Below are 139,738 nucleotides of genomic sequence, written 5' to 3'. Positions count from 1 at the left end.
GGCTCCAGGGAATCTCCCTGCCCCTTCCTGCTGTGTCACCTGACCTCTACCTCTGTCCTCATGGCCCAGGCGTCTGTCTCCTCCGTGTCATAGCCCACTTGGGAGGCCTTGATGCCCATGGGGTATTCCTGGGAGCCTCTGGCTCCCCCGGTGTGCCCTGTGGCCCCTGCGGGGTTCTCAGGATGTCTGGGCTGCTCCTGGAGGCTGTGCTGCCCACCTGGACGGCAGTCGCCCGTAGCCAGGGCCCTGGAGCTTCTTCATGCAGCCTGCTCACGGGCAGCTCTTGGCTCTCCAGGTTACAAGTGACCTGGACAGTCATGTCCACAGGGTTTGTAGGCACAGCAGCAGCTCAAAAAGCCCACAGCAGACCCTTCACCAGACCCACTCCAGAGAGATGGAAAGACAGAGGCAGAGTCACACAGAGTCGGACAGACTCAGAGACAGACTGCGTGAGGGACAGGGAGAGAGTGGAGCTGTCTTGGCCTGGCCGCCTGCTGCTTGGACACTCCCTGGAGCTCAGTGGAGACAAGCGGCTTGTGTCAGGGCAGGGCCCCGCTCTCCTGCCCAGCAACACAGGGCTGGCCGAGAGCACCTCACAGCCAGGTGTGGTGGGCCTGCTGGGGGCTTCCCAGGGAGCTGGGGGTGCAGCGAACCCCGAGAGGGAGACCGAGCGTGGCATCCAGGGTCCTTCCTGTCCTGTGTGAGGCACTTCCTGCTGCAGTGGGTGGGGAAGCCTCTCTGCTTGCCAAGCCTGTGCCCCCAGGGTCCTGCGGACTGTCAGGGAGCTGACTGTGGGCACAGCTGTGGGGCAGAAGCCCAGAACGGGGGCCTCCAGGGTCCAAGGGGTTCTGCCCAGCTGGGGGCCTCAAGCCCCTCCCATCCTGCTCTGTGCACCCCCCCTGGCTGCCTGGGTCTGCCCCTCTGACCGGCTCTGTGCAGCCCACCACTCTGTGGCCTCCTGGGTCTGCCCCTCTGACCGGCTCTGTGCAGCCCACCACTCTGTGGCCGCCTGGGTCTGCCCCTCTGACCGGCTCTGTGCAGCCCACCACTCTGTGGCCTCCTGGGTCTGCCCCTCTGACCGGCTCTGTGCAGCCCACCACTCTGTGGCCTCCTGGGTCTGCCCCTCTGACCGGCTCTGTGCAGCCCACCACTCTGTGGCCTCCTGGGTCTGCCCCTCTGACCGGCTCTGTGCAGCCCACCACTCTTTGTGGCCGCCTGGGTAGGGTTTCATTCAGTGTCCTGGCCCACAGGGCGTAGTCTGGGGCCACACCTGGCATGGGGATTCTGGGATGTCACCCTCAGCACTCCTCTGTTTCCATCAGGAACAGCAGCCACACCCCCAAAATCAAGTGCAGACTGCCCCTCAGCCCCTCTCTCAGCCCTCAGCCTTGCTTGCGCCCCAGGACCTTGATACTGGGTGCCTCACAGCCTGGGCAGCCTGTACACAGAATGGGCTTCATCTCCAGCAGCAGAGCGGAGCCTTCTCTGCACAGAACCCCTGGGCACAGGGACCCTTCCCCTGTCTCGCCAGGGTCTGTGTCCTGGATCTCTTGGACATGACCCATCATTTTCCCTTGGAGGTAGGAGACTGCCTAGGAGCAAGGAGCTGAGGAGACTTGGCTCCAGGGCTCAGAAACCCAGGACAAAACACTCCAGATCCATCAAGGGGTTCAGGAGCCAACCTCAGATGGACACAGGGCTCTGTGAAACAGCCACTGTCAGGCAGGAGAGACCATGCTGACCCTGCAGTCTGCAGGCTCAAGGGGGCTGGTGCCTAAGGGCATGTCCACAGGTTGGCCCTAGGTCCATGCGGGCAGCATTGGAAAGCCTCAGCTACACACTGGACGCAGGTCCAGGCCCCTGGAGCAAGACCGGTCATCCTTGTTCTGACCCAGGCCCAGGGGAGAAACTCGCCCAGGCCAAAGCACCAGCCTGGCCAAGCAGAGTCCTTCAGGACAGAGCAGGGCAGGAGCCCAGGGAGGGACGAGTGTGTAAGGACAAGGCTCCCACAAGGGCAGGATGCGGCCGAGGCATATTCCTGGGTGGCCGCAGGACCCCCAGTGCCCCAGTCCAGCACTGAGCAGTCCAGCAGGGAGCCTGCCCTGCTGCCCGCCTGCCTTGGGAGGCTCCAGTGTGGCTCCACAGCAGCACGGTGGGCACAGATATGCAGGGGGCAGTCAATGCCCCTCAGGGCCAGCAGCTCCTGTGTGGGCCTTGGCTGGGGACACACGAGCCTGGGCACGGGGGCCCCAGAGCGGGTGATCAGCTCCGTGCGTAGCTGTACATGGTCATCAGCGAGGCCCGTGAGAAGCTGAGGCAGCCACAGGTGGGTCCCTGAGTCCTCGGCAGCATCGGCAGATGTCTGCCAGGATGTGTGTGTGCATTTGTGACGTGAGTGTGGGTGTGTGTGGTGAACAGGCACACGCACACATTTACGTCCCACAGGGTGGACGCTCGTGTGTGGCCACGTAGCTCCCGCTATTTTAAAGGCCTGGAGCTCGGTCTTCTGACGTGCATGGCTGAAGCATGGGTCCACATGTGCCCTGCAGCCCAGCAACGCTGCTCAGGTGCTGATGGCCGGCGGCAGAGTCAGGCTGGGTCACGAGGAGGCCTGAGGTGCATGTCGCGCAGGGCAGAGCAGCTTGGAGCATGCGCTCCCCGTCCTGCTGGACCTGCAGGGTGTTAGCGGGCACGTTCTCAGGGCACAGCCGTTAGCTCCCCGCGGTTCTAGAAAGGTGACAAGAAATGGAAAACAGGAGGACCCAGGCGTCAGGACAGCAGAGGGACAAGGACTGGAACCAGCTGACAAGGAACAGAGGATGGAGGAAGGTTGGCACGGGGCTGGAGGTGCTGGTCAGGATGGCAGTGCTGGTGCCGGTCGGGCGGAGAGCAGAGGCCCAGCACTGGGCAGCAGCAGGCCAGACTACTGAGGCTGGGGCCGCCAGAGCCAGCTGCATCTCGGGCTGCGTTGTGGGTGTGTCCCGAAGGCCCTGCCAGAGCAGAGCAGGAGGCGCTGTCAAGGGAGGCTTGTCTCCCTGGGGCCCAAGGGGTGCACACAGGAAGCCCCTGCCCCCGGCGGGACCTGGGGTGCGGTCAGGCCTGGTCCTGTGGGGGAGCAACACAAAGCCTGGCGGGTCCCTGGGTGATGTCGCTCAGGGAGTGAGCACTGGCGAGGGCCCGAGAGGCTCTGCTCCCTGGTCCTTCCATCTTCATGAGGACTGTGCAGGTTGGGGTGGAAGAAGAGGGCCCGGAAGGTGGGGCTCAGGGGAGGACCACATGCAGCCGAGCCACGTCCTGCCCCGAGGGGGCTCCACAGGCCGCTCTCTGCCCACCGCCATTTCAGAGAGGGAGGAGGCAGGCGGGACAACGCAGGAGTTCTCCTGAGGGTCAGAGGTGGTGGGGGTCTTGTGGGTTCACACAGGCCGGCTGGCTGCGGCAGCCCCACACAGAGCCCTGGTTTCAGTGCGAGGTTCGGCCTGGGCCCTGGCGGCTGCCAGTCGTTCATGGATGGTCACACGCGGACAGCACCTAGCAGCCGAGGGGACCACATGACCACGCCTGCCGTCAGCAGGTGCTGTCTGTGCCGGTCTCCTTCAGACCCAGTGCCCCAGAGGAGGAGAGAGGGACCGCGTCAGGCCTGGTCCCGCCGTGCTCCGCAGGGCCACAGCAGGGCCCCTCCTGCCCAAACTGCCAGACTTTCCCCAGAACAGGGCGGGGCTGGGAATTGCACCCTTCCCCTCATGCCCTGCGTGGAGTCCTGCCCCCCACACGGAGGGTGGGGAGCCTCAGGGTCCTGACCAAGGCTCCCGTCCAGCCCTGCAGAGGGCAGCGCAGGGAGCCAGGCCTCTGTCCCCTGGAGCGGAGGAGGCTGAGGAGGAGCAGGCAGCAGGCTCTGCCACCCAGGTCCACGGTGGCTCGGTCAGGGATGCTCACACATGGGCAGCCGGAGGCCCAGAGTCCCGCTGACCATTCAGCTCCCCAGCCACGGGTTCCCAAAGCTGAGCGGAGGCACCTGAGAGGGGCCTGGCCATGGTCCCCTGCCCTCTGGGCGTCTGAGCCCTGCAGAGGCCTCCTCGCCTGTCCTGAGGAGCCCCTGGGAAGCCACAGAGATGCCCGTGGGTCTCAGATGTGGGGAGCCTGGCGCAACGCGGTAACTGAAGGCTTCAACCTGCTCTGAGCTATAATAATTCCACAAATTCAGCATGGAAAAGTTCCAAATTTAAAAACCTAAGAGGTTCTTCTTTTAGGCTGAAATACGTTTTTGTGTGTCCTAGAGATGGAACACAAGAGTGCTCTACTTCTGAGCTACCTCCAGCCATGTCCACTTTTCATTTTGAGACAGCCCCAGGGGGCAGTCTGTCCCAGCCACTGTCCCATTCCAGCCTGCCCTGGCAGAGGGTCGAGAGAGCTTCCTCTGCCCTTGGAGCACTCCTGGTGGAATTCTGGGCAGGTCCCTGGGCCTCTGCTCAGCAATGACAGGTGGGACCAAACGGGGACAGGATGCCAAGGGAGCCACAACCTGCCCTGCAGCGGGAAGTCACCAGCCCTGGAGAAGGAGGGATGCCCCAGGTCAGCCCCCTACACAGGAGGCCTGCAGAGGTGGTGCCCCTGGGCCGGTGGGTCCTGTTTCCAGAGAGGAGCCGAGACCTTCGACCACTCTGCAGGAAGCATGTGCTCACCGCCTTGGAAACAGTGCTTCCTGACTCAGAGACAGCTCTGTGGGCCTGGCCTGCACTCCTGCCTCGAGCCTGCGCTCGGACTGCAAACGGAGACAGGCCCTGGGGCCTCAGCAGCTCACACAGACTCTCAGAGCAGGCTGCCTCCAGGCAGGACAGAGCAGCTGGACACACCCTCCCCCAGGAAGCAACCTACTGGGCAGGAAGGGACAGTGACCTGAGAGATGGGAAGCATCTGGGGTGGGCCCTGGCCCCTGCCTCTCTCCCTGGCAATTTCCAAGCCCCAGTTCAGGGTGGGGACCCCAGGCAGAGCCTGGAAGTCCCCAGAGCTGAGGGGCCAGGGAGCCAGCGAGGACAGGACTCACACCGCAGCACAGAGAGCTCCCTCCAGCGCCCAGCTGAACACAGGCTGCTCAGGCACGCGAGCTGGGGGAGGCCCACGGGACCTGTCAGAGCCTCGGGCCCCAGGCATGGTCAGCAGACGCTCCTCCCAGGGTGTCACTGCCCTGGGGACCCCCTCAGGGCAGCTCTGCTCCAGTCTGGCCCAGAACTCTCAGCCTAAGGCACAGAAAGACCAAGCCAGGTTTTTTAAAATACTTTTTTAGTTGTAGTTGGACACAACGCCTTTATTTTATTTATTTTTTTGTGGTGCTGAGGGTCGAACCCAGGGCCTCACACTTGCCAGACGAGCGCTCTACCACTGAGCCCCAGCCCAGCCCCAAGACCAAGCTGTTTTTAAACAACTGCATCACAGGGTGTTTCAGGAATCTGGGGGTACAGAAAAATCCAACAATCAAAAGGGTATAAACGTCACAATTCATGATACCTGATCAGAAATATTAGGTGCGCAAAGACCCAGGAAAATCAGGCCCGTGAAACTGACCCAGGCCAGTCCCAGGGTGTGAATCCCGCGTCGCATCCCAGTCCTGCTCCCGGAAGCTAACAGGGAGGAAGGTGCACCGGGATCACATCCAACCGCAGCACCCAGGGTGGCAAACTCCCTGAACAGGCGACGCTCAGTGTGCGCCCCGGCTGTCATGGTGAGACCGACAAGAGATGAAGCCGTCGCCTTGACGGTGGGACAACTCAAGCTGCCACATATGTTTAAGTGGAGACCCTGAAGGAAAGAAGAAAGTCGGCAGGAAAAAAGTGGCCAAATGTGCCCGAGTGGGATGTGAACTGGCACCGCACACATTTGAGAAGCTAAATGCACCTCAAGCACAAAGCCATGGAGAATGACTTCACTGCACATCATGATCCAGTCACTCAGTGCTGGTGACAAGTGGAATTGTTGACGCAGCCAGGGAGACAGGCAGAGGATGGACGGGAAAGGGACAAAGACCGGCTGATGGAGCCACCCAGAGGCAGTGACCCGAGGCCTTGGGAGACCCTAAGTGCTGTTATTTTCTGATAAGTGAGTTCAGCGTTCTGCAGAGGTCCCATAAGGTAAGTTTGTCATTGTGCTGTTGAGATCTATCTTTGTGTCTTCATTAGAGTACACCTGACCCAGTGAGAGCGTGTGAAGAATCCCCACCGGGAAGGTGGGTTTCGTTCCCTCAGGCTCACACCACACAGCTCCCTTCAGCAGGCGGGTCTGTGTGGACTCCACTGCTGTGAGGAGATGGCTGGGGACTCAGATGTTACTTATCTAGGGTTGTGATCATCATGGTGTCCCTTAAGATGATGTTGCTGGCCCAAGACTCTGGGAGAAGGCGCGACACCTTCCATCCCTGTATAACCAAGACGTCTGTGCCGTCCACAACTCCTCTGTGGATGCCTTGTTTCTTCTGTTGTGTTAAGGTCTGGTCATCTTTGGTTCTGCTGTTCTTTTCTTTTATTTACACAGCTTTTTGTAAATTGTGCATCCTATTGTGTCTTTGGGTCTTTCGTTATTTCTGGGGTACCTCAGTACAGGTGCCTCCAATTAGACAGGTCTTAGACTTCAGTCTGTCCTCACCTGTGACTTTTTCCCCATCCATTCCATCCCTCAGCCCCTCTGCTGCCTTCTGATGTCCTCAGATTACTTTCCAGTCTGATAATTCTCTCTTCAGCTCAATCTAACCTAATGCTTAATCTGTTAAGCTTAGTTTAAAAAGTATTTTATTTACTTCTAAAAAGTCTATTTGGATCTTTTACTTATCCTCCTGATTATTGACAACATTCTCCAGTTGCTTATTTTTTTTTTTTTTTTTGGAATTTTACAACTGAATATTCTTGTGTTTATAATTCCAAATCTGAAATTTCTGGGGATCTAAATCCATGTTTTGTTCTTTCTGATTTTCATTCGTGACAGATATTTTCTTGAGGATCTATGAGAGCAAATTTAGCTGATCTTAAACTCTTAAAAATCTAGGTTCTTGATTTGGGTCACTTAATTTCACCTTATTTATGTGGGGGCCCCGAGTTCCACTGTTCTGAGACCACTAGACTCTCTAGGATATAGGGGCCAGTCTGAGTCTTTGTTGCAGCTCTACCCCTGGCTTGTAGCTCTTGGCCCAGAAATTCCCCCATCGTACTGAACATGCATCCCTAAGCTCTTTTCTTTCTCCAAACTCTCAAGAGTCTCCTCACTTTCTAGGAACCCAAGGTACAATAAAAATACATCAGCAAGAGCTGATGATTTTGTAGTCAGAGGGTCACCATATAGCTGTGTCCCTCAGCTCTTCATCTCAGTAAATAAATACTGACAAGAACAACTAACAGGAGGAAAAGTTTGTTTTAGGCTCATGGTTCCAGACATCCAGTCTGTGGTCAGCCAACTCCACTGCTCTGGGCCCAAGGTGAGGTGGACGTGGCAGCAGAAGGGCATGGTGGCGGAAAGGTCTTGAGTTTGTGACAGCTACGGAGAAAGAGAGAGAGAAGGAGAGATCAGGAACAAGAGAGAATCCTGAAGGTCACATCCCAGTGACCTTCCAACCATACCCCACCTGCCGATGGTTGCCATGCGGTGATTCATCAAAATCATTACCCGTCAAATGAATCAGCCCATTGATTAGGTTACAGTTCTCTTAATCTCATCATTCGCCTCTGATCACTCCTATATTGACTAGCACATGAGCTTTTGGGGGGACATTTCATATCCAAACCAAAACACCCCTTCTTTTGAGTTTCAAATATATTGTTCCATGTTTCAGACTCAGATGCCCCAGTGGGTCCCGGGTCCTCAGCTGGGTGCTGTGCATGGTACCTGCCATTATCTCTGACATCAGGTGGGGGCCCGAGTTCCACTGTTTTCGTTTTCAGCCACCCAACTCTACATCTTCTCGATGTGGGAAAACATCCTCATGAGCTTGGGGTGCTGTAGAGACCATCCCTTTTGGAAGCCAGAGGCTGGCCTTCTCCTGAGGGCTGCCTCAGAGGGTGGGTGGTCCCAGTCAGTGCCGTTGTGTGGGTTCTCATGGTCTCCTGCCATGAGGCTGGGCAGCAGCTGGCACCAAAGGCCAGAGGCACAGAGCTTGGGACCGGGAGGGAGCCGGTGGCCAAGGGGGTCGTCCCAAGGAGGACGGCAAGGACGAGTGGGAGGGTGACGGGGAGCAGCAGCAGCTGCGGAGGCCAGGCTCCAACCTGTGCTGGCCCCTTTGGCCTCCAGAGGGTGAACAGGACCCTGGATGCCCAATGAACTGGCTGCTTGGGCGCAGGCCTCTGGGTGGCTGCCCGAGAGGACGCTTTCCTAGAAGCCAGTGAATTGAAAACTGGCTGCGAGGACTGAGTAAGAGAAGAGGAGGTGGGTGGGAGGGCCCACCGTGCAGACTGGGGGCGCCCACCGGGTGGTGATGCCTGCCGCCTGCAGACACAGTGGCGGGCACAGAGAGGCTCCCGGGAAGCAGGGGCTGTCTGCGAGGGGCCGAGGTGCAGGGCAGCAGGCAGCAGGCAGCTCAGCTGTGTGCAGAGCTGGCGCCTCCTGGGTGGTGGGCCTTCTGGGGGGGAAACTGGGCACTGAGCAGTGAACACCCAGTGCAGGCTTCGGGCCCACCCTCTGCACGGCTGTGTGCCCAGGTGCCTGTGAGCCAAGCCAGGCTGGAAGGGGTTGGACCGGGTGGGCAAGGGGGCGCTGTGCTCCTAGCCTTGGGGTTTGGATATCCCCGGCCACAGCAGCCAGCCTTCCACCTCCCGGCCTCTCCACCCAGGGGATGAGAACCTTCCAAGACTGACTTCAGGTGTATTGCCGTTGAAACTGTAATGATGTCTATAAAAACATTAGGAAGCACTTCCTAAGAGATGGAAGTTCTGGTCAGCATCACTGATGAAAGGTGTCAGTGTCCAGTGCCTCCAGCCAGAGACAGCAGCGGGCCAGTGGCCCAGAACTCTGCACCGACCAGGCCCCAGGGTCCAGGGTCCCGTGGAGGAGGGAGCAGTGCACAGGGGCCAGACACCACCTGCTCCTCAGCCCCTCTGTGCTGTGGGGGAGAAGCCCGCATTCCAGGCGCTGGCTGAGCCGGGAGAAGAGAGGGATCCTGTTATGCAGAAACCTGGGCTGTGTCCTCGGATGTCTGTGGTGCCTGAGGGAGCAGGGCAGACACCTGCCCGGCAGCCACGGCTCCCCCAGAGCAGCCACTGGAGGATTTAAAGCGAAGACCTTCCTCCTCTCTCGGTAGCTAGACTTTTGAAAAGTCTTGTCAGGTCGTTGACTGAACTTGACAGCAGCAGGGAAGCTTCAGTTGTAAATAATACACATTTCACAAAAACAGTTTGGAAAAGTCACAAACGGATGACTTTACCCTCAACGAGGAAGAATCCATAACCCCCGTGGGGTAGGAAAGTCTGATTTCAGGGGATGAATACTTGGAGCATCTAGTTATTGATTCAGTCACCTTCTGCTGCTGTGACTAGAAGACCTGACAAGAACAACGTCAGAAGAGGAAAAATGTATCTGGCTCACAGTTTCAGAGGTCTCGGTCCACAGAGAGCCAGCTCCATTCCTCAGGGCTCACGGTGCCGCCCAAGAGTGTGGTGGAGGGAGGGAGCTCACAGGAGGATCGGGAAGCGGAGAGAGCCTCAGCTCAGCTCCCCAAATACATACCCCAGAGCCACACCCCCAGTGGCCCACCTGCTCCAGCCACACACACCCGCCTTCAGCTCCCCCCAGTGAATCCCCATCAGGGAGGCGCTCACCACCGCCCAGTCCTTTCACCTCTGAAGGGTCTTGTATTGTCTCTCACATGAGCCCTGGGGTCACCTCACCTCCAAACCATAACGGTCATCAACAAAAACCTACAAAGAAATGAGAAAATATGGCCCATTCACAGAAGAAACAGTCTTTGGCAAAAAACATCCGAGGGAGCTTGGACACTTTACCTATCAGGCAGAGACATTGAATCATCTGTCTTCAGTGGACTGGACAAACTAGAGGGGACCCCAGCAAAGGAAATGAGGACAGTGGCCTCAACGAGGGAGTCACCAACACGGGGAGGAACCGCAGGGTGCACCAAGACGGGTTCCAGAACCAGGCCGGGAGGGGGACATGGCACTCCCACCAGAGGAGCCCCGAGCAGGAGGCCAGCTGCCACCATCCTGTCTGCAGGGCGAGGGGGAAAGAATGAAGAAGACAGATCCTGAGGCACAGGGGACAGGGCGAGCACCAACCCACGCATCCCAGGGGTCACAGGCAGAAAAGAGGGAGAGAGGCAGAAAACAAACTCAAAGAAATTCCCAGACCTGACCCAAGGTGGGAGTGCACATCGCTGAGTGGCCCACAGATTGGAGGGGGACACACTGCGAGGTCCAGACCCAGGCCCCGCGGAGCTGTCCCAACCTCGGCAACGAGAGGATCTCTTTTTCTTTTTCTTTTGTTCAAAGACTCCAATTTTATTTTGTGATCTGTGTCAAACAGCCTCACTCTCAGTGCAGGTGGCCCCTCCTCCCCAGGGGACAACTTGGGGTGGGGTCCCCTATGAAGTCATGGCCTCCACAGGCCCCAGGGAGACCCACGCAGTTCCGAGAGTTGATGGGAATCCTGGCCAAGACCCGGTGGGTGGGAGGCCGTGACTAGATGGGGTGGTGGTCATGTCAGGTAGCTGAGAGCTGGAAAACCCTGTCCTCGGCCCTGCTCGGTTTGGGGACTGCTGTGCCTGTGACGGAGAGGGGTGTGAGGTTTCCCCCCACCTCACAGGATGCCCTTGGCCAGGCATGGCTTCGATTCCACCAAGGGCTCAGCTGAGAGGGGAGCAGGAAACGCGTGGGCTGGCTGCTTCACAGGGTGTTGGCGCTGGTACCCCGCAGTCCCACACAGCGGGCCAACTGTTCCAGCAGGCCCCCAATGGCCCCAATGGCCCCACTGGGCTGCTGTATGCGACCAAGAAGGCTGAACGCACCTCTGGCAGCCGCGTCTCCCGGGCACTCAGAGCTGCAAGCCTGGGTTTGGGACTTCCAGTGGACTGCTACCCATCCTGAAGACGTTGTCAGAATGGTTTGAAGATGAGGAGCTGGAAGACTTGGCTTCAACCAGCCCCGGGTGGGAAGGCAGGCGGTCCTCAGAGGGCTGTGGCCGGTTCCAGAGCACACTCTGTGGAGAGGACGAGTGATTCTTCCTCCAAGCTGCCCGAGTCTGTGCTCCTGCCTGTTGCAGTCCGGCTGTAGCAAAATAATTGGGGGGTGACGAACAATTTGTATACGTTGATACAGCAGGAGTAGGAGCCGTTTATTGCAGGACAGGAGCAGTATTTATACATTCCACACAGCTTATCTAATTAGCATAAACTAGATACAGCAGTCAACCAATAAGGAATCTCCACACTTAATGGCTCGCTTTTGTTACTTCTCAAATTACTCCCTCTGGCATTTTGCCAGGTATCATCCAGACTTGTTTATGAACTCTAATATTCCCCTGGCTAAATGCCAGGTGTTATTTTGACTTGTTTATACCTGCCGGGATCAGCTCCAGGGCCTCGTAGGTGAGGCTCCCGGCGTCTCAGCATGCAGATGTCTTCCACAGTGAAGCCTGCGTCCCGGGCTGGCAAACTCTTCCCCCTCTGGGTCTTCGGAGCACAGAACTCCTCGGAGGTGATCTGCTTCAAAAAATTGAAGCAGCAGAAGAAAACCTCCTCTCCTTTGCTGAGCCGATCTACCAACATGTGCCCAAAGAGGAACCAGTCACAGGCCACAGTTAGGTAGAGGATCTCAGCTAGAGATGTGTGGATGAGTCCAGCAGCCACAAGGAAAGGCGCAGGAGAGAGATGAAGAGGGGGGTCCGATCCCAGCCTGAGATACAGTGCCCCAGCAGCCCGCGGTCATCAGCACTGCTGACTACGGAGAGCAGCAATTTCAGGTAGTTTTGTGTCTGTTGCACCAGGTCCCAACTCTGATACAGGCTCCAGTCAATATTCAGAGGGTGAGTCAGGAAATCGGGGATGCTCAAGGGGGCATCGACGTAGTCCTGCTTCCAGTTAAATATGAGCCCTTCGGCCAGGTAATCCCGATCCTTATATTCCTTGAAAAATTCACAGCCTGGATACGGGATGGAGAGGAGAGTGAAGTCGGCATAGCGCTGGGCTTTGTCCACCTTCTCGGAGGAGGCTACGTTCATGCCAGATTTCACCTTCTTGTTCTCCACCATTAGATCACAGATGTACTTGACTGACAAGTACCAAAGTAACCTGATGTCATAGCCTCTGACCTTATCAAAAAAAAGATGCATGTCCCCACTTAAAAGAGCACAATCCTCTGTCTGTGACGTCCTCCACACCTGCCCAGGAATCATCTGCACCCCCTGAGAAAGAATAGTTGTAGCCAGAGTGTCCATAGAGCTCCCCGCATCCAGCCAGCGTGGCTGACCTGCAAATGTGCTTGCCTTTGAACAAGATTACTGGGCAGACGCACCGTCCTCTGCACCTGGCCATCTTGCTGCGGAGGATGAGGTCTTGCAGCTTGCTCATTGCACGGTGCTCTGAAACGTGTCTTTCTCCTTCTCAGAACTCTCATACTCCAGGAACACGATGTGCCGGGGATAGTGACCACAGATATCCCCATTCACATTTGGAATCACGCTGAAACAGAAGTCTCGGCCAAACAGCTCCAGACATCTCTTCTCAATGCGCTCAACCTTAGAGCCGCTCATCCCGCTGCTGTCCTTGGCCCGGTACTGAGTCCGGGAGAACTCTTCTAGCAGCTCCCCGAGCCCCGGCTCCTGAGGCGGTGGGTTGCCTGAAGAGGCTGAGGACCCTGCCGAGGCGGCGGTGGCGGCGGTGGCCCGAGCGCCAGCCATGGTCCAGCCCCATGTCCCCTCAATGTGCCTCAGCCCGGCCCATGGCACCTGGCGGCACCGACTACTATTCTGGAACCTCGCGAACCTCCTCAGCCGCCGCCTTCTTCTTCCTCCGCTTGCAAGGAGAGGATTTCTACAGCAGCAGGAGAGAAACGACTGATCACAACCAAGAAACTCGAGAGAGCTAAGCTGACTTCTCACAAAACCCAGCGCCTCAGCACAAGGGGGATCGTGAAGCCCGAAGGAAGGCAGAACGGGGAACAGCTGTACCAAAGCTCTGTCTGACAAGTGGATCCTCAGAATGGAGGGGAATTGAGACACTTTCCGATTCACAGAAGCTGAGGAAGTTCCAACCCAGGGGAACTGCCCTAAAAGAAGTCCAAGGAAGCCCTTCAGGCTCAAGGGGAGCTGGATGTGACTTGAATCAGAGAGGCAAAGACGGGGCAAGGGCCCAAGCCCAGGGCGCCCTGAGTGTCCTTCTGCGGGTATGTGACTCTCCTACCTATGCCACTCAAAAGGGGACCGTGGGAAGCCCTGATCTCAGTGTTGGCCACAGGGCAGGGTGAGAAGCGTGATCGTGACAACCAGAGGAAGAAGGAAGATGAGAAGGTCCAGGGGCACCCTCAGCTGGAGTTCCTGGGACTGGCTGTGACAGACGGAAGGTGCCAACCGTGTTCCCAAGGTGACCACTAACAGAATGATGAGAAGATATACAGAAAAGACAAGAGACGTCAAAATGGCATACTATAGATATTTAATATGAATAAAACAATTGAAAATATATTAGGTACAAAAAGGCAGTAGTGGAGGAATTGAGGGGTAAAATTACATAAAATAATCAGAAAAATGCTAAAATGCAGAATTAAGTCTTTTCTTGTTAGTAATTGCTTTAAATGTATATGGATTAATTAGTACTATTAAAATGAGATTGGTTTAAAAATATGGTCCATTTAAAAAAATATATTTATTGTTTTGGTGTAGATAGAAACAACACAATGCCTTTATTTTTATGTGGTGCTGAGGATCGAAACCGGGTCCCGCCCATGCTAAGCAAGCGCTCTACCGCTGAGCCACAATCCCAGCCCAAAAAAATATGGTCCATTATATACTCTGTATAAGAAACTCTGTAGGGTTTGAAACTTGGAGTTTGAAAGAACAGAAAAAGATTGCATACCAATCATAATCAAAAGAGAGCCAAAGTAGCTGTATCACTGTCAAAAAATAGACTTTGTTGAAAAAAATTTTAAGACACAAAGAAGGATATTGGTATTAATAAGAGTTTCAATCCAGCAAGAAGATATAAATATTCTACGCTTCTAAAGGCAGAGTCCCAAAGTAAATAGAGCAAATCCAGACAAAATTAAAGTGGGATATAGGCAGAGCTACAATAACTGTGGGAGACTTCAACATGCCCCTGTTAGGAAATGATGGGAAAATCAGACACGAATCAAAAAGAAAGAAAGGACGTGAACCCGGAAAACTAATCAGGACTCACAGACCCACACAGAACACCCACCCAACAATGGAGTACACCTTCTTCCTCTCCAGGACACACCACATGTGAGTCCACAGTACTACAAAAATGTCTTCAGGAATTTCAAAAACTGACATGCAGAGTATTGTTTTCAATCACACTGGGATAAAACGAAATATCACTAATAAAAGAAAACCAGGCGCTGGGCTGGGGCTCAGCAGCAGAGCCCTGGCCTAGCACAGTGAGGCACTGGGTTTGATCCTCAGCACCACATAAAAATAAATAAATAAAAATAAAGGGACTGAGTCCATCTACAACCAAAAATATCCAAAAAGAAAAAAACATATGATTCACATATATGAAATTAGGCAACCAGTGAGTCAAACAGAAGTCACAAGAACAGTAACGAGATCACACACCAGAATTTCTGGGAATCGGTGACAGTCGTGCGGAGAGGGACCTGGTGGCTGGCAGCACCTGAGCTGAGGAAGACCTGAAGTCAGTGCCCAACCGCACACTTTAAAAGGTAGAAAAGGAGAGCAAACCAAACCCAAGCCTAAAGGGACAGAACAACAAAGAGTACAGCAAGAAACGGAAAATGATAGGTGAGTCCAGCAAAGTCCAGCAAAGCCAAGAGCTGGGTGTCTGCAGATCCCACAGACCACAACAGGTTGCCGGCTCGGAGCCGAGAGGAGACTCAACTCACCAGAGCCACAGGAAACCGATGGGACTTCAGTCCCGATTCTGCAGGGAAAAGGACCACAAGAGGGTAACCCGGCACAGCCACAAACTGTACCGTGTAGATTTTTAGGGTTTAGGGTTGAGATGACAGGTGGCCCCAGAGAATGCACGAATGTTCAAGGGGAAATGATCAGATTACGAGACCGCTAACCTGAGGAGCAGACCTCGAACCTGGAACCGATACCCTGAAAGGCTTAGATGACGAGAGCCGTGGCCTGAGTGGTGCACAGAGCCTTTAGGATGCACTAACTGGGTGTCACTGTAGGCAGGTAACCAGTGGCTGGGAAGGTGGGTCACTAGGGTGCCACTGGGGTTTACATTTTGTTCCCAGGGAGTGGTACTCTCTCTGCTTCCTGACCCCCCAGTTCTGAACTGAGTTCTTCCGCCACATTTCTCTGCCACTATGATCTGCATCACCTTAGCCCAGAGCTACGACTCAGCTGACCATGGACGGAAGCCCTGAATCCAGGACCCAAAATAAGCTTTTCCTCCTCAAAGTTATTGTTGTCAGATATTTGGCTACAGCAGAGAAAAGGTAACTAAACATAGACAAGATGAGAAAAACGCCGCTAAATACACAAATTACCAACATGACTCAAGAGGAAAATTTTAAAGATGCCATAAATTCAGTTAAAAACAGCAGTGGACCACACTCATGCCCAAGCCCAGATACCCTGAATTATGGGAAGACGAAGGTGACGACCAAGCCGGGTCTGTGGGTCACCAATGAGTGCATGAGGACACCTGTAGGACAGGGAAGCAGGGAGGAGGGAGCAGGAGGATGAGCATCACAGAGTCTACAGGGAGCACGGTGAGTGCCTGAGGACACCTGTAGGACAGGGAAGGAGGGAGGAGGGGAGCAGGAGGATGAGCATCACCCAGAGTCTACAGGGAGGACGGTGAGTGCCTGAGGACACCTGTAGGACAGGGAAGCAGGGAGGAGGGAGCAGGAGGATGAGCATCACAGAGTCTACAGGGAGCACGGTGAGTGCCTGAGGACACCTGTAGGACAGGGAAGGAGGGAGGAGGGGAGCAGGAGGATGAGCATCACCCAGAGTCTACAGGGAGGACGGTGAGTGCCTGAGGACACCTGTAGGACAGGGAAGGAGGGAGGAGGGAGCAGGAGGATGACCATCTCACAGAGTCTACAGGGAGGACGGTGAGTGCCTGAGGACACCTGTAGGACAGGGAAGGAGGGAGGAGGGAGCAGGAGGATGACCATTACAGAGTCTACAGGGAGGACGGTGAGTGACTGAGGACACCTGTAGGACAGGGAAGCAGGGAGGAGGGGGCAGGAGGATGACCATCACAGAGTCTACAGGGAGGACGGTGAGTGCCTGAGGACACCTGTAGGACAGGGAAGGAGGGAGGAGGGAGCAGGAGGATGACCATTACAGAGTCTACAGGGAGGACGGTGAGTGACTGAGGACACCTGTAGGACAGGGAAGCAGGGAGGAGGGAGCAGGAGGATGACCATCTCACAGAGTCTACAGGGAGGACGGTGAGTGCCTGAGGACACCTGTAGGACAGGGAAGCAGGGAGGAGGGAGCAGGTGGATGACCATCTCACAGAGTCTACAGGGAGGACGGTGAGTGCCTGAGGACACCTGTAGGACAGGGAAGCAGGGAGGAGGGAGCAGGAGGATGACCATCACAGAGTCTACAGGGAGGACGGTGAGTGCCTGAGGACACCTGTAGGACAGGGAAGCAGGGAGGAGGGAACAGGAGGATGACCATCACAGAGTCTACAGGGAGCACGGTGAGTGCCTGAGGACACCTGTAGGACAGGGAAGGAGGGAGGAGGGAACAGGAGGATGACCATTACAGAGTCTACAGGGAGGACGGTGAGTGCCTGAGGACACCTGTAGGACAGGGAAGGAGGGAGGAGGGAGCAGGAGGATGACCATCTCACAGAGTCTACAGGGAGGATGGTGAGTACCTGAGGACACCTGTAGGACAGGGAAGCAGGGGGGAGGGAGCAGGAGGATGAGCATCACAGAGTCTACAGGGAGGACGGTGAGTGCCTGAGGACACCTGTAGGACAGGGAAGGAGGGAGGAGGGAGCAGGTGGATGAGCATCACAGAGTCTACAGGGAGGACGGTGAGTGCCTGAGGACACCTGTGGGACAGGGAAGGAGGGAGGAGGGAGCAGGAGGATGAGCATCACCCAGAGTCTACAGGGAGGACGGTGAGTGACTGAGGACACCTGTAGGACAGGGAAGGAGGGAGGAGGGAGCAGGTGGATGAGCATCACAGAGTCTACAGGGAGGACGGTGAGTGCCTGAGGACACCTGTGGGACAGGGAAGGAGGGAGGAGGGAGCAGGAGGATGACCATCACAGAGTCTACAGGGAGGACGGTGAGTGCCTGAGGACACCTGTAGGACAGGGAAGGAGGGAGGAGGGAGCAGGAGGATGAGCATCACAGAGTCTACAGGGAGGACGGTGAGTGCCTGAGGACACCTGTAGGACAGGGAAGCAGGGGGGAGGGGGCAGGAGGATGACCATCACAGAGTCTACAGGGAGGACGGTGAGTGCCTGAGGACACCTGTGGGACAGGGAAGGAGGGAGGAGGGGAGCAGGAGGATGACCATCTCACAGAGTCTACAGGGAGGACGGTGAGTGACTGAGGACACCTGTAGGACAGGGAAGCAGGGGGGAGGGAGCAGGAGGATGAGCATCACAGAGTCTACAGGGAGGACGGTGAGTGCCTGAGGACACCTGTGGGACAGGGAAGGAGGGAGGAGGGAGCAGGAGGATGACCATCACAGAGTCTACAGGGAGGACGGTGAGTGCCTGAGGACACCTGTAGGACAGGGAAGGAGGGAGGAGGGAGCAGGAGGATGAGCATCACAGAGTCTACAGGGAGGACGGTGAGTGCCTGAGGACACCTGTGGGACAGGGAAGGAGGGAGGAGGGAGCAGGAGGATGACCATCTCACAGAGTCTACAGGGAGGACGGTGAGTGCCTGAGGACACCTGTAGGACAGGGAAGGAGGGAGAAGGGATCAGGAGGATGAGCATCACCCAGAGTCTACAGGGAGGACGGTGAGTGCCTGAGGACACCTGTAGGACAGGGAAGGAGGGAGGAGGGAGCAGGAGGATGACCATCACAGAGTCTACAGGGAGCACGGTGAGTGCCTGAGGACACCTGTAGGACAGGGAAGCAGGGAGGAGGGAGCAGGAGGATGAGCATCACAGAGTCTACAGGGAGCACGGTGAGTGCCTGAGGACACCTGTAGGACAGGGAAGCAGGGAGGAGGGAGCAGGAGGATGAGCATCACAGAGTCTACAGGGAGGACGGTGAGTGCTTGAGGACACCTGTAGGACAGGGAAGCAGGGGGGAGGGAGCAGGAGGATGAGCATCACAGAGTCTACAGGGAGGACGGTGAGTGCCTGAGGACACCTGTAGGACAGGGAAGCAGGGAGGAGGGAGCAGGAGGATGACCATCTCACAGAGTCTACAGGGAGGACGGTGAGTGCCTGAGGACACCTGTAGGACAGGGAAGGAGGGAGAAGGGATCAGGAGGATGAGCATCACAGAGTCTACAGGGAGGACGGTGAGTGCCTGAGGACACCTGTAGGACAGGGAAGGAGGGAGGAGGGGAGCAGGAGGATGAGCATCACCCAGAGTCTACAGGGAGGACGGTGAGTGCCTGAGGACACCTGTGGGACAGGGAAGGAGGGAGGAGGGAGCAGGTGGATGACCATCTCACAGAGTCTACAGGGAGGACGGTGAGTGCCTGAGGACACCTGTAGGACAGGGAAGGAGGGAGGAGGGAGCAGGAGGATGAGCATCACAGAGTCTACAGGGAGGATGGTGAGTGCCTGAGGACACCTGTGGGACAGGGAAGGAGGGAGGAGGGAGCAGGTGGATGACCATCTCACAGAGTCTACAGGGAGGACGGTGAGTGCCTGAGGACACCTGTAGGACAGGGAAGCAGGGAGGAGGGAGCAGGAGGATGAGCATCACAGAGTCTACAGGGAGGACGGTGAGTGCCTGAGGACACCTGTAGGACAGGGAAGCAGGGAGGAGTGGAGACGGGAGCAGAGATGCTTTGCTTATGCACCTGGAGAGCTGGTCGCGAGTTCAAGTCTGTGGTCTGTCTCAGGGAAGGCTGGCGAAGCTCCTGCCCAGGGCAAGGTGGAGTCAGGGCTGGCGGATGGCAAAGGTGGGGATGAGCCTGGAGTGGAGCACATGAGTTCCGCGGGCTGGTTCCCCTCTCCTGCGTCAGCCCGCGAAGGTAGAGGCTCTGCTGCCAGGACAGCAGGCACATGGGGGAGTGGACGTGTGGGGGAAGGCCCCAGCCAGGACCCTTCCTAGGGCAGGGAGAGGACCTGCTTATCAGATCTTAGGCCGCGGGGCATAGGGTGAGCGGTAGAGCAGGCACGGGTGGTGCAGAAAGGGCATCGACTCGAGAGAGCAGAAGCAGGCCCAGGTCTGTGGGGTGGCTTAAAGGAGGACTGCTGGGTTATCAGAGTGAAAACAACAGGATTCACAGGGCAGAGGCAGTCATATCCTACCTCACACCTGCACCCAAAGAACCCTAGTTGAGCACTCAACTCTCACAGACAAAAATAGAAAACTTTTATAAAAGAGATTGGTGCTATATTTTGGATATTTGCACAGAAAGACTTACTGAGACCAAAAGGTGTTATCATTAAAATATGTAGAAACCTGACATTGAAACTCACAGCTCTGATTCATCAAATGGCACCTTAAGTGAGAGAGTCGCGGTATGCTCATCGCACTGACAGAGGATTTGTGTCAAGAATGTATATTGAACTCGCATGAGGGTCGCAGAGGACGCTAGTGAGGGAGCGCTTGCCCAGCCTGCACAGGCCCTGGTACTGCCGTTAAAAAAGGAGGAAGAACTCACAGGGATCAATAGGAAGAGCAGAAGGAACCCAGTGGGAAATGGGCTAAGGACAGGAGCAAGTGCCTCATGCAAGAGAAATCTCAGGTGGCAGATATGTGTGCAGCCTCACTATGGTCAGGGAAGTGCTGGAAGGGACCCCGGGGGTACAAGTGTGGTGAGGGAAGGGACCCCGGGGGTACAAGCTGACTGGACATCCTACACATGGCCACTGCCTCAGCCAACAGCTGGGCCTCGTCTCTTGGAGAAGACATTCCCATGCCCAGCCATTCAGCTGCCAGGAAGGGACCAAGGTACACCCTGGCACACGCAGGAAAGGAGACAGAGGAGGCGCCGTCCACAGCGGGGGGGTGAATAAGTATGGCCTGGGACAAAACCGTCTCAGAAGAGAGTCAACGGACAGCAGGGACAGAGTGTGGACAGATTCCGAACACTTCACCCACGAGGCATTTTCCATAAGCTGCCAATGTGCCCTGTGTGTCCGTCTCCAGAACACATGCAGACGCCGAAGAAGCTAGAGCAAAGGGAGAGCCGGAGAAGGTGACCACAGTGGGCTGCCAGGTCTCAGACGGGACCACAGAAGCAGGCGCAGACTGCACGTCGCCTGCCTCTGATCCGAGTGACCATGCTTCTTCCGACGAAAGCATCCAAGATACTGGGTGCATTTGAGAAGCAGGCCATTCAGAGCTGAGCAAGGGGTCGTCTCCAACTGAGCACCATAGTTAATGGGCATCTGTGCACCTGTAATGCCAGATTCGTGGGACCCCAGTAGACCTCCAGGAGCCGAATCCGATGCAATCACACAAGAGTCTTTATTGCAAGCTCGAGCCTGGACTCATAACCGTTCCTGACGCAGCGGTCCCAGGGAGTGAGTCCCAGCCCTTAGTTCAGTGAGGATTTGTAGGTTTGCGGGGGATACTCTATGCTTCACAACATCACACAGCAAATCATTTCACACTGAGGGAAAATCAAACCACAACTCTTAACACTGATTAGCAATTCACTGGAGGGAACAAGTTGGGTAGGAGTGATTGGCGACTTCAAGAGGTGGATACATTTGAACTGATCGGTTTAAGCCACGAGGGGTGTACATGCTAAACTACACGGTTTCCTAACAGGTTATCAATCACCAAAACTATTGGGAGGATCACCTGGCATTTCAGATGTTCCCTGTCTCACTCTGATTGGTTGTTGCTATGGTCCGAAATTAGGTCTCAAGCATTCTTTGGTCTTGCATTGCTGAGTCAAGGCTATCTGGTCACTACAGGGCAGGCCCTGCTCTGAGGTAGAGGCTGTTTTTTTTAAAAAATGGAGTCACATCAGTTTCTCACAGCCACGGTCCACAGTCGCCCCAGGAGGAGCCGACACTCACTGGGCTTCATGGGGAGCCGGCCGCTGGCAGAAGGTTCACAATTCCCTCTGGTCCTCACACACGGCCTACTTTGTGAAGCAGATAGTAACTTCCCCTTATTTCCTGGAGGAGAGAGAGTGCTCAGAGACGTGATGGAAACTTTTTCAGGTCACAGATCAGCAATATCTCCAAACTAGTCTGGACCCGACGTCTGTGTGAGGCTGAAACCAGGAGCACTCTGCAGAGATCACTGGTCTCCAGCCCAAGAGCCGCAGCACTGGAGCCCCCACCTCTGGAAACCGAGGGTCTGACCGGCCACATGACATGCCGTGTGAGGAGCAAGGCTCAGCAGTTTTCAACAGTACCCATTTGGTCAACAGGGTCCCAACTACTAGGTTTCCCTAGAGACATTTCCTATGTCAAAAAAGGCTAATGGTGACTTATTACCAGTTCCATCTAGATGATTCATGAGCTCCTATTGATGTATCACTTTTCTTACAATCCTTTCATTAAACAAGTGAGCCAATTATCTCTGCTAAAGAAGACTGAATTGAGCAGGACAAGGTGGAGCACACCTGTAATCCCATCAACTCAGGAGGCTGAGGCAAGAGTATCACAAGTTCAAGACCAGCCTCATCAATTTATAAAGCAGGACCCTAAGCAACTTCGGGTGTCTCTGCCTCAAAAATTTAAAAACAGGATGCAGTGCAGTGGTAAAGTGCTTCTGGATTCAATTCCAAATACAAAAATGATTGGATTGAAAACTAAAAAGAATTCCAACAAAGAGAAATGTGAGACCTTTCCAAGACAGAATAGTTGACACCCATCAATATCACGTCACAGTTTTTTTACACCTCTGTTTTATTACTTATTTTTATGTGGTGCTGAGGATCAAACCCAGTGCCTCACACGTGAGCCACGTGTGGGAGAAATTGCTGGAGACTGACACTGAGGCCAGGAAAGGTGGGGTCTACAGGTGAGGTAGGGGACTAAGGATTCTCTCCCCACCACACGAGTGGAGCTCGGGAGAGATCCCTCAGTACAGCCTCCCAGCCTGGACAAGCAAGCCCTGGGCGCTGGAGACGCACTGACTTACAACCCCCACACCAACAAGCATTCAGTGAAGAGCCTGACGCCCACCTGAGCCCGACCCAGCCTCCAGGAGCTCCGCCTGTGGAGCACCTCTCACCCCAGCAGGCCAGAGGGGAACATCCCACTCCAGAAGACTCCACCCAACACTGCTGAGAGAGAAGCGGGGAATATCTTGAACGCCAACGGAAAGAATTCAACTTTTCATTGAGATTTCTTTCTTTTTTTAAGTTCTTTCTCTCTGTTTGATTGTGACCATGATGATTCATAGACAGTTATACATTTTCATATTTTTTTTTCATTTCCAGAATTTTTGAAGCCGATTATTTTTCATGGATTGGTTTTTTGTGAACTATGATATTTGATTAGTATATTTGAGTTTTGCATTCTTTTATTTTCAAATTTTTTTAAATTTTTACTTTATATAAATATTTTCCCCAACCTGTTTTCCTTGCTAATAGCCAATCTCTATTGTGCTCTTTAATGTTCTGTTAATTTTTTTATTTCTTTTTCTCTCCTTCTCCCTCATAATCATCACATCTTATAGCACTTCTGTTCTCTCCGTGTCCACCATTTAAAATTGTAAACCCCTTTGAAAACTTGCTGTTTTTATTGTAGGCAATGACTCATCATATAATTTCTGTTTATTTTGATAGTTAGTATTGTAGACATCATAGTAAGAGCTATTTGTTTTAATGTTGTATATTGTTTGCATTGGTGGCTTAGTTGTTGTTGTTGTTGGTACTGGAGATTGAACTCAGGGGCACTCAACCAATGAGCCACATCCCAAGCCTTATTTTGTGATTTATTTAGAGAAAGGGTCTCATTGAGTGTTCAGTGCCTCACTTTTTGCTGAGGCTACCTTTGAACTTGTGCTCCTCCTGCCTCAGCCTCCTGAGCCACTGGGATTACAGGTGTGTGCCACTGTTATTGTTGTTATTTGTCTCCCCCTAAACAGAGAGGTACAGGAAACCTTCAGGGACACTGCAAGTCCACAAGGTAGAAACTCTACTGCCTCAGATTCATACTGTTAGATGGGTAGACACATGAAAAATCAAGGGCACAACCAAGATACTCCAATAACAGGATCCATTGTCACCACAGTGGAAGAAATGTCAGAGAAGGAGTTTAGAATGTACATAGTTAAACTTATCTGCAAAGTAAAAGATGGTATAAAGAATGAAATTAGATTTAAAAAAATACAAGAAGTGAAAGATCACTTCAATAAGGAGACAGAGGGGCTGGGGTTGTGGCTCAGTGGTAGAACACTTGCCTAGCAGGTGTGAGGCACTGGGTTCTATTCTCAGCACCACATTTAAATAAATAAAATAAAGGTCCATTGACAACTAAAAAGATATTTTTTAAAAAAGGCTGGGGATGTGGCTTGGTGGTTAAATGCCCTTGGGTTCAGTCCCTGATGCAAAAATAAATAAATAAATAAGGCAGAGATTCTGGGGGGAAAAGGGCATAAATATTCAAAATGAAGGAAACAATTAAAAATTCAATAGAAAGCATCACCAACAGACTAGACCACTTAGAAGAAAGAACCTCAGGCAATGAAGATAAAATACATAATCCTGAAAATAGAGTTGACCACAGGGAGAAGATGTTAAGAAACCATGAACAGAATTTCCAAGAATTATGGGATAACATGAAAAGACCAAATGTAAGATTTATCAGGATGGATGAAGGTGTGGAGATACAAACCAAAGGAATGTACAGTATTTTCAATAAAATAATATCAGAAAACTTTCCAAATCTAAAATATGAAATGGAAAATCAAATACAAGAGGCTATAGGACCCCAAATGTACAAAATTACAACAGATCTACATCAAGGCACATTGTAATGGAAATGCCTAGCGTACAGAATAAATACAGAGTTGTAAAGGCTGAGAGAGAAAAATGTCAAATTACACATAGGGGGAAACCAATCTGTATATCAACCGATTTCTCAACCCAGACCCTCAAAGCTAGGAGGACCTGGAATTACGTGTACCAAGCTGTGGAAGAAAACGGATGCTAGCCAAGAATCTTGTATCCAACAAAATTAAGCTTCATATTTGAAAATGAAATAAAAACTTTCCATGATTAAGCAAAAGTTAAGAGAATTTGCAACTAGAAAGCCTGCACTACAGAAGATCCTCAGCAAAATATTCCATGAGGAGGAAATTTTTTTTTAAAGGGAAAATAAGGAAAGGGAAGAACTACACTAAAGGAAGAGTCAATCAAAGGAGAAACTAATTCAAATTATAAGCTAGAAATAAACCAAAATGACAGGGAACTCAAATCATATCTCAATAATAATCTTGAATGTTAACAGCTTAAACTCATCAATCAAAAGACATAGACTAGCAGACTGAACTAAAAAACAAGACTCAACAATCTGCTGTCTCCAAGAAACTCCTCTCACAGGCAAAGACATGAAGGTGAAAGAATGGGAAAAAACATATCACTCCCACGGATCTTGTCAACAAGCAGGGGTTTCTATCCTAATATCAGATAAAGCAGACTTCAAGCCAAAGTTAATCGGAAGGGAAAAAGAAGGACATTTCATACTGCTTAAGGGAAACATACATCAACAAGGCATAACCATCATAAATATGTAAGCTCCAAACAATGGAGCATCTACATACATTAAAAAAACAACCTCTCAATTTCAAGAATCAAATGGACCACAAGACACTAATACTGGGTGACTTTAACACACCTCTCTCACCACTGGATATATCTTCTAAACAAAAACGGAACAAAGAAACTATAGAATTCAATAATACAATCAATAATTTAGACTTAACTGAAATATATAGAATAGTTCATCCATGAATGATTGAATACACTTTCTTCTCAGCAACACACAGATCCTGCTCTAAAATATACCATATCTTATGTCTCGATGCAAATCTTAGCAAATACAAAAAATAGAGATAATACCCTGTATTTCATCGGATCATAATGGAATGAAATTAGAAATCAATAACAGAATAAGAAATAGAACCTACTCTAATACCTGGAGACTAAATAATACACTATTTAATGATGAATGGATACCAGAAGAAATCAGGATTGAAATTTAAGAAAATACTTAGAGGTAAATGAGAATAGCAATACAACATACTGAAATATCTGGGACAGTAGAAGGCAGTGCTAAGAGGAAAGTTCATTCAATTGAGCTCATTCGTTAAAATAATAAAAAGTCAACAAATAAATGTCCTAACATTACATCTCAAAGCCCTAGAAAAATAAGAACAAATCAACCCCCAAAGCACTGGAAGACAGGAAATAATTAAAACCAGAGCTGAAAGCAATAAACTAACAAAGGAAACAATCCAAAAAAATGACAAGACAAAAAGTTGATTGTTTGAAAAAAATAAATAAAATTTATAAACCCTTAGCCACACTAATGAAGAAAAAGAGAAAACTCCAATTACAAAATTCATGATGTAAAGGGAAGTATCACATTAGACACTACTAAAATACAAAAGATAATCAGACATAGTTGTGAAAATGTATACTCCAATAAAACAGAAAATCTTGAGGACATCAACAAATTTCTAGATACATGACCTACCTAAACTGAATGAGGAGGACATACATGATTTAAACAGATCAATTTCAAGCAATGAATTAGGACATGCCTTAAAAAGCTTATCAACCAAGAAAAGCCCAGGATCCAACAGATTTTCAGCTGAGTCCTACAAGATTTCAAAGACGAATTAACACCAATACTTCTCAGATTGTTCCATGAAATAGAAAAGGAGGGAACCCTTCCAAACTCATTCTATGAAGCTAGTATCACCATGATAATAAAATCAATCAGAAACATCAAGTAAAGAAAACTTCAGACCAACATCCCTGATGAACATAGATGCAAAAATTCTCAATGAAATTCTGGCAAATCACATACAAAAATATTAAAAAGAGACTGCACCACCATCAAGTGAGGTTCATCCAAGGCATGCACGGTTGGTTCAACATATGGAAATCAACAGACGTCACCATAGAATCCTATGATCGTACCAAACAATGCTGAAAAAACATTTGACAAAATACAGCCCTGTCCCATTCCCAGTGACAAGAACACTCAGGGTCACTCCAGGGGAACTGGGCCACGTGAAATAATCACACTAGGGACAGAGATACCTTTTTCTTTGGGGATCCTGTGATGGCTCCTCTGACCTTAAGCATCCGCAGAAAGGGAGAGGGAGAGAGAGAGAGAGAGCGAGCGAGCAAGGGAGCTGACCCCTTTTATTGAGGAGAAGCCATTCAACCTAGGCAAGGGGTCAGGTTTCAGGGGGCTGAGTCTAGCTTCCTGATGTCCACTGTCAGCAGGCTGACTGACATCTAGGAAGGCCACACCCAAGGGCAGAGCAAGAGAAGGGGACACACAAAGGGCATTTCCATGGAACATTCTATCCCAAACAGGGCGAGGGGGTAATATCACAAAGGAACAGGTGAGCGTAGGTTGGCCCATGGGGCTACAGGAAGACACGCCTATGCATGAAGACACATTCTGTGACATTTTGCCACATCCAAGATCGGGGCAGCCATCTAGGGCCACTTTGATGTGGCCAGATCACTTGGAAGTGACCGACAGAGCCTCAACCAATCGGAGAAGGAAAATGCTGGTCACACAGTGTGAGGGCCTCCCACACAGCACCCTTCATGTTCAAAATACTGGAAAAACTAGGGATAATAAGAACATATGTCAACACCGTCAAAGCTATGTATGCCAAGCCTGGCCAGCATCATTCTAAATGGAGAAAAACTGAAAGCCTTCCTCTAAACCCTGGAGGAAGACAGGGATGCCCTCTCTCACCACTTCTATTCAACAGAGTCCTTGCTCTAGACAGAGCAATCAGACAGATGAAAGAAATTAAAGGGATATGAATAGGAAAAGATGAACTCAAACTATCACTATTTGCCCATGACATGATGCTATATATACAAGATTCAAAAAATATACCAGAAAACTTCTAGAACTAATAAATTCAGCAAAATAGCAGGATATGAAATTAACACCCATAAATCAAACGCATCCCTATACATCTGTGATAAATCCACTGAAAGAGAAATTAGAAAAACTACCCCATTCACAACAGCCTCAAAAAAAAAAAACTTGGGAATCAATCTAACAAAGGAGGAAAAAGACCTCTACAATGAAAACTACAGAACACTAAAGAAAGAATTGAAGAAGACCTAGAAGATGGACAGATCTCCCACGCTCCTGGACAGGCAGAATTAACATTGTCCAAACGGCCACACTACCAAAAGCGTTATACAGATTAAATGCAATCCCTATTCAGATCCCACTGATATTCTTCATAGAAATAGAAAAGGCAATCATGAAATTCATTTGGAAAAATAAGAGACCCACAATAACTAAAGCAATCCTTAGCAAGAAAAGTGAAGCAAGAGGCATCACAATTGCAGAGTTTATTCTACAGAGCTACAGTAACACAAATGGCCTGGTGGGGCTGGGGTTGTGGCCAGCAGTAGAGCACTTGCCTAGCACATGCAAGGCCCTGATTTCGATCCTCAGCACCACCTAAAAATAAATAAATAAAATAAAGGTCCTGTGTCCAACTACAACTGAAAAAATAAATCTATTTTTTAAAATGGCATGGTATTGGCACCAGAACTGACAATGGTACAGACTCCAACCACTGCTCCTGATTACCTCATGGCTATGTACCACTGGGGACTTCCTGTGCGAAGGTGCAGTCAAGATGGCCCAGTTGCTATGGTCACCCTGGCCCGAGGATGCTGCGTGAAAAGTGCAGAGCTGTATCAGGACCTTCAGCTCAGGCACCAGCTCCCCGGGATTGGCAATTCTGAGCATCACAAGATGACCCTAATGTCTCGACAGTCCTGCACCCATCAGATTGCCTGCTTTGCAGAAACTTTCCCACAAATAACCTTTTCATAAAAACACTTTTTTTGTTGCAAATGGACACAATACCTTTATGTACTTTTATGTGAAGCTGAGGATGAAACCCAGTGCCTCTCATGTACCAGGCAAGCGCTCTGCCACTGAGCCACAACCCCAGCCCTGGCCCTGGCTTTTAGTCTCAATGTGTGTCTGCCTGTCTTTTCTTCATCCCCCATCGCCCCTCGCCGGCTTCTGAATTCAGCATGACTGGGTGTGTTCCATACAGGAGGACACCTGTGGCTGCACCCACCCTCGGTGCTGAGTGGCCTCAGGAAGGAAGGTGAGGGGGTTGCACCTTACATACCACTGCTGTGCTTGATGTTCACGAGTGTGTGTGACGGATACAAGTAAGAATCAGGCACTGGGTCCCCCCCCCAAGTAAATGTCCACCTGTGATCCAGGGCGACTGGGTGGGAAGAAGGGACCCAGCTGGGTGCTCTGACTCATGGTGGGGAGACCTGAAATGCTGGCACATGTTTTAATCACTCTGGGCCTTGGGGCCTCCAGAAGGTGCCGGAGCAGTTCACAGAAACTCGTGTGGGGGTCTTCCCTCTGCCAGGCAAGAGAGTACCCTCCCTCACCTGTCCTCCCTCTCTGTCCCTGTCTCTGGGCTGCTGCCCCTTGGGCCCCCTCCCTGGCAAGGCCATGGCTCCACCCTCAGTAGAAGAACCTTCTCTGGTGGTGGCAGAGTCCCCCCATGAGCTGTGGCCGGCATGGCACTGGATGGAGGGGCGCAGAGCAGGGCTGGGCTGCTGTGTGCAGGGCGCTTCCCTGAGGGACCAGAGACAGTGCTCCCAGCCTGCTCAGCGGGTTCCCCAGTGAGCTGGGGGGGGGCCTGCAAGAGGGTGGAGGGGACTGTAGCTGAGAGCAGGGGTGTGTGTGGGGGGGTGCACTTGGCTGGGAGGCTCAAGTAAATGACTTCTCCTTTTTAATTTTAAATTGTATAAATGGCTCTAGATTAAACTTTTTGAGATTAGGGAGCAGGGATGCAATAAACGTACTTAAAATAAATGAAAATGTCTCATGAAAACGCCTTGTGAGGATATGAAGATGATGTGTTCCTTGTATGCTGAGGGCAACACAGAGTCGAGCAGAGGGTGGATGCGGTGCCAGCCCTCGTAGGTGGACGTGCCTCGTGGTGCCCATCATGCTGTGGGACAAACGTGTCCCTGGCACAGCACACACAGTGCCATGTTCGATAAGGACAGAGTACGCTGTTTAAAATGTGTGCTGGCTCTGGGTCGTGACTTTCCAACGGCCCACTGCCCGCCTTTGTGACCCAGAGAGCCAGAGTCACAAGCCCCCACTGGACCCCTGCTGCCTCCTGCTGTAGAGGGGCTGCTCTGCATTCCCTTGACTGACTCTGAACCCGGCACGAAGGGCGTCCCAAGGGCCTGAGGCTAGCCACAGACTGCCGATGTCCACAGAGGGCAAGATGTCAGGTGGGAGAAGACAAAAAACCACCGTCAGCTGCATGACTGGCTCCAACGTCAAATGAAACCACTTTACTTCCCATTATGTCCCCACGGGAATTCGCCCTGATATGGACAAGGCAAGGTAGCCTGCTGGTCCCATAACAGAGCAGCCCCCAAAGCCAGGAGGACGGCCAGTGCCCTGCACGGGAATCAGCGTATCCAACTGCACCAGTGCCTGGGGTCAGCTGCACAGCCAGGTGGCCACTCCACAGGACGGTGGCTAAGGCCTGAGCTGCTCCCACAGAGCTGGAGGGTGCTCTGCTCCCAGACCTGCAGGAAGGGCTGCCTGCTCACCCACAGGACCTCTCCAGCCCTGTTCCACCAACACCCTGGCACAGGTGTGCGCCATGCTGAAGGACAAGGGGAAGCCGTCTGTCCACCACGCAGCAGGCCCTTCGAAGGAAGGCCTTTGGGCCAAGCCCACGGGTCCAGACTCCACCAGGTACAGGCCCTGCCTGGAGCGCAGCTGCTGGTCCTCCAGGCACTGTTCTGCCTGCCTCTCCAGGAGTGGACGGGTCAGGTCCTCACGACAGGTGGCCCCACAGCAGCAGGCGGCTGGGGCTGGCCGTGGGCATGGGCCGCAACCTGTCAGTCATTCACGTCACCACCACAGACCAGCGTCAGCGTACCCAGCGCTGGGCTCTCATCTGGCCCCAGCTAGAGTGGCTCTGGGGTGAATCCACGGGGCCAGGCTTGTCCCACCTGGATGGACTTGGTCCTGCCTGATGACCGGGGAGACTCACAGAGGCCATTCCACGGAGGCAGTGAAGGGCTCCTCAGGCCACGAAGGACCCACGGGTCTGGGGCCAGAGTCCTGGCTGGAAGGTGCTGGGTGCCCCACCCCCAGCACCTCTCTGAGCAGGAGCGCCTTCTCAGCAGCCGTCCTGCGGGAGCTGCCGTCCATCCTCTGGGCTGAGGAACAGTGTGCCCAGGAGCCGAGGGAGGGCTGGCCGTGGAGGGAGCCTGGAGCCTGGACGCGCGGAGCCTGCACTCTGCAAGTGCTGCTGTGTGACTCAGGGCTGGCAGGGCTCATCACTGGCTCTAGACACCTCCTCCTCCCATAAAAATGTCCTGTGGTGCCTCGGAAAGCCCCCGATGCCCTGGGCAAAGCCGTGAGTGCCACGCTGTGGCCGGGCTGGCTGTGGTCCCTGCTCTCTGTGAGGGAGGCGGCCTGCCTGCAGCCACACTGTGCTCCTGAGGACCTGCTCCTGGAGGTGCGGCTGGCCCACAGGAGTCCCCCGGCATCTGCAGTCACGAGTTCTTGGATGGAGGTGCCCAGTCCGTGAGCTGCTGCTTCCCACCTCAGAACAGAGTCTCGGTGGGCGGAAGCCAGGGGACAGAGGCTTGTCACTGATGCAGGGAGACATTTCACCAGCACAGCTGGCGTCGACGGGGACTTCCCAGGCACCTGGGAACCTGGGCCCCGGATGTGCAGGCAGAAAGGTAGACCCCAGGCCCTTGCTGCCATGCAGGGTGGCCCAGGGTCACTTTTGATGGCCAAGTCCAGCATGGGGCGGCAGGACACCCCACAGGCCACACACTGCACCCCACAGACCACGCTGCACGCCACAGGCCACACACTGCACCCCACAGACCACGCTGCATTCCACAGATCAAGCTACACACCACAGGCCACACGCTGCACACCACAGACCATGCTGCACACCACAGGCCACACACTGCACCCCACAGACCACGCTGCATGCCACAGGCCACCTGCTGCACACCACAGGCCACACTGTACCCCAAAGACCATGCTGCATCCACACACTACCTACTGTACCCCACAGGCCACACTGTACACCACACACCACCTACTGCACCCCACAGGTCACACTGCATACCACAGGCCACATGCTGCACCCCACAGACCACGCTGCACCCCACAGACCACGCTGCACCCCACAGACCATGCCGTACCCCACAGGCCATGCTGCACACCACACGACATATTATACCCCACAGGCCACGCTGTACACCACACACTACCGGGTGCACCCCATAAGCCACACTTCACACCACATGCCATATTACACACCACATACATTCTGTACACCACACACCATGACACATGTGCACCATATGTCATGTTACACACCACCCGCCATGTTACTGAACACACTCCGTAACACACCATATGCATGCTGCACACCACATGCCATAATATGTGTACACCATACACCATGTTCCACACCACACATGCCAGTTGGACACCACATTCCACACTCCATGTTACATACGACATACCGTGTTACACACGCCACATGCAATATTATACACACCCAGCACACGGACACACATACACACATTATATACCATGCACACATGCACACGGCACATACACACCGTACACACCACACGCACCACAGACACACCACAGACTTCACAGTAATGCAGTCTCACACATGGAGACACACACACGATTGTTTAACACCAGAGAGCATGTCCACCAGAACCCTGCCCTTGCCTCGCTCCAGGGGAGCCTAGCCCCTGTCCGGGTGCTGACCCCTCCTTCAAAGCTCTGTGCCAGCTAGCCAGCTCACCTGTGGTGAGGAGCTCTCTGCAGATGGACAGCAGCTCTGCAGATCAGAGTTGGCAGGAACGTCTGTGCTCTGTGAGGAGGGGCAGGAAGGACAGACACACGTCACACTGGGGAGGGAGCCCAGGACTAGCCCCTGAAGGCTGCAGTGTCCTGAAGCTCTGGCATGGACTGGTCCCAGCACCTGGAGGCCTCCTGGAGGTTATCAGGTGCCTCTGAGCTCACTTCTCATGGGACTCACCAGGAGTGCCCCTGCAGGAGGTGGCCAGGAGCACTGTGGCAAGATGGCCTCAGGAGGGAGGTGAGATCAGCCTCAGGGGGTCAAGAGTGAGTTTTGACCTGGAAACAGGAGAGAGAGACAGTCAGTTGGAAGGTGCAGTGTGGGCAGGACTGTCTTCACGCAGAGAGCCTTGCATGCTTTAAAGGGTCATGTCAAGGCAGGAGGGCCAAGGGCCACAGTCACCATCTCTCTGCACAGCCAGTCCTCCTGGGTGCCTCCCTGCATCTGCCTGTGCTCTACTGGCCAACCACTGGCCACTCAGTATCAGAGCATGAACCCAGTAGTGTCCCTTCCTGCTGAAAATCTTTCAATGACATCAGAACTCCTCACTGGGCCCTCCAAACTTAACTTTAGCCTTCCTGATTCAGACCTGGATCTCAACACTCACCTCTGCGCTGAGTGTTTCTAGATGGACGCTGGGAAGCCTCGCTGAGCCCTGTGCACTGGCTGCTCCGAGCCTTACGGTGGACGCCTCTTTACTCCACAGGGGCCTCTACTCTACGACACTTGCTAAGACCACCTCCCAACACCTTTCTTTATTACTTCTTTGTCTTCAAAACACATTTCACAAACCTTTGTAATTATTGGGTATTTATTTCTTGATGGGACTTATCTATACAATTCACATTTCCATTGCTAAGAACAGTGCCTCCTACATAGGCCACTCAAAAAGTGTGATTAAAAATTGCAATTGTATGAACTGCATGTCGGTGAGTGGTCATAAACTATGTGGCAGCAGAATGTAGCTCCCCTTCCCTAATCCTGGCCCATGATGTCACACCTGTGAATGTGTCACATTGGGCCTAACAGATGGAATTAAGGTTATTATTGATCAATGACCTTAATATAGGCAGTAGGGTGGCATGAAATGTATTCTTCCAAATTTATGATCACTCAGACTCTTGCAAAGTTTCCTGATTTGGAAACAGAGTGCTTAGGGAAGTAACCTGCTAAGGATGATCTTGAGATGAAGTTAAACTCAGATCAAGGGGGACCTTACATCCAATGACTGACGTTCAGCACTGGGGAGGGAATTGGAGAGGACACGGAGATAACAATGAAGGTCAGACAACAGAGATCAGAGTGGCACTTCCAAAAGTGATGGGATCCCAGAGCCACGCAGCACTCAAGGAGGTGAGTGCAGACCCTCTTCCACAGCTTCCAGAGGCAGCACGGGTCTGCTGATACCTTGTTAGACTCCTGGTCTCCAGGACCGAAACTCCTGCAGTTTTAAGCCACCAAGGTAGTAGAAACTGCTGCAGCATCCCTAGGAAAGCAATTGAGCAGGATCATATGAATCAGCTATGTAAGGCCATGTAATAATTTGAATATTTACAGAAAAATGAGGAAGAGACTTGAGAGATTCAGAAGATAGCCTGTCACTGCTGACTTCAGAATCAAGGAGGCAGCAGGGCTGGGGCTGGGGCTCAGTGGTAGTGCACTTGCCTGGCGTGTGTGAGGCACTGGGTGGGTCCTCAGCACGAAATATAAATAAATAAAAATACAGGCCTGGCGTGGGGATGTGGCTCAAGTGGTATCGTGCTCGCCTGGCATGCGCGAGACACTGGGTTCAATCCTCAGCACCACATAAAAATAAAAATAAAGATATTGTGTCCACCTAAAACTAAAAAATAAATTTAAAAATAAAAAATAAAGGTCTATCAAGAACTAAAAAATAACTTTTTTTAAAAAATCAAGGAGGCAAGGAGAACAGCATGAGAAAAAAGGAATTGTCTGCATCCTATAAGGGGTTAACAAGTGGAGCTCTGGCTGGGGTGTTCAGGACTCTGTTGAATAGAAGTGATGAAGGAGGGCATCCTGTCTTGTTCCAATTCTGAGAGAGAATGGTTTCATTTTTTCACCATGTTTGATAATGTTGGGCTTCAGCTTAGCACAGACAGCTTTTACAGTGTTGAGGTATGTTCCTACTGTCCCGAGTTTTTCTAGGTTTTGAACATGATGTATTTTGTCAATTACTTTTTATTTTTCTGTTTATCTATTGGATGATCATATGATTCTTGTCTTTAAGTCTATTGATGTGATGAGTCACATTGATTTCCATATGTTGAACCAACCTTTTGCATCCCGGAGATGAACCCCACTTGATCGTGGTGCACTATCTTTTTAATATGTTTTTGTATGCAAATTACCAGAATTTTATTCAGAATTTTTGAATCTATGTTCATCAGGGATATTGGTCTGAAGTTTTCTATCTTTGATGCATCCTTGTTTGGTTTTGGTATCAGGATGATATGAAAGAAATTAAAGGGATATGAATAGGAAAAGATGAACTCAAACTATCATTATTTGCCCATGACATGATGCTATATATACAAGATTCAAAAAAGCACACCAGAAAACTTCTAGAATAAATAAATTCAGCAAAATAGAAGGATATGAAATGAACACCCATAAATAAATCTCATTCCTATACATCAGTGATAAACCCACTGAAAGAGAAATTAGAAAAACTACCCCATTTACAACAGCCTCAAAAAAAAAAAAAATACTTGGGAATCAATCTAACAAAGGAGGAAAAAGACCTCTACAATGAAAACTACAGAACACTAAAGAAAGAATTGAAGAAGACCTAGAAGATGGACAGATCTCCCACGCTCCTGGACAGGCAGAATTAACATTGTCCAAACGGCCACACTACCAAAAGCATTATACAGATTAAATGCAATCCCTATTCAGATCCCACTGACATTCTTCATAGAAATAGAAAAGGCAATCATGAAATTCATTTGGAAAAATAAGAGACCCACAATAACTAAAGCAATCCTTAGCAAGAAAAGTGAAGCAAGAGGCATCACAATTGCAGAGTTTAAATTATTCTACAGAGCTACAGTAACACAAATGGCCTGGTGGGGCTGGGGTTGTGGCCAGCAGTAGAGCACTTGCCTAGAACATGCAAGGCCCTGGTTTTGATCCTCAGCACCACCTAAAAATAAATAAATAAAATAAAGGTCCTATGTCTAACTACAACTGAAAAAATAAATATTTTTTTAAAAATGGCATAGTATTGGCACCAAAACAGACAATGATACAGAATAGAAGACACAGAAACAAACCCACATAGATATAGTTATCTCATACTTTAAAAAGGCACCAAAAACATTCACTGGAGAACACAGCATCTTCAACAAATGGTGCTGGAAAAACTGGAAATCCATATGTAGCAAAATGAAATCGAACCCCTATCTTTCACCCTGCACAAAACTCAACTCAAAGTGGATCAAAGACTTAGGCACTAGAACAGAGAGCCTGCACCTAACAGAAGGAAAAGTAGGCCCAGATCCTTACCATGTTGGCTTAGGACCTGACTTCCTTAACAAGACTCCTAAAGCGCAAGAAATAAAAGTCAAGAATCAATAAATGGGATGGAATCAAACTAAAAAGATTCTCCTCAGCAAAGGAAATAATCAATAATGTGGCGAGAGAGCCTAGAGAATAGGAGAAAACCTTTACACACACACCTCAGATAGAGCATTAATCTCCAGGATATACAGAGAATTGAAAACTGTACACAGACACAAACCAAGGAACCCAGTCAATAAATGGGCAAAGGAACTGAACAGATACTTCACAGAAGAAGAAATACAATCAATCAACAAATACATGAAAATATGTTCAATATCTCTAGCAGTCAGAGAAATGCAAATCAAAACTACACTGAGATTTCATCACATTCCAGTCAGAATGGCAATTATCAAGAATACAGGCAACAATAAATGTTGGCAAGGATGTGGGGGAAAGGTGCACTCATACGTTCCTGGTGGGACTGCAAATTGTTGCAACCACTCTGGAAAGGAGTATGGAGATTCCTCAGAAAATCTGGAATGGAACCACCATTTGACCCAGCTGTCCCAGTCCTCAGTTTATACCCAACAGACTTAAAATCAGACTTAAAATATTACAGTGACGCAGCTACATCCATGTTTATAGTAGTTAAATTCATGATTCCAAACCACGGAACCAACCTAGGTGCCCTTCAACAGATGAATGGACAAAGAAATTGTGGTGTATATATACACAATGGAATATTAACCAGCCTTTAAGAAGAATGAAATTATGGCATTGGCCAGTAATTGGATAGAACTGGAAAATACCATTCTATGGGAAATAAGCCAATCCCAGAAAAACAAAGCCTGAGTGTTTGCTCTGATATGTGGGTGCTAATTCAAAATGGGGGTTATAGAAGTATAGAGGTACTTTGGATTAGACAGAGGAGAGTGAAGGGAGGGGTGGGGATATGGGGGTAGGAAGACAGTAGAATGAATTGGACATTATACCCTATGTACCTGTATGATGACACGACTGGTGTGCTTCTACATCACGTACAACTGGAAGATTGAGAAGTTTTGTATGATATCATTTTTGTAGGATATGTCAAAATGCATTCTACTGTCACGTATAACTAATTGGAACAACAACAACAAAATAAGTAAAGCTGCCCTACAACCTCCAATATGGAATGAAATTCTGCAATATACCAGTGTCTTGTGAGTTGTAGAATAAGTGATCCAGCTTCACTCCCTGGGATTTCTGACCCATGGGCACTGTGAGATGACGAATGTCACCTATGCCACTGTGTTTGTGGTTGGTTGTTTTGTAATGGAAAACCAACTCAAGTCACATAATGGACAGCAGCTGACTGGGAAGTATTCAAAATCAGACAAGAAGCATGGCCATACATATCATCAACTCCTTGTTTACACTGCCCTCAGATCTGGTCCAATTCTACACGTCCAATCCAGGTAATATTTCATAGCAGATAAAGAGGCCAGAAGTAATACTCCCACTGAGCATTCCAACTACCACTGGAAAGACACAGTTAAAGTTTGACCTGAGGTTTCCAATGAGCAGCACTTGTGGCTGACATACTTGTATTTCACAGGCACTCACTCTTGTCACTGCATTATGTCACGTGATTTAGACATACACAGTGATCTTAGGACTTGAGGTGTGACGCAGTACGGCAGGGGTGGGCCAAAGACAGGTTGTGAGTGGCCAGCTATGCTTTACCTGTCTGCATCCAAATCAGAGGTTGCCCAGAGCATTTCCCAAATTGAAAGAGGGCTGCTCGTATTTTGCCGCCCAGCACATCAAAAGAAGCCGTGACATTTATATTACAGTTTACACATCACTAGTGTTATCAATAAACTTTAGACGATTTCCTGTTGGAGACATAAAGACTCTATTGAAAATGAAAAAAAAAATCAACAAAGATGAAACAAAGGTAAAAAAAAAAATCAACAAAAATAGAATATTTTAAAACCATTCATATCTTTGGATTAGACAGAAAAAACTACAGAATAGAGGTATAAACAGTAGGCTAGTAAAGAGGTATAAACAGTAGGCTAGTAAAGAGGTATAAACAGTAGGCTAGTAAAGCACTGTGCAATATAATTTTATGAAAGAAAAAATTCATTTATTGCACAGAAAAATCATGAGAATGGAAGACTTGAAAGATGCCCATCAAAATGTCAGCCACAGCTCTGTGGCAGTGGGCTGCAGGTGACTTTCTTTGGGGAATTTTGTATTTTCAAGTCTCTCTTTGATTTGGTGATCATGAAAAACTAAGCTGCAAGTCTGCAAGGTCATGACGAGTCTCCTCTCATCTCGGCCGAAGGCGGAGACAAACTGCTCCTCGCTGGCACTCAACGCGGCACCCAGGTCGCCTGGAGCCCAGCTTCCAGGACCCTGCTGCCGCCGCCGCCGGGAGACCGAGCGGGACCTGCTGGTCCGCGGAAGGCACCGCTCCTTTCACACAGAGGTGCCGAGCGCGCGCGTCCCGGGCCCCGCGCACCAGGGCCTCGCGGGGAGCACCTCCGCGCCGGCCCCTCACTGCGGGACCCGCCCGCGGGGTTCCGGGGAAGGGGTGGGACTTCCGGCTAAGGCGTGGGGAGGGGCAGCTTAACTTCCGGCGGCGTGCTGCGGAGGGATACTAACTTCCGGGGAGGCCCGCTCTGCGTTCCGAGCGCCGCCGCTGGGGCGGGCGGCTGTGCGAGCCCCCGCGAGGCGGGCAGCTGCGGGGGCTCGGGCCCCCGCTCCGGGTCTCGAGATCTGGGGGAGATGACGTGGAACTTGTGTGGGAAAGTCAGCGTGCCTTGACAGACGTCTTGGGAAGTGGGAGGACCTTGGGAGTGAGATCCGTGCAGAGGCAGGGAAGGAGCTAAGGAGGCCGGGGCGCTGCCTGAGTCCACGGGCAAATCCCAGGTGGAAACGGGGCGAGAGCAGAGTTACCGAGCAGGAGGACGCGGCCTGGGGCCTCGGCGGAAGGGACTTTAACAGACTGAACCGCTCATGACCCCTAGGCTGCAAAGGCACCGCGCACCCGGTTCCAGATGAGACTGCCAGGCGTGGTGGCCTTGCCTCTCGTTCCAGCACTTGGGAGGGCCCAGGCAGGAGGTCGTTTGAGACCAGCCTGGGCAACAGGGAGAGTCGATACTAAAGTCTGGAAGAAATAGGTTTGAAAGTTCGGAATTAGGGTTTATATCCCTCACCTGCATTTGAGGTCTAACAGTTGATGAGAAACACACAAAAGTGCCTCACTGAAAGTGGACAGAATATTTGAAAACCTAATTCACATTTTAAAGAATATTGTGCAATGATCAAAACAGGTAAAAAGATGTACATTACATATTAAGAGAAACACACACAATGCAGTTCTTTGTTTTGTGTGGATAAAACTCAATATGCTTTTGGTATTTGTGCTGAAAAGTGTGACGCGGTGGGTGAAACTACCAAATACTCTGACCTTTTTAGAAAGTAATCAGAAAGACTATGAAGATTGAAAATGCACAGGCCTGCGCTGGGTGGATCCTTGGCAGAGGGTGTGGATGTGCAAGGCCCTGGGTTTTGTCCCCTGCACTAATTAAGATGCACAGACCCTTTGACTTTTAGACAGCCTTCAGAAATCAAGCCACCAGAACTGACAATGTAGGTACAAAGACTTGTCTACAAACTCTTCTCAAAAGCCAAGCATAGCCATCATCTCAGTGTCCATCGAGAGAGAATGGGTGATTGAATCAAAATGTATCCATACCATGGAAGTGTAGATGTTCCTAATGAGAAAAAAAATTTGTCCATAAGTAACTAGAAAGTTATCCATGTTATATTTTGGAGAAAACAAAACAGGAAGGTACAGATGAATGCCTGTGTGTAACTTGATCTCTCAGTGTGAGTGACTATGTGTTCCATACAGGAGGACACCTGTGGCTGCACCCACCCTCGGTGCTGAGTGGCCTCAGGAAGGAAGGTGAGGGGGTTGCACCTTACATACCACTGCTGTGCTTGATGTTCACGAGTGTGTGTGACGGATACAAGTAAGAATCAGGCACTGGGTCCCCCCCCCAAGTAAATATCCACCTGTGATCCAGGGCGACTGGGTGGGAAGAAGGGACCCAGCTGGGTGCTCTGACTCATGGTGGGGAGACCTGAAATGCTGGCACGTGTTTTAATCACTCTGGGCCTCGGGGCCTCCAGAAGGTGCCGGAGCAGTTCACAGAAACTCGTGTGGGGGTCTTCCCTCTGCCAGGCAAGAGAGTACCCTCCCTCACCTGTCCTGCCTCTCTGTCCCTGTCTCTGGGCTGCTGCCCCTTGGTCCCCCTCCCTGGCAAGGCCATGGCTCCACCCTCAGTAGAAGAACCTTCTCTGGTGGTGGCAGAGTCCCCCCATGAGCTGTGGCCGGCATGGCACTGGATGGAGGGGCGCAGAGCAGGGCTGGGCTGCTGTGTGCAGGGCGCTTCCCTGAGGGACCAGAGACTGCTCCCAGCCTGCTCAGCAGTCGGGCGGGTTCCCCAGTGAGCTGGGGGGGGGGGGCTGCGGGAGGGTGGAGGGGACTCTAGCTGAGAGGTGGGGGCTGTGAGCAGGGGTGTGTGTGTGTGTGTGTGTGTGTATGCATGCATGCATGTGTGTTGTGTGTGTGTACATGTCTGTGAGGATTTGAATAAATGAGTTTATTTTATTTGAAATTATATTAATTCTAGATGAAATTTGTTGTTTTTACAGGTTAGGAATGCCATATCCAAACACTGGAATGTTGAAAACTGTTTTTAACATAGCTTTTTAAAATTATAAGCATAATACATACATACTTGTGCCCTGAGGGAAGGACATCAGGAAGCATGGAGCATCTGACATACTCACTATTACAGACTGAGTCCTGCCTTGTCTGAAATGGTGTGTTGGAGTCTAACCCTCAGTATCCCAAATGTGCCCTTATTTGGAGACCGGGTGAACAGAGGTATCAAGATGGAATTAGGTCATTAGGGTTGGCCCTAATCCAGCATGACTGGTGGTCTATGAAAGACAGATTTGACACAGAGACATCACATACAGAGAGAAGATGGTGTGAAGAGACACAGGGAGAACAGGGCCCTGAGGAGCCTTGAGGTACAGGGTCATGGAAGTGTAGCTGTCCCCTCTGGTGCAGCCTTCCCTCAGACCCTCAGAAGGAACCGCCCCGGTGAAAGCTCGACTTTGAGCTTCCGGTCTCAGAGGTTGAGCCGTACCTACCCACTGCTTTAAGCCACACTGTGGGTGGTACTTTGTGACTGCAGCCTTAGCAACGTGATACATATTTTGATACAAGGAAATGGGTGGGGTGGGGACTGCTCTAACAACCACCTATAAACATGGAAATGGCTTTGGAATTGGGTAATGGAGAGAAGCTGGAAGAATTGAGAACCATGGCAGATAAAGCCCAGGTTATCAAAAGACACTGTTGGTAAAACATTAATGGAGGTCCCCGTGAGCCCTGACCCAGAAAGATTAGGCCTGCAGGGGAGGACACCTCAGCTAAGAGAGTGCACAGCCTCAGGGACACAGTGGTGCTAGACCAGAGGGCAGATGGCTCTTCCTGGAAGGTCTGAAGTGGGAGGAGATGAGGAGGCCACCAGAACCCCAGGACCCACCCAGAAAATGGGCTACAGAGTTACCAGCTTGAACATGTCATCCATGAAGGAGCAAGAGGTGTGGCAGTGGGGTAGACCGCGGGGACCCGTGGTACAGTGTGAGGGAGCACGTGTCTCTGTGGCAGCACAGAGCCCCCAGGGAGGCTGCAGGAGGGCCTCTTGTGGTAAAGTGTGAGTGAGTAGCCGTTCCTGTCAGCTTCCCCGCACTAGACACATCTCATGGTGGAGGCGTGTCTCCATCTACCCTGGTGTGTAGAGACCCCTTGCGTCTTGGGCTGTGGACTGACTCCAGTAAGCTCTAACTCACCCGTGTGTAGACGTAGAGGTGCTCGTGCCGCTCTCCTTTCCCTGTGAGGGTACATGAACATTCATCGGTGAGTTTTCGGCCCTGAGACTCTGTCCCCACAGCCAGCTCCTCTCTTACTCGTTTGGGGAGGGCAGCAGAGCTGCCTTGGGAGGACTGCTCTTGGGGAGAGCATCCTCCCTCAACCACGTTACGAGAGCATGTGTTTTCCTTCCCCTGGGTGGAAGCAGGCACTGGCGCTGGTTGAGTGATGGGTGTTTATGAAACCTTTCTTTATTCCATATCTTGCTCTGTTGCCCAGGGTGTCCTTGAACTTCGTGCCCCATCCTGACTGTGTGCCACCGTGTACCACCATCTTGATGTATCTCGTGAAGAGAGCCGGCTGATATTTGGGGGTGTGCGCACTCCCCGGCCTCCCACTGGCCACGCTGACCTCAGGCTTCCCTCTGGTGCGGCCTTCCGTGGCGTGGGGCTCTCTGTTTCCAGCCTGCCGAGGCCATCGTGCAGCTTTCTGTGCTCATGTGCCATCCGTATCCCCCTGGGTGAAGAACTTGCGATCATTAGCCCAACTGTCACCTGCGTCTTTTTTCTTAGACTCCAGCTCTGTAGCTCTTAGTGAGTCCTGGGTACGACATGTGATGTGGAAGTACTTTGTGCCTGTCTCCTGGGAATCAGATATTTTAATAAAGCCCGTTTGTCAGTTGTTCTCAGTAGACTTCGATTTTGGTGTTACATTGATGGAATTTTGCTGAACTCAAGGTCAGAAAGAATTTCATCTGTTTTCCTCTAGGAGTGTCACAGTTCAGCTGTGGAGTATAGCATGACTGTTTGCAGTGAGGGCGTGTGGGCGTGACGAGCTCGGTGACTTTTACCCGCAGGTATGCTCGGCTCTTCCAGGACCACTTGGCAAACTCATCCCTCTCCCACTTCCATTCCCTTGGTTTAGAGTGAGCTGAGTGGAACTGAGAGGTTGGGTGTGCTCTTCCGTCCTTTCTGTGTGCCTGTCTTCCTGTCAGTGCCACATTGTTCCCATCTGCATCTCTCAGAGCACCATCCTGGTTGCCAGAGGCCGGGTCCTCAACTTCCACACCTACGGTGGGACCGGCTGCCATTCCGCCAGACCTAGTTGCAAGGTTCCAGGGAGGAGGTGACGCAGGTTGCTGAAGGGACGGTGCCCATCTTGAGTTTAAAAGGCTGCCTTCTCTGTGCTCAGCTCGACAGCTCTGGGCGTCTTCCACCACGCAGCAGGCCTTCAAAGGAAGGCCTTCGGAGGGGCTCATGGCTACACCTGGAGCGCAGCTGCTGGCCCTCCAGGCACTGTTCTGCCTGCCTCTCCAGGAGTGGACGGGTCAGGTCCTCACGACAGGTGGCCCCACAGCAGCAGGCGGCTGGGGCTGGCCGTGGGCATGGGCCGCAACCTGTCAGTCATTCACGTCACCACCACAGACCAGCGTCAGCGTACCCAGCGCTGGGCTCTCATCTGGCCCCAGCTAGAGTGGCTCTGGGGTGAATCCACGGGGCCAGGCTTGTCCCACCTGGATGGACTTGGTCCTGCCTGATGACCGGGGAGACTCACAGAGGCCATTCCACGGAGGCAGTGAAGGGCTCCTCAGGCCACGAAGGACCCACGGGTCTGGGGCCAGAGTCCTGGCTGGAAGGTGCTGGGTGCCCCACCCCAGCACCTCTCTGAGCAGGAGCGCCTTCTCAGCAGCCGTCCTGCGGGAGCTGCCGTCCATCCTCTGGGCTGAGGAACAGTGTGCCCAGGAGCCGAGGGAGGGCTGGCCGTGGAGGGAGCCTGGACCCTGGACGCGCGGAGCCTGCACTCTGCAGGTGCTGCTGTGTGGCTCAGGGCTGGCAGGGCTCACCACTGGCTCTAGACACCTCCTCCTCCCATAGAAATGTCCTGTGGTGCCTCGGAAAGCCCCCGACGCCCTGGGCAAAGCCGTGAGTGCCACGCTGTGGCCGGGCTGGCTGTGGTCCGTGCTCTCTGTGAGGGAGGCGGCCTGCCTGCAGCCACACTGTGCTCCTGAGGACCTGCTCCTGGAGGTGCGGCTGGCCCACAGGAGTCCCCCTGGCATCTGCAGTCATGAGTTCTTGGATGGAGGTGCCCAGTCCGTGAGCTGCTGCTTCCCACCTCAGACCAGAGTCTCGGTGGGCGGAAGCCAGGGGACAGAGGCTTGTCACTGATGCAGGGAGACATTTCACCAGCACAGCTGGCGTCGACGGGGACTTCCCAGGCACCTGGGAACCTGGGCCCCGGATGCGCAGGCAGAAAGGTAGACCCCGGGCCCTTGCTGCCATGCAGGGTGGCCCAGGGTCACTTTTGATGGCCAAGTCCAGCATGGGGCGGCAGGACGTGATGGAGCTCCCACTATCTGTGTCAGGAAATGTTAGGGCAACCAGAGGACACTTCTCAAGCCCACAGACACTGTGCTGAGGTCCCTTCCAAAGAGTCAGCAAAGCCACTGGACCCTTCAGAAATCCCGGCTCCACCTGCTCAGCCACCACCAGGGACCCCTGGCAGTTGAGCTCCGTGAAGAGCCAGGACACATGGAAAGCAGTCGGCCTGCTGGCTTGTCACGCGAAGCAGAGACACCGAGGCGCAACTCCACGGGGAGGCCCCACACGTGTGCTGCAGACCAGAAGCCACACGCTGCACCCCACAGGCCACCTGCTGCACCCCACAGGCCACACTCTACCTACCCCACAGGCCACACTGCACCCCATAGGCCACCTACTGTACCCCACAGGCCACACTGAACCCCATAGGCCACCTACTGCACCCCATAGGCCATGCTATACCCCACAGGCTACCTGCTGCAGCCCACAGGCCATGCTGTACCCTACAGGCCACACTGCACCCCATAGGCCACCTACTGTACCCCACAGGCCATGCTGCACATCACAGGCCACCTGCTGCATCCCACAGGCCATACTGCACCCTACAAGTCACACTGCACCCCACACACCACGCTGCACACCACATGCTATGTTACACCCCACAGGCCATGATACCTGTGCATCACATGTCATATTACACACCACACGCATTCTGCACACCACACGCCATGATGCACACCACACTGCACTCCACACACACGCTGCACACCATACACCATAATATGTATATACCCATGCCATGTACACCATAGCCATGTTACACAGAACACGTTACACACATGCCACTCCATAGTAACACACCACAGAGCACATGCCCTGCCACACCATTACTATACACTCACCCACCTAGAGGGGGGCAGAGGGGCACGGCCACCAGGTCCTGCCACACAGCACACCTGAGTTTGCTCAGCCCTGGGTGGGGTGCCGCCGGGCAGGCCTACCTTTGGACGCCCCTTCTCTTTGAGCAGAGTCAGCCCTTCGCGCCTCGTGGGCACTTGGTTCTGCTGGAAGCGGGTCTGCATCATGTACTCGAAGGTGCTCAAGTGCTTGGCCACTGCAAGGGGAGGGCAGAGTCACCTGCAGCAGTGCCCGGCACCCATCTGCACCTACAGTGGCCTCCAGGGTAGAGGACACCCCACCCTGCCCAGGGAGCAGCCCACGAGGCCAGGACAGGGTACGGCTGGCTATGCCGGCAGTGGGAGCCCTTGCACGTCTCATGGGAGGGCCTGGACTTTCAGGGGCCCTGCTGCCCAAGTCTGGGCCCCAGCCCTATCCAGCATGTTGTGGGATGTCAGCGAGGAACTCCCAAGGACCTCTTGTGCTCCTCTCCCTGCAGCTCGAGGGGCTGTTCCGGAAACCCCTGTGAGCCTGGTGGAGGCCAGAGGGCAACTCAAGTAGGGCAGTGCCATGCCCACCTGGCAGGAGTGCCCGGGGGGGTTCACTGCTCACAGCAGATGCGGTCACATGGCCCCCACCTGCGCTTCATCCTGAGACCTGGGCTGTTGTGCCTGGGTGCTGAGGGAAGGCTGGGGCGGTGCCACCAGTCAAGGAGCCATCGGGCCAGAACCCTGGGTCGCCTCAGCCTGCGCTTCCAGAGAGGGCCTGCCCCTTCCTCCTTCCTAAAGCTCAACAGGCACAAGTGCAGGGGGCTTGCAGCTGCCCCGGGACATCGCAAGGCCCCACGGAGCGCTGCCGCCACCCAGGAGACAGGCCCTCCGGGAGGCCTCCTGTGCCCACGCTGTGCTGCAGGGGAAGTGCCTCCTGGCTCTGCCTGCTCTCCACACCTCCCTGGCCTTGGAACCTGTGTCACAGGAGGAGCATCTAAACCTCGCTGGCTTCTCCTCCTGGGCTGCCCTGATGCCCTCCAAAACTGACCGAGCGCCTGTGCAGCTCCTGGGTCGCACCTGGCCTGGTGAGCTCCACATGAGCATTGCCATCTGATGGTTGGAGTGGGCAGGGTGTGTCAAGCCCCCCTGAGAACCCAAGGCAGAACCCTGTAGAGCAGACGAGCATCCTGCATGTCCTTCAGCACGTCCAGGTGCCAGCGGTCAGCTTGGGCAGTCTTGGACCTGTCCTTGGTCTCCTCCGGGTGTTCTTCCCCTGGTTTGCCTCCGTGGAGCTCTGCATGGGCACTTGAGTGTTCAAACACTCTGGGCACTGAGCTGCACCTGTCTGCTGCATGGCGGAGCCTGAGGGCCCCTGCCTCATGAGCTCCCACCTTGCGCTGGCCCTTGATTGGGGGCTGGGCCTGGAGGCCTGTGCCACAGCGAGGCTATTGCCAGGCCACCTGCCCTCTCTCCTGCCTTCCTGATGACCTGCTCTGATGAAGCCACACCAGTGTGTGACGTGCAGGCACACCGCAGCTACATTGTGCGCAGAGAAACCAGCCTGTCAGCCACGGGAACAGGAGGCTTGAGTGTGGCCATCCACACACATTGCCAGCTGGTCTGCAGGCCTCCGGGCCCAGAGCAGCTGACCAGCAGGGTCGTCCTGGCCAAGACATATCTCTGTGGCACAGCTGAATACCAGGGTCAGATTTCTTGGAGGGACAGCATGAAGGTAAGTCCTGGTCAGTCCTGGAGGAGGGGACAGCCCCTTGCTGCTCTTTGCCCACAGTCCTCCGTACCAGCAGGGGCAGAGAGGCCCTCGGTGCTCTTCCTGCCTCCGCCCACCTCCATGCGCTGGGATGCCCTGGGCACTCCTCTCAGGGGTGTTCCCAAGCCCTCGCCTGGCCTGGTGACCTGAGCACTGTCGTCAAGGAGGGTCCAGGATCGAGGCAGTCAGAACAGGAACCTGGGGCCCTGCTGACTCCCGCGGGAGTCCTGGAGCCCTCCAGGTGCAGGTGCTGCCCGTGCACGGGGCCTTCCTTGCAGACTGGGCCCATGTGGGTATGCAGGCACTGCTCCTGCTGTGGAAGCTGCTGGCGCGGAGTGCCTTTGAGTGTGTGCAGCTGGTGGGGGCTGTGTGACAAGGGCTCCCACTGCCTGGCAGAGGAGAGAAGCAGCCAGCACGGAGGCCTCTGCTGGACTCCGGCCCCATGGAGCCACCTCACCTCGTCCAGCCGACATCTGTGGCCTCTGAGTCTGGGAGGGCAGGCACCTGGCGGAATTCAGGAGGGGCAGGGCCAGTGCCCTGAGCTGCAGAGGTCAGGTCTGTTGGGGCGAGCAGATACTCGGGGGCACACACGGCCTGCGGCGGGAAGGAGATCCTAGGAATTCGCGGGACCTGCTTCCCTGGCATGGAGGCACCCAGGGCTCCACATCCAGGCCCTGGAGAATCTTTGGCGGGTCCTTGAGTACAGGAGGAAATTCAAGCTGCAGGGCCAGAGCCCCTGGGCTCCTCCTCAGCCTGACACCCACACCAGGCGATGTGACTGGGGACTTCTCGGCCTAGGAGCCTGGTTGGCCTCTTGGACGTCTGGGACGCAGAAGCGAGAGGGTGTTGTACCAGGCTCTCAGGCTCCAGCCCAGGCCCCTTGCTGTGGGCCGGTGCTCTGGGCCGGGGTGTCTAATCTCGGCATTCCCATGGGAAGGGGGCACACTGCTCTGCAGGTCCCTTTGGGCCCCTGGCTGTGTCCATACACAGCACCACTGGCTTTCAGTGGGCCACAGAAGTCCACCATGTTCCCGGGGTCCTGCTCCCCTACAGAGACCTCGTATCCTGCAACAAGCGGAATCTAGTGTCCCGCAGTGCCCATCAGGCTGGGCCCACCACTCCAGAGGCACCCCCGGCTCTCACTGCCTGCCACAGGCGGCCTGATGCCTACTGGACGTGCCCAGCCACCTCCTCCCACCTTGGCTGGCACCATCCACACACTGTCTGCATCTCCTGGTCTTTATCCTCTCACATGGCACAGGTGACCCCACACTTCCTCCACAGCCGTGCCCACTGTGCTGAAACACAGTGGCCTGACTCGTGCTCACCATCACAAAGCCACTGGGCACTTGGGGCTGTTATCCTGCAGGTGTAGAAAGGACTCCAGGCCTGAGAGGACCTCGGCATGCAGCCCCAGCTTCTGGCCCTACCTGGGGGTCAGGAGGGAGCGGTGTTGGTCAAGAGGGGAATAAATCCTGGGTGAGCAGACTCCAGGAAAGACTGCAGTCAACGAATCTGAAAGCACTTACACATAAGATGTTTCTAGATGGTCTAGAAAGGGGTGTGTCTTAAAAAACATTCCTAAGGTGGCCCGAGGGACTGCCCTTCCTCCAGAGATCTAGTTGCAGAGAACATGAGGTCCTCTGGAGGGCTCCATGTTGATAAGACAGCACATGTCCCTGGCGGACCTGCCCAGTCCAGAGGGGTCAAGGGTCACTCTCCTCCGGCAACACATACCTTCTGTGTACCCCACTGACCTGGCCATTCCCAGTCAAAGCTCTGAAAACAACACATTCTGGCCCCCACAAGACGCAGTCAGAGGGTGACGTTGAGGGCAGGACAACAGTGCTCCAGGCTTGGGGCGAGATGTGTTACGCGCATTCTCCTGGGTTGGGACACTATGGGGCCACCTGTGGGGCCTCCCCTCTGCCAGGCACAGGAAGGGTGGCAGACACAACATGGTCAAGGTGAGGCCCAGAGCCTGGCCTGGCTCCTCCTCAGAGCAGGCATCTGTCGGAATGACACCCACCAAGCCCACTGCCCCGTCTCTCACTGCCCAGAGAACAGGAGGCTCCTGGTGGCAGCATGGCAGAGTGCAGGCGGTGCACGGCGGCCTGGCTCTGCACGCCCAGGGCCCTCCGGCTGTGTCGGGGAGGGGGCTGTGCGGCCGGCTCGGCCTCTCCTTGGTGGGGTGTCTGCCTGGGGCTTTTGCAGTCCACTGCTCTTTTCCCGTCCTGCCCTGGCGACGGTGCTGCTCCCCGTCTCTGCACATTTCTGACTTGTCTTGACGCCTCGGCAGAGTCCAGCCCTTCACAGGCCCGCTGAGCCTCCCTGGCCTCCTTCCTTCCTGTGACCCACCCTGTGCCCTGGCTGCCCCACGCACCACCTGCCCCGGGTCAGGGAAGGCGAGCGCCAGGACCCTGTCAGGTACGTACTCAGGTACAGGTGGAAGACGAGCAGGTGGCCCAGCAGCACGAAGCTGGTGGAGCCCAGCAGCAGCACCACTGTGAGGACGAAGAAGACCACGGGGGTCTTCACCTGCACGGGGCACAGGGGCAGGAACAGCAGCCACTGGTTGGAAGACCTGACATCTGTGGACACAGGGAGGCACTTGCAGCCAGCACCTGCTGACCGCCGCCCACCCAGCCCAGGCAGGCCCCCAGGCTGCGGGCCACCCCTGCCGAGGGCCCTGGGGATCTGCAGGTGAGGCTGAGAGAGGAGACAGCCACCTGTCCCCTAGCACCTGCCCTTCCCACAGGCCCCGGGCCCCTCTGTCCCTGGTCAACCTGGCAGGCCACAGCCCTGCCTGGGGGCATTTCCCGGGCAGGGCCTTCTGTGAAGGGCTGCCAATGCCCAGAGCCACGCTGTTTCCAAACTCAGGTGTCAGAGAGTCCTCAAGGGCTGTGGGTACAGCTGGGCAGATCTGGATGCCCAAGGTGACCTAGGTCAGGACTGGACTCTTTCTAGACAGGTTCCAGCGTGTGCCATCTGACAGGGAAAGCCCCTTGCTGCCTCATGGACAGGTGGGGACACTTGATGCCAGCCCACTTGTGTCCAGCACTGGCATGATGAAGTCCAGCGTATGGGAGGCCATGCCCCACGGAGACTTCTGGAACAACGAGCCAGGAGTTTGCCTCAGCCACGCACAAGGAGCCGCCTGGAGCGGCCCAAGTGCTCCCGGAGACACACCACACCCAGTGACCGGGCAGACCCACGGCCACGGCCCCTGCTCTTCCCCTCGCAGCTGCCTCGTGCCCCACAGGAGCAAGGCTGATCTGTGGTCTGGAGGACCTCTTTCCCCAGAGGAGAGAGCATCGTGGTGGTTCTGGTCTGCAGGGTCAGCCACCAGGGGAGGCAGCTTTGGGAAGTCCTGGGCGGGGAATGGGGACACAGAGGCCGAAGGCATTCCCTGGACCTCAAGGTCATTCCTGGAGGGTGTTCCAACACGGTGGCTCAGGAATGTTTCAGAACGAGCAACAAGCAGGTTCTGCCCCTCCTGCCATAGAGCTGGTGTTCCTGTGGTGCCTGGGGCTGAGATGGCCAGCCACGCTCTGGCCCCACCACCATGCTCCTGGTCAGTGTCCTGGGCTGTTGTGACAATGACCATAAGCTGGTGCCCCCTCTATCGGGCCCACTTTGGAAGCAAGTCTGGAATCAGAGTGTGCTGAGCTACACTCCCCCAGGCTCCCGGGAGGTCCTGCTCTGCCCACTCTGGGGGCTCTGAGCCCTGGGTTGGTGGCCACTTGCTTCAGCCCCCACCTCCATCTCCTTCTCCACAGGGCCTGTGTGTGTCTCCTCTTCTGTCCCTCCAGGCCTGACCCTGGGTCTGGGCGAGCTCCTCATGGGCAGACCCTGACCATGTCTGCCAAGGCCTTCCTCTACACACGATGCCCTCCTGGTCCTGAGGTCAGGACGTGGGCGTGTGTCAGAGGCCAGGCCTGGCCTGCTCATCTCATTTGCTCCAGAGCAGACTTCTGCACCCAGCCTGGGCTGCCAGACCCACCCAGTCCAGTGCTGCCCCGGAGCCTGCAGCTCTGCCTCCCTGGCTGCTTCTGCTCCTGGCAAGACAGGCCCCAGCTGCTCTGCCCCTCAGAGTCTGGCTGGCCTGGGCTCAGTGCTGATGGAGAGGTGCCGGAGGGCCGGGGCACATACCCACCCTGCCTGGACGCCAGGCCTCAGAGCAGCACGCCTGCCCCCTGAGCACGGGGACATCACTGGCCAGAGTGTGGGTGCTGGGCTGCTGCTCAGCTAGGGAGACCTGGGGGAACGGGGGCACCCTCAGACTGAAGACTCTGCCAGGAAGAAGGCTGGGGCAGGGCTTGGCCCAGAGCCCAAAAGCCCGGGAGGCCTACCTTTGTACAGGGGGTCCATGCGGAGCATGCTGGGGTTGACGAAGTTCTGGATGACGACGTACAGCAGGAGGACCATCAGGCAGAAGAGCCCACACAGGGCTGAGGCCACGGAGGTGAAGAAGAACCTAAGGGAGGAGCCGGGACGGCTGAGGCAGCACCGCCAGGACCTAGCCAGAGCCGCAGGCCTCCCGCAGCCACGTCCGCCGGCCACTGGGCATCCCTCCCTCCATCACGCCCTGGTTCTTTGGACCATTCTTTCAAGTCTGCAGGCTGACGTCACTGGCTGTTGTGACACTGGTCATGCCCCATGCCCCCCACCTGAGCCTCTCTGTGTCCATCCTGTTGCCACGGACAGCAGAGCCCAAGGCCTTGCGGCCCCTCACAGCTGCTGCCTCCCAGAGCGTGTCCTTCTCACTGCCCGTCCTGCAGGTGCTGTCCCTCTGTCCCTTCCTGCCTTGTGCCTGGGCTCATCCCCTGCAGGCAGTCTGCAAGGCCACGTGCTGTTTCCTGGGCCAGGCGTGTCCCCCTCCCTCACTGCTGAGGCACAAGAGCATTTCCCAGAGCCCTGCGTGTTTTCTATCCACTTCAGGGGCCAGATGACATTCTAAGTGCCACTGTTCTCTTGCTTTCCTGGCCTCCAGGGGATGAAGGGACAAAGAAGCTTGTGCCAGCGTGGGGCCGGTGCTGCCCCAGGCCCTTGCCTGCCTGACCTTGAGCTGGTGCTCACCCTGGTGTCTTCTGAAGGGCAGACCCTCCCTAGGCCCGTGTGCTGGCTCTGCCCCATGTGCTGGCCTTGCCCGAGGCCTCTGCTGTGCCAGGCTGCTCAGGCACCAAGGGGTGCAGCCCGCCTCTGCCCTTGCCGGGCAGCCCCTCTCAAGGGTGCAGGTCAGGGCCTCTCAGGCCCATCCCACCACCTGGTTCCACCACTGCTGTAGTGCGGGCCACTCAGGGCCCACGTCTGGGCCTGGCATCCCTGCACCCTGGTGCCTTGCAGGACAGTGGGACCTGAGCTCACAGCTCCTACTGTGGGCTGACTAGAGCCTTGTCTCCCGCGTTAGTCCAGGGTGGTGGGCACCTGTTTCTTCCCAGGGACGGTCATAGACTGCCGAGCTGATATCCACCCTGGGCCCAGGCACAGCGGACTGAGCGCGCCATGGACCCTCTGTCCAGTGACCCAGGGGCACCTCCATCCTGCACCTGGATGCTCTTTTCATGCTCCAGGTCTGGCCACCGCTCCTGGGGTTGATGCCTTGGTGTGGAGAGGTGGGCAGGCCTAGGGAAGCAAGCAGGTCTGGGGGCACTCTGGTGACTAGCCTTGTGGGCATGAGCTGACCCAGCATGTCCAGGACGGCTCCACCAAACATGTTCCTGAACAGTGAGACTCAGGCCCTGAGCTCTACCCCGCCGGGGTCAGGGATGTGGCCCTACGATGGCCCTTCTCCCTATGGTGCCCCAGGCCCGCCCCCCGCGCCCGCCCACGTGCTGGCCTCCACCTGGTGATCCTCTGCCAGCCTCACCAGTAGTTCCTGCTCCCCACACAGTTGTTGAGCCATTTGCAGTGGTGGTCGAATCCAGAGACGCACTTGTTGCAGGAGCTGCAGTGCTTGGCTTTCTCGCTCCTGGAAGGGAAGCAGGAACATGCTAGCCCAAGGGTGCAGACCCACAGGGTCAGGGCCCACCTCCTCAGGCCAGGCGGGGCTGGCCCAGGAGAGCTGGCTCCATGTGGTCTGGGAACAGGGTGTCCAGCAGGGAAGGGAGGCTGAGGCCTCCACCTGGAGTCAGGAAGGGCACTGGAGGCCTGTTGGGGATGGATCATTGCTGGACTCTGTGGCTGCAGAGTAGGAGGAACCCACCCCGTGGGAAGATGGCTGCCCCTAGCAGCCCACGTACGTTGATCCCTGATTCCCAGCCGTGCTCAGCTGCCTGGCGAGTGCCTGGCCGAGGCCACACCTGCCACACGGTCCCAACCATGCCTTCTGAGCTGCCCCACACCCCACACAGCCGTGCCATCTCCCGACACCAGTGCCCAGGGCCCTGAGACCTGGGACACTGACAGGCACAGCCGTGATGGCCACCCTCTTCCCCAGGGGCAGGGCTCATCTGGAAACCTGGGGAGGATGGGGAGGACAGCACTGAGTGAGGGGTGAGCCAGGCTTGAGCCCCCCTCCAGGAGCCCCAGCCCTGCCTCTGGATGCAGGGACAAGGGAGCATCAGCCCCACGGTGAGCTGTGAGGAATTAAATGCAGCCATCCAGGCACGGCAGCCCAGGCCAGCCCAGCCCCAGCCCCCGCAGGATCAGCTACTGTCTCTGAGCCCAACCCCAGGAGGTGGCCCTGGCACCTCAGGGGCCTGGCAGGGCACTCACACAGTGACCTCACACAGGTGGCAGTACTGGTTCTGGATCACGTGTGCATGTTCGGACCGGTCGAAGGTCGGCACAGGCTGGGCATAGCTTTTAAGTCGCACGTTGACTTCGGCGGGGTCAATGGTAACAGCAATCAGGTGGACCAACATGTGGAACAGGAACACGGCTCCCATCACCTGGGCTGTCAAGGAACACTCGGGCTGGCCTGGTCAGTGTGATGCAAGGTGTCCCTGCAGCATGGCTGGTGGCAGGGACAAAGGAGGGCCCTTTGGACTCCTTTGTCCAGCACTGCCTGCAGCCTGCACCTCTGGCAGGTCCGCAGAGCACACCCAGACCTCCAGGGGCTCGGCTGGGCTGCAACTGAGCATGGGGCACACATGTCCCGAAGCCCCCATGGGAGCCGGAGCCTCGCAGGGCTGCAAGAAAGAGGCAGCCCCAGCCCAAGGCCCCGGGGGCCTCTCAGCAGTGCAAAGTGGGGCATGGCCCAGGGGACATCTGCTTGCCAGAGGCACTCCAGCCAGGCGGCCAGGACGAGGCATCCAAAACCAGCCTCAGCTTAAGTGGAGGGGGCTGGGCCCCCGAGGACCCCTGGGACCCTCAGCTGGGCCCTCAGATCCTACCTCTTCTGGCCCAGGAAAGCAGACAGAGGGCTGTGGAGCGTAGGGCTCCCATCTCCCTGCTCTGGCTCTGGCCCCTTCCCAGACGGAGGCATGGAGCCCCCAGGCACCCCCGGAGGGAACAGGTGGGACCCTGTCCAACAGGCTACAATAGGCAGGCCACCCTCTGAGGCCAGGCTTTGAGCCCAGGCCTGACTCTGCTGCAGGGACCTTAATAGCAGAAGCCCCTCCAGCTCCTTCTTGGGGCTCAGGGTCTACGGCCTGGCCCAGGCCCTCAGCTCTATCACAGAGCCCCATGGGCTCCGGGGTAGGCTTTGGGCTGGGGACGCTTCCCATAGGGTTCTGAGAGCAGTGCTCCGTGGTGAGGACTAGGCGCAGGAGAAGCTGGTTCTGACCAACCCGAGGCAGGCCCAGTGCCGCTCTGTCCCGGAGCTGGGAAAGACTCTCACAGATGCCCCTGAGGAGGGCGGAGCAGAGCCAGCAAGACAGCAAGAGGGTCAGGCAGCATGCCCACGAGGAGCTGGACAGCAGGGTGGGGAGATGATGAGTGCTGGCCAGGCCCAGGGAACATCCGGAGGAAAGAACAGAGGTCCTGTCAGGCACACGGGTCCTGTCAGGCTGTGTGACAGGCACCGAGGTCTTTCCCACACTACTCTGACCCCCCAGTGCTGGGGTGAGGCCAGCACCTCCCTGCCCTGGGCAGAAGAGTCTGAGGCTGTGGCTCCCACAGGGTGAGGGTCAGTGGGGCAGAGGGGTCAGTGGACCGGGTGCGGGGCTGGCTCTCACGTGAAGCTCTGGCAAAGCACAGCCCAGCGTGTCCCTGCAGGCCAAGCTGAGGGCAAGAGGTGCTACTGCAAGACCCTGGTGGGTGAGGCTCAGGGACGGACCAGACAGGAAGCTGCACTACCTGGAGCTACAACAGTCCTCACCTAACTGGAAGCCGGTGAGCAGTTGGGGCCGGGCAGGGAAGGCAGGCAGGACAGGTCCCACAGCAGACCCACAGCCTCATCCCTGTGAACACACGGGCCTCTGTGGGGAAACAGGAGGCTGGTCCCCTGAGCCCCCAGGCGGAGACGCTCACACCCAGCCTGCAGGTGCTGTGGCCAGGGCCACCCTGACAGAGTCGTCTGGGAGAGAAGGGGTCCCGTTTCCACAGGGACCCGGGGCTGCCAGGACAGAAGCGGCCCCTGGACATGCCCTCTGCGCACGAAGCCATTCATGGGAGGAGAGCGCTGGGGCTCACGTTCCCGCGTCCTTGCATGCCCTGCTTGCTCATCAACAGGCTTGGAGCAGATCCAGAAAAGCACATGGTCTGGGGTTGTCCTCTTGTGACATTCATGTCACCCACAGGACTGTGTTGGTGACCTTAATGGATCACATAGTGATCAGGACGGCCTGGCTGCCTACTCTCAGCCACAAGCTGGGGAGCCACCCAGGGGCGAGCTGGGACAGGAAGTACCTCCAGGGCGCAGGGCCTGCCTCTGCTCCTGCCCTCCAGCCCCCCCCCCAGCAGCCTCAGGCCGAGTGGGGAGTAGAAGGGAAGGAGTGGGGACCCTCCCTCTCCTGCCAGGGCCTCCCCTGCAGTTTCGGCCTGGAGCTGTGTGAGCCGCTGGAACATTCCCTAGCAACAATCTGTGTTTGGTAAACAAACAGCGGAAGGGCGCCAGCCCAGCACACACGCCCTTCGCCCTGGCCACTGACCTCTCCTGTCCTGCTCTGCGCAGGAAGAGCAGCGTTCCCAGCGCTGGGTCATGTACTGTCCCCCTCCAGCAACCATAGCGGAGCTCACAGGCTGGGGACAGGAAGCCCGAGCCCACTGCCCTCTTCACACTGCCCGCCCAAAACATGGGCTTTGCAGACGTTTCTCCAGATTAAATACAGTCCCCACCCCTCCACCTGGTGCCCCTGAGCCAGCTGTGCAGCCCTGGGGCCCTTCAGGTCGGCCGGCCTCGAGCTCCTTCCAGAGTGGGCTGCCCCCTGCCTCTTGCCCTCTCAGAGTCCACCCACTGCTGCCCAGAGTAAACAACGCTGGCGCCCCCCTGTGGCCACAGCACAGCACCAAGCCCTGTGGCCGGAAAACTGGTTCTGAAGGCAACCAAGCCCTAGACAGAAGGACAGGGACGCTGCAGGACAGAGATCTGAGCCGCCCAAGGTGGGGCCCAGGCTCCTTGAAGAAACAGAGAGGTGGGCTGCAGAGGCCCCTCCAGAGAGCTGCAAGCCCCAGGGCCATAGCGGGACAGTGGGCCACCAAGGCGCACAGAGGAACCACAGGTTGAGGGTCGAGCCACATCCCACCTACGCTGAGCCCTGATTCCCAGCTCATGAACGGGGCCTTGCACAGAAACAGGGTCTCAAGATGGTCAAACAAGGGTTTTAGAGAAGCCCTGCAGGTCTTCTAAGAAGGGGGACAGGCCAGAGACAGACCCACAGGGGCCAGGCGACCTGAGGACACAGGGAGAGGCCAGGGCCTTGGGATGGGAGAGAGCTCAGCCCTCCTTCACCCTCCCGTCAGCCATCTGTAGCCAGAACGGAGGGACACGTCTGCTGCTGGTGTGCCTTGCAGAGCCGCGGCTCTCGTGTGGCCCTTGCAGAGCCGCGGCTCTCGTGTGGCCCTTGCAGAGCCGCGGCTCTCGTGTGGCCCTTGCAGAGCCGCGGCTCTCGTGTGGCCCTTGCAGAGCCGCGGCTCTCGTGTGCATGGAGCTGGTAACACTGGAGGCAGAGGCCCAAGAGGCAGCACAACCGTGAGGATTGGAGGCCCTCTTGGCAGGGTGTGAGCTGGCCGAGGTGGGCAGCCCCCAGGACTGCAACCAGAGGGGGCTGTGGGTACAGAGCGGCACACCCACCGTCCTAGGTCTGATTCTGTCCACTCTCCCTAAGAGCAGTGGTGTCCCCACTGAAAGTGCTGGCCCTGTGTGCATGGCTCACAACTACCCTGCTGCCTTCTGCAGAAGCCGCTTGGCCTCCACCAGGCAGGCCACAGGCTGTGCAGCCAGCCTGGATGCCCAAAGACCCGGGGTCAGGGCAAGGCCAGCAGTGGCCAGCAGAAGGCAGGTGTGCTGGACTCCAAAGACCAAGAGGCTCTGTGATCATACTCAAGCCCGAGCCCTGGCCAGATTCTGGGCTAAAAGCCCGGCAAAGGACAGGGGGCGCTTGCAGAGGTCTGAGATGGGCTTGGAGGGTCACGGGGCCACTGGCTGCTTCTCATCGCAGCGAGACCCGGTTCTGTGGGGTGCTCATACCTGGGGCGTCCTGTGCAGAAGCAGGAAGGTGAGCCGGGGTGGCGACCATGGCATGGGAAGCATCCCCATGCTCAGCATGCACAGGAGACCCAGGAGGCCACACTGAGGGACATGGAGATCAACGGTGTGGTCTTGGGGTCCGTGGAACTCTGTGGGAGGCTCTAGGTTGGGGAGGCTGCCCAAGACAGGCTTTCAGGGTCTGAGGACTGGGGCAGAGGACCGGGGCGTCAGGCCACAGAGGACATTCTCCAGGCCAACAAGACCAGAGTCTGGGGGATGCCACAGGAGGCAGGAGGGCACCAGGTTCTGCGGAGGGCACAGGGTGGTGGGGAGGGCCACCACCAAGAACTGAGATCAGCCGGCCCAAGGCTACGGAGCACTCTGCGTCTGCAGAGCAGGACGCAGGCAGCCACACTTTTCAGACCCTTCCTCAATGATGCCTGAGCTCCACACGCATGTTCAGGCGTGGTCAGGGTGCAGCTTCCTGGGGCCCCGTGCTGGTGACTTGGCAGGACCCAGGCCTCCATAAAGGGCTCCCCTGGGAAGTGGGTGCTGCTGCCCACCTCTCTGGGGTTCTGGGAGTGGGGATGTGCAGCTGCCCACTCTGACCAGTCAGGGCCACCCAGGCTGGCTCTGGGCAGCCTCTATTTCAAATAGAAGTTGAAATCACAAGAAGGACCAGAGGGACGTGCACTGTGACCTTCCTAGCACCTCTGGCTGGAATGCAGCCTGGGACCCTGGTAGGACTGACAGCCCCCTCACCCGCCCCCTCCACAAGTGCAGGTGGCGGGGCCTGGTGCTCAGGGAAACCGTGGCTGCAGAGGGCGTCCCAGACCCAAGGCAGAGCGCCAGGTCTGGGGCGGGCAGCATCTGAACTCGAAGGAGAGCCGAAGGAGAGCTTGTGTGCACTGCAGGTGTGAGCGCGTGTGCACTGTGTGTGCCAGCTCTGTGTGCTTATGGGGAAGCCGCAGCTTTAACAGGACACGTCCACCTGGGTGGCCGAGTTCCCACCTTAAGATGTGGAAGGAGGGGCACAGCAAACCCGTGGCCCGCTGAAGAAAGGGCAGGCACGGGACAGAGAGGAACGGTCCCCACGCTGGTTCTCCACGAGAGCCACAGAGGTGGCAAGCCCTAGGACAGTGCACGAAGACAGGAAGGAGCGGCTCGTCACCACACGAGGAGGGACCGCCAAGGGCCCAGGCTCTGCAGCCTGTTCACCTGACAACTGAAGGAGCTGCTGGAATGTCCTGAAGAATCCCATGTGCCACCGCGGACAGAGGTGGAGCAGAAAGTCTGAAGAGCAGACCATTACAGAAACCGCCAGGGAGCACCCCAGGCCACCGAGCACCACTCAGCAACCACAGTCCCCAAGAGTGACTTCTCAGAACCCCTGGCGACGTGGAGGAGGTGCACCAGAGGCGCTGTGTGGGCTTCCACAGGACGAGCCACACGCTGTGGAAAGAGAGCCCGTTCAGCTGGGTGGCAGCAGCCCTGGGCCACACTGCCCCACGCACAGGGAGGAGCCAGGCGCAGACCCCAGGGCGGCCTCAGTGCTGGGAAGAGGCCCACTGCACACACTCTGTCTTGGAAGCAGGGCCCCCACAGTGGGAGCTTCTGGAAAGGACACCCAGAGGCAGAGCAGACCCGGTGCAGGGGAGCTGGGGCCTGGCCCGGCTGCATGCCCAGGTCCTGCCACACCTCCTCCCTGCCCACATTCCACACCCTGCGTCTCTCCCTTGCCAGACCTGCGGTGGGCAGCCAAAGCAGAGGGCCGCATGAGTCGATGGTGGCTCAGTGAGGGCTCTAGCACCCAGCCATCAGGTGTGTCCCCCAAGCAGGCCCATTCCGCCCCTGTCCACTTGTCCTAAGGTCTCAGTGAGGGGGGGGGGGCTGGGGCTTCCTGCCAAATGCCATGGTCAGCGGCCTGACAGACCATTCCCATTCCGACACAGTGGGGAGGTCAGCCCAGAGATGGACACTCTCCACCTGGGCACAGCTAACAGGACATCTGTGACTTAGCAGTGGCTTAGCCACAGGTGTCTGACTTCACACACCAGAGCTAGCTATGAGGCAGGGCACTCGGCAGGACCGTAGAGACACCTGCCCGAGGTGCATGGTGGAGCCTCGGGGTCCTGAAGTCCCTTCCTGCTGGCCTTGCTGCCCTTGGGGGATGACCAGAGTGGACCCCTCAGTGTCCTGGGGGAGCTGGCTGAGGCAGGCCCCACCCTCTCCTGTGCTCACCACCTGTGCCCTGCCACCGCCGGCCAGTGGTCGCCTGCCAAGCCTGAGCGTGGGCTGCACAGGGAGCCCCTGCCCATGGTGACACAGTGCTAGGGCAGCTGGCCTGACCTGGGCAGGGGCAGAGCCACGGGCGGGCCTGCTGGGGGATGGGGCCTGCTCATCCCCCTGACGGCAGGCGGCCTGGGGAGCCCCACCAGGAGCAAGGATACAGCGTAGGCAGCGAGCTTCCAGTCCAGGGGCAGGAAGGGGATGAAGATCCCGAAGGTGGTGACACACATGACCAGGAAGATGGTCCAGCATACCAGCTGGAAGGAGTGCAGAGGGGGCGACCAGCCGTTCACCCTGGACAGGTGGTGCGGTGGGGTCTTCACAGAGCTGCCCAGGTTTTCAGGGACGACCTGCTTCTGGCTCTTACAACAGATGCCCATCTGCAAGACAGAGAGGGGCACCGGGGACTTAGGGTCCTAGCAAGGGCAGGTGAGCTGCAGCACCTCCCACCATTCTCAGGGAGACCACTCGCACCAGGACTGCAAGTAGACACCCCGCATGGCCCAGGGTGACTTCAGCAGACTCTGGAGCCTGCTGGTGGGGAGGGGTCCAGTCCCAGGGGAAGCTGCCCCAGGTCACAGCCAGCATGCTCTGGGCATAGCCAAGGGTGCTCTATGAGCTGCCCCACTGGCCGGACCCTGGTCACCAGACACGGTTGCAAGCTCTGGGGAAGCCCTAGCCAACGCTCTCAGCCATGAACCCTGGGGCTCATGTATGGATAGACAGGTCCATCAGAGGCCAGGAGAACCCTGCCTCCTCGGTGAGCAGGGAGGGGCAGTCAGGAGCAAACAAGCTGGTGCTCCCTCCGCAAGACTCTAGGTCTCCCTCCTCAGGGACAGGAACCTGGCCCCCACAGAGCTCTGGGACACCACTCTGGAGCAGCCCTGGCAGCCATCAGGGAGGAAGGTGCCTGAGAGGGAGAAGGGACAGCAAGATGGTCCACAGCTGCAAGGTGGCCTCGAGTCACCTGGGTGCCACCTCTGAGGGGCTTCTGGGAACCTGGCCATAACACAGCTGGGCAAAGCCCTTTGTGGCCCTGGGGGAAGCCAAGTCTGCAGAGTGTGGCTGATGCTGAGTGTCACCTGGAGGTGACACTCTGCACGACATTCTGAGTGTAACCAGTGGACAGGGCCACAGGGCCAGCTTCATGGGAGACAGAGACAGGCAGGCAGGAGGCAAGACCAGGCTGGGGGAGCCCAGAAGCAGCCCTGTGGCTGGAGACCCAGCCCCACCCACGCGACAGGAAGAGGTAGGCCAGAGGGAATGTTGGAAGAAGACAGCAGGCGGGTGTGGAGGACCACCACCCAGCGCACTGGGGTCTGCTGGCGTGCGACTTGCCTGGTGACCACTCAGGGCTGGGTGTGAGCCCTGGATCCACCCCAGCCCTGGGAAAGGACTCACAACCCAGAGCAGTTTCAGGACCGGAGCGTGGTCCCCGCCCACACAGCCTGGCCGAGTGGTAGAGCCAGTGGAGGGCAGGGCCTCAGCCCGGAGGGCGCTTTCCCTCTGAGCCGCGGCGGCTCTCCAGGCTACCAGAGTAGGGGAGGGTTCTCCAGAACAAGGGTGCAGGGCCACAGGGTGCTGCCCACAGCAGCAGAGAGGCGCTGGGCCCAGAGCCAGTCCCCCACGTCCCTGCTCACGAGGTTCGATGCCCTTCCGCTAGTTTGGAATGCTTACAGGGGAATGTGGTTTTCTACTGCAAATTCATATTTCTTAGGAGGTCAGAAAGTCTAGAAAAGCCAGGACCAGCCCAGGCTGCCAGCGAGCAGAGCCTTCCTCTTCCCCCCCAGAGAGGATGCATGCCCCCAGACAGAACCAGCTCCGACGAAGCAGGACCCAGTGGAGAGGGCAGGCCAGTCAGGGCCAGCTGGCAGTCACCCCAGGTGCCTGGGCACGAGGCTGGGGACAGTTCCCATGAGCACATGTGGGCATTGAGGGCACTCTACAGGGTGACCAGGGCAGTGCCCAGCATGTCCTTCTACCTCCACGGACCAGCCATCCAGGCCAGGGACTACCTCTGGGCCCAGATGCCAGGCATCGACCTCCTTAAGCCCAAAATGGGTCCTGCCACTCCAGGTCCCAGGTGACCCTCACCAGAAAGGTGGGGAGGAGAACCAGCAGGCCTTCCTGTCCCAGGGGCGAGAGCAGGTGCCCCTGCTGCCCAGCACCCTGGAAGGCGGGAGGCCCACAGGGCTCCAGGCAGCAGGGGAGCAGAGGAGGCCTCAGGGCCAGCGGCTGGCCCACCAGCCCCAGGGCTCCATGCTGCTGCTGCTGGGCAGAACAGGCACACACTGACACTCTAACACACACAGCACACACCCCGCAACAGGACACACAATAACACACAGTGTACACCCCCCGCAACAGGACACACAATAACACACAGTGTACACCCCCAGCAACACGACACACAATAACACACAGTGTACACCCCCCGCAACACGACACACAATAACACACAGTGTACACCCCCCGCAACACGACACACAATAACACACAGCGTACACCCCCGCAACATGACACACAATAACACACAGCGTACACCCCCGCAACACGACACACAATAACACACAGCACACACCCCCCGCAACAGGACACACAATAACACACAGCACACACCCCGCAACACGACACACAATAACACACAGCACACACCCCCCGCAACACGACACACAATAACACACAGAACACACCCCTGCAACACGACACACAACACACAGCACTGCAACACGACACACAATAACACACAGCACACACCCCCCGCAACAGGACACACAATAACACACAGTGTACACCCCCCGCAACACGACACACAATAACACACAGTGTACACCCCCCGCAACAGGACACACAATAACACACAGCACACACCCCCGCAACACGACACACAATAACACACAGCACACACCCTGCAACAGGACACACAATAACACACAGTGTACACCCCCGCAACACGACACACAATAACACACAGCACACACCCCCCGCAACACGACACACAATAACACACAGCACACACCCCCCGCAACACGACACACAATAACACAAAGCACACACCCCCCGCAACAGGACACACAAAAACACACAGCACACACCCCCCGCAACACGACACACAATAACACACAGCACACACCCCCCGCAACACGACACACAATAACACACAGCACACACCCCCCGCAACACGACACACAATAACACACAGAACACACCCCTGCAACACGACACACAACACACAGCACTGCAACACGACACACAATAACATACAGCACACACCATCTGCAACACTATACACAATAACACACAGCATACGCCCCCTGCAACACGACACACAACACACACCACCTGCAACATGACACATAACACACAGCACACACCCCCCGCAACACGACACACAACACACAGCACCTGCAACACAACACACGATAACATACAGCACACACCCCGCAACACGACACACAATAACATACAGCACACACCCCCTGCAACATGACACACAACACACACCACCTGCAACACGACACACAAAAACACACAGCACACACCCTCTGCAACAGGACACACAATAACACACAGCACACACCATCTGCAACATGACACACAGCACACACCCCCTGCAACACGACACACAATAACACACAGCACACACCACCTGCAACACAGCACACACAGCACACACCACCTGCGATACAACGTACAATAACAGCACACACCACCTGCAACACAACACGCAGCACAATCACATACACGGCACACAGAAGCACATCTGTCCCAGCTCCAGGCGCCTCCTCTGCTTCCTGACGTGGCCGAGGCCACCCCGTCCCAGCCTCCTCTGCCCTCTGCCTCCTCTCCACAGCCCCTCCCAGGCAGGCCCTTCGACAGGAGCTGGGCCCTCATTCCTTCATTCCACCAGGCTTGGAGGGGCTCCAGGAGGGGTGCCCAGCAGTGCCTCCTGACACTGGGACCTCGACCTTGGGGGCAGGAGCCAGCACTGCTGGGGCTGGGGCATGGGGCCCCTCCATGGCCACTGTGGTTCAGGCCTCCTGGTCTTCCCTGGAGGCGGGATTCTGCTCCAGGGCTGGTGTCAGGTGCCCATGGTCCCAGACTGCCATCGCCACAGTGTAGCAGGGCCACGCCTGCTTCCCATTCCGTGGCTCCTGTGAGCCGCCCTGGTGCTCCTGGTCCCCTCCTGTGCTCCTGGACCCCTCTGCACGGCCCCTGGCTTCCACCCACTGCCTGCCCTCCTGAGTGGCCCGTCCCCACCTGTGAGCCCTCCTTTCTCCCAGCAGCCCTGTGCCCACTCGCCCTCGGGAAGCTTGCAGGCCACGTCCTGCCCCAGAGACCCCTTTCCTGAGCCTCACCAGACAGAAAGCCCGCCAGCTCCGGGGGAACCACCACCGGTGATCGGCCCCACGCTGCATGCAGACCACAGCTGAGTTCAGAGGATGGCTGCCAGGCTTGGGGCTGAGAAGCCCAACTGCAGCAGAGTCCCCTCCAACCGCCGCCTCTGTCACAGCAGGCTGAGCACCAAAGGCACGCCTTGAACTCGGTGCTGGGAAGTGGAGGGCCTCCCTGGTCCTGGTGGCAGCCTCGGAACCCAGGTGCCTCACAAAGCCTCATCCCAGCAACAGCGGAAGCTACAGGCTGCAGACCCGGCTCAGTCCTGTCGGGGCTCCTCACAGGGGACGTGAGGCAGAGCTTGCCTGCCACTCACACTGACTGGGAAACTCTTGTCCCACTCCCTAATGACAAGCCACCAGCTTGCGGGCCTCTGACTCCAGGGTCAACAGCTCACGCTGGCCGAGGTTTGATCTTGTTGGCTGTTTGCTCCAGAAGCTGAGATACCCGCGCTGCCTGCAGAGTATTCCAGACAGATGTGCCACCCTGACCGCCTGGCAAGCTGCCCCTCTGTGGTGGCCATGCATCTGGATGGCTGAAGCCGATTAAGCATGTGGACACTGCCTGGTTTGCTGGAGAAGGCCTGTGTTCTCCCAAGGGCCAGACAGTGTCCTCTACTCCTCCCTTGAGCCCTTCTCTCAGACTCAGGCCTTAAACTCAAGAAATTCTCAGTTCCTATTTGTGGATCCTGCTGAGAGCCACGGCCGAGTCTGTATGGCCCCTGGCATTTTGCCAACAGTATTGATTGACAGGTGAGGCATTACTATCTGCCTCTGCCGCTACTTTTGAGTTCTCGCACTATTTTGGAGTTCTCGTGGGGATTTCCGGGGATTCCCCGAGAGTTCCCATTGGTTGGGGAAGTGCAGGAGGAAGGATTTCCGGGAGAGATATTTGCGGCTGGGGGTTCCTGGACTAGCCGCGTGGCATTCGGGAGAATTCCCCAGGAGTGTGTGTGAGGTTTTTTCTTGCAGTTCAAAAATAAAGTTTGTTTCTGCTTCAGTGGCTCGTGATTTGTGCCCAGCCAGACTGCGGCAATTGGTGGCCCGTACGGGGAATGTCTGAAGCTTCGGGGTAAGTGAAATTGCTTGCCCCTAAGGGAAGGCAAGAGAATGGGTGACCATTTTAAAAAGCAATGTGTTCTTGTTTTGATTTGTTTTGTGTTTGTTTCAAGCTGCCTATCCCTAGAATTTTCTCAGGCAGACTGAAAAAAATGGTTGGCTCAAGGTTTGAAGTTGTTCGCCCCTGAGGAAGAGATAGAAATAGACCACAAATGCACATGTCAAGAAAATAAGAAAATTGATACAACGATTTTTTGTTCTGTTTTTGTTTCATTCTGTTTCGGTTTTGTTTTGTGTTATTTTATTGGGTTGCGTTATCTTTATAACAGATTAGAAATTAATAAAAAACAAACTGAAAGAATGTTAAGTAAATTGTCAGACCATGGAGAAAGACATTTTAGATCAAGCAAAAGAGACGGTCTCTCAAGCTAGTCAGACAGAGGAAGAAAATTTAAAGGAAGAAAGCTTAGAGGAGAAACAGCTATTAGGGAAAAAGCTACAACAGGAGGCTGCTACTAACACCGTTCTATCACCAGAGGGTATAATTCAACCAACAGCTCCACCTATGGAGACAGCTGAGTGGCCCTCAACCCCCGTAGTTGATAGATGGGATCCTGAGACAGGATCTCAAAGATTAGCATGCCCTGTACTTGAGCAGGCAGGAGGGCAGCGAATTCACTGTCTTTAGATTTCAAAACAGTGAAGCAGTTAAAGGAGGCTATAACAACCTATGGTCCTCAAGCACCCTTCACTGTAAGCATGGTCGAATCCATTACCAACTTGTACATGACGCCAGCAGATTGGGCTATTATGTGTAAATCTGTGCTAAATGGAGGACAATATTTGTTATGGAAGGTTGCCAATGAGGAATTTTGCAGGGAGACAGCTAGGCGAAATGCAACAGCCGGTTACCCTCAAAGAAATCTAGATATGTTGTTAGGAAAAGGACCTTATGAGGGTCAATGGCAACAAATTGAATATGATCCTGGCATATATGCACAAATTGCTGTAGATGCGGTTAGGGCATGGAAAACTTTACAGGGGCATAAAGATTTACAAGGTCAATTATCTAAGGTAATACAAGGAACTAATGAACCTTACGCTGAATTTGTAGATAGGCTTATTCAAGCAGCTTCCAGAATTTTGGGGGATACAGAACAAGCAATGCCATTTATAAAACAACTGGCTTATGACCAAGCAAATCGTTGCTGCAGAGAGGTCATTAGACCATGGAGAAATGAAGATTTAAACACATATATTAAATTATGTAGAGACATTAATGAACAAGGACAAGTCTTGGCAGCAGTAAAACAGACTTTAGATGCCAGGCCAAAAACATGCTACAATTGTGAACAAACAGGACATTTTAAAAGGAGTTGCCCCATAGGAGGAGGGTTTAACAAAACTAGGTATCAAAGGAATAGAATACCGGGTATTTGCCCACGATGCCGTAGAGGGAGACATTGGGCTAATGAATGCCATTCTCAAACCCCCATAGAGGGTACTCCGTTATCAAAAAATGGACAAGGACCAGGTGTTTACCCACGATATCGTGGAGAAAGGCATCAGGCTCCATTGCCAAAAAACGGACAGGGGAACCCAATGCTCCGGGGCCCACGACCACAAATGTACGGGGCACTGGAGGAACCCAGAAACACCATGGAGGAACCCAGCAACACCATCAGGGTAGTGCCCAGGACACATTATCCATCAGATCTCTCATCAGACGAACCAGAGGGAGCGCAGGGTTGGACATCTGCGCCTCCGCCAGAGCAGTACTAACTCCAGAGATGGGAGTTCAAATCATTCCCACAGGAGTAAAAGGACCTCTTCCCCAAGGAACAGTAGGCTTATTGTTAGGACGCAGTTCTTCTACGCTAAAAGGACTTATGATAAGTCCCGGGGTAATTGATCCCGATTATGAAGGTGAAATAAAAATTATAGCTAGTTCTCCAAAGGGTATATCAGTAATTTCACCAGGAGATAGAATAGTGTCGAAGGCCGGCTGGCTGGGCAAACTAGCCGGGGGGTGACGAACAACTTGTGTAGATTGATACTGCAGGAGTAGGAGCCGTTTATTGTAGGACAGGAGCAGTATTTATACATTCCACACAGCTTATCTAATTAATATAAACTAGATACAGCAGTCAACCAATCAGGAATCTCCACACTTAATGGCTCGCTTTTGTTACTTCTCAAACCACTCCCTCTGGCATTTTGCCAGGCACCATCCAGACTTTTTTACGAACTCTAACATTCCCCTGGCAAAATGCCAGGTGTTATTTTGACTTGTTTACAGACTCTAACAGAATAGCACAGTTATTAATAATACCCAGCCTACATGATAAATTTTCCAGTAGTAGTATAGAAAGAGGTTCCAGGGGATTAGGCTCCACAGGTGTACTTGGGCTATGCTGTCTTTGAATTTAGATTCTCTCCCAATTCTAAAACTAAATATTCAAGGACATGAATTTAATGGACTACTGGATACAGGTGCAGAACTTAGCATCATCTCTCGTCAAGAATGGCCAAAACATTGGCCGTTACAACAAGCCACTCAAACGCTTGGAGGCCTAGGAATGGCAACTAATCCCCATAGAAGTGCAATGGTATTAGATTGGAAGGATCCTGAAGGATGTGAAGGAACTATACAGCCATATGTATTGGGTCATCTTCCTATAAATTTATGAGGACTAAATGTCCTAGATCAATTAGGTTTAACATTAACAAATAATATCAATCCAAATGCGCCCACTATTAAGGCTAGACAAGGTTTCAGGAAAGAAAAAAGATTAGGAGAACAAGGTATAGCAGCACCAATTCAAATAGATCAGGGAATAAATAGACATGGATTGGGTTTTCAGAAGGGGTCACTGAGGCAATAAAAATTACTTGGAAATCAGATAGACCAGTATGGGTTCCTCAGTGGCCCCTGACTAAAGAAAAGATACCAGCAGCCCATGACCTGGTCAAGCAACAATTAGCGGAGGGACCTATACAACCTTCCGTATCTCCTTATAATACTCCCATTTTTGTCATTAAAAAGAAATCTGGTAAATGGAGATTATTGCAAGATTTAAGAGCCATTAATAATGAGATGGTTATTATGGGACCTGCTCAATCGGGGATTCCTCAATTGTCTGCTTTGCCAAAAACCTGGTACGTTTTAGCTATAGATATTAAAGATTGTTTTTTTCAATTCCAATTCATCCCGAGGATAGTCCACGTTTTGCATTTACTATCCCTGCATTAAATCATGAAGGTCCTGATCAGAGATATGAATGGAAAGTACTCCCTCAAGGGATGGCTAACAGCCCAACTATGTGTCAAATTTATGTTAACAAAGCAATCCAGCCACTTAGAAATCAAAATCCTGAACTACAAATATTTCACTATATGGATGATGTATTATTGGCACATAAAGATAAAAACATATTGCTAGAATGTTATGCCACACTTACAAATTTATTAAAAAATTATAATCTAGAGATAGCAATAGATAAAGTACAATTAAATTTTCCAATTAATTATTTAGGAGTTCTATTATCCTCAACCATGGTCCATCCACCAAAAATTCAAATACGAGTAGATCAATTCAAATCACTTAACAACTTTCAAAAGTTATTAGGAGACATAAATTGGATAAGGCCTTATCTAGGCATACCAACAGGAGAGTTGGGACCTTTATTTGATATCCTAAAAGGTCCATCAGATCCAAATTCACCCCAAATGTTAACGACTGAAGCAAGAAAGGCATTAAAAATCATTATGGAAAATATGCACTTGGATAGAATTGATATAAGTTTGCCTTTATTATTTATTGTAATACCAACAAAAAATATTCCTACAGGAGTATTTTGGCAAGAAGGTCCATTATTATGGATACATTTATCTTATTCTCCTAACACTATTCTTACTAGGTATCCTGAGGCTGTAGGACAATTAATACTCAAAGGAATAAAAGCAGCAAAGGGAGTGTTTGGAATTTCTCCCAATAAAATGATTACTCCATATACTATGGATCAAATTGATAAGTTAGGTAATGAGTTAAATACTTGGGCAATAATCATGTGCAAATCTAATGTTTCATTTGATAACCACTTACCATCTAATCCTTTGCTGTCTTTTTGGTCTTCGCATCCTGCAGTTTTTCCAAAAATGACAAGAAAAACCCCTATCATGAATGCTCCAAATATATTCACTGATGGGTCAAATAATGGTACAGCAGCAGTAGTTACCCCTGATCAAACTTTTACATTTTCAGTACCCAAACAATCAGCTCAAAAGGTAGAGCTTAATGCAGTTTTACAAGCTTTTGTGATGTTTAAAGATTCTGTATTTAATTTATTTTCTGATAGTCAGTATGTAGTTAATGCTATAGTATCCCTTGAAGATGCTGGTAGGATTTCCCCTTCCTCTACTGTTTTCTCTTTGTTTTCTGCTATACAAAGTCTAATCTGGGACAGAAAAGATCCATTCTTTATAGGACATATCAGAACACATACAGGATTGCCTGGAGCCCTTAGTTTGGGCAACGATTTAGCAGATAAAACTACACATGACATACATATTTTCTCTACACTAGAAGAAGGTACACATTTTCATAAAAGGTTCCATGTCAATGCTAATACTTTACAAAAGCATTTTAAAATAACTAAGGAACAAGCTAGACAAATAATAAATCAATGTCAAAATTGTGTGACCTTTTTACCACAAGTTAATCTTGGAGTCAATCCTAGAGGACTGATACCTAACCATATTTGGCAGATGGACGTCACACACTTGCCAGAATTTGGAAAATTAAAATATTTGCATGTTACAATTGATACTTCTTCTGGATTTTTGATGGGCTCCCTTCATGCCGGAGAAAAAACTAAAGATGTTATAGCTCATTGCTTACAAAATTTTGCCACTGTGGGCGTTCCAAAACAATTAAAAACAGATAATGGTCCTGGTTATACTTCTACCTCTTTTAAACAATTTTGCTCATCATTTGGCATTACTCATATAACAGGAATCCCATACAATCCACAGGGACAAGGCATAGTTGAAAGAGCTCATCAAACTATTAAAATGTACTTATTAAAGCAAAGAGAGGGAATTGGAAAGGGGTATATATCCCTCAAAGATAAACTTAAAATAACCCTTTTTACTCTAAACTTTTTAAATTTGGATTCTTCAGGACTTAGTGCTGCGGAAAGGCATATGTGTCCAAAAAATGTACATAAGCCTAAGGTACTTTGGAAGGATATTCTAACAGGACAATGGAAAGGTCCTGACCCAGTGATTGTCTGGAATCGGGGTTCTGTTTGTGTGTTTCCACAGGGAGAACAACAGCCGATTTGGATTCCAGAGAAACTAACCAAGCAAATTCTACAGACCAAAAAAAAAAAAAAAAAAAAAAGGGTGATTTGACTCAAATCCATAACAGCTGATATCCAGAGCTCCAGTTTGGCTATTCTTACATCTGCGACAGTGATTAACCAGGATGCTTTTTTCAATATTTATTTTATTATTTGCCTTTTCCCACATCATAAAGTTCTATTTTATTTTTGAGCTCATACAGACCTAGGTTAATGTTTTTCTGATCAGTTTTATTTTTTGACTGTGGAGTTTTTAAACATTGCAATGTAGATTTCACCTAGGTAAAGCTTCAAGGCCTTTACTATTGTCTTATGTGTTGTATGTTATGTGTGCACACTTCTGTTTTGTGTTGTATGTCTGTATGTGCGTATGTCCATATATCATATATGAGGAGCGCTCATGAATAAATGAATCAAAATTTTTTTTTATTCACGTGATTTTAATGGTTTAATTTAGATTGGGTAAACAGCTGTTGAAAATTGTTTTAATACGTGAACAAATAAGGAGGTTAACAGATCTGTTTGTTTACTTTCACCTCTCCTTTTCATTATATTTAATAATTCTGTTCAGGATAATGTAAATTGTTCAAAAAATTGTTTTCTTAGTGCCTGTTGGAATGTTACATAATTTTTTATTTTTATCCATCATTGCCAGAATTCCTATCTTCATCCCAGTGCCGGTGAAGACAAAGATAAAACCAAACTACAGCTTCTTCGATAGTTATCACAACAAACTGTATAAACTGATGCATCGATGAATAATGTAACTCAACAAGTGATGCTCAATCAAGGAGTCGATTTACTTTGGGAGGAAATGGACATATTGACAGATTCCTCTGCTTTGAACTGCTTGCAGAACCTGCCTGGACTATGTATCACTTGTATGCATTGTGAACTATCTGTTGGTGCAGCGACTTGTGGTAGTGCTGGAGTATTTTTGCTGATGGTGTCACCGGTGGTACAATTTTTCAAAGGAGCCCTCAATTGGCTTAGTGTCATGGCATTTTGCATCCTCCTCCCTTCTACTAGTGATGGTCTAAAATTTGGGGGCCAACAGAGGTGAGGCAAAGAACCTCACCCCCCCACTGGTGCAAAGACCTATCCACAGGTATGGCTGTATGCTGGACCGGTAGTCAGTGACGGGTATGATCCAATTGCAGTGGTACCAACCTAAGACAGGAGGCTGACGCCTAGAGGTCAGCTCATCCGATGACGGGTAAGGACCATATGTTGAATTGGACAACCTAACAGGCACGGTCCCTAAGCCACATGCTGTTGTTTAATTAAACCGAAAGGGGGAGATGTTGAGAGCCACGGCTGAGTCTGTATGGCCCCTGGCATTTTGCCAACAGTATTGATTGACAGGCGAGGCATTACTATCCGCCTCTGCCGCTACTTTTGAGTTCTCGCACTATTTTGGAGTTCTCGTGGGGATTTCCGGGGATTCCCCGAGAGTTCCCATTGGTTGGGGAAGTGCAGGAGGAGGGATTTCCGGGAGAGATATTTGCAGCTGGGGGTTCCTGGACTAGCCGCGTGGCATTCGGGAGAATTCCCCAGGAGCGTGTGTGAGGTTTTTTCTTGCAGTTCAAAAATAAAGTTTGTTCCTGCTTCAGTGGCTCGTGATTTGTGCCCAGCTAGACAGCGGCAGGGTCCAACAACTATCTGAAGGCCCCTGTGTGGACCAGCTGCTGTGTCCCTTTGGGGCTGGACAGGAGGGCTGATGACTTCCCTTCACTCCCTTCCCAGTGACCCCTCAGGTGCCATCCAAGGAAACCATCTGCAGCCAGGCCCACCTTGCCAGCCCAAGGCTGTCTGATTATTGCCCAGAGCTCACACTGGGCAGAGTCCACCATCCGACAGGCAGCCGACCATGTCAGGGTATACAGGAGGCCGGTGACCAAGACCAGCAACTCGAAGTCACTGGCAGACAGGTGGAGGTGTGCTTGGAAGGAAGACAGAGGGGAGGCAGGCGTGGTAAGAAGTGGGCGGTCATGGACCCCAGGCTCCCCAGAACTGGGGCCTCTGCTCTGGACGGCCCAGGAACATGGATAGCTCCCAGCTCCCACAGGTGCTGCTGGACCAGGGGGCAACAGCAGGTCTTTGCAGCCCAGAATGGCTCTGAGGGTGTCTTCTTCGCTGTGTTCACAGCCTGGCTACAGGGTGGACGCGCCACAGGGCCAACCAACTCCTTCACCCATAATGAAAGCAGGCGCTTCCAGCTGTGGCCACCAGGTCACCCAGTGAGTGTCACTGACAACAAACTGCTCTCCCTGTTCTGAGTACGATGAGGTAGACCTGCACATGCCCACACACCTGCTCACACATGCACACTCCTACACCTGGCACACCCACATGCACCCACACACACCCGCACAGCTGCACACCTCTCACACTCTGCATACACCCACATGCTCCCAACAGCACAACCCACAAACCTGCACAGATACACTTATGCCCACAGGTACCTGCACACACTCACACACCTGCACACATATACCTACACCCACACACCCACACATGCCCACATGCACCCACGTGTACCTGCACACAGTGCCCCACACTCCCTGTGGCACACACTTTCACACGTGCATACCCACCTGCATACCTGCTGCAGGCACTCCACACACACAATGGCACACCCTGCCCCATAGCCAAGGGCTACTCTGCCTTTCCCAGGCTCCCGGGCTCCGGTATGGAGGCCTTCAGTAAATGCCCAGCCAGGAGAGGGGGCTGCCTCCCCTCCCTGGATGGGGGCGCTGGCGCCCAGAGGGATGCAACAGCCAACCACAGATAGGCTCAGCCACACACCAGGAGATGGGGCGCTGCCTCAGTTTACCCATCTGCAACAAATCCTCAGGGTCCCTTGGGGACCACAGATCCCAGAGTGGCTGGTGGTCCAGAGGCGCTGCACTGAGGCAGGGGTGAGGGCTGGTCCTGCACAGCAGGCCCTACCCCATGGACCAGAAGTGTGGCCTTGGCCAGGGGTACAGCTGTGGGCTCTTGTGACTGGCAGCAGTGGTCACTGCAGAGCCCCCATGGAGAACCAAGAGCAGGACTGGTGGCCACACCCAGGCTATGTGGGGAGAGGGGGCAGCACCTCCAGGCCTACCCGGCTGGTCCAGTTTCTTCCAGAGATACACGGGTGTGGTGGCCGCTGCAACTCCTGCCCCTTGTCCTAGCCCTGATGAGCAGTGGCCACCTCAACAGCAGCCATGGAAGGCCCAGGGCCACAGCAAGGGGCTGGGCAGCACCAGCAGCCACGTAGCACCCTCCACAGCAGCTCCTCTGGGGCCCAGGAGCTGGCCACGGGCCTGTGTAAGCAGGAGGCAGAGGCAGGCAGGAACTCCATTCTGCGATCTGGGCTGCCCTCTGACTGCAGCAGGGTCCCACAGCCAGGTGGAGCTGGGCAGTGCCCGGGGTGCAGGCAAGGCCATGGCAGGCCATCCCTGACACCCCCAGACAGCTCACCATTCCTGGACACAGATGGGCCCAAGGAAGGAGGTGGCCACACAGGCCGTGAGCACATCTAGTGCCACAGATATGGCCTTTGACATGGTCAGCAGCAGGTCTACGCTGGGTTTCTGCTGCAGAAAGGGTGAGGGCTGCATGCAGAAGGGTTGAGAGCGGACGGGGCTCGGGGCTGTCTGGGGGCCATGCGCCCCACTCCATTGTGGCTCAGGTTGGGGCGCGAGGAGCTAGAGCACCAGCTCGGCCCAGGGGCCTCCAGACGCCAGCTGGGGTGCCCACCAGGGCCACGTCTGCCAAGCTGGAGGACTCCGGGCTGCACAGCAGGGATGCCCAGGGAGGGACCCTGCCCTGTGAGGTCACATCGTGCACACCACAGGACACTGCTGTACAGTACAAGGTCTGGCCCAAGGGCTGAGGGGAGCGAGCAGGACTCCCACGGAGCCTGTGGATGCCATCCTGCCTTTGCTATGCCAACCCAGGGATGGGCTGGGGGCACAGGACAGGGACAGCCTGTAGGAAAGTGGCACTACTGAGGCCAGGACCGCAGGCTGTGCTGCACTGCGTGGCCGTGGGCTGGGGTTTGCCTGCAGGGAGGACATGCTGGCCCTCCCACCCTCAGTCCCGTGGCACTCAGGCCCTGCTTTCAGGGGGCCGTGGGGCCGTGCATGTTCTGAACTCTGTGTGCTGCCCACAGGCCTCTCCAGCCGTAGCCCTGCTCCCCAGGGCCTGACGTCTTCTGTGCCCAGTCACTGGAGCCGACGGAAGTCCCCAAGGGGGCAGGCCAGCAGAAGCGCCCACAGCCTAGCAGGGCAGAAACCGTCTCGCCCGGCACCCCAGAAGTCCTTTATTAGGCTGTGTACAGTACTCTGCAGCAGCAACAGGCTCAGCAGAAGCTCAACTCCAGACGTCTCCTGGCTGACCTTCCTGCCCAGGGGACAGCTCGCCCTCTTCCAGGGGCTGCGAGGCTCAGGTCTGGCGATCACATGGGAGGTCCCGCTGCCTTGCCCAGGCAACCCTGAGCAGCCCTCAGGGGCACAGGGGCTGGGCTTTGGTGGGCACAAACTGGCACCTGACACACAGCGGGGCAGGCCCTCAACTCAGCGCTCTACCCCACACCTCAGCTCCTGCGGCGCTCGGGACTCGGGGCTGTGCCAGGGCTGCTGGGCCTCTGTGCCGCTGACGTGACAGCCCAGAAGATCATCCCCACCCCAGGCCACTGCCTGCACACAAGGGGACAAGGTCAAAGTCTCTGTCTCATGGCAGAAACCACAGACACAGGCAAAACTGGAGCAAAAGGCCTGGGACTACCGAGAGCTAGTTCTTCACGGACGCAGTGGGCTCTGGGGACTGCAGAAACTCGTAAGGGTCGTGGGTCACGTCCGGCTGCTCCCCAACGCTGAGGTGAGAAGGGCTCCCTGCAAGTGTGAGGGAGCACTGTGTCCACATGACACGGAAACCCACGCTGCCCACTGGCTCCCGGGCGCAGCCCAGCCGCAGCCTGATCACAAGGAGGACTTTCTCCAACGGCCCTGGCAAGCCGGCGTGCATCCTGCTCCCAGAATGCCCCGGCACTCCCTGGCAGCCAGGAGAGGTGCTGGGTGGGCGGCCACCCACGGGGGACGCTGGCTCAGGACGGTGGGCCTGGGCTCTGCCCCCATCCCAGGAGGAGTGAGTCAGAGGGGACAGCAGGATGTGCCTGAGCCAACCCCACGTGCCACTGCAGGGGTGCCCCGCCCAGATGGCGCTGCACTCTGCCCAGCAGAAATGCCCCCCGGGTCCCCCAGAAGAGCGTAGCGCCTGACGGCAGAGGAACCCGCAGGGACAGCTGGACTAGGGCGCACAGCCAGGGCCCCCCATAGCACCGTGGCACCCGCTCAGCTGCACCCACTGAGGCCCTTGGGCACAGAGGCAGAGGCAGCCCGGGCCCCAGCCTGTGGCCTGGCCACCTACCCGGGGGGTGCGGCTCCCTCTCGGAGGCATTGGACAGGGAGCTGAGGTTGGAGGACGGCCGGGAGCCCCCTCGCTCGGCCTGCGCCTCGTGCAGGTCCTGCAGCAGCTTCGTGGTCTCATCCAGGTGCAAGTGGCCATCATCGGGGTCCAGCTCCTTCTTCACCTTCCCTGTGGGGGAGAGAACGGCATGCCCCAGGCTCAGCCGGGCCCACAGCCGGCCCACAGGAGAGGGCCCGGTCAGCTATGGGGGCTGGGGCGCTCACAGTGGAGGGCGCCTAGCTGCAGGACGGGGATGGACAGAAGCTCCAGGACCCTCAGGCCAAGCCCTGTGGGCCAGCCCACTGGGTGCTCAAACCCTGTGAAGAGCCTGGGCCACAACAGGACATCTGGGTTGGGCTCCCACGTGGACCACAGAAAGCCAGCGGCCACACGGGGGCTGGAGAGGGCACCACCCAGCCAGGGAAGAAGTCCCCAGGCCCATCGCTGGGCACACCAGCACCCCACGCACATATGTAATGGCCTGCATCCCGTGGCCGGGCCAGTCAAACCCTCGGAAGGGTGTGGCCAGACAGGGGCCTCCATTGCCTCTACACAAGCGAGGCTGGGGCCTCCCTATGCCTGGAAAGGCTCCAAGGCCTCCAAACCACCTATGGCCACAGAACAAAGGCCACCCATCTGAGCTGTGTGCCCTGGCACCCAGTGGAGTAAACCCTGACACCCAAGAAATGCCCGGACCCTGCCATGTGTGCCCGGGGGACTCTGAGGGAAAGCAGGATGCTCCAGCAGGAGAGAGGGAAGGGACAGTGTCCCAGGAGGCAGGGATGGCCTCAGCACACCCACAGCTCCTGCTGCAGGGGGAGAGGTGGCATCTGAAGTGGTACCCAGGACAGCAGAGCCCACATTCAACAGCCACAGGCCAGGACAAGCCACTGGGTCCAGCGACACGGAGGCCACCCTCCTGTGAGCCAGATGATCTGTCCAGGGCTCGGGAGGAAAGCCCCTCCTCCCCCACGTGACCTGCACTAGCACCAGGGGTGGGGCTCCGGCCAAGCAGCGCTGCCGTGGACACCAGCAGGGTCCTCCGGTCCACTCCGCTGACTCGACCCCTGGAGCTGCAACAGACTCCACGGTGAGGGCCCATTCTCTGCACTGACCACATCCCAGGCCCATCAGTAAGCCTGCGCTGTGCTGCTGGCTGGCTGGGCCCCCTCCTCGGGAGGCTCCAGAATTTGGGGCCAAGCACTCGTGTCCCATCATGCCACATGGGCAGACACGCAAGAGCCCAAAGGGACGTGCCCAGCATGACTTACCCAGAGAGCTGAGCATGGACATGTCCAGAGAAGCCTCGGAATATGACTTCACTGACATGAAGTCCAGGACAGAGCCGCCGTCCCCCAACGGGTCCCCAGCCTGTGGAGAGGAGCACACTGAGGTACCCAGCACAGTCATACCCTTCCCAGGGCGCCAAGGGACAGCCCTGGCTCTGAAGCTGCCGTCGGGCGACACTGGGCTGCAGCACATAGGTGGACAGACAAGTCCATGTCCAGGGACAAACTCTCAGACTGCCCAGTGCCTGCTGTCACCCAAAGCCAGTGACTTGTCACCTTCCAAGGACTCAGGCATGCTGGGGACGTGGGACCACATCCAAGGTCCCATGGCCATCCCACAGCCAAGCTCCCTTCTCCCCCCAGCAAGGGCCTCCTGGGGAGTCTGCGCCAGCCCAGGGTGCTGTCAGCCCCTGCTGCCCAGCTGCTGCCCTCACACCCAGGCCTACGGCCTCTTCAAGCTCCAGGGGACCCCAGGCCCAACCCACAGCAGATGGCCCGAGATCAAGTCTGCAGGAGCTGTCCTGCCAGCCAGAGGCAGGCTCTGCAGCAAGGGCCCATGGCCCCATTCCACAGGACAGGCCACTCAGGTGCCATGGCCCCTGCCCACCCTGAGGGCAGCACCACAGGCCGGGAAGGAGAGAAGCCCCACAACTCACACTCCCTCAGAAAAAACCTGTTCCCAGAGATGCAGCAGGCGCTGTCCTGCAGCCCCCAGGGCCAGACCCAGGGCTGCCATGCAAAACCTCGTCCAGCTCCGTGTGCATTCGAGAAACCCACCTTTACTTCATCTGCAGGCCTCGGGGGCGCACTTCTTCTCTGCAAAGGAACACAGGTGGACACCCGGTCTTCCAAGGCCATTCTCATGCAGGGCAACCTCTTTACATCACCACAAGCAAGAGCTGCACAGCCCTGGGAGCTCCCCGCCAACTTCACGGCATCCCAGGGGAGGCCAGGTCCCACAGGGCTCCTCAGCTGGCAGCAAAGGCAGCCACCACAGGCCCACACGCCTCTGCCAGCCGAACTCTGTAGCAGTGCTGGGTGGGGGGTGCCTGAAAGGTGGGGAATGCAGGGGCAGAGGGTCCCAAGGCCGTGCCTGCAGCCAAGGATGTTTAAAATAAGCCAGGGACAGCAGCACAAGCAGACCAGGTGGTTTACCCCAGATGCTGGGTGCCGAGGGGGGTGTGTGCACAGGGCGGGCAGGGCCATGGGCCACGCGTTTCCCACCACCTGCAGTCCTGTGCTCCGACAGGAGCGTTCCCTTGAAAGCATCCTAGCTTTGCACACATTCCTCAAAACAGTCATTCAGAGTTTGTCCCCACGTCTGTTCCCAGGACGTCTCTGAGCCGACCCTGTCCTACCCACCAGCCTCTCACCAAGCCGGCCCTGTCCCTCCCACCGGCCCCTCACAGAGCCGACCCTGTCCCTCCCACCGGCCCCTCACTGAGCTGACCCTGTTCTTCCCACCTGCCCCTCACTAGCGACCGTCCCAGGCCTTCCCCACACCCTGCAGTGCCTGCCAGACATCCCATCACTCCGTTCTCACACCAATCACCCAGAAGAGCCACTGCTCTGCAGTCCAGAGCCACCCCAGGCCTCAGGAGTCATGTCCCTCCTGCTGTGGCACCCACCTGTAGCAGCACCACCTGCAGAGGGGCTGGCCTCCTGCCAGAGGGACCCTCAGCTGGAGGACTGTGGCCGGGCAGGGCACAGGGCTGGTGGAGTCCGAGGGACCTGCCTTGAAGCTCCAGCACGCAGATGCCCTCTGTGCCCAGGGCACAGGTGCATCCCAATGTCACCCAGGCCACCAGAGTAGACCAGCAGTGCCACTCCACACCCAGACTAAGCTCCCAGCCAGTCACAAGCGCTGGCCTTCTGCCAAGATGAAAGCCAGCACTCCCCAGGAAGATGACAGAAGGCACCAATTGTGGTTGACAGGCACAGATGCCACACCATCTACTGCAGGACTTCTCGCAGCCACGGTACTCTCAGTGTGTTGGAGACATTTTTATTGGGGCTGGGGATATGGGGATATGTAGCTCAGTTGGTACAGTGCTTGCTTTGCATGCATAAGGCCCTGGGTTCAATCCCCAGTACCACCAAAAAAAAAAAAAAAACCACTTTTAACATGAGATGCACACAAAATGACCCACAAGGACTGAGGTGGCTAGTGGTCAAGTGCTTGCCTAACCCGCTCCTAGGTAACCCCAGCCCTCAGGAGATAAGGTTCATAAGTGGAAGGCCTCTATGCCCCTGTCTGTTGTCAGAGTTCTGGGTACGGCTGACCCAGGCCAACCTACACCCCGACTAGCCAGAGGTAACTTCCAGCAGCCACATGTGGCTGCAGACGGTCGCCCAGACTGTGGACACCTTGCATCCAGCCAACACGGCTGGATCCACAGGCCTGCACAGTGGCCGATGGGCCTCTTCCAGGAGCAGCCCCACGGCAGTGTGGTGGGCATTACTGGTGCGGCAGGAGACAGGTGGGAAGGAGAACAGCTGGATTCGCGAGACCACGCGACCTCAGGAAGCCTCGTGGCCTGCAGCAACCAGGGGTTTGCACAAGGCCCAAGAGCAGTTTGGTAAAGTTCCCTTCCCCCCAGCAAGGGCCTCCTGGGGAGTCTGCGCCAGCCCCCTGCTGCCCAGCTGCTGCCCTCACCCCCAGGCCCATGGCAACTGGAAGCCATAGCAACAGAAACTAGTCAGAGCCAAACCAACCACACACTCACACAAGACCACGATACGCAGGGGGCGGGGAGCACTAGCAGCAGCTGAGCTGACACCAGGGCATCCAAGTCGTGCCGGGACCCAGGAAAGGCAAGAGGCACCAGCAGGAGGTGAGACAGCAGGCGGGGACTGTCACCTTGAGGCACAGGCCAGGCGTGGCACACCCCAGCAGGAGCCTGACAGTGGGCAGACGCAGGTGTAGCCCTGCAGCCAGAGGGCAGCAGTCCTGGAGCTGCCCGCCACACCCAGCCTCCTGTTTAAAAGGCATGTGCACCCTTGGCCTGGGGCAGCAGGAAGCTGGGGACGCTGCAGGGGCTGCAGCCTGAGACCCAGAGCCTGAAGAAAACACATCGGAACAAAACACAAAGCGGACCCCAGACCTGGGATCCTGTCCCTCAGACAGCGGTTCAGAGACAAGGCAAAGGCAAGCCCTCCAGGCCAACCCAGGGGCCTCGCCTCGACAGGTGAGGACCACCAGACCCCAGGCTGCAGGAGCCCCACAGGTTGCTGCAAGAGAAGCTCAGGGCCCTGTCCAGGGCAGGACAGGAGCTCCAAAAGGGGGCCCGCGCGGCCAGTGTCCTCAGGAGACAACTCCTGGTCCAGAGCACACTGTCACCCAAGGACACAGCAGGGTGGACGAGCTCCTTCCCTGGGCCGTGCCACACGCACAACCCACCTGCTTCAGATGGAAGAGCACCCTCGAGTGGTCTCCTCCCGTGATCTGGTCCAGGAGGTCATCTACCATTCTCTTGCTGTAGCTCCCAGCGTCCTTCACAAACTCCTGCAGGCTAAAGGGGACCGTGTGAGACAGTGTGCTAAAGGCCCTGTCTACCCTCAAGGACTGCTGCCCACCAGAGTCCTCCAGATCAACCCAAGGGGCCTTGAAGGTGAAGATCACCAGGAGCAAACCAAGTCAGGGAATGGTAAACACATGACCGTCCCACAGACTGGCCACCTCCACCAGCCTGGAGGAGGCACAGCACGCCAGATGGCCACAGGGGAGGTGGTGAAGCATGTGGCAGTGCCCCAGCAGACTGGTCGCCCTGGAGAGGCTTCCCATACAGCAGTGAAGCAAGGCCCTGAGCACACAGCTCCTCAGTAGCCGCCCAGGTCAGGTCCTCTCTAGTGATGACCTGCGGCAGGCTGGGGCACTGCTGAGAGCCAGAGGAGACTGCTGCCCCGCTCCCGTGGCCACTCCAAGGGCCAGCCTGGGCAGGCCATGCCTACCTCAGCGCGCACTGCACGCCCGTCTCATCTCCGTAGGCCGAGTACAGCAGCTCTGCCTCATCTGACTTTAAGTCACCAAACACAGAGTTGTTCTGCAGGGACAACGCAGTGCTGGCACTGGACAGGAACGTGACTAGAAAGGGGACAGTGGGACATCAGAGCCAAGCCCTAGGCACCTCTGTTCCTGGTGGTAGCCATCCCTGCTGGGCCAGCTCAACGCCACAAGGACGTCACCCACAGACACCAGGGCCCTCCTGCCATGTGGCCAAGAGAACGCCTCTGGACACTGAAGTCCCTGCAACTGACAACTGCACTGGAGGCAGGCGCAGCAGTATCCCCAACACAGGCGTGAAGGGCAGGAGTGCGGGGAGGGAGGTGCTGCTCGGCATGGTGTATGCCCGGAGCACAGGGAGGACGGGGACACTAGGGCTGAGAAGGCACTCCAGCAGGCGATGCACTCCAGCCCAGGCTGTGCCATCAGCAGAGGGACACGCGTGAGGCTGAGGTGGGGCCGAGATGGGAATGGAGAGTTCTCCCCAGGGCAGACTGGAGTTGAGCCCATGGGGCCCTGCAGATAGCACAGTGACCACAGGAAGGGAAGGAGGACAGGGACGCATCCTGACCCCAGAAAGGGACAGAAAACAGAAGAAACCCTACAACCAGGGGGTGCAGATCGGTGCTCAACGCACGCTCTGAAACAGGGCTGCACCTCAAGCCCGTAAGGAGAGGCCGAAGTGTGGCAGGGAGGACGGGGCGTGGCGGGGCTGCGGCCAGCTGGCACACCTTTGCTTCTTCTCTCGTCTTTGAAGCCCAGCGTCGTGAAGCCTGGGAGCAGCTTGCTGGAGAGCGAGCTCAGGTCCACAGGGTGCGTCTCCTCTTCTGCAGGAAGACGGGAGGTGTGGGCAGGCAACCGGCAGCCGGCAGGCCCAGGCAGGACGGCTTGCGGGCTGACCTGGGCTCTCGCGGCTGCTTCTCCGCTCCCATTCTCACCACCTCCAGGGCAACAGCATCAAGAGGCCCGTCTTGGCCTGGCCACCCAGGCTCCCCACAGCGCTCACGCAGGGCCAGAGCCCAGAGGAAGCCTCGCCCACCCTGCCCACGGCCAAGCAGCGGCAGCCACCACAGCTTGCTGCCAGCTGCACGTCTGCTAGCCACCTCACTCCCGCCACCCGGACTCGGAGCAGATCCCTGCACTCCCGACAGCCACGTATCCCAGCACTGTCTGACCTAGGTACCAATGGCCTCACCTGTTCTCTTACAGAACACTGCGGTCACCCCAGCTAAGCATTAGAGGTTGGAGTGACGTCCTATACACATTGGAGAACACCAGTCAACCTGCTAACATGGCTGGGCGAGGCAGTGCCACAAGGTGTGTGGGCACCTGGGCAGGCTGTGGGGAAGCCAAGCCAGCGTGGCCACATACCACCCTCCCCACGTGCTGCAGGTGCGTCCGGATCCCAGTGAACCAGGCGTGGGGCAGTCTCCCCTCCTGCCTGGGGATGCTTCCTGGGGCCAGAGCACCCACCAGGCGGGGGCCCAGCCCTCTCACCTGCTGTGACCGTCCCTGCTACTCTGTTGGAGCTCAGCAGGCCGGTGCCTCCCAAGTCCCAACCATGAGGCTGACTGGCCTCCCTGCACACATGCGGCACCTAGGTGCATGCAGAGTAGGAAGCCAGGCAGCTGTGATGCTGACCCTTCACCAGCAGCACGGACATATGGCCCAGTGACATGGGCTTTGCATCACTGAGCCTGCACAGGGGTCAAAGGGCAAAGGTCAGGCAACTGAAAATCAGACCCTGGGTGGGACACCCACCATCGGCATCTGGCTCGGCTGCATTCACCACGCTGTAAAGCAGGCTTCCGTCTCCAAGCTTCCTCAGGTAGCCCATCTGCAAGGAAACAGCACCTGAGCATGCCCTGGGACAGCACCCCACAATGGAGGGCAGCAGGAGCCAGTCTTTGCCACGTGGTTAGAGAGTGCAGCAGCCTCTGGTGTGGGGCGGACGCAGAGCTTTTGGTGGAGAGCATGTCCGAGTTGAGGCCAACCCAGGTCCATGCAGATCCATCAGGAGCCCTGTGCCCACGTGTTTCCAGCTCTGCCAGAGGCCTCGCCCAGCACCTGGTGCCCAACCTGCGTGCAGACCCGCCTGGCCACACAGCAATCCTGGCTCGGACGGAGCAGCCTGAGGTCCCTGGACCACCACCCAACACCATCACTTAGCTTTCTACTTCTGTCTGTTTGGTACTGGGACTGAACCCCGGGGCATCTATGTGAGCTACACCCCAGCCCTTCTGTTTTTTGTTTGAGACAGGGTCTTGCCAAGTGGCTGGGGTTTCTCCAAGTTGCCCAGCTGGCCTTGAACTTGCCATCCTCCTGCCTTAGCTTCTCTGTCACTGGGGTCCCAGGCGTGGGCCACACCCGGTGTGTTTAAGCTTCCTCGCGTGCCATCAGCGTGCACTCTCGAGAGCCCTCCCAGACCAGGCGATGCCAAGACTGGGAGCCAGGGGCACAGGACTCGGGAGCTAGGCAGCACGTGCTCGACCATGCGGACGCACTGGGCCACACACAGGCAGAACAGGGGCAGGGGCAGTGGAGCAAACAGCGCCGGAGCTACTGCCGTTGCACAGGCAGACCAGGGCAAGTGAGGAGCACCTTGTCAGGGACATTCGAACACTTCCTGCAAAGAGGCCTGGCCGGCGGGGAGGCTAGTGGGTAGGGTGCACACCAAGCGATGAGAAGACGGGCCGGGCACTACGTGGTGAGGGGTGCATCGTGGCTACTGGTGGCCCTGCCAACGGGCCACACTGGGGCCTTTCTGAGGAAATAAGGCCAGGAGGACCAAGGAGCTGGTGTGCCCTCTGACCTGGACTCTCCCAAGATAAAGGGCAGTGCTGCGGCCTGAGCGGTCCCCTCGCAAGGCACTGTAGGGCTGTGGTGGTATCCTCCTGACTCTGAGGGCCGTGCTTGTGACACACACGAATGCCTGGGCCAGGGGCCGGGGCACTACCTTGCCACCCGGGAGGAACCGGCTGATCCTGTCCCGGGCTTCATCGGCCGCGTGCTCCACCAGGGCCAGCACATGCTCCTCCGCTGTGCTGTCTGTCAGGCTGCAGGCATTCCCCTCAGGCTCGAACATGCAGCTGCAGGGCAGGGACACCAGGCGTCAGACGCTCCGCCCAGCATGCCCCACGCACAGGCTGGCAGCTTGTGGCCTGGGCCCCTTTAAGCCCCAGGCACCTCTCACACCTCTACCCAAAGACAAGGCTCCTGTGGGAATTGGGGGGGGGGTGTCGTGTGCAGAGCACCTGCTCCCAGTCCAGCTAAAGGAGCACTCCCCTAAAGCACAAGGAGAGAGGGACAGCATTCTCATCCAAGGCACCACGGGAGCCACAGACCAGGGGCTGAGCACCACGCACGGGCAGAGCTAGGTGTGGCTGTCAGCAGGTCTGGACCCAGAGCAGCGTAGCCAGGGTCCCGGGGCAGAGGACATCTGGCCGAGTGGCTGAGAGGCCTGCCTCCTGCAGAAGTCGAAGCAGATGCAGGGCCTCCCCCTGTGTAGGGCAGGGGTCTGAATGGCTGAGAGCTGCTGGCAGCAGGGGCAGGTCCTATGTGAGGGTGTCCCTCTCAGTCACTGCCACGACAGCACCCTGGAAACCCATCACGGGAAGGATGTCATCGAGAGCCACAGTGCAGGGCTCCATAGCACTGGGCTGACACTCAGGCACGGCCTATGACACAACCCGACAAGGCCCCGCCTGAGGTGACAAGCCAGCACCAGCGCGAGGCCCCGCCTGAGATCTGGATGTTCGGAGACTTTCTGCAGGTCTGAGCCCTGAGCAGAAGGCCAGGCACCCACAAGGCAGCTGGTGTCCTGCAGGGAGACGACAGAAGGCACTGGAGCACACCGGTCTGCACTGGGAATCGCGCCCTCCGTCCTCTCAACCTTGTGACCCAGGCCACTAGAGGAGGTACGCAGCACAGACACTCAGCCCTGGCCAGCTGGGTGTCCCCACTCTGTGCAACTTGGGTGTGTTCTGCATCTGTGGCTCAAAGCAGAGCCACGAGGTCACGGGCCAGATGTGCTGGTGAGGAAACAGCTCACAAGGGTTCCCGCGAGGCCTCAGCAGGTGCTGCCGCAGGGGACGGCACCGCGCCAGCCTCCATGCTCAGCCTCCTAAGACCAATTGCACTGTGAAACTCCAGGCCTGGGCACAAAGAGGAGGGCCCCCTGGAGGACCTCTAGTCAGCTGCAACCTGCAGTGCCCATCTGCTTCCTGACCACCAGGCTGCCCTTCCCTCCAGTCCAGCATCTATGCAGCCACAGAGGCAGCACAGAGAGCCTGTCTTGTGGCAAGACAAAACTCTCCATGAGTGCTGGCTACCCAGAGCGGGCCACCGAGCCTCCCGTACGCAGGGACAGGCACAGCAGAGGCCATCAGCAGATGCTTGTCCAGGGGCTGCCCCAGGAGTGGCCAAGAAATATCACACCAACAGAATGGAAGGCACTTCAATGACCAGTCGGTGCATGTGTTGCAGGCCTGGCCAGAGGGCCCCATGCCACGCCTGGGCCAGCACAAGGCACCAGCCTCAACATGGCCTCCTGCCTCCCGTGTCCACCAGAGGCGGGCATTGCTGTGGAGAGCAGGACGGTGAATAACAGCGTGTGCTAGGCAACCACAGCACACTACGGAAGTGACCCGAGGACCCTGGTCCACAGGCTGCTCTGAGACATGGCCAAGGCCACCCATGCAGGGGCCCTTATCCTCCTCACGCTGCAGGCCAGCAGGGAAGGCCGTGCTGAGTCCGCCCGGTGCCTGGCAGGACCCGCAGGCTTTGAGCAGCTGCCTCCTTGCAGAAGCTCCTGCCAGTCTCCACCTGGCCACCTGCAGTCTCTCCTCTCTGGGGCCCGCCCCGGAGCCTCACCTGATGGCTTCTCTACTCGGCTTTTTGGACTTCTTGGCAGTTTCTACTTGTACAGGCACAGCCTCAGGAACGGGCTCCTCAACGGCCGCGTCCTCACTGCCCAAGAGAGCTGCCTGCTGAGAGAAATCCATGTCCTGCATAAACGACATGCTGCGCTTCAAAGCTAACAGCCGCTCCTAGAATCAGAAAGGACAGAGCAGCGGACTTTACCTCTCCCTCACAGCCACAGGGCCATGACGATGGGATGGGATGGTGGCCACCGCCTCACCTGGCCCACAGCTAGCTCCCAGCACAGCAGTGCCAGTGGGCACGGGCTCAGCACCAAGGGATGCAGCCCAGAGCCCATGGGGGAACAACCAGAGCCAACAAGCAGCCCCCACGGGCAGGGGACACTGCAGGCAGACCTGGGAGGCCCCTCGTCCCGTGGGACAGTGCCCTGCCAGGCACACCCACGGCAGCACTGCAGTCGGCCCAGCGCAGGACCTCCACCCCCAGCCCTCACAGCTACTCTGCGCAGGAAAGGGAGCCCAGCAGAGGCCGCCAGGCAGGGCGGCGGGCGAGGCGGATGAATGGGTGTCACTCGCCGTGCTTCTGTCACACGGAAGCCACAGTGTGGTCTGGCCCTCGGGCCGCCGTCGGAGGCCCCTTACTTTGCTCATCATCTTAAAGCCGGCATGGAGGATCTTCTTGGCCAACTTGTAGTACACGGTGTCAGGCCGGTTATAGGTCATCGCGTTGTCACACATCAGCTTAAAGTCTGCCTGGAGAGAGCAGCAGGTCAGAGGGCTCCTCAGGCTGGAGGTGCCATGTGAACAGGAGCCCAGGAAGAGCTAGGGATGAGTGGGGTTTAGTCCTCTCCACCCTGTGATCTGAACAGCGATTTTCAAGAACTCAGAGCCATGCGCAGTTTTTCATGGGTCTGTGTTTGTTGAAGATTCCCCGTGAAAAGCGGGCACTGTTTCTGACTCCCTGGCGTGTTTGTGAGGGACACGGGCCACTGTCTCTGACCTCCCTGGGCATGACACGTGTGTCTGAGAGGGACACAGGCAGGTCCCCTGCTTCCCCCTCCAGCCCACCTCTCTCCAGCAGGGATATGGACCAAGACAGGACTTGGCAGCAATGTTAAGTTCTTTTGGGTAGAACTAAGGGACAAGGTGACAGCGGGCACCATGATTCCTCTGCTTCCAAGGTCTCTCCAAGCAGGGAACTTGGAATGCCATCTACAAGTTTCCTAAAACTATTAGAAAGATGTCCCCCAGGTGAGGAGAGCCTCGCTGAGCAGCTCTCACCCAGAGATGCTGGCATGCCTGTCACCACAGATCCCTGGGCACCTGCCTCCCACAGTGAGGGGCACTGGAGGCGTCCACTGGCTGGCAGCACGCCACCTGTGTTCTTGACAGAGCACGGGCCTGGGTCTCCCACCAGCGCTCTGCCAGTGTCCCCAGGGAAGTGAGGCAGTGCAGCCAACACACCTCCAGGCCATCAGCTCTGGATGATGCCTGACGGAGTGCTGCCCCTCTGCCCTCAGCCAGCAACTCGCAGACCCCAGGCTGGGACCTGGGGAGGACCTGAGGAGGACCTGGGGAGGGCAGTGCTTCACGCCTGGCCCTGGCCTCGTTGGTCTCTCCCAGGAAGCCCCTCCACCCACCTTTCCTGCACTGCTGTGGTGAGCACCAAGCCAGCCCACTCTGCAGCTCTCCAGAGGTACCCCAGATGCAGCCCAGAGCCAGTATGGCCTGTGTTCCTCCTGCCTCGCCAGGGGCAAGTTCAAACTCACCAGGAGCCAAGAACAGAGCTTCCAGGAGAAACACGCATTCCCAAAAGAATAAAATCAAACACACAGGACAAAACTGGAATCAAGGAGATCATGCTGCTCCCAATGCCCACTGTGAGCCAGGCCACCCAGACACACTCCTCATACCTGTGGGACAAGCCCTGTGTGACCAGCGCGATGACCTAAGGTCTCTGACCGCCCACAACACACAGCTCAGCCTCCGACCCAATGCAGGGAAGGCCAACCTACTTCCTTCCTGTTGTCTGTGGACCCCCAGGACCCTGCCCACGGACACGTCCAGCTATGCTGAGCCGAGGTGAGCGAGAGGTGTGCCAGACATTCACGGAGCTACGCGGTGTGCCAGAAAGCACGGGCTTACCTTGAATTCTGTGACCGACTTGTACTCGTTGGCCACGATCTTGTCCTTCATCGTGCCGAAGTCCATTGGGTGTTTTATTATCATCGAATATCCAGGAGCGATTGCATCCGTGACAGGAAAAGCAAAAAACCCATGAGGGTCTTTTCTGAAAGCAAAGACGCCTTTAAAGAGGACAAACTTTAAACCTAGATTTCTAAGCCACACAAAGATCCTCGCGATCAGAAAACTTACAACTGACCAGGTTGAACTTTGCTTCCCAAAGGTAGAGCCCACCCTGCGCCTTCAGGCTGTGACAGCCTCTGGAGCAGGACACACTCCTGCCTCAGTTCCCACCTTCAGGCGGCCAGCACCAGCCGTGCCTCTGGCCCAAGCCCCAGCCACCTCCAGGCTGCACTCTGGCCCCAGCCCTGCCCTCATCTCGCAGATCTTCCCACCCTGGCCGGACTGCGAGCCCCCTGGGAAGGCACACGACAGGGCAGGGGACGCTGTGGACGGAAGACAGAGCTCACCTCTGCAGCTGGCGGAGGAAGTGCTCCAGGAGCTGCTGGATGGGCGTGCTCTCGGTCTCCGCTGCCCATCAGAAAGAAAGCAGAGACAAGCCACGTGAGGCTGGGCCCCTCATCTCCTAGCACTTCAAGTCCAAGCAAGAATGTGCACACAGACAACTCAGACTCCGCGGCTCCTGTCGGCTAGCTGGGTGGAAGGGGTGCCCACAACACCCGTCTCAGACCCCTACCTCAGCAGCACAGACCTGCCACTCAGGCTGTTCCCAGCTCAGACTCAACTGGGCCTGGCGCATCCTGGGCAAGGGCCTGAAGCATGGGCCTGGACATGCCATACAAAGTTCTCCTGAGGACAACAGCGGTACCTACGGCTCTGGCTGTGATGCTCTTGAGCGAGCAGGGTGCACCACGTAGCACCCATCACTAACCCTGGCGGCACCCTGGGGCTGCGCTGGCTGCAGGCCCTCCCACAGGCAGTGACATCTCTCAGGCCACAATGTTCAGCAAACTGTGAAGCCTGACTGCTGCTTCATGCCTACTGCCTACAGTCCCCACAAACTGGAGGAGGCCAAGGAAAAAGATCCCCGAGAGACAGCCGCACAGGTGAGTCACAAGCTCTGCAGAATTGGCCTCTGGGCAGCCATACCACATGGCTCCTAATGGTCTGAAAAACCCAGCAGTAGCCTCCTTGTCATGTCCCTAATGTCCCACCCAGCTGCCTCAGTTTCCCAGCTGTCTGGGAAGCACAGGATGCCAACTTCTGTAGGATATCTGGGGATGCAGGTCCAAAGGAAAGACCATGAGCGGGGAACTCCAGCCAGACACCAGCCCTGGCACACAGCCCAGGGCAGGAGCTAACTGAAGACCACCCCAGCCTCCTTCACTTCAGTTGCAGCCATCTGAAGGGAGTCCAGACCCACCTAGGTACTTTCTCCCAGGGGACTACCCACTTCCACTGAACTGCCCATGTCTAGAGTGAGATCAACTTGGGGATCACTCACCTGACACTCTCCATGAGGAGCAACAAGGCAGATAAAAGCAAACTTTTAGACTCAAAATTGGCCGGATATTTCTGTGAAGGCCAGATAAAACAATCTAGTAGTGAGGTCACACACCTCAAGTCTCTGAGGCACCTGTCTTTTTCTTTTCGTGTTGAAAAGTGAATAAATCATGCTTAGCTTGTGGGTTAAAGGGTTTTTAAAGGCCACAGGCAGTAAGTGGCCAACTGATCTGGATGAGGGTGGGAACCCCGGGTCCAGGGCACGCTGGCATGGGCCCAGGAGAGCACCAGCCTCTCCCAAGAGGCTCCCTGAACAAGAGCCACCCGTATCTTGCCTGGCTGTGTCCGGCAAGCTCGCACCGGCCGATCTGGGGGTGGCTCCACCTCCACCTTCTTTCCAGGGTCGAAGTCATCTGCCTCTCCCTCTGTGTCACAGTGCTCCTTCTCCCTCTTCCGCTTCTTCTCCTCCTGTGAGGCAGGCAGAGCGACAGCTGCACTGCGTCTCGCCCCGCCTAAGCAGGAGACGCATGCCTCTGCCTCAGTCCAGGGGACACCCCTCCCGAGACCCTGCCACAGGGCAGCCAAGGACCAGCCCCAGGTGCCCACAGCAAGCCACTGGCCTGTGGTCTACAGCTCCTGTGGCCCTGCAGCAGTCCCAGCCATGACCCCACCTTCCGCTTTCTCCTCTCCTCGTCATCTGGATGCTTCTCCTTCTCTGACTTCTTCTTCTTTTTCTTCTTCTTCTCTCTGTGTCTCTCCCGCTCGTGATCTGACCGGTCCTCGTAGTAGCTGGAGTCATGGCCTGAGCCTGAGAGCTCGGTCACCTCGCTCCCGCCCACCTTGAGCACCAGCTTCAGAGGCTTCTCCAGTGGAGCATCTGCATAATCTGCAACAGGCCAGGGCCGCTGAGTGCTCAGCACGTGCAGGACCCACAGCCCCAGAGGTCGGTGGCCCCAGGGTAAGGCCGAGGAGCTGCCAGAACCCCGGGCAAAGGCAGCTTGGCAGTGCTCCTCCCTCCACTGGAAGCCCATTACCATGCAGGGAAGGAACAAGGCCAGGTTCCCTTACCAGCAGCCCCTCCCCTTGCTGCAGCTGTAGGTCACACCCCCACCAGTCAGAGGAGCTGCTGCTGGCAGAGGGAGGGGAAGGCAGGTAGGGAAAGGGCAGGAGAGGTGATCCCCTGGCAAGGCAGCAAGGGTGCTCTAGGGCAGGTGACCCGGGACCAGCCAATTTCGGGGGGACACCAACTTGGATCCCCCATCCTTAGCCTAGGTTCTTCTCCCATGCCCTCTCCCCAGAGCCTGGGAACCCACTTAGGCCTCTCTGCCCAAGCCTGCCACCTAGCCCAGGACCTTAGGACCCTTCTCCACCCACTCCTGAATCCCCGGACCTGCCCTGCCCAATCCTGCGACCCCTGCCCAGGTCCCCATTACACCCTCCCAGCCCAAGACCCCGAACCCTCCCTGTCCAGGCCCCCAGAGCCACGCACCCTCCCTACCCAGGACCCTCCCCCGCAGGACCCCAGGCCCCTCCCTGCCCAGCACCCCCGCCGTCCAGGCCCCCAGAGCCCAGCACCCTCCCCACCCCGGACCCCAGCATCTCCCCGTCCAGGCCCCCAGCGCCCCGGCACCCTCCCTACCCAGGCCCCTCCCCCGCAGGCCCCCAGGCCCCTCTCTGCCCAGGCCCCCAGGCCCCCAGCACCCCCGCCGTCCAGGCCCCCAGAGCCCAGCACCCTCCCCACCCAGGACCTCAGGCCCCTCCCCACCCCGGACCCCAGCATCTCCCCGTCCAGACCCCCAGAGCCCCGGCACCCTCCCTACCCAGGCCCCTCCCCCGCAGGCCCCCAGCACCCCCGCCGTCCAGGCCCCCAGAGACCGGCACCCTCCCCACCCAGGACCTCAGGCCCCTCCCCACCCCGGACCCCAGCACCCCCGCCGTCCAGGCCCCCAGAGCCCCGGCACCCTCCCTACCCAGGCCCCTCCCCCGCAGGCCCCCAGCACCTCGCCGTCCAGGCCCCCAGAGCCCCACCCTCCCCGCCCGGGCCCCCGGCACCCTCGCCGCGCACCCTCGTAGGACGAGCGCCATTCAGCCTTGTGCTTCTTGTGCTTCTTGCCCATGACAGCGGCGGCGGCGGACCCGCGGGAGCGCGGCCGCCCGAGGCCCGGCCCGCGCCCGCCGGAAGTGGCTCCGGAAGTGGCTCCGCAGCCGCCGAGCGCTTCCGGGTCAGGGAGCGGCGCTCAGCGCGCGGCAGATTCGAAGCGGCGCGGGGAATGGACGAGGCGGTGGGCGACCTGAAGCAGGCGCTGCCCTGCGTGGCCGAGGCGCCCGCCGTGCACGTGGAGGTGCTGCAGCGCGGCGGCAGGTGTGCGGCCAGGGCGGGGGCCGGGACCCCGAGTACCTGCACGGGACTCCAGGGACAGGGGACCTCGGGGAATGGGAGCCGGGATCCTCTAGTACCTGCAGGGCGCCCCCGGGCGGGGGCCGGGACCCCCAGTACCTGCAGGTGACCCTGGGGCGGGGTGCCGAGACCCAGAGTACCTGCATGGGACTCCAGGGGTGGGGGACTCCAGGGACAGGGGCCGAAATCCTACCTGTGCGGGGCCTCCAGGGGCGGGGCTGGAACCCTTCAGTACCTGCACAGGACTCCAGTGGGCCAGGTACCAGGACCCCTGTACCTGCACCCCACTACCTCCAGCAGGTTCCTCAGTGTGCTGGGGCAGTGCCAGGCAGGTGCAGAGGCTAGGCTGCAGGAGAGGGGAAGCCTGGGGAGGACGTGGATGGTGGCATGGTGGGCTGAGGGGAGCCCGGAGCTGGCCGAGCACCTCAGCCACAGGTGTGAGGCTCTTGCTGTGCCAGAACAAGCAATGGCCACCCTGTGTAAGTGCTCACCCGTTCTGGCCTTCCTCTGGCACTGCTGATCTTCAAGGTAACTGTATGGCAAGGCCTCCTGGTATCACCCCCTTTGTCCAGTGGGGAACTGAGGGTGGCTTCCTGAGGTCACATAGCTGCAGTGGAGCTGTAGGCTGGGGGTGGCCCTGGAGTTGATCCCCAGGCAGGCCACCCCCAGCCAGTTCTTGACTAATGGCTTTTTTCTGAGCAGTCTGTTTTTGAAATTTTAAGAATGCCCTTGTGGCTCAGATCTGTTGTGTGCTGTGTGTTTTCCCAGCACTGCAAAGAAAGAAGACATTAAGCTGAGCGTCCGGAAGCTGCTCAACAGGCACAACATCGTGTTTGGTGACTACACGTGGACCGAGTTTGATGAACCTTTTCTGACCAGAAATGTGCAGTCTGTGTCCATAGTTGACACAGAGCTGAAGGCTAAAGACCCCCAGGTAACTTACTGGTCCACAGTGTCAGGAGCAGTTAACCCTCAGCCAGATACAGGATTGGTGTCATGAATCTCTGTTGCTGTTGATAGCGTTTCACTTGCTTATCTGTTGGTTCTGACTGTCTCTCCTGGAACCGGGTGCTGGGGCAGGACATGGCCTGGTGTCAGGAGGCTGTGGGTGCAGTGGGGCCCAGATGGGAATCGAAGCACTGGGATGCTGTACTGCAGGCCAGTGGGCTGTCCTGGTGAGCCTTGGGTTTAGGTGCTGGGTGAAGGCGTCAGGACCCCAGGAGGTGTAGAGGCTGTAGGCTGGGGCGGGGGGGGGGGGGCCTGCTCAACAGCTGCCATACCCAGCATCTTTCCAAGGTCATGTGCTCCCACATGTGTAAGCTTTTTGTGGGTGCGGTGCAAACTGGGCAGTCCTGTTATCAGTAGAACCAGAAACGCATCCCTAAGGAGACAGCCCTGCTCGGCACTGTGCAACTCTTGCCTTTAAAGAGGGCTTGGCACTAGAACTGTGCGCGTGACGAGGACCTCCGCACTCGGCTGCTAGGCTGGTGTTAGTGGCTCAGCATCCTCATCCAATCCTGCGAGAAATCATTCGACCTTTCCTAGCTGGAGGACAGTCAAGAGGAAACTTGCTGGCAAGAGGACAGCAAGCCCCACATGCAAGGGCTGAGCCTGGCCCGGCGTGTCCGAGAGTGCGGCTTCGCTGGGTTGAGACGCGAGCGCTTTCCTCAAGGGCTTGTGTCACTTGGCAGTGATTAAAAAACAGGACAGCAAAGTTGATACATGACCCAGCCCAAAGGGGAGGAATGGATTTACCCTAGACCTGAAGTAAGGCCACAGCTCTCCACCCACCCTGAGTAGGGGCTTTCATCGCACTGTGCTGTCGACCGAGGACCTCGGCCTTCCTGTGTGTGGCCGGCCTCGGGACTGACCGGCTCTCCCCCCACAGCCCATTGACTTGAGTGCCTGTGCGGTCACGCTCCACATCTTCCAGCTTAATGAAGACGGCCCCAGCAGCGAGAACCTGGAGGAGGAGACAGAAAATATCATCGCAGCAAACCACTGGGTGCTGCCTGCAGGTACAGGCCAGGGGGCTGGGGCTGAGGGGCCAGGTGGCAGGGTGGCCTGCGGGACTCGCTGAGCCAGTTCACTGAGGTCCGTTCGTCAGTTTTGTAGAACTGTAGGAAATCTCATCTCCTTTGAAGTGCAGAGCGTGGCGCTGTGTTGGCTTCCTGTTACTGCAATTAATACCTGAAACAGTGAACTTGCAAGAGACAGAGTATGTTGGGCTCAGGTCTTGGGCTCAGGCCATGACAGGTGGCCCCTTACCTGGGGGCTGGGGTGCGGCAACATGCCACAGCTGGCAAGGTGTGGCAGAGCAGCCACTCGCTCCACGGCTAGCTAAAAAGACAGCAGGAGACCCAGGGCCCACAGTCCCCTTCCCCAGCACACCTCCCCCTGGGCCCATGTCTTAAAGGCCCCACCACCCCCTGGTGGCACCCAGCTGAGGATCAAGCCTTCAGCGTGGCCTTTGAGGGATGTAGCATGTTCATGCTCCAGCAGTTACACACAAGGATGTGGCACTCCCCATGTGTCTGCCTTGTCCTCAGGGTACCCTGTCCTGCTCTTCCCTGCCCAGCTGGTCTCCCCTCTGAGAGCTCCTTCTACCCTCTGCGTGCTCTGCTGTGGACTCCAGAGGTGGAGCTCAGGGTTGGCTTCCCAGCGGCACCCTGTTTGTGGGGAGAGCGCACGTTAAAGAAGAGGGGGATGATAGCGAGACGGGGGACACGTTCTTCTCCTTCCAGTCACCTGGCAAAAGCCATCTGACTGGCGCTTGTTTTGGATCTTTAACCCAAGAAAGGTTGGGCTTTGAGGGAAAGTGTGGACGCTGCCCGGCCTGCTGGCACCCTGGCCTGCCCCGGGAGAAGGCCTGGAGGGCCGCGGGCTTGGGCCAGCCCGACAGGCCGGGGTGGTCTTCCTAACTCCCGCTTGCTTCTGTCTCACAGCTGAGTTCCATGGGCTCTGGGACAGCCTGGTGTACGACGTGGAGGTCAAGTCGCACGTAAGTCGCCTCCTTGGAGGAGGCGCGACTGCCACCTGCAGTCCCTGAGCCATCAGCTCGAGAGGCACTGGGGCTCCTTGCTCCAGCACTGCCCTAAAAGCACAGAGCTGATCTCCAGGCAGCTCCCTGAGGAGGAGAGGGGAAGGAAGTGGCTGGAGGGGGGCAGGCGCAGACCAGGGCCTGTGTGGTCTCCCAGGGGGCACGCTAGGGGCTCACCTGACCCTGCACATGCCTGTGGGCCCTGCCCATCACTGGAGGGAGGCCTGTTGGCTGGTGACCCTGCACAGTTTGTTCTCTGCGGCATTTTAAGTGACAGCGGGTATTTGTCCGTAGCGTGTACAGCCACGACCACCCTACCTCGTGGCTCCTCCTATCGGGAGAGCCAGGTGGCTGCTGCATGTTGGGAACGGTGTCCAGCCAGGTGGCTGCTGTCCCAGCCCTTGCTTGGGTGTGCTTGGTGGGGAGCCTCATCTGCACCCTCTCGCACCAGCTCCTGGATTACGTGACGACGACCTTGCTGTTCTCAGACAAGAACGTGGACAGCAACCTCATCACCTGGAACCGTGTGGTGCTGCTGCACGGTAAGCCACGTCCACACCTGCTGGCAAGCACGCCCCAGCCACCTCCCCACGCTGGCGTTCCTGCCCACCCCCGTCCTGTCCTTGTCTGAACGGGGCTCCCAGCTCCCGTTCTTGGTATTTTGGGTTTTGAAGACCTCTATTTTATTTATTTTTATGTGGCGCTTTGAACCCAGTGCCTCACACGTGCGAGGCAAGTAAGTGCTCTGCCACTGAGCCCCAGCCCCAGCCTCTGTCCTTGGCGTATGATTGACCCTTGTCCCCCAGCTGACTACAGCTCTTGGGACGAGCCGCCTGGTCTCTCTCGGCGGTGTTCTGGGAGCTGCACGTAGTGGGCCTAGACTAAAAGGCCGTGTGTGTAAGACATTGTGTCAGGTCTTAGGAGAACACCTCGGGAGTTTGTTTTCTTCCCGATGTCCTAGGTAGAAGAGGACAAAGTGGCTGAGGCCAAGTCATAGTGAGGTGCAGGCTCAGTGCTCAGCCTCCTTGTGCCGGTGAAGACCGTGAGGCATCCACAGCCTCTGAGCACCCTTAACCAGTGGACACCCATGCTGCCCTAGAGGGCCAGGGAGCCAGTTGGCAGGCACCTCCAACAGGGCAGTAGTGGGCCTTCTGCCGGGTGCCACTTCGCGGGCTCTGTGGCAATCACAGACTGATAGGTGGGCAGACCTCCACCCCAAGGTTGGGTTGGTTTCCCGTCCCCTCAGAGCTCCTCTGTGCGGTGCAGGAAACAGGGGAGGAGCAGGTCCTGGCCACGCTGTGTCTCCCCGTCCCCTCAGAGCTCCTCTGTGTGGTGCAGGGGACAGGGGAGGAGCAGGTCCTGGCCACGCTGTGTCTCCCCGTCCCCTCAGAGCTCCTCTGTGTGGTGCAGGGGACAGGGAAGGGCAGGTCCTGGCCACGCTGTCTCCCTGTCCCCCTCAGAGCTCCTCTGCATGGTGCAGGGGACAGGGGAAGGGCAGGTCCTGGCCACGCTCTGTCTCCCCGTCCCCTCAGAGCTCCTCTGTGTGGTGCAGGGGACAGGGGAAGGGCAGGTCCTGGCCACGCTCTGTCTTCCTGTCCCCCTCAGAGCTCCTCTGTGTGGTGCAGGGGACAGGGGAAGGGCAGGTCCTGGCCACGCTCTGTCTCCCCGTCCCCTCAGAGCTCCTCTGCGAGGTGCAGGGGACAGGGGAAGGGCAGGTCCTGGCTGCGGTGTCACTCACGTCGCCTGACACTGAGGACATGGACCTCTGGAGGGAAGGCTTGTTTGGGGCAGAGAGTGGCGCTGTTGGCAGAGGGAGCAGAGGCCTGAGAAGGGTGTGCCTGGGTGTGGAGGGCACCCGTGGACCAGCCTGGCACAGAGGCGGCCTCCACAGAGGAGCTGCTCACAGGCCTCATCGGGGACGCAGGTTCGCGGCAGCAGGGTGCCCTTGGCGGTAACTGCCCCTGTTGTCATGAGCGACTTGTGCCCTGCTGGCTTAGGACGTCTGCTTGGCTGTTACAGGGCCTCCAGGAACTGGGAAGACGTCCCTGTGCAAGGCCCTGGCCCAGAAGCTCACCATCAGACTGTCGAGCAGGTAACCAGGCCTGGGGCCTAGCAGGCGTGGGGCCTGCGGGCGGGGTCTCCTGGGTGGGAACTTGCCACACTGGGCACTGGACCCAAGGCACTCCACCATTGCGCGGAGTGGCCACGGGTGTACTGTCCCCTGCCTCGGCCTCCCGAGCTGCTAGGTTACGGGCGTGGCTTCAACGCCGGGCTTCATACTTTAATTTCAATTTCATCATGTGAGTAATAGGCTCCTCTTCTTCAGGGCGGTTCCTGCTCTGTGCCCGGCAGTCCTGCCCACCCACAGGCCGGCCAGGTGCTCTGGGCAGAGCCGTGGGGCTGGCACCCCTGCTCCGCAGTCCTGTTGACTTCTGTCTGTCTGTCCATTCTTTGCCAGAGACAGTGTCGCAGTCCCTGGGACCCCTCCTCTTGGACTGTGTCAGCTGGGGTCTTTGCCCTGTTTGGAAGTGATACTTGTTCTTCTCACAGTCCCCTGCCCCCACCTGGCGTCCTTGGCTGGGATGCTAAACATGGCGGTTGCTGTGCTGCGACTCCTTTGACCCCCCGACTGTCTCTCCGGCTTCCTGTCTACTGGTGTTCCTCCCTGAAGAGCTCATCGGTGGCTTGTGTGCCTGTCCTGTGCTCTCTCTGTCCTGTTGCTCTCCTGGCCAGTGCACAACTTCTGCTCGCTGTCCTACCCACTGTGGGCATCAGCTCTGTGTCGGCACTGCAGCTGCCCTCTTCTGGTGGCCACGCTGCTGCTGCCCCCTGAGCCCTGGGCTCCTAGCAGAATCCTCCAGACTTGGCTCCTTCCTAGTCACCAACCTTGTTCTGGTTTCTTCAGCTGCTTGTGACCGGGGCCAGCCTTGCAGAAGGAGCCAGTGCCGGGCTCTGTAGTGCCAGGCGTGGGTCACTCTTCACGGCCCTTGAACTCGGTTCCCAGCGTCACAGGCTCTCCTGCTCCCGTGCCTCTATCCAGCAGGGACTGGGGACCCCACGCCACTTTATGGGGATTTATGTCCTCGTCTCCTTCCCGGGAACTGTACCCTACAGCCTGCTTCCCACCTCTGACCCCTGACCGCTGACCCTTGTCCTTTGTCTCCTCAGCTCAGCAAGGTGCATGCTCTGTCTTAGTTCCTTCCAGGCCTGTGAGTGCGGGTGCTTCCCATCTCTGCTCCCCAGGTCCCGGGGTCACCGCCCTCCACTCCTGCCAGGCAGCTGCTCTGGCCTCCTGTCCCTGCTCCTTGGGTCCCAAGGTCACCGCCCTCACTCCCGGCCAGGGGGGCTGTGCTATCCTCCTGTCCCTGCTCCCCAGGTCCCAGGGTCACCACCCTCCACTCCTGCCAGGTGGGCTGCTCTGGCCTCCTGTCCCTGCTCCCCAGGTCCCAAGGTCACCGCCCTCACTCCCGGCCAGGGGGGCTGTGCTGGCCTCCTGTCCCTGCTCCCCAGGTCCCAGGGTCACCTCCCTCCACTCCCGGCCAGGCAGGCTGTGCTGGCCTCCTATCCCTGCTCCCCAGGTCTCAGGGTCACCTCCCTCCACTCCTGGCCAGGTGGGCTACGCTGGCCTCCTGTCCCTGCTCCCTGAGTCCTGAGGTCACCACCCTCCACTCCCGGCCAGGGGGGCTGTGCTGGCCTCCTGTCCCTGCTCCCTGAGTCCTGAGGTCACCACCCTCCACTCCTGCCAGGGGGGCTGCTCTGGCCTCCTGTCCCTGTTCCCTGGGTCCTGGGGTCACTGCCCTCCACTCCCGGCCAGGCGGGCTGCGCTGGCCTTGTCTGTCTTTCTCGTGTTCGGCCTCCTTAGGCATTAGAGGCCGGTGGGTTGCACCTCTTCCTGTCAGGAGTGGCAGCTGGCCCTTGTTTTCAGGGATTGAAACAGATCAGTGTTTTAAGAACCGAACTCCAAGGGCAGCTTCCTAAAGCAGAGAGGAGAGCCACTGTAGGAAGCAGCTCCTCTGCCCGGGAGGCCAGGAAGCACGTGTGTGGCCCCTGAGCCATGCCTAAATGGCAGGTGTCTTGACAGGCTTCCTGCACTCCATGGTCAGAACGTCTCGTGGCCAGCTTGTTAGGGACAGTCTGTTTTGTTAGGGTGCCTTTGCTCTTCCTCATATACAGGGTAAGCATCTGCTTCTCTTTACAGGGAGCCAGTGATGCCCTTGGAAATAACTCTTCTGTGGACTTGGGGCGGGGAAGCCAGGGAGGGAGCTGGGGACTGCTGCCCGCTGTGGGTCAGGAGCTGAGTGTGTGCTGGCTGTCCCGCTGCCCCAAGGGAAGCCTCAGTGCGAGACAGTGGCCAGGTGTGGGTGGTGCGGTGCGTGCCAGGCCTCCAGCAGCCCTGGCCAGGTTCTGTTGGGAGGAGGACGGCCGCACTGCTAGGGTGGGTGGGAGGACCAGCGTTGGACCAGCATTTGACCAGCCAGTCTCCCCACACTCCACCCGTTTGCTGTGTGGTGGTGGTGGTTCTTTTTGAATGTGGAAATGTAAATTATGAGTAGTTTAAATTGAGAATTTTTAAAATGCTTTTAGTTGTGGATGAATCTGAGACCTTGATTATGTTTGTTTAGTTACTTTTATGTGGTACGAGGATTGAACCCAGGGCCTCACACATGCTAGGCAAGCGCTCTGCTGCTGAGCCACAACCCCAGCCTCGAGAAGTTTTACTATTTAATTCAGTGGTGTTATGGGAAGAAATTGCTCTGATTCGGAACCACTGATGGCACCTTGGTTACTCAGTACCGGAGCTGGGTCCCTAGTGCCTGCCAACTGCTGTGAAGCCCTGCTGAGCTGACCGGCCCTGCGGGCGGCCGGATTGAGCCTGCCGCCGGGCTGGTTCTGAAGTAGCTCTCCTCCGTCCTGCTGTCTTAGGTACCGGTATGGCCAGCTAATTGAAATAAACAGCCACAGCCTCTTCTCTAAGTGGTTTTCAGAAGTGAGTACTGACCGTCCTCTTTGTCTGGCTGTCTGTCCCACATGGTTGAGAAGCACAGTACTCCAGGACAGTGGGGAGCAGGGCAGTGCCTGGGTGGAACAGGGCTGGGCGATAGGCCTGGCCACCCCCTGCCTGGTTGGAAGGTCGCGGAAATGCTTAGCATCTCCTGGGGACTGTGCCCGCTGCTGAGCAGCCCAGAGGGTGACCCTTAACTTTGAAGGGCCATACCCAGGGCCCCTGGTCAGTGTGGCTGGTGCAGAGTGTACCCTGACCAGTGTGCATGCCGGCACGAAGGGCCTGTGCCCTGACTCATGGAGCAATGGAGCAGTTGGGGGGGGGGGGGGCTGGGCCCCTCCTACATTGGGGGGCACCATCAGGAGGCTGGGCTCTTGGGCTACTGGGGTGGGTGGTGCCGTGAGCACCTGTGGCTTGGGAGCTGCAGGCGGTCCTCAGGGAGGTTGTGGTTGCAGAGTGGCAAGCTGGTGACTAGGATGTTCCAGAAGATCCAGGACCTGATTGACGACAAGGAGGCGCTGGTGTTCGTGCTGATTGACGAGGTAAGCTCTCGCAGGCAGCTGCCTCTCGCTGTTGCTGGCACAAGGCCTGCCCCGCCTGCTGGGCTGCCACCTCGGCCTGCCACCCGGGCCCGTGGTGCTGCAGGACTTCTCCCCAGCACACCCAGCCCTGGGCAGCCACCGCAGGCCTCTTCAGTCTCCACCCACTGTCGCAGTGTCCCTTGGCTGCCAGGAGATGCTAGGTGCCATCCTCCCAGCTGTCACTCTGTCCCTGCAGGTGGAGAGTCTCACAGCAGCACGCAGTGCCTGCAGGGCTGGTGCCGAGCCCTCGGATGCTATCCGCGTGGTCAACGCCCTCTTGACCCAGATCGATCAGATCAAAAGGTGATGCTGGGCCAGGCTGCACCATGAGCAGCCAGGGTGAAGTGACAGGGCTCACGGCTCCTGTCACCGCTGGTCTCTTGGCCACAGAGGCACTCTGTGCCGAGTACTGGCCTTTTCCCACTTGGACTTACTTCATTTCGAACATTAAAAACACAAAACAAAAGCTGGGGTGGGAAAGCTTGGTGCTTCGGGGTGCAAAGCTGGCTGAGTCCTGCGTCGGGTGGAGCCAACGCCAGGCCTGCCTGTCCTGAGTGCACCTGAGGGTGGGCGGGCCCCAGGGCAGGTGCCAGGGGCGCCTTAGGCATGGCGGAAGCACGGTGCCCAGAATGAGGTTCTCACTGAGTCAAGAGGGGCGAGAGGCGAGTTGGGAGTGCCCGGGAGAGCGTCCTGGGTGTCGGGCATCCAGAGATCGAGCTCAGTTTTGCAGCCCTGCAGGGTTGACCAGATGCAGTGTGGCAGTCGGGAGGGCACTGGGCGACCATGGTCGTTGCCCCCCCACCACAACAGGCATTCCAACGTGGTGATCCTGACCACCTCCAACATCACCGAGAAGATCGACGCAGCCTTTGTGGACAGGGCTGACATCAAGCAGTACATCGGGCCGCCCTCTGCTGCAGCCATCTTCAAGATCTACCTCTCCTGTGTGGAGGAGCTGATGAAGGTACCTGGGCTTGGTCTTTACCTGACTAAATAGCTGGAGTTAACCAGTTTCAACCTAGATGAGGGTGTTTGCCAGCCTGACCCTTTTCTAAGTTGAAGCTGTGGCTTTCTTCTTGCAGGTTGGGTTGTTGGTCTCAGTTACAGGTACTGACAGTACTTCTGTTCTTAGAACAGAGTGATCCTTGCTTTTTGTTACCAGAGGTGATGGTGGGCAGGAGGTTGGGAGTGGGCCTTGCCGCCCACTGGCAGGGCACAAGTTTTCCCACCTGCAGCCCCTGCCAGACAGCACAGAGCAGGGGCCTTACTGTGCCCACCAGGAAGGGCACGGCCTCCCATGAATGTGGCAAGAGCTGTCCCAGCATGACCCCCTGAAGGTGCCCAGTCAGCACTGTCCTGGCATGGGTGCCCATCCTGCCTCTGTGTGGAGCGTGTGCTCTGAGGGCCGCTGCAGGAGTGTGTGTTCTGAGGAGAGGCTCTGGCTCGGCCTCACTGCAAGGGGCTCATCATACTTGGGCACCAGGAGCAGGCTGGTGTCCTCGGGGCCTCTGGCCTCACCATGGGTCCCTGGCTGCTGTGCCGTGAGCCTGGGTGCTCTGATGTGGCTCAGAGGTCCCAACTTTCCCTGGGATTGAGAGCAGGGACATTCGGCCAGTCCTGAGGCCTGGGGAGTCCCTGGATGCCACTCCCTCAGGACTCCTGTGCCTCTGGCCAGCGCATTCATGGGAGGCAGAGCAAGCCAGGGTGCAGGACACCATGGGGATCCCAGGGAGGCCAAACAGTGAGCCCAAGGAGCCCTCCCAAGCCTGCAGGTGTGCAGGGAGGAGCTGTCTGCTGGTAATGGTTATGTGCCTGGGGCCGGTAAAGCTGCTCAGCAGTATGACCTCCAGGCAGCCGTCCCAAGGTGAGCTCAGGTGCCACTGCTTGGGCTGTCCTTGGCTAAACAGGTCATGTCCAGAAACACAGGACCCCTCCTGGAAAGGACTGAAGCCCTGACTGTGGGCACTCTGCCCCTGAGGGTTTGGTATGTTTGTGCAGCCAGGGGACAGGGCTGCAGCCCAGCACTGGTGTAGAGAGGGGCTCTCCTGGCCCAGCCCCAGGGGAAGGGCGTCACTGCTGCCTGAGGGCGCGGACTCACAGACTAGGGGACCTGCTGGTGGCCGAGGGCGTGGCCCAGGGAGCATTGAGCAGCTGCTTCCTGTGCAGCTTCCATGAAGCTTGTTCTTTGGAGGCTGACCTGATTTGTACTTGGCCTTCGTTGGCCTTGCGCCCTGTGTAACTGTGTACCTCTGTCCCCAGTGCCAGATCATATACCCCCGCCAGCAGCTTCTGACTCTCCGAGAGCTAGAGATGATCGGCTTCATTGAAAACAACGTGTCCAAGTTGAGCCTCCTTCTGAGTGAAATTTCAAGGTGCAGATTGAGCTCAGTTTTGCAACTAAGAAAAATGCATTTGCTGAAGTAACTGGGGAGGTGGGGAGGGCTTGGAGGTGAGCTCTCCAGGCAGCAGAGGAAGACGTGTGTGCACACAGGTCAGGCATGCAGAGTGCAACCTCCTCCCCAAGGCCCTATGACACGTGAGCCCTGGGAGCAGCAGGCACTTCCACCTGAGTCCTCCAGATGGCCCTTGGTGGGGGACGGTGGAGTGTGGTTGCAGGTGCAGAGGCCCGCCTCACCTGGGCTGCACAGAGGCCAGCGGTGGTGCTGGAAGGCGGGTTCCTGTGGGGAGGGCTTTGGAAGGCTCTGGTTGAGGCTGACTGAAGGAGACTTGCTGAAACAAGAACAGCTCAGACGTTGCCACATGGCCTGGTCACTGGGGACTGGGCTGGCCCAGGCCTGCCTGCAGTGTGCCACTGCCCACTTGGAGCAGGACTGACAACAGGGCCTTGCACCCATGCGACCACGGTTGTGTTTTGAGGTCACCTCACCACCTCCAGGCTCAGGTTTTGGAGTGCCGAGGGATACTGGTCCTGAAGCCAAGCTCCTCTGAGCTGGACACCTCTGAGCCTGGTTGTTCTCACACAGGAAGAGCGAGGGCCTGAGTGGCCGGGTCTTGAGGAAGCTCCCTTTCCTGGCTCATGCACTATACATCCAGGTGAGTCCCAGGCCGCCCCTCCTGCCCTGTCCACCCCAGCGGGCAGCATCAATGTCTCCTGACTCTCTCCATGTAGGGGGATGGGCCTGAGTCTTCAGTGTGGGTGGTCTGGAGCCCTTGGGAGCAGTGGCCGTGACGGGTCTGTTCACGCCGGCACACACACAGGCACAGCAGAGCCTGTGCAAGTCACGTCCACGTCTGCCATGGGCACAAGCCGGTGCTGGGTCTGTTCAGCCCACTGGCTACTGAGCCCCCATTGCCACTGGGTGGGGTGGTTGCTGCCAGGTATCCGTAGCAGCGCGTAGGACCACCCAGCACCCCGACTGTATGTCTTTGCAGGCCCCCACCGTCACCATCGAGGGCTTCCTCCAGGCGCTGTCTCTGGCAGTGGACAAGCAGTTTGAAGAGAAGAAGAAGCTCTCACCCTGTATTTGACCCTGGGTGGCATGTCTGTCTCAGCTGCCCTCTGGAACCCACTAACCCACCGGGGTGCACAGGCCAGAGCTCGGGCACAGGTGCCTCGTCAGAGCCAGGACCTGTTCTCGTCATCTAAATGCGTGTCAGAGGCAAGCAGCCTGCTCTCTTCGTTGTTTTTAGAAGATAGTTCACATTCTGTTGGCCTCTTTGTAAAGAACTGTCTCAATGCGTCTGTTTCCGTTCTGTCTGGCCAGTCAGACGCAGGGTGCTCAGCAGAGCTGTTGAGAGGAGGGAAGTGGAGCAGGCCTGACCCTAAGCCGGCACAGAGGTGGGAGGGCCCGGCCACCTTCCAACCCGAGTGATGTAACGGGTCAAGAAAACTGTTCCCATGTAGCAGAAGTTGGGAAGGAGATTCCAGGCAGGAAGCCTTGCGTGGCCAGGCGCTGCCTGTTGGAGGGCACCGTGCAGATGCTCTGGCCAAGCACCCTACCCGGCTGAGCCTGCTGGTGCAGGGCGGCAGGTGAGGTCCTGCAGGCTGGCTTGCTCCGTGACGCCATTCACATCGCGAGGAAGACTCGCTTGATGGGAGGCAAGCAGGCGGGTAACGGAGTGCTCCGTGAAAGCTGGTCTTGCTCCTATCCTGGGCCAGAATGTTGATGTGGCGTCTGTCTAGAAAGCAGGTGTTACCTGTTATCGTGGAATTTCTGAAACATCGTCTGCTGTCAGAAGCTTTCTTGTTTGATTCCCACGTCTCCAGCACTGGGTCTTACTAAGGCTTGCTCAGGTGCCCCTTGCAGTCCCACCTGCCTTCGCCGAGGGCCTCGCAAGGCAGTGCTGGCCAGCAGCAGCAACACTTGCTTCAGGAGCCTGTTGCAGGCGGAGGCGCTGGGTTTAGAGCGAGCACCGAGGCTTGACGCCCGCAGATTCTAGTCTCCGCCTTCTGCTGGGCCTCGACTCCTGGAGCCACCCTCTCTGGGAAAGCTGAGCCCAGCCCTGGTCCCCCACACCCATGGGAGGCCACAGGCAGTGGGGAGGGCAGTAAGAGGTCTTTCCACCCTGAGTGGACAACAACCATTCTCCAGGAGGCCCTGGGGTCCAGCGGGCAAGGTGACCCTTGTGCCCACATTCTTGTGAGAAAGGGTCTTAGCATTCCAAGACAGCTGGAGTGGGAAGGTAAAGCCCCCTCTGCAGTGGACGCAGGTGTGTGTCCAGGAGACGAGTGTCATCAGCAGGGGGCTTCACCCCACAGTGACCTCACTGCGAGGCTGTGAGGGCAGGCTCCATCCTCTGGAGTGCTCAGCTGACTTCCAACCGCCACTTGGGGCCTATGGGCCCTGCTATGCTCTTGGGGCCTGTTCCAAGCTTCAGGGTGGTCAGGGAAGCCCTTCTGGGGAGCTGGTTTGGTGCAGTCCCAGAGGGGACCCTGTGTGTCTCCGGCCCGCCCTCCACGTTCACAGAGCCATTTGCTCTGCTGGTGGCTGTGGGCTCCTTCCCTGGTGTCTCCTCCTCAGTGGGCTCGGCCCTGTGCCCGTCTGCAGCCTCTGTGAGCTCCCCACTCCCCCAAGCTGCACCCCAGGCTCCAGCCCCCATCCTGCTGGTCTCTGCCTCCCCCAGGGGGAGACCGCTGGCTGAGCATGGCTCCCTCACGGCCCACTCTGGGGTGGCAGTCCTGTGACTGCAGCAGTGCCTTCAAGGCCTTCTGCCTCTGCCTGGCCTTCCAGCTCCTGTCAGGGAGGTCAGCACGCACTCTCGCCAGCAGGCCCCTGGCCAAGCTCCCTCCACGCTGCCCATGAGCAGCCCCCGGGCTCCAGCTCCCTCTGGGTGGGGGTGCTCAGGCTCCTCACTTGAGCTGAGGGGCCAAGCCTCAGGCACCAAGTGGAGCCTGAGGAGAGCGATCGCGGAAGAGGAAAGCTTCCTTGGGCTCCTGGTTCCAGAGGTCTCAGTCCAGCCACCGTCCATTGCTCTGGGCCTGAGTGAGGCAGCGCAGCGCAGCGCGGAGGTGGACCCCAGAGTCACGCCCAGCCACACCCCCTGCCACACACACACACACACCCCCCGTCCCCAGCAGGGGATTGATGCACTGACTGGGTTATGGCTCTCAGCCCCTACCCCGCCTCTGAACTTTCCTTCTTGGTCCTCACTGAGTGTTTATGGACACCTCCTGTTTAACATAAGGGTCAGCACGTGAAGGCCACAGCCAGGTGCTGTGCAGAGCTGCCCAGCGTGCCTGGTTCCCCCAGACAGCCTGAGTCCAGGGGGTTCCTGGACGCAGCTGCGTGGTCATCTGCAGGTGCTTCCGCACCAAGCTGAGTGGAGGGGCTTCTGGGTCACAAAGCCAAACCTCTTACAGTCTGCTTAACACACACCTGGACCCAGGCTCCATCATCCCTGGCTGTGAGTGGCTGCCCTAGGGCCAGGGGCTCACGCTGCGGGGCAAGGACCCCCTCCCAGGCACTCAGGTGTCGGGGTGACCCTGTACAGGCTGCCCCGGTGCTCATGGCCCCACAGCTCTGCTTTTCTCAGCACTGGGGCTGGACTGGGGGGGGGCCACCTCTTGTCCTCTGCTGTCAGGGTCCAGGTTAGTACAGAGGCTCTCTGTCCCAGGTCCTGTGCCTCAGCCTGTGCACATTGACTCCTCTGGGTGACGTTCCTCCTGCAGATCCTCTGTGCTGGGATCCTCTGTGCGGTGCTGCCCTGACCCTCCCTTGCTAGCCCTGCACATTGGTGGAGTGGTGCACACCCAGGGTTCTTTCCCCTTGCAGGCACCTTCAAGACCAGGGAGGTGGACCAGCAGAGGTCCTGGGACTCCCTTGTGCCCATGGGCTGCTGCTCATTGCCATGGTAATGGAAGGCTCAGAGGTCTGGCTCCTGGTAGGAGGGTGACCAGTTCCAACAGATTGGCAACCTAGGGTCTCGGGGTGGTTGCTCCTTTATTGCAGGACCAGAAGGAAACCTCTGGAAGTAACTCCAGTGCCTGCGCAGACGAGAAGGCGTACAGATGCCTGGGTGAAGCCTGCTGTCTGCATGCTGTGGGGCACACTTTCTTTTGTGACTGCAGATGTCCCTGGTCCCTTGCTCCCCACCCCTCCATTTCCCACCAGTCAGTCTCTGTCCTGCTTGTGCACCATGGGACACCAAGGCTCGTGGCCCACATCTCTCCCATCTTCTGTGGTGACTGATTGCAGTGGCCAGGATGCGCCCTCTGACCCCTGGACCGGAGTTGCTGAGAACACATGGCCCTTGTCATGCCCCCGACAGAGAGTGGCCTTGATGATGCCCCTGCTGTTCCAGAGGTAGCTAACGCAGCTGTGGGGGTGTGGGGCAGGATGAGGGACCAAGGGCATGATGTGGAGAGCCTTGCATGGCTGGCCCAGGACCTGTGCCTGGCTGGTGAGCCAGAGTACACTTGCACCAGGACTTCAATGGCTGAGACCATGCCCAGCCAGGGACCTGATGGGGCCGGCCCCTATGCAGACCCATTCATACCTGGCCAGAACACAACACCTATGGGCTAGGTCAGCAGCACTTGCGAGAGTAGGTGCACTGGACAGAAGGTCCCGAAGCCCCCAAGGGAATGAGAGGGTCCTAGGGCACTGGGGTTAGGACAGGGTGAGAGAGGGGCGCTGCATGTTGCAGGACTCAGCTGGGGTGGGTGAGGACCTTGGGTCTGCAGCTGAGGTGCCTAACGTCCACGGGCCAGGATGGAGGGTGGGCGGCATGGGGACTGAGCGCAGGGAGAGGCTGGGACACCAGGGTCTCAAGGCAGAGTGGGCAGCCATCAGAGGCCAGGCCTTGCAGGTTGAGGACCACCAGAGACCACCCCTTTCCAGAAAGTGCATTCTGGGATCTGAGCTGGTAGGGTGGGTCGGCCTCAGGCCACCAGAGTGCAGCCCCATCCCATGGGCAGGACAGGCCCTGAGCGGCTGGGGCCCCATGAGCCCCTTGTGCAGAGGCTGTTCAGCCCCTCCCCACAGCTGTGTGCATCTTAGGGGAGGGCTGGGTCCTGGAGAAAGCAAAGGAGACAAGCCTGGGCACGGCGGGGACCTGGGCTCCTCCCTGGCTGGCATGGGCACTTTCTGGCCATGCTGGGTAGGGCACTAACATGGCTCAGAGGTTCAGGGATGGCATTGGGAAGAGGAGTCCTGGAGTTGGCTGTCTGAGGCCTGTCCCCAGCAGAGCCCTCCTCTGGAAGGTGACTGGCTCAGGAGACACGCGGACTGGGGACACCCTCATGCAGCAGCTGTGAAGGGGAGCAGAAGCCCCTCCTCAGCCATGGCAACCTCTGGTGCTGCCAGGGCCCCAGGACACCTGGGGGAGGGTGCAGTGACTCAACAGGCTCCTAGTGCCCAGCAGCAGTGAGCCAGCACCACCCAGGGAGCTGTGGCTGAGCATGGAGACCACAGGGCTTCCTGGCCATGCCAGGCATGGAGGTGCAGGGCAGGGTTGTCCGGATGGAGTCCGCAGTTCCCATGGCAGTGTCCCGTTCTGCAGGGCTGGGCCCCTCCAGCCAGAAGCATGTGGTGAGCCCAGCTGCCCCTTGAAGGCTGGTCTGGTGCAGCGCAGGAGGCAGGGCTGTGGCTCCCCAGGGATGGCAGCGACCCAACACTGGGGTCAGCCAGTCCCAATTCGGCAGCAAGCACCTCCAGCCCCTTGAGCTCCACTCCTCCCCCACCACACCCCTGCCGCCAGCCCAGCCCCAGGCCACACCAACCTGCTGAGGGGTGCTGGTGCCAGCTGCTCCCTCGGGTAGGGTCACCATGTCCCCAGAGGGATGGCGCTGGGAATAACCAGTCGTGGGCAGAGTCAGTCTACTGTAGGCTCGGACAAGCCTGGGAATTTGGAGGAGACTGGGAGCTCAGGCCATCCGTGCAGACATCAGTCATGCTGTGTCTTCTCCCCTGCAAGATGAAGGGCAGCAGTTGACACAGCGTGAGAAGTAAGTGCTGCGTCACAGGCAGGGCCACCAGCACCCTTGGGAGCTTGGCAGTGGATGTGGGCACAGAGGCAGTGGAAGGGTTGGGGCTGAGAAACAGCCCAGCTCCCATTCTTCCTGTGGAGAACTCCAGGCTGCAGGAAGTGGCCAGGAGGAGATTCCAGGCCACCGTGCAATGAGACCTCCTTGGTGACCGAGGTGCCAGGCAACGTGGGGGCTCAAGCATGACTCATGCTTAAGGAGCAGCACAAGAAACAGGCACTGGATCTGGAGGAGAGACCAGGACAGCAGGTGGAGGAGGACCAGCCAGCCCTTGTCATGCTGACTCTGGACTGTGGGCTGGAGGCACAGGTGCTGTCCCAGCACCTGGAGGCCAGCTAGTCACCAGCTGGGAATGTTGACAGACTCCTGCCTCCAGGGTAGGTCCTCCCTCTGGGGACAGGCCACAGCCTGGTGTGAGCAGAGCCACTATCCTCTGCAGTCAGAGTCCTTCCAAAGGGTGGGCCTGGCTCCACAGGAGGACAGGTGGAGCAGGGTAAGGGGCAGTGGTCCTGCTGGTTGGCTGCTCTGGCGAGACTTGCTTTCTGTCCCGTAGACTCAGGGACATCCCACGTCTGTGACTGGGTCTGCTGTGAGGCAGGAGTGTCTGTGGCGTGTCCTGGGCTGCTGGGCGCTTTCCCCTCCACAGAGGGGAAAGGGGGCTTCCAGGCACGCAGGGGAGCAGACAGCACACAAGTCGCTCCCTCCAGCCATTGCCGAGCCCTGGGAAGGAAACTGGGGACAGGAGCAGGAAGCCACTTTAACCAAGCCCCGGGCTGGGTGCTGTTGTGTCGGGCAGAAGCAGAAGCCCGCAGGGCCGGGGGCCCACAGGAAGGCCAGGTCCCGTCTGCCTGCAGCTCATAACAGGGTTCTGCACTCTCTGCTGAGATGAATGACTTCTAGTGTTTCATTTTTGGAGAACAATCACCAAATGTTCTCTACAGTCATTATTTGGCTTGAATTTTGGAATGAAAGGGAAGTACGACCAGATACTGAAATTGGCCATGAGGAAGAGAAACCGACTGTGGAGCATGATGAGAGGCAGGACTTCCAGCAGAGAGCAAGGCCTGGACAGGGGGTGGCTGTTCTCCCTCAAGTCAGCCTCTGGTCAGGCCTCTGTGCTCTCCAGGCTCCCCCTGCAAGATGAAGGCCACCAGTTGACACAGCGTGAGAGGGAAGTGCCATTCCTGGGACTTCAACTTCCAGCGGACGACAAGCTGTCAGCACAGAGTGATGGAAGGCTCGTCTAACTGTGTGTGAGTACCAGACAGACCTCACGCCCCCTGGCAGGAACCGGAGCTATGCCTGGGTACACGCTCAAATCCTTTAGTCACCGCGACCTTTGGACACCAGGTGTCCTGAGCACAGAGTCTGCCAGTCCCTCTGCTGTAGACAGAGGGTCGTGGTGTCATGCACAGTCTTATGGGGCCCGGACCCCAGACCCACCTTGCCTGGACCTCCACAGGCCAGGCCAACGCCCTGTCCTCCACTCTGCAAGGCGCCTCTTCTAATAGAAGGCCTGCCTCTGTAGCCTCCTCACCACGCAGGCCATGGGGACCTGAGGGGGCCTGGCCCAGCGCTCGCTCAGGGCCTGGTGGTGAGGCCAGCCACAGCCCTGCCAGGTCTACCTCCCCTCCTGAGTGACCTCTTGGCCCATGGTGGTGGAGTGGTCCTGCCAGCAGCACATCCAGGGGCTGGTGGGGCTGAGAGGGTGGCCCGGGGCAGCACTGGCAGCAGGTGCGAGGATACAGGGCCGTCAGTGTCCTCCAGGACCTCACACAGTACCCGTGAAAGCCTACCACATGTCTCGAACCGAGTAGCTGGAAGGTGCTTCCTGAGTCCTGTCCCTGGGGGAGCATCCAGAGTCCCTCCCACTCCCGTGGACCCTCGGGGCAGAATGGTGCCTCCACGGTCCACCTGGCTATGTCTCCCGCCTCCCCCACCAGCCGTGCTTCCTGCAGCTGCTCGGCCTCTGCCTCAGTCTCTGGGCTACCTGAGGCTGCTCCTGGTCCCCTTCTCAGCTCCTCCTGCCCTGGGTCTTTCCCTGGCCCTGCATGCTCTTCACAGGGTCTCTGCCCTCACTCCCGGGCCTCACACCTAGGGATGCCATTTGCACTCACACCTGAGTCTCAGGGCTTTGAGAGTCCTGTACAGGGGCTGCTCCTCCCTGTCCGAGGGCTGTCCCTGTGGCAGTGGCCTTCCTCTCCCAGGCTCTGGGCGCAGCAGTGTCCTCCCCATCTGCTGGAGGTCCACGCACCCTGCCAGTCCATCTTGGTTTTCTCCAATTCTGAAAACGTGTCAGTTGCTGGTTTTGTGTCTGTTTCCATTTTCCCCTGTTTTTCTGTCCCCTGTGGCCCCTGTGTGGGTGCTGACCCCGACCCCCAGGCCCTTGTCTTCCTCTGGCTGCACAGTGGCATGCAGAACACCCTCTGCACTCCTCACCCAGCAGTGCGAGCCCAGGTGCTGGGGAATCATGGCCTCTCACCCCTCTGCCCTGCTGCAGTGTCCCCCTGGACCCTCTCTGTCCACTTGTCCTTTCTACTTTCTTCAGAGGCTATGCCGGAGGCACACTTTGGGGCGTGGTGCATGAGGATGTCTTTACTTTGCCCCCCGCCCCGATGGTGTTCCACTGCCTGCTGCCCACAGGGCTGAGGAAACTGCACCCACCCCTCGTCGCCTGCTGCCCCTGCCTCTCCCATGCTGCTAGCCGCTCTCCAGCAAGGGTGGTCTGCCATCGTCCAGGGAGGAGTCACTGCCCTTCTGGTGGAGACTCGTCTGCTGGGCATGGAGCTGGCAGCCTCGCCCAATCTGGGGGCACTGGGTCACCAGCTCCGGGCTCATCGCCTTCTGGGGCTCTGTCTGGACATCACCCTCTTGTCCCTGAGTGCCACTCTCAGGCTGCCCTCTCCAGCCCCAGGCCAGGACCCTTCCGGCCTGCAAGCTCTTGGGTCCAGCCTGGAACCACGCCCCGCGACGGGTCCTCAGTTGCTCGTTGCTGCGTTTCCAGAACACTGTTTCTTGGTGGGGTCTTCCGGCTCCGCACCGTGCTCGAGCACTTGCCATCTGAAGTACATGAACCACACCTGCTTTTCCCGCCCACGCCGGCAACCTTGCCCACGCTCCGTCTCCTGACATCTTAGGGGTCTGCTGCCCACCACTACTGTCCCACGCGTGTCCCTTCTGACCTGACTTGGGGAGAGGCACGGATGTGGTGTGTTCCTGTGTTGGGGCAATGATGTCACTTCTTTGGGTGCCAGGAGGCTTTGGCAGCTTGTGACCCAGGACGTCCTCTGCCCCTGGGTTGGGGTGTGCCCAGGGGTCTTAGCTCTCACTCTGTTATCTGCCTCTGGGTGGCGTCAAGTCTCCACATCAGGCGCTCACTTCAGGGGACCTGCAGCCACGGGGAACTGCCACCCAGAGCAGGGGTCACATCCCAGGCCATTCTAGGGCCAGCAGAGGGTGCTTCAGCATTCGGCTCTCGGTCTCCCCTCTTCCCTTTCCACCCATGTCCTCCGTCTGTACATTAGGTGGACGTGCGCTTCAAGGCTGCAGAACTTCAGATACTTTTTGCTTCTTTCTTTCTGTCTTGTTCTATCTTTCCCCTCATATATCTCTGGGAGTGCATGAATTTTTAAATATTCAATATTTCTTAGTGTATTATCCTCATTTTTTATACTTCCCAAACTCTCCCTCTCCAGACAGCAGGAGCCTCACAGAGCATTTGTCTGCCATATTTCAAGAATCTTTCATGCTCTTTCTTTAAATAAAAAAAAATAAACTTTCTGAAGTACAAGGCATAACAAAACAAAGCACAAAAATCCTCAGTTAACGGCTTTGCTGACCTCACAGTCAGCCACCCCTGCAGTGACCAGCCCCATAGTAGACATGGCCTTCAGGTCACTGTCTTGTGAGTCTAGGCCTCTGGAGCACATGCTGTTCCAGTCCTTGCTCTGTCCTCCTGCCTCCTGCTCTCTTGACCCCACTCCTGAAGTCTGCGCACCAACTTCCAGTTCGGCGACTCACTCCTGGTCTCAGCTCTGATATTGTCCAGGCTGCCAGGTGCATACACCCCTCCCAAACCTGCCCAACAGCTGTCCACAACACAAGAAAAGTGCACACAGCCCAGGAAGAAACCAAGGAGACATTCTTGAGAAGAAACTCCCCAAAATGTCAACATGGAGGAAAACTAATCAGGAAAAGAAGGCAAGAAGCCCTGACACTTGGGACCCGTGGGGTCAGTGGTGAAAGCCTTCCCAGTGGGAACGAAGATCTCCCGGGCCTGCGCTAGGGTTCACAGAAACCTCTCTGAGAACCAGGCTGCTGCTGCGGGCAGCGGGCAGCGACAGCCCTGGTCACCAAGGGAGAGGCAGGAGCCTGCTGTGCGGCAGGGTAACTGGCCTGACACCCTTTGGCCAGCCACAGGGCAAGGGCAGATGAGAGCCCCCAGGAGCCAGTGGGCAGGGCCCCCATGACAGCTACTGTGCCCACCAGAGAGCCTAGCGGGGGACACAGGGAGCACTGGCCATCCACCCCAAGTTGCTCCAGTTCCCTCCTTCAATGAGCCCCATTGCATCACCTGCTCCCCCACCTCCTTCCCATAGTGCCCTCCCTCATCCCCTGCTCCTCCTGCTCCCTCTTCTCCTCCTGCACCTGCTCCCCCTGCTCCTCCTGCACCTTCTCCAGCACCACCTCCCCTTCCTCCCCCTGCACCACCTCACCCTGCTGCTCCTACACCTTCTCCCCTGCTGCCCCTGCGCCTCCTCCCCCTGCTCCCCCTGCACCTCCTCCCCCTGCTCCCCTGCACCTCCTCCCCCTGCACCTCCTCCCCCTGCTCCCCCTGCGCCTCCTCCCCCTGCATCTCCTCCCCCTGCACCTCCTCCCCCTTCTCCTCCTACACCTCCTCCCCCTTCTCCTCCTACACCTTCTCCCCTGCTCCCCCTGCGCCTCCTCCCCCTGCTCCCCCTGCACCTCCTCCCCCTGCACCTCCTCCCCCTGCTCCCCCTGCACCTCCTCCCCCTGCTCCCCCTGCACCTCCTCCCGCTGCGCCTCCTCCCCCTGCTCCCCCTGCACCTCCTCCCCCTGCTCCCCCTGCACCTCCTCCCCCTGCTCCCCCTGCGCCTCCTCCCCCTGCGCCTCCTCCCCCTGCTCCCCCTGCGCCTCCTCCCCCTGCACCTCCTCCCCCTGCTCCCCCTGCGCCTCCTCCCCCTGCACCTCCTCCCCCTGCTCCCCCTGCACCTCCTCCCCCTGCGCCTCCTCCCCCTGCTCCCCCTGCGCCTCCTCCCCCTGCTCCCCCTGCGCCTCCTCCCCCTGCACCTCCTCCCCCTGCTCCCCCTGCACCTCCTCCCCTTGCACCTCCTCCCCCTGCTCCTCCTCCCCTTGCACCTCCTCCCCCTGCTCCCCCTGCGCCTCCTCCCCCTGCTCCCCCTGCGCCTCCTCCCCCTGCTCCCCCTGCGCCTCCTCCCCCTGCTCCCCCTGCACCTCCTCCCCCTGCACCTCCTCCCCCTGCTCCCCCTGCACCTCCTCCCCCTGCTCCCCTGCACCTCCTCCCCCTGCACCTCCTCCCCCTGCTCCCCCTGCACCTCCTCCCCCTGCTCCCCCTGCGCCTCCTCCCCCTGCTCCCCCTGCACCTCCTCCCCCTGCACCTCCTCACCCTGCTCCCCCTGCACCTCCTCCCCCTGCTCCCCCTGCACCTCCTCCCCCTGCACCTCCTCCCCCTGTTCCCCCTGCACCTCCTCCCCCTTCTCCTCCTACACCTCCTCCCCCTGCTCCCCCTGCGCCTCCTCCCCCGCTCCCCCTGCACCTCCTCCCCCTGCACCTCCTCCCCCTGCGCCTCCTCCCCTTGCACCTCCTCCCCCTGCTCCCCCTGCGCCTCCTCCCCCTGCTCCCCCTGCACCTCCTCCCCCTGCACCTCCTCCCCCTGCTCCCCCTGCGCCTCCTCCCCCTGCGCCTCCTCCCCCTGCTCCCCCTGCGCCTCCTCCCCCTGCACCTCCTCACCCTGCTCCTCCTACGCCTCCTCCCCCCGCTCCTCCTACACCTCCTCCCCCCGCTCCCCCTGCGCCTCCTCCCCCCGCTCCCCCTGCACCTCCTCACTCTGCTCCCCCTGCGCCTCCTCCCCCTGCGCCTCCTCCCCCTCCTCCTCCTGCACCTCCCCCCACTTACTCTACCTTCTCCCCCTGCTCCTCCTGCATCTCTTCCCCCCCCCCCCGCTCTTCCTCCCCCGCTCCTCCTGCTCCTCCTGCACCTTCCCCTCTGGACCTACCCCCTGCTCCCCCTGCTCCCCCTGCTCCTCCCGCACCTCTTCCCTCCCCTTCCCTTCTCCCACCCAGCTCCTCCTCCCCCTCCTCTGAGGAGCCAAGTCTTTTCACAAAGTCTTTCCTCTGCTCTCCCACTGCAGTGTCACCCTGTGAGCCCATGGCTTTCTTCCCTCCAGGGGTGGTGGACTTGAGGATTCTGGTCTTATGGTTTTGGGCAGATGCATTTACACCCAGAAGCAGGTTCCAAGAGGTCAAAAAAGTCGACTTGAAGTAAGTTCTTAGGAAAATGTGGTATTGGGACTGTGCAGGGCTGGGAGTCTGCCTGGCAGTCTTGCAGCTACTGGAACTGCAAGGCGGCCACAGGTGATCTGAGGGTTCCAAGGGACAGCTTCCAGCATGGGGCACCACCCCTCCCCTTCACTGCAGCATGTCGGTGGTGGTGAGGGCTTGCGTTGTCAATCGAGTCCATCAACAAGATGGTCCTTGCTATGGCCCACGGTTCTGCACGTGGCAGACAAGAACAGGTGCCAAGATGGAGACAGAGGGTCGGTGCTGAGGCTGGAGCTCACCCCGAGAACTGACTGGCCGCATCAGAGTGGCCTGCAGAGGTGGCAGCCGCAGGCAGGGGCTGCAGCTGCCCTGTACGCTCAGTTTGCCAGGAGCGTCCTGTACATCGTGTTTCGGGGGTACTGGGGCTGAACCCATGCCGGGAAAGAACTCCACCTCCAAGCCGCATCCACTGCCTGCGCCGTGTTTGAGAACCAGAAAGGAATGCTAAGTTTTTACCCATGTCTTTTTATTTGGGGGGGGGGTACTGGAGATTGAACCCAGGAGCTCTTAACCACTGAGACACATCCCTAGCCCTTTTATATTTTTCATTTTGAGACAGAGTCTCACTAAGTAACTTAGGGCCCCACAAAGTTGCTGAGGCTGGCTTTGAACTCGTGATCCTCCTGCCTCAGCCTCCTGAGCCCACGTCTTTACTCAACAACTAATAACATCTTTTAAAGCCTATTAACATGGTGGGTTATACTGGTTGACTTTCAAATATTGAACTAACTCTCATTCCCAAGATAAACCCTACTAGGCTGTGGTATACATATATATGTTAATATTATAGATATATATATTATATTCCTGCATTAAATTTGCTATGATTTTGTTGAGGACTCTTGTGTCTACATTAATATGTGTGGTAGTTTTCTGTCCTTGTAAAGTCATGTCTCAGTATTCCGGTAGTGTTAGCTGAATATGATTTGCAAGACATTCCCTCTTTCTGTAACAGCCTGTGCTAATTCGGCCTTAATTCTTCACAACTTCAGTAGAGGTGGCCAATGAGACCATGGCTCCCAAGATTTTACACCCAAGCTCCATCTTGAGTGGTCGCAGCATTGCTCAGGTTGTGTTTTGCTCCTGGGGTGGGTGGTGGCAAACTGCAGGTTCCTGGGACTTTGAGTGACTGGGGACAGCGGCTGTCTGCAGGCTCCCCCCCCCCCCCGCCCCCGGCACCTGGCTGCCCCACAGCTGCCCCTCTCCTCATGCCACATGGCCATTCGTATCCTTTCTTTCCTTTCCACATGATGGAGGCTGCTGATTTTGCTGATCTTTTAATCTGGCTTTTCCTTCATGGCGGCTCTCCATTTCCCTTCAAGTCCACTTTCTTCTGTTTTGCTGGCTTGTCTAGGCTGCTTTTTTTTGCTTCCTCACCTAATTTTTTGAAGGGGAGTCAGGATTCTGGCTTCAGAGCTTTACTCTTTTCTAACGTGGACGCCCACTGCCACCGTCCCTTCTGCACACTCTCCTGGGGTCCCCGGGTTCTGGTGTGTTTTAGTGTTTCACGGTCACTTCTAGCCCTCCCTATGGGACTCCCTGGGGGCCTTCCTCGTTGGCACAGCTTGCTGAGCAGGGGCCCTTTGATTCTGAGCATCTGGAGGTTGACCAGCTGCTTTTCTGTTGCTCATCTCTGGTCTGGTTCCGGGGACCCGAGAGCTCACCTGGGTGGTACGTCACCCTGAGTCTGTGAGGTTCTCCTGCAACCCAGGATGTGGTCTGTCCTATAAATGCCAACTAGATCCAGTCACTAGATGATGCTTGGTTCTCTAGACATCGGCTGATTTTCTTTTACTCCTTCTACCAGTGTTTGAGGGCAGAGAACAGAAGCCCCTGTAACTGCGGCTTGTCCATTGTTCCTCTCAGACCTGTCCACCTCTGTCTGGTGCATTTTGAGACTCTCTTGTTTAGGATTATAATTTTGCAGATTTATTTTTCTTCTCTCTTTTTAAATGTTTTTATCTGTGCATTTCAGTCATACACATTGGGGGTCCATGCTGACAAAAGCATACTGCATGTGACATAATTTGCTCCACTTCAGACCCCAGTGCTTCCTGTTCCCTCCCCTCCCTCCCCCATTCACCTGACCCCCTTCCTCTAGTGATCATCCTGCAGTTTATTGTTTTAACCTGGTTCATTATAATTATATGGCTTCTTTTCCAGGAAACCAGGCTGAGTCACAAGGGAGAGAAGGGGCTGTGATCTGGTCAGGGCCACTCACAAAGCCTACCCTCCATATCACGCCTGCAGCCTCCCTTTCCCAGGCTGCTCCCCAAGTCCGTGCTCCCCAAGTGAACCTGAGTTCACTCACTGCTCCTGCTCCCCAGCCCTTCAGCCACGCCTCCCCCTAGGGCCACGCCTCCCCCTAGGGCCACACCTTCCCCTAGGGCCACGCCTTCCCCTATGACCACACCTACCTCTAGGGCTCTGCCTCCCCTAGGGCCACGCCTACCCCTAGGGCCACGCCTACCCCTAGGGCCACGCCTACCCCTAGGGCCACGCCTACCTCCAGGGCCACGCCTACCTCTAGGGCTCTGCCTCCCCTAGGGCCACGCCTTCCCCTAGGGCTACCACTGGAGGTCGCTGCTTGTTCATCCCAGGGGGAAAGTGAGTGAGGCTCTATTAGCCACAGTGCCTAGATGGTGGGAGTGCAGGCCCCACCTCTGCAGAGGACGCCAGGCCAGGGCCTGTGAGGTGAAACGAGGGTCCACATGGGCCTCCCATTGCTGGGTGAGACTGGGCGTCCACCCAGGTCCATCCTCACTTCGCCTTAGCCCTCCTGTGAGAGCATCACCAGTCTGCAGAGACCCAGACTCTGCAGAGCAGCCCCCGTGGACCAGCCTCCAACCAGTGGTCCCGGCCTTCCACTTGCCCTCCCCCACTTGGAGTCCCAGTCCCCACCTCCGGGAAGTCACTGCCTCTGCTGGAGACCCTGGCAGGTGCCTGCAAGGCCTCAGGCCTCCACTGGCTGGGGTCGGAGGAGGAGCTTGGGGGAGGAGGAGCCGAGGAGGGGCCTGTGCTCCACCCCAGGCCTGGACGCAGTTTCTCCCTCTGTTCAGGATGGAGCAGCTGTGAGGACAAGGGCTGACTGATGTAACTGCCCTGCACTTCCCCGAGGCACACCCTGTTTGACACACCCAGAGGCTGGGGGCAGCAGCCCATTGGGTCCCAGATGGGCCTGAGAACCCTGGGCCACCCCTGGCACATTCACCAGACGTGTGACCCAAGGCCAGGCCCCAGGACACATCTGCACTCAGCACAGGCCACTGCATGGAACACCTGCCCAGGACCTCGGGTCCTGCAGGTGCCCACAACCCTGCTGGAGTCATGCGTCCTGCTTAGAGCTATGAAGCCAGTGGGTCAGGCAGCTGGACACTCTCCCCATCCACCAGGGCCCAGAGGGCTTTGAGTGTGGGGCAGTGACCATCACCTCAAGGTGCTGTGGGCATCTGGATTGCTAGCCTGTGGTGCAGCCCAGAGTGTCCCTGCCAGGACTTCAGGCCTGTGGACCCCAGATCCGGGGCTGAGTCTCAGGCCAGCCTCTCCTTACCTGGTGGCCTTGGGCTAGGCCTTGCCTCAGTTTCCCTCTCTGTGACATGCACTGGCAAGTCCTTTCTGGGGCCTTTGTGAGATTGATTTAGTCACTGGTTCAGGGCTCCAGAGCACCCAGCACGCCAGGGGCACCCCGAGGATCCCGGGTGCGCCTGCCTGGCCTGCTGCAGTCACCCACTGCCTGTCACGGGCCACGCTGGGACCGCCGGGGGCACCCGGAGCCATGTCGCTCAGATGAAAACCTGGATGCTTTCTTCCCTGGCCAAGGTGGAGGCGAGGTCATCCGCCCCCTTGCTTCTTGGGGATCCAGTGGGGCCACCCTGATTCCTCTCTCAGATGAACACAGGTGGAAGACTCAAGGCTTGCTCTCTTCCCGGTCACCAGTATCCCTGGAGCTACAGGTCACCCGCCCAGGCCCGGGTCAGGTCCTTGCAGCCCAGCTGAGGCAGGGGGAGGAAGGAGGCTCCCAGCGGAGGCTCAGACGTGCAGGATGAATCTTCTCAGCATTGACGGAACCACACACAGGCTGGGTGGGTGTCCAGGGCTCAGGGGAGCCATTGTCCGGGGGGTGGGCTTTTGGCCCCTCTGCATCAGCCCCATGTGGCAGATTGTGACCACAAACTATCTGGGAAGATCAGGGTCCCAATTCCACTGTTCATCAACCCTGATGGGAGCCACGAGTCTCAGCAGGGAAGGCCACCAGGTGGCCTCCCTGGCTAACAGCCTCGGGCCACTGGGCCCCGTTAGGACATGCCCTCTGTGGGCCCTCTGCTCAGAAGAGCCAGCACATCAGCATGGGCAGTGCACGCTCAGGCCTGGGCCAGCCTGCAGTCAACAGTAGAGCAGCCACCCAGGCAGGTCCTGGCCAGACTTTGAGCAGACTTCAGGCTGGGTCAGTTCCTTGGATGAGCCAAGATCCAGCCACCTTGGGGCAGGCAGGGTCCACTGACCGCAAGGCTTGTCCCTGGCATCTGCACCTACCCAGCATGGTTAACTAGCCTTCCGGCTGACGGATCTGCCAGGAGACAGAGAAGGAGGCAGGCCCCCGGCCATGTCCAGCAGGTGCCTCAGTGCCCACTGAGTCTGCCCTGCTCCTCCATGGGAACACTGACGGGGTGGAAGCAGGGGTTCTCTGCCCCAGCTCTGGAGACCAGAATCCAGCATCCGGTGCCCCCGGGTCATGTGCCCCACGGCCTCCTCCAGCTTGGAGGCTCTGTGGCCTCTGGCCTTGTGGCTGCCCACCCCCGCTCTGCTCCATCTTCACGGCGGTCCTCCCTGTCGGTCTGTCTCTGTGGGTCACCTAAGGACTGTTGTCATTGGATTTAGAGCCCAGCTGGGTCACTCAGGATGATCCCCTTGAGATCCTAATAACCTCTGGAAGAACCCTTCAGTTCATTCACACTCCCAGTTGTGGTGGTCAGGAGGCGGGCACATGTCTGGGGACTCCGCGGTCAGTGTGGCCCCCCCAGGAGGTCCCTTCACCCAGTCCCCAGGCGGGCCCCCAGGTCCAGACCCCCTCCAGACTCGTGCCCACTGCAGCCCAGGCCCTCCCCCTCCCAGAGTCCACCAGGGTCGTCCTGCGACTTCCAAAGTGGGAGAGGAAAACCAGGGCTGCTCACTGTAGCCAGTCAGGAGGGTGGACGTGCCGCACACAGGCTTCTGTGGCCTCCTGCGGGCACCTCCTGGCCGAGGCCTCCTGCGCTCACCATGGTTTGGGGCCTGCCTGCTGGCCTGTGGGTCCTCCTCATTGCATCTCAGAGCCACCTTGTATGGGGGGCCCTCGGAGATCCCGGGCAGAGGAGGGTTGCTGCCTCCTCACCTCCCTTTGGCCCCGATCCCCTGTGCCCGTCCGACTCCCTGTCCAGGAGCCCCTTGTCCTTGTGCCCCCTAGGCATGCGAAGCCCCTCTGAGGCTGGAAAGAAGACGACAGGTCCCGGAGCTCCCTGTCCCTCTGAGGCAGGGCAGGGTGAGGTGGGCTGGACTGCAATGGGCAGCCGTCCTCCGGCCAAGCTGCACTCCGCGGGCTTCTGAACTTGCTCTGGGTAGTGCCGTGTGAGCTCCTCCTCCTTACCACTGCTCTCCCTGTGCCGGGCATCGGGCACCGTGTACGGGAATAGGGCATCTCAACTGTTTCCTCCGTCGAGGCCCCTGCCACCGGCTCCCTCCCTGCTTCCACACATCCGACCTCGGTGCCTGAAGCTCACTGCCTCATCCCGCCCGTCTCCAGTGCATTTTAAAAATAAAGTTGCTTGGTTTTTAGTCGTAAATGGACACCATACCTCTATTTTATTTGTTTTTATGTGGTGTTTGGGATTGAACCCAGGGCCACACACCTGGGAGGCAAGCGCTCTACCGCTGAGCCCCCGCCCCAGCCCCTCCTGTGCACTTTTAATCTTTCTTTAGGTTTTCAATCCCCAAGGGTCTTCACCTGCGGGGGAGGGGAAGCACCGCGAGTTCCCCCAACAGGAGAACAGCGCTCTTGGGGCCAGTGCGTCTGCAGGACACCCCGGACGGCCACCTGCCTGTGTGCCTGGCAGCTTGCTCTGCTCTTCCCCGGGTGCCTGTCTGCACAGCTCCGCTGTCACCACCCAGGTGAGCTCTCGGGTCCCCGGAACCAGACCAGAGATGAGCAACAGAAAAGCAGCTGGCCAACCTCCAGATGCTCAGAATCAAAGGGCCCCTCTCAGCAAGCTGTGCCAACGAGGAAGGCCCCCAGGGAGTCCCACAGGGAGTGAAGCGACGGCACCACACACCAGAACCCGGGGACCCCAGGAGAGTGTGCAGAAGGGACCGTGGCAGTGGGCGTCCACGTTGGAAAAGAGTGAAGCTCTGAAGCCAGAATCCACACTCCCCTCCAAGGGGAAATGCGGGGAGGGACAGATGGCGCAGAGGACAGGGTGGGAGAGGCCACCCACCTGCTCTGACTGTGCCGGCAGCAGGACCCCGAGTCCCACCCCACGTGGAGCTGGGGGCCACCGGGGCAGAAGCTGCCAGGGCTGCGACCACGGGGCGCCAGGCAGGAGGCCCAGCCAAGAGCAGGGCCTCAGCTTGCTTTCCCTCCAGGACCACCTGCAGCCCGCACAGGGGCGTCTCAACTGTGGCCACACATTCCTCAAGTTCTCCCCAAGCCAGGAGGGACCACAGCCATGGGGCTGCGGTTCTCGGAAGGCTTTCCAGTCACGGGGGCCAAGCCGAGGCCAGAGGGGGCCTGAGCCGCTTGGCCGGGGCCCTCTTGTTGGGCCATTTTAGTTAAAGACTGGAAAGAAGATAACAGACCCCAGAGTTCCCTGGTCAGACCATGGGGACAAGCTGCCCGATCCTACAGTGGGTGCCCTGGAGCTGACCTTGTCGTGGGGCCAAAGTCCCCCGCAGGGTCACAGCCTGGGCACCTCGGGGATAGCAGGGAGAGTGGCTCTCCTCCAGATACCTCTGGGCTTACCCACACCTGCAGCCGGGCTCTTAGGAGTCTGCACAGGGTGCCCCCCAGTCCCCCCGTCCCCCCGACCCCCGCCTGTCCCCGCCTGCACGCGCCTGGCTGTCGGACTCGGGCTTTGCTGGCCTGCTCCCTGTTGCCAACACGGACCTGGCTTTCAGATCAAACAGCTGTTTGGGCTCAGGTCCCATTTTACGGGGCTGTAGTGAGGGTCTCAGATGACATTAGGCCACCTGGGATTGCTCCTCTGACTGAGGCAGTACTGCAGCCTGGTTCCTGCCCACCAGACCCCTCAAGGGCTGCCCAGCCCTGGCAGGTCTGCGGAGGCTGACCACTGACACTTGGCCACATTCCTGTGGCACCTCTGAGCCTCTGAAGGGGTCTTGCCACCTCCGGGTGGTCTGCCAGCCCCGCCTCCTGAAGTGCGGCAAGCAGGGGCGGCTCCAAGGAGACCCCAGAGCTCGGCCCTGTGGCTTCAGCCCTGACCCAAGTCTGGGGGGGGGGGTTGAAGTGGGACCCTGACCAGCATGTAAACCCGGGGTGGGGACCCTCGCACGCAGTGTCACCAGGGGCTTCTGGGCTTCCCCCCGCCCCTTGGTGAGCTTCCCCGCAAGGCTGTGGTGAAGCCCATCAGCCCGGGGTGGGAGCTAGTGTCCCCGCAAGGCTGTGGTGAAGCCCATCAGCCCGGGGTGGGAGCTAGTGTCCCTGCAAGGCTGTGGTGAAGCCCATCAGCCCAGGGTGGGAGCTAGTGCTGCACAGCTGCATGAAGAGCATAAGAGGACATCACCTGCCTTGGTTACTGTGGAGGTGTCCTGCAAAGGCCAGCTCTCCTCCATCATGGCCAGGGGCTCTGGACCCTGGTGCCCAAGGGCTCGTGTCCTCCCGGGCTGGACGGATGAGCACTTGCTCCTGGAGAAGCGGCCCTCTGTCTGCGGAAACCTGAAGAGTCCCCTCCCACGAGCAGCTCTAGGTGAGCCTCACCACCCCCGCCCCAGGAGAGTCCCCACTTGCTGGAGACCGCAGGAGCCTGCTGCGCCCAGAGGAGGCAGTCCCACCCAGACGCACATCCTCAGGTGTCTCGGTGGCTGTTTAGATCTGAGCCAGGGCCCAGGGAGGGCAGCCCAGCAGACGCAGATGCCACACAGCCTCCAGCTGTGGCTTGTGAGCTCTGGATAGTGACTAAGGCCCAGCCAAGACCTGGCGATGGATTGGGCCTGGCCTCACCCACCAGGACGCGCTGCCTGGAGCCCCCGGCCAGCCATGCAGTGCTGAGCAGCTCACTCTAGTGAGAATCAGGTTTTGTGACCACCGTGACCTCAGCTCCCATCCTGATAAGACCCTCGGGCCACGTTGGAGTGACCAGTAGCGTGGTCCCATGGAGTGCCGTCAGGGTGCCCACAGCAGGTGACTTCATTCGGTGGTCCCTCTTCTTAAAGGAACTTAAGCTGACAGTTGGCTACCCCACGTTGTCCAAGGAGGGCCAGGGGGAGTAAGCTGGGTCTCTATCTAATGCACGCGGCCCCCATAGGCCAGGTGGTAGCCTCCAGTCCCCCGCAGGTAGGAGGGAAATTCAGTCTAGGGGAAATGACGTGGATTAGACTTATTTAAATAAACGTAAGTAATGGACAAAGGACTTGGTGTTTGAGGGAGGATGTGCCTTTTTGGCACCATGTGGGCATTTTGCTGAAGTCAGTTCAGCCAACTGTTTGGGCCTGCAGCCCAGCTGACCAGGCTCTCAGTCACACGGCTAGATCAGGAAAGGGCCAGGGAACAGCCGCCTGCCCCTAGCCCGCTGCAGGGGCTCCAGCAGCAGAGCACCCAGCTGAGCAGGTTTCCCGGGGACTCAGCTGCCCCACCTGGAAGATAGGTCTGCCGGGGCCACCTGGGACCTCGTGAGTGTCTTGGGGCCCAGTCAGAGTATAGGCTGTGGCCACAGGCTCAGGCAGTGGTCAGCAGGACCATCCAGTCACTGGCCACAAGACCATGCGTGGCACCTAGTCCTTGGGCTCATGCCCTCTGTTGCAGAGGGGCCGGGGTCCACTGCGGCTCCCACTCAGTGGGTGTGACAGGGCCTAAGTCTCAGCACCTCTCTGTGACATGGCCACAGCCAGGCACTGCAACCACTTCAGAAGCTCCGGGTTCTGGAAGCTCAGGCCGACTGGGTGTGTGTGGGGGCCACCTCAGCCGCCCCATCCCGGGGCCTCCCCAACACCCGCACCTGGCACCCGGTCCAGGGCAGTGAGAGTGGGTTCAAGGTCCCTGGGTATGTGGGCAACCGCCTCATCCCTGTGCCCACTCTTCTCTGCTGGCCTAGACACAGGGCCACCCTGGATCCTGGCCTTGTCCCCAAGTCCCCACCTCCCTCCAGCAAGCAGGATGTGGCCTCACCTGAGCCGGGTTGTGTCCAGACCCTGTGGCAGGCAGGCGCAGCCACACCTCCTGTGGCTGAGAGGCAGCTGCTGTGGACATGTTGGCATACAGGGCAGGGGCACCTCCAGAGCTGGGTCTTGTCCCCACCCTCCATTGACAGCCTGACCACCTGGACTCCAGGGTCTTCCTGGATCCTGCTTCCCTCAGGCCTTGGCCTCCAGGAGACAGTGGCTTCTTTGGGCCCTAACTCGCTCTGCCTGAGTGTGGCCTCACAATCCCTTTGTTAAATAAGTGAACGACATGGCGGCAGCTGCTTCCTCTCACCAATCCCAGAGGCCTCTCCTTCCCAAGTCCTCCTCGGGGCCCTCCTGGGCTAGCACCAGTGTCCTCTCCCCTCCTCCTGCTGGGACATTCACATACTGTAGGAGAGCAGGACATTGGCTCAGTGGCATGGTGGACCCTGAAGACCAGTCGTCCACGCAGAGCCCAGGCAGCTCTGGGAGGAGCCACACCAGCAGGAGTCCACTGGCCACCACTACCCCAACAGGGGAAGAGGCTGTGGATGACCCCAGACACGAGGCATTACACTCCTCAGCAACATGGACCGCAGGCTTGGCAGGTGGGCTGCAGCTGTCTGAGGTGCCCTCCCCTCCTGCCTGTCTCACTGGGGTCCTGATGTGTCCACTGTGGCCCAGGCCTCCTTTTAGCAAAACCTGGAAGAGATGTCCAGGCTCCCTGGAGAGAACAGAGAAGACCTGGCGCAGGGGCTCAGGAGGCACAGGGTCCCGCCATTCCCCCCCACAAACACAGGCACCAGGACTTTTGGGAGGATGCCCAGGTGCCTGCAGCTCTGGGCCCAACCCCGAAGGAGGCCTTTCCAGAGACAGCGGCTCCTGGCCAGTGTGTCCCAAGGAAGGCTGGCCAGGCGGACATGAGGATCTAATTATGTGCTGCGGCCGGAACAAACCATTTCCCTTCCACGGAGCTGGAAGCAGAGCTAGGCACAGCACCGATTTCTCCTAGTCAAACAGGGCCACCAGTCTGTCTCCCTCGAGCCCCGTGTGGGGAGGGGCGGAACACAAGTTCCTCATCCCATCCCCATCCCATCGCCATCCCATCCCATCCTCATCCACATTCCCAGCCTATCCTCATGCCCATCCCCATCCTCATTCCCTCCTCATCCTCATCCCCATCCCCATCCCCAACCCCATCCCCATCCCTTCCTCATCCCCATCCCCCTCCCCCTCCTCATCCCCATCTCATTCCATCATATCCCATCCTCATCTTCATCTCACCCCCATCCTCATCCCATTCCCATCCTCATTCCCATCCCATTCCCATCCCCATCCCCATCCCATCCCATCATATCCCATCCTCATCCCCATCCCCACAGTCATCCCCATCCCCATTCCCATCCCATCCCAATCCCCATCCCCATCCCCATCCCCATCCCATTCCATCATAGCACATTCCCATCCCATTCCCATCCCCATCCCATCCCATCTCATCCCATCATATCCCATCCTCATCCTTCCTCACCCCATCCTCACTGCCATCCACGTCCTCATGGGAGGGGGATGGAGATGGGGATGTGGATTAGTGGGGTTTGGGATGGGGCTGCATATGGGATGAGGGTGGGGATGGGGATGGGAATGACGGTGTGAGTGGAGATTGGAGAGGTATGTACAGGAGTCCTGTGGATGGGCATGGGTCCAGTCCACCAAGCCTGTGGTGACCCAACCTGAGGACTGATAGCTCTCCTCTTTCCACACAGATGCCCTGAAGTGTCCACGCAGAAGCCCAGTGAGGAAGGGAAATCTAACTCCTCAGAGCCCCAGGTGAAGCTGGCCTCCCTGTCCTTCCTGCACCAACACTCTCTGGGGATGTGACTGCGAGGGATCCAGTTCTGGCCCCACCAGACGTGGCCCCCTGATTGGACAGTGCTGGTGGGATGGTCGTATCCCAAACCCCAGCCTGAAAACCACACTTCTTAGGAGTATGCTGCTGCCTCTCTGGCCCTCCGGCTCAGTGCAGAAGGCAGGGACCCCACCTGCAAACCCCCAAGGGTCTTGCAGGCCAGGGTCAGCCCTGACTTTCTCTCTCAGGTGGCCCTGGGATGCCCGGCTGCCCCCCCACTCTGTGATTTGTCCCTACTTGGCCACCAGCTGCTGGAAAGGGCATCCCTGAATGTCCCTCACAGGCCAGTGCCTGCGCCCTGCTGTCCTGTGCCCCAGCACCCATGTGTTCACTGGAGCAAAGCCCTCTCCCTGCAGCCCAGCCCTGGCATGGCCAGCAGCCTCCAGGGCCAGGGTACCTCAGGGCACCTGCAGCGCCAGCTGCCAGTCACCGTGGGGCTCCCAGGCAGAGGATGCTAAGTCTCTCCAGACCTGTCACCCCTCGTCCTCCAGGAGAAAGACCTGCAGGAGTGAGAGGGAGTGATGTGCACCCATGTCCACCTCTGCACCACTCCCGGGCAAAGTTGGCTGGCGTCACCAGAACACTCCCGCAGCTTAGCAGGAGACCCCTGCCATGAGGCCCTGGCCCTCCAGGAAACAGCCAGGGGCAACAGCTTGAGAGGAAGGGAGAGATGATCACACCTGTCAGATGTCCCTGAGCCACGGAGCCACTTGGGCAGCAGCATCACGGGGTGGAGAGGTCTGCAGAGGGAACTGGAGGACAGGAGGCCGGGGAGGCTGCCCATGTCCTCTCTGAAGGTGCTGAAGGAAGGGTCTGTTAGGCAGGGCCCAGCTGTGAGTGAGGGTGGGAGGGGCAGGAGGGCCTGGTGAGGCCCACTCTGAGCCCCTCCCCACCCTCCTCTTCCCATTCTTATTCTTCAAAACTAGAGACCGTTGGAGGCAGAGGATGGTGGCCCTGGCGGTGGCTGCTGTCAAGAGAAACAAGAGATACTGGGTGTCCTTGGGGGAGCTGAGAGCTGGGCCGCGCTCTGTTGGCGGAGTGTGAATCGGGGCAGGTGCCGTGTGAATCAGCATGTGGGGTTTCTCCAAAAATCAACAGAACTGTCCCCTGACCCAGGAACCCACACTCAGTCTGCACCCCAAGAGCCAAATCCAGGCCCTCACAGAGGTAAGGGCCCCTCAGCAGCACAGTGGCCAAGGGAGCAGCAACCCAGGAGCCCGCGGGTGGACACAGGGAGAAGTAGCTGTGATGCGCACCGTGCGCTGGACGCTGCTGTCTTCTACAGCACTGCTGGCCTCGAGGACATCAGCTACAGAGTAAAGGCAAGGCCCTGGAGTCAAGGGACAGCGGGAGGAGGGAGGTCTCCCGGCACCATGGGGGACGAGAGTTGGCGCTTCTTGGGGACAGAGTCTCAGTTCAGGAAGATGGAAAGTTCTGGAGAAGGTTGGTGCTGGCTGCAGAGCAACTCACACCCCCGCAGCACTGAGAGGGGCTGGCACCGAGGTCTTCATGCCCCTTACCAACCAAAACGCTGGGGAACGTCAGTTTCCAGGGGGCAGGGACAGTCCAGGCTGAAGACTGCTCTGCACAGAAGCAGCAGGACACCCGGGGGAGGCTGTGTGTGAGGCAAAGGCTCCCACCGGAGGCCTCCGCGGACCTGCAGGGGGATTTGGTCTGCCTTTGGAAGGAGCGTGGAGTGTCCACCCGCACTCCTGGAGCAGGCCGCGGTGGCAGTGGAGGCCAGGAGACCCCGAGTGCTGGCTTGGCCCTTGCCCAGGCCTGCAAACTGCAGGAGCTCAGGGCCCCGAAGACCTGAGGAGGCCCAGCCGACAGCTGTTCTGAGCAGACAGCAGACGAGAGGCCATGTCACCTCCCGCAGGTCCCAGAGGTGTTCCCACAGAAACAGGACTCGCAGAAGACAGGGGAGAGGAACCAGCTGGGCTGCACCACGCATGGCCCCCAGCAAGGTGCCCGACCCCTGAGCCCTCAGTTTTGGGGAAGGCAGTGTGGAAAGCACCCTCCAGCCCACTGGGGAGAAGGGCTTGGGTTCCTGGTTTCTCCCTGGGGGAGCAGACGGCTCCTGTGTCCTGGCCAGACCCACTCTGGCCCCGAGCCCACTAGGCGCAGGTGTCACCTGGGGTGGCACCTTGGCAGTGGGAAGGGTCCTGTGTCTCCTGGCGCCCTAGAGCAGTGCAGGCGGCTGGCAGTGCCATGTAGGCACGAGGCCCCCCACTCAGGGCCCTGCTGTGGGAGCACTGGCGCTAGGCTGGCAGACCAGGCGTGGCTACAGGGCCTGCAGGGCGCATCCCCGGGTGGGTCCCATGATGCCACCTCAGAGACCAGCAAGTGCCTCGGAATGGGTGACTCCCACGGAAACCAGGCATAGGGAGGGCCAGGTGGCCTGGGCACCCTCTACTGTGGGGCAGCACCAGGGTCGGTCCTTCACGCCCAGGCTGGGGGACCCATAGGTGGGCATCCAGCTGCCTGAGACAGCCCAGGGCAGGGGCTGGTCAGGCCCTGGAAAGAGGGGTGGGGCAGGAGGGACCCAGACCATGTGAGCACAGCTCCCGACCCCGTCCTGGCCCTGTGGAGACGCCTGCCTGCCGGGGCCACCTGCAGGACGCCGAGGTCCGATGGAGGCACCTAGTGGCTCCTCGTGCCCCATCTGCTCTCCTGCCTGTCCCTCCTGGAGGACTGGGCTGGGCCATTCCGGTGGCAGGGAGAGTGCCCAGTGGGGAGTGCCCAGCGGGGAGAGGGCGGGCGGGATCTCCTGCAGCAGGGGACACTGGGACATCTGGGGTCTGCTCTCAGCAGCATGGGCTGGGTGCACTGGCTGGTGACCTGGGGCCATCCCCAGGGGAGCCGAGCTCCTGAGCTTCACCACAGGGGCTGGAGGGTCCTTAGGGCAAAGTGAGTGCACTGGGACCCTCGCCCTGGGTTCCTCTGCGGTGGCCTCTCTGTGACCCCACAGCAGCAGGAAACCAGCTGCACGCCCCGCCCACTCGGGTCTTAGGGGGCAGTGCTCTTGGGCCCAGCAGGAGAAAGCCTGGGACTGGGCTGCCCAGGGAGACGGCTGGAAGCAAGACTGAGCGGGCACCGCCCAGCACCAGGCAAGGTCCCAGCAGCACCTGGCGGGCTGAGCCGGCTCCCCCCAGAGAGCCAAGGAGGAGGGGCCAGGACGCTGGGCAGCCCCGGCAAGCTGGAAAACCAGGACCTTCTCCGTCGTGGGCTCTGAGACCATCCAAGTGGCCACCTGGCTGGACCCCAGGAGCCCAGGCCCCCAACGCATCCCAGGACTCTGGTCTGAAGAAGCAGGCTGAGGCCGGGCTGAGAGTCCACAGGACAACCAGGCCAGGCTGGCTGTGAGACATACCTGTGCATGTGCACCTACACGTGTGTGCACACCCAGGTAGACCCAGGAGAACATCATCCTCACCTTCCCCCTTTTGCCAAAAGTTTGAGTTCTTTATGTTTTGGAATAAAGTTGAGAGGAAATTGATCTTGTGCGCCTTAGTGCCAAAGAAAAAGTTACCCCTTCTCTGGGGCGTGAGTCTGCCCCCGGGTTGTCCTGACCTGGTGTGAGCATAGCAGTCCCCTCCAGGGGCGGATGAGGGAGCCGTCCAGCATTCAGTCCCCGCGAAGGGCCTGGGGTCAGGGCCTCCTTGGTGGGTGTGTGCAGAGCCCGGGCCCCACTCACCCCACGTGCAGCAGAAGCCCCCGCTTGCAGGGGACAATGAGAGCCGAGCTGTGACTTGTGAGTGTGTCGGCTGCCAGCACTGGAGGGCTTGCTCTCGGGGGGCCTGGGGAGCCCAGGCTGCCGTGAGGGCTGGAGCTGGGGGTGTCCTCCCCATGACGGGAAGGGAGAGGGCCTGGGAGGGCGACCTGGTGGAGGCTGCCCAGGGAGGCTGTGGGGGGAGGGGGTGGAGGACTGCAGCCTCCGCTGGGACCTAGGCAGGGGCCACGTCCAAAGTCGACTGGGCAGGTCAGAAGCCACAGACCAGGTCAGGACAGGAGGAGGTCCCGCCCTTCCCCTGTGGTCCGTTCTCCTCCCTCTCGGCTCAGGTCGTCTGACTTGTTCTCATGCTCACCTAGCACACAGCAGGCACTCCGTAAGTGCTGGTGGGAGGAAAGAGGACAGGGAGGGAGGGTTGGGGTCACCGCAGGCACAGCTGGGCTGCAGCGGTCTCTGACTCAGCCCACCTGCCACCCTGGGGCCCTGGCCTGGCCCAGGCTAGGAGGGTGACGTGGGATTGAGACGGACCTGCGGCACATTCCTCTCCGCACAGGACACGGGAAGCCTGACCCTGGCCTGCCGTGGGCTGCAGGGCCACCCGTGCCCTCCAGTGAGGACAGAGGGGCGAGCTGGCTGGACTGTCAAAGGAAGGCCTGCGGGCTCAACCTCCAGGACCACGCGGTACCGAGCCTCCCGCCCACCACAGGCCAAGCCCGGAACTCGGCTCCGCTCCCAGCAACCCCGAGGTTGAATCCCGAGAGCTTAAACACAGTGCGTTTCCCTGGGGCTAGCGCTCCCCAGCACATGTGAGGCCCTGGGTTCGAGCCTCAGCACCACATAAAAATAATTGCATAAAAATATATTTTTATAAAGTAATATAAAAATAAAATAAAGGCACTGTGTCTAACTACAACTAAAAAATAAATACTTAAAAAAAAAAAAAACCCCACACAGTGCGTTTCCAGGAAAAGGCCATTGTTCTCTGGGAGACTCCAGGGGGAGGTTTGGTCCACAGTGGGCCGACCCGGCTGTGGCTGGAAGGAAGTTGGGAAGACGTCCCCAGGACCTGGAAGTCACCAGAGGAAGTGGACAGAGCCCTGATTCCCCAAGAGCACTAGGCAGGGCGAGGCGCGCAGTCCTGGGGCCAGCGTCACCTGCACGTGCCTGAGCAGCGTCTCAGGAAGTAAGACCTCTCCTGACACCCGTCAGCCCCGTCCTCCATTTCTGGAGGCGTGCAGGGGAGGCACCAGGCTGAGGTTGACTCCAAGTCCTAGAAGTTGAGCTGATGCTCTTAAAAGGACGTGGGTAAGACAGAGTTGAAGCCCAGCGGCTGGAGACAGGTGTCCCACTGGCCGCTCAGGTGCACAGCGTCTCTTCAGACACTCAGAGCTGTCCAGCGCAGAGCTAGGACAATGCAGGTGTCCCCCGTGAAGGGGACAAAGGCCTTCCCTCCTTCTGAAGTGGCTCAACGCCTCCCTGGACGCCAGGCCCCGAGGGCTCCTGACCCTGGGCTCTGTCTCTGCGGGCTGTGGCCTCCCCTGTGGCCCTGAATTGTCTGTTCACAGCTGAAGGCTTTCGGAAGGGCGTGCCGTCGCCGAGATTCCAGCAGGGCCAGGGTCCAGAGTCACTGTTGACTGGCAGCAGAACTCGGCTCCCATTTATCACCCACTCCACGCCGCGGTTTGCAGCTGGGTTTCAAGACCTCGCCGAGGCTCAAAGTGGTATTACCCGGGAACGTTTGCCGCACAACTTGGAACAGGAAACTGGTCTTCAAGAGGTCCAGGATGGTTTCCAGATGAGGGTGTGAAGTGCAGAGAGCCACTCCGACCCCAGATCTTTTGTCCTTGTCCAGCTAGGGCCAGTGGGGGCCTTGCAGGCACAACCTTTCTCCTGGGGTCGAGGGGACCTGAGCGATGAAGCCTGCTCCAGGATGGCATCCACTGGCATGGAAGTCCCCAGCCCTGGAGCCCTGTCCTGCTCCTCCCTGGTCAGAGGCAGCTGCGCCCACCGCCTGGGCCCACCCTCAGCACTAGAGTCTCCTCCTTTCTTTCTCCTGCTACCGGAGGGTCCAGCCTGAGCGGGCCAAGGTCCCCGCACAGAGAGCTCACAGGGAGACACAAGCTGGGAACTGCCACACGGGGCGGGGGTGGGGGGACACAGGGGCTCTACTCCATGTGGGGGCCCAGGGCTGCCCCCAGAACAAGGACTCAGATGCAGGAACGGACTTGGATGAGGCCCCAAAGCAGAAGGGAACGGCAGGAAGTGAGATGAGGAGGGGAAAGCCATCTCCCCACGTCCAGTGTCGGGATGGGGATCGTCTCAGTGGGTGGAAGGAGGGCGATTTTGCAGCCCCTCTGGCACTGTGAGGTTTCCTGCTGGGTGCAGCAGCTCGAATGGCACCAGTGAGATAGAAGCAGAGACCTGGGGGAACAAAGGCCAGGCTGGAGACTCTGGGGGAGCAGTCACCTGTGCCCTCTCCAAGCCAGGGCCCAGCTGAGACTCTAGGCTGAGGCAATGACCTCCTGCTGGCCCTGGGCCTACCCAGAAGCATCCTGCAGGCTCCGGGGCTGTGGGGAGGGCTGCTCGTGGTCACGTCTTCTTCTGGATTGCAGCTTGGCTTAGCCTGATGGCTGCCTCCCTGGCCAGGTGAGGCTGGCTGCCTCCCTCCGCCTGGCCTCCGCTGAGGCTTGCTTCCCGACTGGGCCTGGGCGTGTTTTTTCAGAGTCGGAGCAGCCATTGGGATCTCTGGCTCCTCCTCTCTCCTCTTGTCTCTGGTAGCTTTTCCTGGATTTTCTCATTCTGAGGTTTGCCTCGGGGGTCTGGCTGGCTAACGCTTTGTGAGGCTGTTTTCTCTCTCCGGGTCCTCGGGTTGAACCCAGGGCGCTCTGCCACGGAGCCATGCCCCCGCACTTTTTAATTGTATTTCGAGACAGTGCCTTGCTATGTTGCAGAGGCTGGCCCTGGACTTGCAGCCTCCTGCGTCAGCCTCCGAGTTGCTGGGACAGCCGGCACTGCCCTGGCCTGGGGCAGAGGGCGTTCTCCTCAAGCTCTGAAACAGACCTTTCCTTCAGCTGCTGTATTTTCAGACCCACTCTTTCTGCATTCTCTTTCTCTTTCTCGGTGTTTTTCTTGCTCTTGCTGCTGATCCCTGGGTCTTCAGGGAGATGCATCATGTACCTCAGTTGTCACCAGCCCTTCTCCTTTGTGACATTTGAACTTCCTGGCTTGGCCCCCTGACTGCAGAGCTCGCCTTGCACTATAGGGGGTCTAATCGCCTGTTTTCTGCCCAGCAGCCAAGATACAGAATTCCCTGCTCCACCTACGGCCAGACCCCAGGCGACAGCAAGGCCCAGTGGCAGAAGGAAAAGGAACACAGTGCACTCGCAAGAGCGGTCAGCTGACTGGCCACTGTGCACAAAGGCAGAAAACGGATGCACGATGTCACGGAAGAACTCAGAGGTGTTTTCTTAAGGAGCCGGTGGAGACACTAGAACTAAAGGCTCCGTTAGCTGAATTCAACGGGGTCAGCAGAGGGTTCACGACGGAACGAAGGTCGGGGACGAGAGGACCCATCGGGAGAAGAAATCAAGTGTAACAGCAAAACCAAAGGGTCAAGTAGGAAAGGGAGCAAGAAAAGATGAGGCTCGGTGCCGCCGGCAGAAGAAAGGAGAGCCAAGGAGGGAGAAGAGCAGGGACACGTGTGAACCAGCCGGGTCAAGAAGTGCCCCTCAGCCCTGAGAGCCAGCCGGCCATGCACCCGCGGAGAGGCCAAGGAGGCGAGCACCGAGCACCCGCGGATCCTGCAGGGCTGCAGGGCAACCGCCGGCCACCAGCCCATCCAGACAGGACGCCAACACTGAGCAGGCAGGGGAAGTTGAGGAGTCTGGACCATCCTGATAAAAACGGGTGGCCCCCGGTGACTCCACCAGGGCTGGGGGTGACGAGCACCCGTCTTAACAGGCTCCCAGGAAGAACAACGGCCAGCATGGCCCGTCCATCACCAGTGCCCAGCGGCCACAGAGAATCAGGCACACAGCAACCCGCGCCGGCCAGGCTGCAGCGCGGATGAGCAGGGCTGGCGGAAATGGAGTGGCTGACAGTCAGGTTGTCAGACACAAAGAAGAGGACGACTCAACAGATGAAAGCAGCTCCCCTCTGGCTCCCATTCAGGGTGGCAGGCGCAGGGCGTGGAGGCCCAGCTGGTGAGCTCCTCCCCCAACTGTCCAGGAGAGTCGCTGCACGGAGAGACCCCGAGCGTCCACCGCGGGCGGGTCCGTGGACTCCTTCCACGCCCAGCCAGGCAGGAGAGGAGGACGAGTCTCTCCAGCAAGGCACAAGACAAGGCCCTAGACACAGGCTGATCAGAGTCCTTGGCTCTGTTTGCCACAGATGGTGGGAAAGTACAAAGGTCCTGAGAAAAGAAAAGAAAAGAAAAAAAAGACCTTGGGAAAAATCTTTTAGAAATGCCCAGGCTCTGACACCAAGAGCTCCTCCTCTTACTGGGAGAACTTGCTATGGCCACAGCGGCCCTGCACAAGGTGGACCCTACCCCGCACCCTGAGCAGATGGGAAGTTGGCAGAGGACCTCCTGCGAGGCGTGGCCCTCAGAGCCCCAGGGAGGTGAGACGGGCTCACAACTCAGGAACCAGAGGTGACACTGCTGTGTGTGACCCGTGGACCTCAGCTGGGTGCGTTAGCGGGTCTCCTGGAGCTGAGCTCAAGGATTCACCACGAGTCCCTGCAAACCACCAAGAGAAAGTGGGGGCGTGCCACTGGGCAGAGGATCTGAGTGGACGGCGCTGTCCCTGAGGGCCGCCCTCGGGTCTGATCACACCTGGGCAGGGGGCAGCTGTGCCTGTCTCACTGGGACTCCGGAGGCTGCTGTGTGGGGTCTCCCAGGCCCTGTGGGATGACATTCCCCTGCTCTTCAGGCCACCTGGGACAGCTCGAGCCTTCCCAGGCTGGCTGGGTGGACTCCCTGGTCCACTCTGCAGGTGAGGGCCTTCTGCAGGACCTCCTCCCACACCTCAAGGCCAGATCAGTTTGCTGCCCAGCTCCAGCCAACCACAGCAGGGATCAGAGAGCAGGGAGCAGGGAGCAGGGCAGTGGGGTGCAGGGGAGCAGGGTGCAGGGGAGCAGGGCAGTGGGATGCAGGGGAGTGGGGTGCAGGGGAGTGGGATGCAGGGGAGTGGGGTGCAGGGGAGTGGGGAGCAGGAGAGCAGGGAGCAGGGCAGTGGGGAGCAGGGGAGGGGGGGCAGGAGAGCAGGGAGCAGGGCAGTGGGATGCAGGGGAGTGGGGAGCAGGGGAGTGGGGAGCAGGGGAGTAGGGAGCAGGAAAGCAGGGAGCAGGGCAGCGGGGTGCAGGGGAGCAGGGTGCAGGGGAGCAGGGTGCAGGGGAGCAGGGCAGTGGGATGCAGGGCAGTGGGGTGCCCAGGAGTGGGGAGCAGGGGAGCGGGGAGCAGGGCAGTGGGATGCAGGGGAGCGGGGTGCAGGGGAGCAGGGGAGTGGGGTGCAGGGGAGTGGGGAGCAGGGGAGTGGGGAGCAGGGGAGGGGGAGCAGGAAAGCAGGGAGCAGGGCAGCGGGGTGCAGGGGAGCGGGGTGCAGGGGAGCAGGGTGCAGGGGAGCAGGGGAGTGGGGTGCAGGGGAGTGGGGAGCAGGAGAGCAGGGAGCAGGGCAGTGGGGAGCAGGGGAGGGGGAGCAGGGGAGTGGGGAGCAGGGGAGTGGGGAGCAGGGGAGCAGGGAGCAGGGGAGTGGGATGCAGGGGAGTGGGGTGCAGGGGAGTGGGGAGCAGGGGAGTGGGGAGCAGGGGAGTGGGGAGCAGGGGAGCAGGGAGCAGGGGAGTGGGATGCAGGGGAGTGGGGTGCAGGGGAGTGGGGAGCAGGGGAGTGGGATGCAGGGGAGTGGGGTGCAGGGGAGTGGGGTGCAGGGGAGTGGGGAGCAGGGGAGGGGGAGCAGGGGAGGGGGAGCAGGAGAGCAGGGAGCAGGGCAGTGGGGAGCAGGGGAGTGGGATGCAGGGGAGTGGGGAGCAGGAGAGCAGGGAGCAGGGCAGTGGGGAGCAGGGGAGTGGGGTGCAGGGGAGTGGGGAGCAGGGGAGGGGGAGCAGGGGAGGGGGAGCAGGAGAGCAGGGAGCAGGGCAGTGGGGAGCAGGGGAGTGGGATGCAGGGGAGTGGGGAGCAGGAGAGCAGGGAGCAGGGCAGTGGGGAGCAGGGGAGGGGGAGCAGGGCAGTGGGGTGCAGGGGAGTGGGGAGCAGGGGAGTGGGGAGCAGGGGAGTGGGGAGCAGGGGAGGGGGAGCAGGAGAGCAGGGAGCAGGGGAGGGGGAGCAGGAGAGCAGGGAACAGGGAAGCAGGGTGCAGGGGAGGGGGGAGCAGGAGAGCAAGGAGCAGGGCAGTGGGGTGCAGGGGAGCAGGGTGCAGGGGTGCAGGGGAGCAGGGAAGCAGGGTGCAGGGGAGCAGGGTGCAGGGGTGCAGGGGAGCAGGGTGCGGGGGTGCAGGGGAGCAGGGGTGCAGGGGCGTGGGGTGCAGGGGAGCAGGGGAGTGGGATAATAGGAGAGTGGGGGAGCAGGAGAGCAGGGAGCACGCAGTGGGGTGCAGGGGAGCGGGGCTCAGGGCGACAGAGGTACCCTGCTTGCCTCAGGTGGGACCCCGGGCTGGCTTGTGCCCTCAGCTGCTGGCAATACTCCACAGAGGGAAGGGCAGATGCGTGCAGGACTTCCATGCAGCACTGCACTGTGCCTTAAGCACCTTCAGAAGCTGAGGAGGTGCAGAGAAACCCTCCCTCCTGGCCCAGAAGATGCCACGCCAGAAAATGCGTCTGGATTCATGGCAGTTTCCACAAAACCCGGGAGATAGGTGAGAGGCTCCCTGCAAAGCAGGGGCCCAGGAGGCCCAAGGGGGGCGGGTAACGGGAAGGTGGCCCTGCAGTAAATGGCAGAGGCATGGGGTCTGTTGGGGGCTGAGCCCTGGTGCAGACTTCACCTCAAAAATAATGAATTTTAAATGGAGCTGGCACGATCCACATGCCTGTGATCCCAGCAGCTTGGAAGGCTGAGGCAGGAGGATCACGAGTTCAAGGCCAGCCTCAGCACTTTAGTGAGCCCCTACGTACCAAGTTTAGTGAGATCCTTGGTACCAAAATTAAAAAAAAAAAAAAAGATTTAAGTGGGCAGTGACCCTAAGCAGGATTGCCCCAACACCAGAGCCTCTAGAGGAGGCTTCAGGACCGTCTCCCAGACAGGACACAGAAGGGGAACCTCGGGGTGACACCTGGGAGAGCTGAGGTGTGGTGGAGAGGGCAGTGGAGTGAGGGAGCTTAGAACAGGGCCTGAGAGGCCCTGGGACCAGTCTTGATCTCCAGAGACCAGCACCCAACAACCTCTGTACAGCCAGGCATTTCCAGCTGACCGCCAAGCCCCAGAAAGGGCGCAGTGTCATCAATGGCCAGGCAGCGCAGGCCTCCGGAGCAGCAGGCTGACCTGGCACAGAGGGCACAGGGCAGGGCACGTGGTGGCACTCACCTGCCCACGACAGCACACAGGGAAGGAGTCCATGTCCACGCCCTGGCAGACCCGAGGTGAATGTCTCCACTTCCTGCCCCTGTCACCAGTGGCACAACAGAGCGGCTGGGGCGGCCCACAGCAAGACACGGACCCCAGACCCCTTGGCACAAAGAGGAAGTCTCCAGTAGGGAGGGCCACAGGCAGCTCTGCAGCAGCAGACAGCCCCCAGGTGGGTGGCCCTGGGGGGATCTGAGTGAAGGGCAGGAAGGCACCTGGGAGGACCCGGAAGAAGGTCTGTGGAGGAGATCTGGGGAGGGGCCCAGGAGGGGCAGGGAGGAGTGGGGGGCAGGGAGGAGGGGGGCAGGGAGGAGTGTTGGCCAGGGAGGAGTGGGGCGGGGCCAGGGAGGGGCAGGGCGGGGCCAGGGAGGAGTGGGGCGGGGCCAGGGAGGGGCAGGGAGGGGCCAGAGAGGGATGAGGAGGGGCATGGAGGAGTGGGGCGGGGCTGGGAGGGGTAGGGGGAGCCATGGAGGAGTGAGAGCCAGGGAGGCAGGGGCAGGGCCTGGGAGGGGTACGGAGGGGCAGAGAGAGGCAGAGGAGGGGCCTGGGGGAGTGGGGCGGGGCTGGGATGGGTAGGGAGGGGCCAGAGAGGGATGAGGAGGGGCCTGGGGGAGTGGGGCGGGGCTGGGACGGGTAGGGAGGGGCCAGGGAGAGGCAGAGGCGGGGCCTGGGGAGTGGGGCGGGGCCTGGGAGCGCAGGGAGAGGGGGAGCTTGGGAAAGACCTGGGAGGGAGTGGGCGGGTCCTGGGGTCTCAGGAGGGGCTAGGAGACGTGGGCAGGGACCTGAGCCTTCCGAGGGCTGCCCTGTCTTGCTTTGGGTGGCTGAAAGGACTACTGAGTGCTCCTGGCCGAGTTGGAGCCAGGCTAGAGCCAGACCCCCTCCAGAGGTATTTGTGGTGGGATCGGTGCCTCATAAAGCAGCTCGTGAACACGCGCACCTGCACCTAATGCAACCTGCAAACTCTGCGGTCAGGAGCCAGCCTGGCCTCTGCCGGTGGTGAGAAACACAGGGTAGGTGAGCCTGCTGCCCCGGGAGGAGGCAGGCATGTCTGGGTGTGGCCCTACACACAGGAGGTCCTGGCTCAGTCTCATGCCCAAAGGTCCACAGTGATTGGGAAATAAAAACAGAAAGTGAACTTTCTCAGGGAACACCTAACCTACTGCCAGTCTTCAGATAGGGCAGCAGGCCATGCCTGCGTCTCCAAGGCCCCTGGAGACTGTTGCAGACTGATGGTTCTGAGGTCCTGAAGCCCTGAAGGCCTGTGTGCACACTCTGGGTCTGGAGATGCCAGTGGGAGAGTATCTCACGGTAGTGAGGGTGGCCACCCAT

The 139,738-nt window shown here is 57.7% G+C and overlaps 3 protein-coding genes and 1 pseudogene across 6 annotated transcripts; 1 reads left to right on the top strand and 3 right to left on the bottom strand.

The window, feature by feature from the left end:
* Positions 1 to 10,865: 10,865 nt before the first annotated feature.
* LOC114099568 (phosphatidylinositol-3,5-bisphosphate 3-phosphatase MTMR14-like) lies at positions 10,866 to 12,876 on the bottom strand (annotated as a pseudogene).
* An 18,178-nt stretch (positions 12,877 to 31,054) lies between these two features.
* LOC114099562 (palmitoyltransferase ZDHHC11-like) lies at positions 31,055 to 74,135 on the bottom strand. The gene is made up of 12 exons (XM_071612823.1): positions 73,996 to 74,135; positions 72,321 to 72,447; positions 59,873 to 60,091; positions 53,567 to 53,742; positions 52,719 to 52,820; positions 51,202 to 51,326; positions 49,285 to 49,440; positions 45,196 to 45,308; positions 41,858 to 41,898; positions 33,818 to 33,896; positions 32,591 to 32,688; positions 31,055 to 32,422 (listed from the first exon to the last, which is right to left on the bottom strand). Exons 1-10 carry the CDS (start codon positions 74,133 to 74,135, stop codon positions 33,860 to 33,862), a joined length of 1,236 nt encoding a protein of 411 aa, XP_071468924.1. The 3' UTR covers positions 31,055 to 32,422; positions 32,591 to 32,688; positions 33,818 to 33,859.
* A 681-nt stretch (positions 74,136 to 74,816) lies between these two features.
* On the bottom strand, positions 74,817 to 91,983 carry Brd9 (bromodomain containing 9). 4 transcript variants are annotated; one of them, XM_027943866.3, is made up of 16 exons: positions 91,870 to 91,983; positions 90,476 to 90,690; positions 90,140 to 90,272; positions 88,811 to 88,871; positions 88,302 to 88,446; positions 86,799 to 86,909; positions 86,149 to 86,324; positions 84,233 to 84,365; positions 83,038 to 83,113; positions 82,008 to 82,103; positions 81,225 to 81,357; positions 80,674 to 80,785; positions 78,051 to 78,089; positions 77,256 to 77,355; positions 75,946 to 76,113; positions 74,817 to 75,410 (listed from the first exon to the last, which is right to left on the bottom strand). In XM_027943866.3, the coding sequence occupies exons 1-16, from the start codon at positions 91,919 to 91,921 to the stop codon at positions 75,310 to 75,312; spliced, it is 1,851 nt and encodes a 616-aa protein (XP_027799667.2). In that variant the 5' UTR covers positions 91,922 to 91,983; the 3' UTR covers positions 74,817 to 75,309. The 4 variants fall into 4 exon arrangements, with proteins under 4 accessions (XP_027799667.2, XP_027799668.2, XP_027799669.2 ...); XM_027943867.2 differs by having other exon boundaries at positions 86,149 to 86,264; XM_027943868.2 differs by having other exon boundaries at positions 86,149 to 86,261.
* Positions 91,984 to 92,029: 46 nt separating this feature from the next.
* On the top strand, positions 92,030 to 104,524 carry Trip13 (thyroid hormone receptor interactor 13). Its single transcript, XM_027943930.3, has 13 exons — positions 92,030 to 92,166; positions 92,971 to 93,136; positions 94,091 to 94,220; positions 95,148 to 95,203; positions 95,694 to 95,784; positions 97,262 to 97,334; positions 100,166 to 100,229; positions 100,700 to 100,786; positions 101,022 to 101,128; positions 101,636 to 101,789; positions 103,085 to 103,197; positions 103,810 to 103,879; positions 104,219 to 104,524. The coding sequence occupies exons 1-13, from the start codon at positions 92,075 to 92,077 to the stop codon at positions 104,312 to 104,314; spliced, it is 1,299 nt and encodes a 432-aa protein (XP_027799731.2). The 5' UTR covers positions 92,030 to 92,074; the 3' UTR covers positions 104,315 to 104,524.
* The last annotated feature ends 35,214 nt before the right edge of the window (positions 104,525 to 139,738 follow it).

Source organism: Marmota flaviventris, chromosome 5 (genome assembly GCF_047511675.1).
Source record: "Marmota flaviventris isolate mMarFla1 chromosome 5, mMarFla1.hap1, whole genome shotgun sequence".
NCBI lineage: Eukaryota > Metazoa > Chordata > Mammalia > Rodentia > Sciuridae > Marmota > Marmota flaviventris.
The sequence above is the reverse complement of the archived record's forward strand: the minus strand, read 5'-3'. Positions and strand labels throughout refer to the sequence as shown.

What these genes read in the sequence shown, in the direction of transcription:
- LOC114099562 (XM_071612823.1), bottom strand. Translation starts at nt 74,135, where the DNA reads ATGCAGCCCTCACCCTTTCTGCAGCAGAAACCCAGCGTAGACCTGCTG. An exon ending in CCCATCTGTGTCCAGGAATG is followed by an intron (nt 72,448 to 73,995) that starts GTGAGCTGTCTG and finishes CCTGTCTGCCAG; the next exon opens with TGACTTCGAGTTGCTGGTCT. An exon ending in CGTCTTCCACCTGTACCTGA is followed by an intron (nt 45,309 to 49,284) that starts GTACGTACCTGA and finishes CTCCCCTTGCAG; the next exon opens with TGGCCAAGCACTTGAGCACC.
- Brd9 (XM_027943866.3), bottom strand. Translation starts at nt 91,921, where the DNA reads ATGGGCAAGAAGCACAAGAAGCACAAGGCTGAATGGCGCTCGTCCTAC. An exon ending in GGTTCCTCCCGGGTGGCAAG is followed by an intron (nt 83,114 to 84,232) that starts GTAGTGCCCCGG and finishes GTTTCCTTGCAG; the next exon opens with ATGGGCTACCTGAGGAAGCT. An exon ending in GTCCATGCTCAGCTCTCTGG is followed by an intron (nt 76,114 to 77,255) that starts GTAAGTCATGCT and finishes TCTCCCCCACAG; the next exon opens with GGAAGGTGAAGAAGGAGCTG.
- Trip13 (XM_027943930.3), top strand. Translation starts at nt 92,075, where the DNA reads ATGGACGAGGCGGTGGGCGACCTGAAGCAGGCGCTGCCCTGCGTGGCC. An exon ending in CCGTGTGGTGCTGCTGCACG is followed by an intron (nt 95,785 to 97,261) that starts GTAAGCCACGTC and finishes TGGCTGTTACAG; the next exon opens with GGCCTCCAGGAACTGGGAAG. An exon ending in TGTTCGTGCTGATTGACGAG is followed by an intron (nt 100,787 to 101,021) that starts GTAAGCTCTCGC and finishes CTGTCCCTGCAG; the next exon opens with GTGGAGAGTCTCACAGCAGC.